This window comes from Micromys minutus (genome assembly GCF_963924665.1).
Source record: "Micromys minutus genome assembly, chromosome: 10".
NCBI lineage: Eukaryota > Metazoa > Chordata > Mammalia > Rodentia > Muridae > Micromys > Micromys minutus.
The window spans coordinates 46,186,465-46,330,643 of NC_137979.1; the positions used below are offsets into that span (position 1 = coordinate 46,186,465).

Here is a 144,179-nt window from a genome sequence, read left to right on the forward strand (position 1 = left end):
ATTCCCGTCACTCAGTGACCATGTGGCCATGGTGATGTCCTATGAAGTATGTGAGCTGATGCTAGTGCAAACCCACAGTGCTATGAGCTACAGTTATGTTATGTTATGGTAGCACGCTCAGTTATGTTAGACATGGTAATAAACTATCCACTGGTTCAGGGATTTACTATGCTGTACCTTTAACAACCATCTCAGAGTACATTCTTTCTATTTATAATAAGGCATTATGCTCACAAGGAATGATGGTGCATGTTTGTAATCCCATCGCTTGGGAGGCTAAGGTAGGAGCATTCTGAGTTCTAGGCTCCATAGCTATAACCTGTCTCAAAGATGACACAAATGAAAAACCCCAGTAAAGCAGTGTGCTGTGTTCCACCACAGCAGCCTCATCTACCTTATGTTTTTCGTGTTTTTTAATTGCATCAAGAGGTCGGACTAGCCACCATGCTGTTTCATAACTACACCCTGATGTTCACAAAATGGAAAATATGGCCTAGTGACATATTATTCAAACATAGTCCTGTTGTGAAGAAAGCCCTGACTGTCCTAAATACATACCGTGAGGAGTGGGAGCCCCGCAAGTCATGAATACTTCTTGCAGATGATATTCAGAGCCACTGTTTCTCCTTAGAGTCCTGGAATGCTGTCTACAGAATTCCAGACTTAGAATGCAAGTCTTCCCCCCCCCCCCCCCGTTTATAGATGAGAGGTCACCATAATTTTAAGGTAACACTAAGTGTTAAAATAATAGGCATCCTGTTAAATTACTAATGCTATGAAAACATCGTATTTCTAACCAAAAATTAGGAGCCGTCTACCTTTTACTGGGTGTGTTTCTATTATTCAGTTCAGAAGCAAATTGCTATTTAAATGCTTGGTAAGCCAGAAGAATACCCACTGTGTGTGTGTAGTGTGTGTGTGTGTGCATGTGGCCAGTGCTGCAATGAACGCAGGGAAAGGCCTGTCAGCACTATTTTGAGATGTCAAGCTTCCCGTGACTGACATCGCTGCCCTTTGTCTATAATTTGCTCTTGGTTTATCATCATCATTATCACCGTCATCAGCATCAGCATCGTCATGAACATCAGCATCATTGGCATCAATTAATTTGTTGTAGGGTGTTGGGTGAACTGAAGAGTACATAGTGATCTAGATTCATATCAGTCATAATATTGACTTTTAATTTTCCAGCCTTAAAAAAACATATGTGAGTGGCTGTGCAAATGTACTATACCTCTGAAGTAAGGGGAAAAAAAAAGCCGTATAATGGCCTTGCAGTTTTAGAAGTTTTAAACCATTGTTGGAAGATACAAAGGAATGGCCACTGGCCTATGCGAGTAAACTATAGTCAAATTCTTGTTTTTCCAACAACCCCAATGCCACTGGGAGCAGGATGGGTAATTGAAGAGCAGGTTAGATTTGGGATGAATGTATACCATTAGAGTAATGTCAGTTAAATACTATGCAAAGGACTGTGAAGAGTTAAAGGTAGCTGGGGGTCCCCCAAGTGGTCACCAATGATAAAGATTTTCTTTATTGACTCTCCTTTGCTTTGCAGGAGCACAGGTTATACACAGCCCCTATTTTTCCAAAGACAAATAGATTTTCTGACCATACAAATTGTTCGGCTTCGTGGAAGGTAGCTACAACTGTCTTTTCTGATAGGAAACGTGGATACAGTTCACTGAGAAGTGTTTACAGGTGCTGAGAAAATTGTTGAGCAACAATAGATGCATATCTATATTTATTAATATATAATATATAAATAAAATTATATATAAATACAATACATTGTAAATTATATATAAATGATATAATAATATATTATAATCTTTTTTATCTTTCATTTGCTTTATTAAGATCAAACCTGAGACACAGAGACAGGCAATATGTTCTAGAGATAGAAATATTCATTTACAAGAATAGGGCTAGTTAGACAGTACACACTTCCTGACTTTCTGGTGATAAGAAATTTCCACTTGAAAGGTTTGTGTCAAAACCAGAGGCTACAATACAGTGTGATACATGAAAAAGTGTGCACCTGAATGCACACAATTCTCAGGTTTTGAGTAAGATCAATACTATGCTTTTGGAGTTGGAAATGGGACTTTACAGCCTGGTTAAATCCCCCCTCCCTTCTCTCCTCCCAGTCAAACCCTTACACTCCTCCCCCATTCTGTCCTTCCCTTTCCTGAGGAGAAGGGGAGCCCCCCACCCCCATGGTTATCCACTCACCCTGGTACATCATGTCACAGCAGGACTAAGTGCATCCTCTCCTACTGAGGCCAGACAAGGCAGCCCAGCTTTGGAACAGGGATCAAAAGCTCTCAACAGAGTCAGAGACAGCCTCCACTCCATAGTTAGAGGACTGCACGTCTGCTACACGTGTAAAAGCCTACATCCAACCATGTGTGTGCTTTGGTTGGTTGTTCAGTCTCCACGAGCCCCCATGGGCCCAGGTTAGTTTACTCTGAAGGTCTTCTTGTTGGTGTCCTTGATCCACTCTGGCTCCCCCATTCCTTCCCCCTACTCTTCCACAAGACTCCTCACGCTCCACCTTTTGTTTGGCTGTAGGTCTTTACATCCGTTTCTATTAGTTGCTGGATGAAACTTCTCAGAAGATAGATATGCTAGGCTCCTGTCTGCAAGCATAGCGGAGTATCATTAATAATCTCAGGGGTTGGTCATCTCCCATGGTATGGGTCTCACTTTGGAAATCAACCTGGTAGTTTCTCCGAAAATTGGAAATAAGTTTTACCTCAAGACCCAGCTACGGCACTCCTTGGTATATACCCAAAAGATGCCGCACCACATCCCAAGGATACCGCTCCCACTACATCCATAGCAGCATTATTCATAAGAGCCAGAAACTGGAAACCACCTAGATGTCCTCCAACCCAAGAATGAACAAAAACGTGCTACATTTACACAATGGAAGCATATGTTAATCTTACAGCTGAAGTAAAACTATGGCGAAGACAGAGAACAGTTGGGTGACAGCCAGGCAGCCCTCGAGGAGCTTTACCTCATGGAACATTCCATTCCAAGTGGTTTGAACTTGCAATTTTCTTGCACAGCATTCTGTGTTTCTTGAAGTTTTAGCACCAGAGAAATACCAGAGCTGGGATCATATCCCGTGTGTTAGTTTATCTGGAAGACGTTTTCCTTTAAGTATTTTCAAAACCTTTTTTATTGTTAGAAGAAGAACCGTGTTGTGTATACACATTTGGGATAAAGTTTTAGGTCTGAAATTTGATTTATCTTTAAACCGGCATGAACTACTATTAGCAAAATTTTTCTGAGCTTTCAAAGGAGAAATAGAAAAAAAATGGGGAACTGTCCTCTATTTTTTCTGTTGCGTTTCTCTAAAAGCTTTAGATTTTGAGATGATTACACCTGCACAGGAAGATATAAGAGTACCAGGGACCTGATGGTCCTGCTTCCCCTTGGTACTTACACCTGATTTAATTAGACTACGGATGCAGAACCCGGAAATTAACATCCAAACATTGGGTAATTTTGGCTCTCTGTGATCTTTTAAATGTTGTCATTTGCAGGAAACTGGTGGAGTTAGAGATCATCATGTGAAGCAAAATAAACCAGGCTCAGGTGTATGTGTAGGGATGGGGGGTGGGGTGGGGTGGGAAGGGGGCGGGGTCTCATGCTTTTCTAGTACGTAGATGAAACCTAGAAGTAAGTATACGTGAAATAAAAGGAGAGCTGTCAGGGAAGAGGAGAGGGATCTGGGAGGAGGAGCATAAGGGTGAGTAAAGGTGTGGAATATGATCAAAGCACATTATATGTATGTGTGAAATGTCCCAATGAGATCCACTAATTGTACACTTAAAGTAAATTAACAAAATCGGGTGATTTTTTTTTGTTGTTGTTTTGAGACAGGAGGGGCTATATCGCAGGCTGACCTCATTCTTGCTACAGAGTTATGGTTGATGTGAGCTCCTGATCCTACTTTTGTCCACCTCCAGAGTGCCAGGATTATAGGCTTGCATAGCCACGCCCAGCGCTGGTATCAAATCCAGAGCTTTCAGCAGGCAAGGCAACGCTCTGTCAACTGTGCTGCCTGTGCAGTCTCCAAAGCGCTCATCTTGGGAGTGGATAAGAAGCACATAAACGTAAAAAATGCATATGTGTCAGCCCTTTAGCATTTTAAAGTTGCCACTTCCTGTTGGTCTTCATGGTTGTAGTGGTTTGGATATGCAGTGTCCCCAAGTTGATCTTGCTGGGATGTTGAAGACTTGGCCCCTAGCGGTCTTAAGATTTTGAGAAGTGGGCCAAGTTTGAAGAGGCAGATAAGGTTTGGTTACAGGAAGTACCTGGTGGGGCTGTACCTTGTCCTTGGCATCTTCCTGTTTGTCTCTCCACTTCCTGGTCACTGTTAGTTGAGCAGCCTCTGCTGTATATGCATTTCCCCACGGATTCCTGCTTTTCTGGCCCAAAGCACCGGGCTCAGCTAACCATGGCCTGAAAGCTCTGAAACCGGAACCAGAAATTAATCTTTCCTACTTTAATGTGTACCTCCCAGGTATTTGTCTCCATGACAAAACCACAGGAGTTTATGGTGTCAGACCTGTTGTTGTTTATTGTTGTTAAAACAGTTTTTCTTCAATAGGTTAAAGTTTCAATCTCTCTAGATTTTCTAATTTTAATGTTTACTCTTTGGTTTTCAGAGGTCTCTTATCTGTCTGTCTGTCTGTCTATCTATCTATCTGTCTATCTATCTATCAATCTTTCTATCTATCTGTATACACACATATCCTCTGTGGATTCTGATTTCTAAATTTGTCCTTTTGGATGTTGGCTTGTGTTCTTGAATCAATCTATCAGTTTGATCTTTGTAAGTTGTGGAAAATTTTAACTTTTATTTCTTTAAATACACTTGGCCAAGCACTTTCCATTCCCTCCACGGTATGAAGCTTAGATCTTCTGATATGGTCCCTGTTAGCATTTCTAGGCTCCGTCCCACAGTTACCTGGCAACAGCCAGGTATGTCTAACTCACCATGAAAGGGGTTGCTTGCCCCCTCCACACTCTCTTGCTCTCTTACCCTCTTCCCTTTCTGTCTTTTCTCTCCCCACTCCCCCCTCCCTCTCTCTATGTGATCATGGCTGGCCTCCTATTCCTCTTCTCTACTCTCCCTCCCTCCCTCCCTCCCCTCTTCTCTCTCTGTCTTTCTCTGTCTTTATTACCTGCCCCCCCATTCCCTTCCCCATACCCTAAATAAACTCTATTCAATACTATAGTTCTCTCCTCTCCTGTGGCTTATACTTTGGGGGGAAGGGATGCTTCAGCATGGGCCCACAGAGGCACCCCTTCCCCTCCAGCAAACATATCCCTGACTTCTTTATTGTTTTTATAAATCACAACAGTCCCAAAGTTTCCCAGAATTCTCCAGGGCTTCTGGATTATTTTCCATTTGTTGTTCAGTCTGGGTGACATTTTTTTTTTTCTTCCCTGTGATCATGTTTACTGATCTGTCTCTCTTCAGCATGACAAGGTCTGTGACTGAGTCTATCCAATGAGATTCGCATTTTGTGTTTGTGGTATTTTTTAAAGTTCTGAAAATTTCCCTTGGCTCTTCTCACCCCCCACCCCCTGAGTGCTCCCTGTTTTCCTCATTTGTTGAAGGAGCTCATCAGATCACAGTCAGGTAGCTTTTCTATAGCAACTTGTTTTGAATCCCTCCCCAGGTTACTGTAGTGCCCCCATGGGTGTCTTGGAATCTGTTGTTTGCACATTTTCATTTGACTTGATACTTTTCTGGCTTCTGAAAGGACATATGAATTCTGACAGACACCAGAACATTGGGATATTATATTCTGAGACTCTGGCTGTCATTTCAATCTGGTTCAAAGAGGTTTCTCTGACATTCTTTGAGAAGGGAGATGCTACCTCATTTTGCCAAGGAGGAGTGAAAGACCCAGGTTCTCCACTTTCACACCTGAAAGGAGATCTCTTCCTAAGTGTCAGAAGGCTGAGATTTGACCCCTTCCCTGGGTACTACTTGGCTAGGTGGGTAGTGTCTTGTTAATACTGCTTCTTGTGTGCTTTTGTTATCATTTATCTCTAGGCTTCCTTAGATACCAGCTAGAATTAGGTATTAAGTCCAAACTCACTCCACAGTCTTCCCTGCATTATGAAAGTCTCGGGTCTCCCTCCTCAGCCTTCTCTGACTTGACCCCAGTGGGTAGTTGGGTGGCCTTTATGGCCTGAAGAGATGGGAAGGCCTGTTCTGGTAGGCATGGTGACAGACACAATGATCTTTTATCCCTATGGCATTTGTTTGGGTTGAGTGGGTAGTGTCTAAATGTTTTCTGTCTTTCTAGGTGGTCTTTTCTCTGGTTCTTTATCTAGAGAGATCTAGTTTTCCCTGAGACATCTTTTTCTAGTTTGTGCTTGTTGATCTTACAGGGGTATTGGTCTCTTCAGCTCCTGCTTTGGGTTATAAGAGGAGAAAAGGAAATCCAAGGGTCCTACCACAATGTCATTCACTGAGACTCTAATCTCCAGCTGGCCTGGACTTCCTTCACCTTTCAGTGTATTACATCTGTTTTGTGCCATCTCTCAGGATTTCCCTAGAGCTTGATGGTAAGATTCTATTGCCAAGCTGGGGAAATGGCTCAGAACTTAAGAGCTCTGGCTGTTTTTCTAGAGGTCCTGAGTTCAATTCTCAGCACCCACATGGTGACTCACAACCATCTGTAATGAGATCTGATGTTCTCTTCTGGGATGCAGGCATACAGACAGAGCACTCACACATTAAAAAATATACATAAATAAATACAATTTAAAAAAGATCTATTGCCAAAGATACTAGACACTGCTCTGAGGTCATAGTACCTCATTTTGGTACTGACCAGAAGCTCCACCCTTGCTGGTTAGTTTGAATAGCTACTACTGTCATTTTGCCAAATCGCTATAGTATTAAGTCACCCTCTTGATTAATATTTTATTATCCATTGATAACTGCTGCTATCAGACCTCATCAGAGAAGTTTCTTTGTGTAGTGTATGTAGAGGTTAACTCAGAAATGCTTACCTTGTCAAAGTGCAGAGGATATGTCTTAGAGGGATGTTCAGCCACGAATGAGATGCCTACAATATGCATTCACCCCCAAGCTCAGAGACTGTTGTGAAAGAGGGGGCAGATAAGAACCAGAGGTCCTGGATCAGACAGTGCTTTCTGAACACAAAAGAACTGCTGTACCCGTGAACTGGAATTAGCTGAAGATGCCGCACAAGATCACAGTAGCCAACATTTCATCGTGGAGTGAGAAAGGATTCACAGGCCACCACCCACAGCTGAGGAGCTATGGACAGTTAATGGCTTATTCAGGAGGGAGAGTCAGTTTCCTCTAAGGGTGTGGTGCTTGGTAAGTAGACTATGCTCCAGTAGATGGCCCCATGCTCTAGAATATGTGGACAATGCAAATTGGATTAAGTGGGTTAAAGAAAATATAGAACATCAAGGTGGGAAGGGTCTGTGTGGAGTTAGGGGGACATATATCAAAACACATGTATGAAATTCTCAAAAATTAATATATTAATTATATTAAAAGAATTAACATATCAATGTATTAATTAAGTTGATATATTGAAAGAATTATGGGGGGTTACTTTTAGGAAATGTACATGTATTTAATCTTTTTATAACTTCCCTTCTTTTCCTCCCTCTCTTTATTAGACCACAGTTTAACCTTGAAGCCCACTGTGGACACGTTGCTGTAGAGCCTGGAAGCCCACTGCGGACACCAGAGTCAGGTTCTTACAATGCAAACCTGGCCTTGAACTTGAACAATTCTTGCTGTTTTTTTTCCTCTTTGTGTTAAAATTATACCTGTGAATGATGGCATCTGTATGAGAATAATTATTTTTATAATCTAGGTGTGCCATATGATATATTAAATAGCCCAACCACCAAGGTGATAAACACAGGAAATGTTCTCTTTTAAGTTGGGATTAAAGTACTTAGGTTACATAAGTGAAAAAATGCAGCTGTATAAATTGTTAAATATAATTATCTTTCAGTAGAAAACCAATTATAAGAATAAAAACTAGGGGCTTGAGAGATGGCTCAGTGGTTAAGAGCACTGACTGCTCTTTTAGAGGTCTTGAGTTCAATTCTCAGCAACCACATGGTGGCTCATAACTATCTTTAATGGGATCTGATGCCCTCTTCAGGTGTGTCTGAAGACAGCTACAGTGTAGTCATACAACAACAACAACAACAACAACAACAACAACAAATCTTAAAAAAACAAGAATGAAAACTAGAAGTCACTCCTAAGTATTGGCCATTTGTGAGTTGCAACTGTATGTTCTTCTTTAATATGCAAAAGTTAAAATAGGAGAACCTTGTTCATTTAGAATTAAAAATAAAATACATGCTATTTTATTTCTGAGAAAGATACATACATCCATCTTTTTAAAGATACGTAACATTTCTCGTAGATTATTTAATCTGAGGAGTAAAGATAGTTTCAGACTGGGTTAAGAAAATTCAAACTGCAGTCATGGGTGTAGACAATTTCTCTTCTGTTAAATGGCTCTTATAGCCAAGGCAATTGGCCACTAAAGTGTGTTTACTACCCTAAAGAAGTGAAACAAGTTTTATTTGGAGATTAGCAAGAAGGCTTTATGGGCTTCCAGAATACCAAAAGCAAGCTTAAGGCAAAAGCCAAGATCAGCAGACCCAGGATGCTTAGTGCAGATTTTCAGGATCTGAAATCCCAGTAGATCCCTGTTTCTGCATTGGGTGGAGCCAGGTTGAGGTCCCGACTCGGACAGATCCGTGTTTCCAGATTGGGTGTTCCCCGGGTCAGGTCTTAACTTCTTTCTTGAGCAGTTTTGCTTTCCACTCACTGTGCTGGAGATTTACTTGTCATGTACAGCAGTTTTCAACTGTGCAAATCACATAGGCCGAGCACGGCTCACACGTGCTGTTTGACATGGGTCCTGTGGAACCTGGATTGCAGGGGAGTCTGGGGGAAACCAAACTAAGTTGAGTAAGAGAATGCTGGCGGCATGTCACCACAGAAACATTAGAAACTGCCTTCCAAATTGTCCTCAGTAGGGGCTTTGCATTTGACTCTATCCCCATTATCATAGACTTAGCCTCAGCTATTCAGTTAAAATGTTTCTTTTTACACTCCGTGTGTGTGTGTGTGTGTGTGTGTGTGTGTGTGTACCCATTGTGTGGCACTTTGAATGAGAAATGTTGCCCCATAGGTTCAGGTGTTTGAACATTTTGGTTGGTAGAACTGTCTGGGGCTGTGGTGCTGCCTTGTGGAGGAAGTGTATCACAGGGGGCGGGCTCTCAGGTCACTCTTCCTGCTCCGTGTTGCAGTCGGAGATGTGATCTCTAAACTTCCTGTTGTCTCTAAGCTTCCTGCTGCCAGGCTTGCTGCCTGCTGCCATGCTGCTTAGCTATGCCATACTCTTCCCCAACTTCAACTGTAAGCCGAAATAAACTCTCTCTTCCTCAAGTTGTCTCTGGTCATGCTCGCAGAAACAAGGACGTAACTAAAACACCCATGAAGCCACCTAGCTATGCCTTCCCTTCGCTGTTTAAAAAGGCAGACCCCCTAAACATATTATGGAATTGGTCTTGGGCAGGCCTTGAGAAAACAGGATTCTCCATGGGGACTCTGGGGATGGTGTCACTTGCCTGCTGTCCTCGCTCTCCAGCAGGCCTCTGTATGTGCTGATCTCACACTCCAGCCGGGCCTTGGTGTCCAGCAGCACCTGGTACTCCTGGTTCTGTCGCTCCAGGTCACAGCGGATCTCAGCCAGCTGGTGCTCCACGCTGTCTATTAGACACTGCATTTGGGCCAGTTGAGTGCTGTACTGGGCTTCGGTTTCTGCCACAGTACACTCCAGAGACTCTGTCTGCAAGAGGAAGACCTTCTCAGCAGGACCCTATGACAGACCCTTGATGTGCCCCCTTTCCAGCTCTGAGACCTCAGGGTGAGCTAATTAGCTTCTCCGAGAGTGTTTTATTCTATAGGCAATGAAGACTGCAAAGTACCTATGCCATGCGGAGGCTGAGAAGGTGAGAAGAGCTGACCTAGGGGGAGCATTTGGAACAGTGCTTAGAAGCAACTCAAGGCCTTTTTAAAAAAATGCGTTACCTTTATTAGAATATTTGTCACTCGGGACTTTTTTGGGTAGCCCAAGGAGGGTTGTCATTATTTGGAAAGAAACTCTTGTGTCTGAGCATCTGCGCAGTGTCAGTAAAACTAAATAAGATCAGGGTTCAGCCACCAAGAGGACTCAGTTTCTACTGAGAACAGCAGAACTTTCTAGCGCTTCCTTCCTTTGACCCTAGCCTTTCCTCACCTGATCAACCAGGCTAGTGAAGGTGTCTACCATAGCTTACACCATGCTTCTCCTAGATGAATGTTCAAGGTGAGGGGTCATCTAGGTATACTTCTTGGATGCAGCCCAACACGCACTGCGGTGTCTGATGAGACCTGGTAGATGTGACTTCCACTGCATGGTGTTCTTGTCGCGTGGGTGGGGAGGATATGGTGATGTGCAGATCTTAGCTGTAGTATGAGCACTTGAAACCTGATGTGTTTTTTGTCGGTTTTAGACACTACGGTGAAACTGGAAAAGTGTTCATCGATAAAAAAGGAAATGAAAATCTGTTCTTACGCTTAAGGGCCTTTAGTCCAGCTCTTCCTGTCCCCCTGTGTTCTGAGACCTTTCTTGTCTCTAGCGGATGGTATTTGGGGACCTGCTCAAGCTTAGGAGGACCAGGGGGCACGCCTGTGAGACCACACAGGCTGCTGAACTGTGTCACTCTGCTTCCAATGTGGGCAAGTCATGCATGTGAAGAAAGGAAGGAAAGCCAGCTAGGCTAACTCGGCGCCTAGACATGCTGCTGAACTCTGAGCGTCTGCCCGGACTTCTATCAAAGAGCATAGCATCTCTTGGATGCTTCTGACAAAGGCTGGCTCTGTTCATCCCACACACCAGAGTTTGCTGTGCCTGGAGCTCAATTTCCAGAGTGTTGGCCGTGCGCTTCAACTCCAGCATCTCAGCCTGGCAGCCCTGCAGCTGCTCTGCACTGGACATCTGCTGCTGGTTCAGCTCCTCTGTCTGAAACAAAGGCCTCGTTAGAGAGCTCAGGCAAGGTGCCCTGTCCAAAGCCCACCCTCTCCGGAGGGCACTGACCTGAGCAGCGAACCACTCCTCCGCATCCCTGCGGTTGTTGGCCAGCACCCTCTCATACTGACATCGCATCTCGTCCAGGACCTTGTTGAGGTCCACAGTGGGGGCAGTGTCCAGCTCTATGCTGAGCCGATCTCCAAGCTGCTCACGAAGCAAGTTGACCTCCTGAGAGTGGAGATGGAGTAAAGAAGTAAAGAATGTCAGAGTGGGGTTTACTTCTGTTTAAGAAAGATTTTTGAAATTTACATATATGTGGGTCCCTATGCCCCATGGAGCTGGAGTTAGGGGCAGCTGTGAGCTCCCTGAAATGGGTACAGAAAACTGAACTTGGATCCTCTGGATGAGCAATCAGCATTCTTAATTGCTGAGTCATTTTTTTTCCATACCCTCTTTCTATTCGGTCCAAATGTCTCAGCTTCCGCATCTGCAAAATGGGTGTAATATTGTACCCTTTCCCAGAGGGCTATGGTTAGGCAGGGAAGAGTTACTACACACACAAAAATCTATGCAGTTGATGACACATGCTAAGGTCTCCGCAATTGCCAGCTATTGTTACCATCAAAATATTCAAAGAGTAAATTTTGTTTTAGTTTGTTATATCTCTCTGTTTTTCTTTCTTAATAGTTTATGATAGAAACAAGTTTATCAGTGCCTAATACCTAAAAACATGATTCCAAAGACTGCATGATTATTTATCCCCCCCCCCTTTTGGGAAGGGGAATACAGAGCCTATTCAATCAGCTCAATATTCTCGTACAAATAGAGCTATGGAGAAAACCATGAGTCAAGTTATTTCTCCACCCAAGCAATGGCAGGAGAAAGAGTGGCCTTACCTCCTTGACACTGCTGAGGGTTATGTTACATAACGATGCATGCCATACATCACATCTACCTTGAGAGACCCTGAGGCAATCATGCTATACAGCACACAGTGAGCATGTCTCTCATTTTGCTTTAGTTTAGGCAGTGTGTGTCCCTGTTCTGTTTATACACATGATCTCTCAGCAGACCTCTTCCTGTAGTCTTTGGCCCAGTGACCATTCCACTCACCTCTTCATGGCCTTTCTTAAGGCAAAGTAGATCATCTTTCAGAGACTCCACATGGGCCTCCAGATCTGACTTGCACAGGGTCAGTTCACCCAGGATCCCACGAAGACCACTGATGTCGTTCTCCACCAGCTGGCGCAGGGACAGCTCGCTCTCATACCTTTCAGAGCAGGAGAAAGGGAGGGGAATGGCTTAATTGGCTCCAAGTGCTAGGATGCAGGGGTGCATGACACGTGGCCTCCAGAGAGTCATGAACTTCAATTTTCCTTGCCTTCCAAATTAAGGTGAGTTCAAGGGTCAAACATCCTCAGTTAAAAAATATGTTATGCAGAGAATATTTTCTCTTTTACTGGACGCCATTATTATTATTATCATTTTCTAATTAAATGTAACATTAAACATGTAAATTAAACACAAAATATAGTGTAGCTTAAAAACATTAAACATAATTTGACTTACTTTGACCTAAAATCATCTGCAGCCAGTTTGCAGTTGTCCACCTGCACGGCAAGTCTAGAATTCTCTGCCTTTGTGCACAATATCTAAGAGGTAAATCATCATTTAGTGAACAGCTCTTTAGAAGAAACCCACATATGTATTTTAACAGCTATGCCATTCATTAATTTATGGAAGTATTTCCAAGTTAACATAACATCACTTTCAACCCATGATTTTTGTTAACTACACCCTTAATAGAATCAAAAACATTCAGTGCCAATTGAGAAACAAAATACAAAACAAAAGAGGTTGCCCTCCTAAAGTGAAAGATTTTGTCTTGTTTGTTTTTATTATGTGTAGATTGTGTGTGTGTGTGTTTGTGTATGAGTATGTAAGAGTGTATGTGTAAGTGCATGTGAGCATGTATATGTAAGAGTGTATGTGTATGCACATGTGAGTGTATACAGTGAGTGTGTGTGTATTTTGGTAAGAGTGTGGACTTGTGCAGTGAGAAGAGGGTGTGGGGTCCTCAGGAGATGAAGTTTTAGGTGGTTGTGAGCTACCATACATGGGTGTTAGGAACTGAACTCAGGTGCTCATGAGCAGTACAATGCGGAGCCATTTCTGTGGCTCAAGGTTTCCTTTGTAAGTGATGTAGGGCATTTTGTCATCATCACTGGCTGTTGAGCTTTATTAAAGTTTCCCACACTGCTAGTGTTAATTAGAATTGCATCTCTGTCTATGGTCATAGAAATTCATCAGTTAAAAAAAGAAGAAATGGCTTTGTTGGTCAAGGGTTCAAAATACTAGTAGGAAGACCTCGGTTCAATCTCAGAGCTCATGTCAAAAAGGTAAGTATGACAGTTAGTGCCTGTTATCCCCTGGTACTGAGGAGGTAGAAACAGTAAGATCCCTGGGGCTTTCTGGCCAGTCCTCAGGGACTTCAGCTAAATCAGTGAGCTACAGCTTCAAAGAGAGTCTCTGCCTCAAAAACAGGGCTAGGAATGCAAGACACTTGCCACTGACCCCAGGCATATGTCTCCTCCCCACATGATCATACGTCACATCACCCACCAACCCCACATGTGTGCACGCATACACACAAATAAAGAATGATTACCAGGTGAACTCAAACGAATGGAATTCAGTATCTGTGTGATAAAGAATATACATATGCAATGATACACATAGAACAGATTTTAGAAGATATAATTCAATTTCCCTCACACTGTAGACAAAGTCTACAGCAAGCTGGCATTTCTAGAGTCACCCAATAATTCTCTGAGAATGAGACTGATCATTTGACCTAGTTCTGGGAATCTCTCTTTCCTTTGTTTTACATCCACAAAACAACCTGCCCCAATATAGCTATGAAAGAAACCAGAACTGGGAAACAGAGAACATTAGGGCAGCGAGACATTGAAGAGACCCAACCTTTTGTTGGAGCTCTTCAATGGTGTCGAAGTACCGCTGATAATCGGGGCAGACCAGTGGGGCATTGGGCTCGCTTTGTTCTCGGATCCTGCATTCCAGCTCTGCGTTGTTCTCTTCCAGGCTTCTCACCCTCTCCAGGTAGCTGGCCAGTCTGTCGTTCAGGAACTGCATGGTCTCCTTCTCATTACTGTTGAATGCCCCTTCCTCACACCATGCACAGCTCCCCACCAGGCAAGGACTGTTACAACCACTAGCCAAGTAGCAAGGTGAGAGGCAACCGGCTGGGAGGTGAGCCCTGCAGAGGAAGCTCGGGGTTTGACATCTGGATGTGGCACAGGTGCTGGGGAGGCAAGTTGTATTGGTGGGGCAGAATGAGGCAGTTACATAGCCTGATGCCTCTGCACATTCAGAAGAGCAGCAGCCAGGGGAGCCATCTGAAGCCATCTTCTGAGAAGGAACGAACAGACTGGATGTTGTATTGCTTAGGTCTCGCTTAGTCTCCAAAGGTCTAGGACTTTTGGCCTCCTGAGACTTTTATATCTCCCTTTAAATGGATGTTTACATGATACACTGATGTTTTCTCTAGCATTGTAGATGCCAGTTTCCCTACAAACATCTCATTAGTGTTGATTATTTGTGGAGGAAGTTTTATGCCTTGTAAAAGGAGGATAACTTCAGGTTACTAAATCAGGAGTAACGCCATTTCCATATGCTGCTTGGATAAAAATTCTTATTTCAGCAAGTGGGCATTGGAAAGCATTATCTTTTTGAATGAATAAGGAACCAAAGGGAAAAATTGAGCCATCAGTAATTATAGGTAGAGCTCCTTGGAGATACAGAAAGTAATATTCCTACAGGGTTTGATTTTGAAAAGTGATTGCTCTTGGCTACTTTACAAATGAACACTACAGCTTATTAAATTGCATGTATCTGTGATACCAAATGCCTTGAAGTGCCTTTTGTTCTTGGTTTGTTCGAAGTGTGTGCTTACATGGTACAGGAAAAGGTCTATGCAGAGTTTAAAGTGTGTGCATTCATTTTATAGACTGATAAGAATAATTGAGACAAAATATGAATGGGTTATTAAGATTGGGATTGTGATCTTTGGTCATCTAGAATTTGTGGTCTCTAGCCAAGCACTAACCATCGCCTAACCCTGCTTAGTTGGTGAGATTGGATATATATGCTCTGAGTGAATAGTCAGACATGTAAGCTTTACTTTTTCATATTAACATTTTAGATTGCTATGCTATTTTAAAAAAGAAGTCTTTATTTTTTTTCTTCCTTCATGCCTTCCTTCCTTCAGAGTTGGAGATCAATCATAAGGTATTATTCATAGTACATAAATGATCTACTCCAACCTACAACCCCCAGTTCTTACCTGTATTAAGGAGAGCAGATATAGAAATTGCAATGAGGGTTTGGCTGTAATGTTTTAGTCCCTTAGGAAACCTCACCAATTATACTTGGGAGTAGAGTCAAGGAAGCCACAAAAACCTTACTTTCTGCAATATGGAGTTTGTCTCCTCTTGTTTATTTAGGAAAGTCTCAATTTCATGAAAAGTGTTGTGACTTAGGGAATATGATTCTGTGATGTCTGTTTCAGCCAACAGTTCCACTGAGTAAAAACCTCTGGCACAGAAACAGATGGATGAGCACTTGAGACAGAACTTCTTCCCATTGGTTCTAGGGATTTCATCAGTACTGTAAACTGGAATTTCATGTTATCCAACTTTAATTATGGTTTTTATTCTATTTTCAAAAATTACACATAAAAATTTGCTTTCAGCATCAATATGAGCCCACCTCCTGTGTGTGTGATTTTGTGCATGTGTGTTTTTGTGTGTGTGTGGATGCATACATACATGCATGTGCACATATGTGTGCATGTGGAAGCTAGACATTAATGTTGAGTGTCTTAAATTGCTCTTCTTCTTCTTCTTCTTCTTCTTCTTCTTCTTCTTCTTCTTCTTCTTCTTCTTCTTCTTCTTCTTCTTCTTCTTCTTCTCCTTCTCCTCCTCCTCCTCCTCCTCCTCCTCCTCCTCCTCCTCCTCCTCCTCCTCCTCCTCCTCTTCTTCTTCTTCTTCTTCTTCTTCTTCTTCTTCTTCTTCTTGAGATAGGGTTTCTCTGTGTAGCCCTGGCTAACCAGAAACTCACTATGTAGACCAGGCTGTCCACTGACTCTCACTGATAAACCTGGATCTGCCTCCTAAATGGCATTATAAAAGGTCTGTGCTATAAGGAGCCAACATAGGAGAAGCTGAAAACTAGCTGGTGATTTTATGGAGATGGATTCACCTTGGATTAAAATCTACAGTGGAGCTCCAATAGGCAAGGCCCAGGAGAAATTAATTTTAGGAAAGATTTCTGCTATCAATATGCTTTCCCTGTTATTATTAAATATATATAATAATCACTAGGTATTAGCCCACCCCGTTGAGAAGATCTCTGCAGAACTATGAAAATGTACTGTCTTGTAGTGATGCTATATAGACAAAAAGATGGCTTCTCAATTATTTATGATGATCCTATAAGAATTTCTAAAAATTATATCTGTATTTATTAAGCTCCTTTATAGTGGGAATGCTATTAAGTTTTCTCTGATAATCAAAACTGCAAGAAGAATTCTTCTGGTCTTTAGTGTCATGAGTTAATTGCTTTTGAGATACCAAGCAGACACCTCCTACTCAGAGCACATTCCAAAAGGTTGTAAAAACCTTAACTAAAGGTCATAAAAAGGTAACTAACAATTTATTATAGGTGCTAGAACATAATATGAAATGTTGACTGGGTTTATCTATACATGTCACTAATAACTTAGTTATGGCTTTTAAGTCTCCACGAACCTGTAGAGTTGTGATCGATGATGGATGTTTAGCCAGATAGTAACCCCTAATGGATACTCATGTAATCAGTCTCTGTTGTAAAATTCTTATTCAATTTATATGTAAACTGGTCATGAACTTTTTACCATGTGATCAGTATTCTGAAAGATGTATAAGTGATGAAGACAAAGAGAAGAGAACATTCTGCTTAGTCCCTTTTTCTTAGACTCCTTACCCCATTTTTTTACAAGGCTTTCCCCTCCATTTTCTTTGAGAGCTTTTATAGGACACGTTTTTACAACTTAGAAACAAATGCTAAAATCACCTTTCTGGGTCCCCCTTTCTTTCTGCAACTTCACCCTGGCAGGATGAAAGTTAGAGCTGCAAGTCCTGTGGATTTACAACAAAGGCTAGTTTATTTAACCCCTCACTCTTTTTTTTAAATTTTTTTATTCCATCACTACATTTCTTTTATTTTTTTCTATTTGCATACTTTGGATTGTACAATATGTATAATCATCACAAAAGCAGCAATCCTTTATAAAATGTAACAAGCACATGTGATTTCTCAATACAGTGATGTAGTTGTTTGGTTTGATATCAAACAGACTCCTAAAGTCACATCACAGATGCTAAAGTTATGATCAGAAAAAATATGCTATCAATTCTAAATGTCTTAACCCCTCCCTCTTAGGCTACAGATGTTAATCACTTAAACCAGTGGTTTTCAACCCTCAGGATTAGCAAGAAAGTGTTTAGGACTTTTTGAAGTTATCATCAGCATTCAGTATAATTAGAGAGCTGGGGCATCCAGAGAGACCATCAGTCTTTAAAAATACATTGGAATCCAGTTCTGTACCTAGTTTCAACCCACTCCAGACTGTGAGACTCTTGCCAATGTGCCACTTTTGAGACAAAGTCTTTTGGGGACTCAAATTCACCCACTCAGGTAAACTGGCTCTCCAGTGAGCTCTAGAGTACTCTTCTCTCTCCTTGTCCTCAATACTGGGATCACTGATGTACTGCCATGTCCAGCTTGATCTCAAAGCCTCATGCTTGTATAGCAGACTCTTTACTGATCCACCCATCTCTCCCCAGCTCCTTTAAGACTCTTTATAAAGGAAACAAAATCTATCATGATATGTAGCCCAGACCATCCTCAAGCGCCTGATCCTCCTGCTATGAGATTCCAGCTATGTGTCTCCAAAGCCTGCTGCATAGTATTACATTTCAATTACCTGGGCCCATGACAGCTCTCTAGTGAAGAAGAGCATGAGAAGTCAGGATGGCAAACATTGATGATATTCATTATGGCTTTGTGACATCCACTGACTCCTGCTGCCAGAACAGATTTTTAAAAATATGATTTTATTTATTTATTTATTATTCTTCACTGGTACAATTCAAACCATCTACCTTGCCAAACAGGACCATCCTTCCCAAGCTGACAATTACCTCGTGGCTTGATACTTGTTTCACAAACCCAAACTCCAGCCACTTTACCTGCTGCTCATTGATATAGTTTCTTCTTCCTTTCATGGCTCTACTTTCATGTTGAAACTCAGCAGAAATGCCATCCAGCGGCATTAGGTTGAGACATCTCTATCAGACTCCTCACATCAAGGCTCAGGGAGCATGTGGAAGAGAGGGGAGCAGAAAGATTGTAGGAGCCACAAGATGCAAATAGCAAGGAAACAGTATTTACAGGATAGAGTAGGGAAGCACCACAGAGGAACTCACAGAGACTGTGACAGCATGCTCGACTCATGCAAGCTCAAGGCAGATGGGATAGAGAAGTTAACACAAGGTCCTATCCATAGTTGAGGAGCGATTAGCAATGGTAGCTGCTGGGAGAGTGAGAGATGATTTTCCTTAAGGGTATCATCTGTGCTGGGTTGACTACATTCCAGTGGAAGGCCACATAAGCAAGAATATATGGGCCACACATCTGGACTTGGTTTAAAAAGCAAACAATCAAAAGAGAGGTCACAAAGTTGGGTGAGTTGGAAACTTGGGGTAGATATGGGTGGAATTTGGAAAGGGAGTGTGTGAATATGATTCAGAGATCTTGTGTGAAATTCATAAAGTCACAAACCACACACACAAGTTCATACATGATCTTTGTCTGTAGAGCTATTAGTTTCTTTTGGACAGAGTCTCTTAAGACATAGTATGTCATGGTCCTTAGAATATAGGAGATAATTAATACATGTTTGGTAAAGATAAGTCCACTTATCTTAATAGGCACTTCTGTTTTGATACACAATTATTTACAAAAATTAATGTTGAGGACATGGAAAACTGGCGGAGGATGAAAAAGCCTGGCCTGGTGGTCCCATTTTCATGTAATTAACTTAGATATACATTTGGGTGTAACATTCTTATTCATTAGCTGTATTTTCTTCTTCTAGAATGGAATCCCTTTGTGTCTTACTCGTCTTCATCATAAAATGAGAAAATAATACCTGTGTTTTCTACTGTGTGATTGATAAACAATGGACAACAAAATGTATCTTACTTATAAAAGTTAACACTGCTGAATGGTGCATCTTGGCCTCCAGTGACTGCCTGGTTATTAACATGTTCAACTTCTTTCTTCAAATTAATTTCTCAGGAAAATGTTATAAATGGCTAGGTACAGTTTTAACAAAACTATGTAGCCATCATGCTGATTAAGACATTCACATTTTTCATCACTGTAGGATGTTACTTTGTGTTCCTTTTCTCTTGTCTCCAAAGGTAGATATTATAGTGACTCCAGTGACCGTGAAATGTTGTTCTGTATTCTTACATTTTATGAATGGAGTCACATAGTGTGTATCAGTTTACATCTGACTTTCTCCAGTTATGATTATATCTTTTACATCTGGTGTTACATCAGTATTTCGCCATTCTGATGAATTTCTAAAAATCTCTTCTCTAGGTGAATGGTATAAATAAAACATTTATAACATTCATGTGCAAATGTTTTCATAGGTGTATTTTTTTCCTCCTTTCTTGGGTCAATATTAAGAGTAAAATCATTGAACTGTGAGTAAGTATGTATTTCTATATTTCTTTGTATAAGAAACTATCAGAAACTAGAGAGATAATCCAGTATTTCATGCCCTTAGCTCTTTTGCTATAATTATGGGAAACTAATATAACTCTTTTTTGGGGGGCAAAGTCCAGAAGTTTCCTTTTTTGATATTTCTTTTATTTATTTTTAATATATTTTAGTATAGTTATGTGTATGGTGTCTGTGTGTAGATTTGCATGCGTGAGTGTAGATGTCTGCAGATGCCAGTAGAGGGTGTCAGAGCCACTGAAACTAGAGTAAAGGGTGACTGGAAGCTGCCTAACATGAATGCTGGGAATCAAACCCAGGAGACAAAAGTAGATTAGAATAAAGGGATTATTTTTTAAGTTTTGAGCTAGTCAGAGAAGAGCCTAGCTATATGGATAAGGTATTTGTAGGTATATTTGAGTCTGAGTCTTTTTGTGAGAGCATGGGGCTGGCAGGAAGAGCCAGACGTAACTTCTATAAAGGACCCCAATTCTGTCGATTAGGCTGTTTTTCCTAAAGTTTCTACTGTCTTCCAGTGTTGCTGTCAACTGGGGACCAAACCTTCAACACATAAATTTGTGGGACACTTAATATTCAAACCATAATGTTATTTCATAACTCATATTGTCATCAATAATGGAGGAGCTGGCTGGTCAAGCCGAAGCTTCTTCAGCTGGTCCTGTCAGAAGTCACAGTTTAAGACAATTTGCCATTTATAAATGCTGACATTTGATTTACATCTCCCTAGTGATTAACTATATGGAACAGTTTTTCATGTATTTTTATACTGATAGTTATCTAGGAAGGTTCTATTTCTTGGGTATGATGTCTAGTTCAGCAGTAAACAGGGGCTTGAGCAGACAATTCAGGGATGTCTAGCTTCATATACACCTATGAATTGTACTCTTCATCCTGAGTGTCTTTTCTCTGGTGTGGTGATGGATTATACTGACAAAAATCAAACTTGTAAATAAAGGGTTTTTTATTTTTCTTTGGCTCACAGTTCCAGAAAGATATAATCCATAATGGGGAATACATGGCAGCCAGGGTACGAACCCAGTCTGGCAGTCAGGAAGCAGAGTGAGTGAGAGAGAGAGAGAGAGAGAGAGAGAGAGAGAGAGAGAGAGAGAGAGAGAGAGAGAGAGCAGAGTGAGAGAGAGAGCAGAGTGAGAGAGAGAGACAGAGAGACAGAGAGACAGAGACAGAGAGACAGAGAGACATAGAGAAAAACAAAGGCAGAGAGATAGATAGAGACAGAGAGACAGAGAGAGACACACAGAGGAAAACAGAAAAAGACAGAGAGATAGAGAGACAGAGAGACAGGGACAGAGGGACACAGAAAGATAGGGTAGATAGGGACAGAGAGAGACAGAGAGAGACATGCAGAGAAACAGAAAGAAATAGAGACAAAGATAGACACACACACACACACACACACACACACACACACACAGAGAGAGAGAGAGAGAGAGAGAGAGAGAGAGAGAGAGAGAGAGAGAGAGACAGAGAGAGATCAGAAGTGGAGCAAGGCTATAAAACCTCAAAGGCAGCCCACAGTGATGTACTTTCTCTACCTCTTAAAGGTTCTATAGTTTTCTCATTTAGTGCCACCAAGTGGGGGGCATTGTTCATACATCTATGGATAGCATTTCTCATTCAAATCAGCATACCAGGTATTCTGGTTCGTGTTTTTAAAAAAATAATTTGATACAAGCTAGAGGCATCTAAGATGAAGGGACCTTAATTGAGAAGATGCGTCCATAAGTCTGGCCCATAGACAAATCTGTAAGGTACTGTTCTGAATAATGATTGACGTGGGAGAGACCAGCCATGGCAGGTGGGGCCACTCCTGGGAGGTTGGTCCTGGATTGTATAAGAAAACAGGCTGAGCAAGCTATGAGGAACAAGCCAATAAACTGCCTACTTCCATGGCTTCTGCTTCAGTTTCTGCCTCCAGGTTCCTACCCAGATCTCTTTGATCACGGACTACGATATGAAAGTGGAAGCCAAATAAGCCCCTTTCCCCCCAAGTTGCTATTGGCCATGCTGTTTTATCATAGCAATAGAAACCCCAACTATGACACCGGTTGATGTAGTTTCCCTAGACTAGCAAGAGCAACAAAACCAGTAAGTCTTGTTTTACCGCCACTGTTTTCATGGCTCTCAGTTTTTCTTAAAACAACACCAGGAGTTAAGAAACACATTTAAGGAAGTCATAGAAATTAACAAAAATTATAGACATTTCCTCTATGCCATAGACACAAAATTTATTAGGAAGATGATGAAGAAATTCCTTGATTTGAAAGACTGAAAACGGAAGCCCCAAACACCCAAAGAAAAGCACACATTAACATGATGGAGTCAACATCTTCAGACATCTTGAAACACCAACAGTCCAAGCTGCACATGATAAATGTCCCGTTACCAAAGACTCTGGTTTCTTTTTTGTTGAGGCAGGAGAGGATGCTGTCATGACAATGTCACTCAACTACTACTTCTAAATCAGAATAAAGTAATTGCAGGTTCTGCCGGGTAAGCATAGAGCTCCTGGGTTGACTCTTTCAAAGACTGGTACCCAGCAAGGAAGCCACAGGTCAGCAGCACCTTGGGGTGCAGGGATCCTCACAGCCTGGCTGCACATAGGTGGTGAGGTTGACAGTCAGCAGGTCTGGGGTTGGGTGGCAGGAGTTGAGCAGGAAGCAGGTGGGCACACAGGGCTGAGGGATGTGACAGGGTGGGGGACAGTTGTCACAGCAGGTGGGCTCCAGTTGCCAAATGGTGTGTGGGCAGGTGCTGGGCAGGCATACTCCACAGCGACAGGACTTGTCAGAGGAACAGATGGTGGTGGCAGGGCCTGTGGGGACACTGCAGCAGCAGGCGACACAGCAAGCCATGGTGCTGGAGTCTGGTTGGCTTTGGTTCCTTGCAAAGATGAAGTTTCTGAGGTTCAAATGTCTCCTCTTGCTCTGGGGTTCTTATATATCCTCCCCAGTGGGCGTTGACTCTACCAATGGGCTTCTTTCCTGGTTCTAGTTTATGTTCATGTTCCCATTATCCTTTAATTGGCCCGCCATTTAGATGCCTGTAACGAGTCCCTATTCTGTTAATTACCTTTTATTTGAATTCATTGCCAAATCTTAACTGATTACACTTGTTTGTCACTAGGACACAAGCTTTATGATGTACCACAAAAGGCTTCTTCAATTACAGTGTCATCACCAGGCTATAGGGGACAACAGCAGGCATGACAGTCATCCTCAGAATGCTGCTCTCCCTGCTGTTGTTAACAACCCTCTAGTCTCTTTGCCCCTTTCTCTATCAGCTTGATGGACTGTTTATGGTTTGAAGAGATGATCTGTATTTTGTCTACTGTCCATGAGCATTGAGGTGCTTGAAGCTCAACACTGCACCAAGTGGTTCGGTGAGAAATACAGAAAACTTCACAAATAGTTATTATTTTTATATAAAACATTACATGTTCATTAAAAATTAAAAAGTATAAAACATCATCTGGAACATCTATTGATATTACACAGCACATATATAAATGTGATAGAATTATTTTGACTATATTCAACCATCCATTTTTACATTTCCGGAATCATTTCATGTAGATTCTATAACGTACCTTATTGTATAAGCTCATACATTTCATTATCTTGAATTCCTAAGCATATTTAATGATATTATTCTTAATGTTTCCTAGTATGTATTAGTAATTAAACTTAGGTTACTTTAAAATTTTATTTTATTGATCATTTGCTTTTCATTAATCTCAACTGTTTTTTTTTTTTTTTTTTTTTTTTTTGATAACTATGACAATGGAGATTCTCTACATGAATCTTTGTGTGCTTCTTTCTGATTATTCTGAAGTAGAAATATTTACCAGACAGAGTTATAGGGACAAAATGTCTAGTAATTGTAAAGCCTTTACTATTCATTGCACTACGGCTCTCCAGTACTTTTCTGGTTGTGTCTGGTTGATTTTCATAGTCTTTTCCAGTTTGCAAGATGAAAGATGACCTTTCATTTTTTGCATTTCTCCCATAACAAGTTAGGCTAACACATGCCCCCATTGTGTACATCCTGGGCATTTGCCTCCTATCATTCTAGCCCTGATTCTGTTACTGTTGTTTTGCTTCCTTGGCTGTTCAATGGGGAACAGGACAGTTGACTCCTTAATTTTTATGTAGAATAAAAATGAGAGTTCTTAATCCTTATGTAGAATATACAAGAAACACTAAATGAAAGAATTAATTAAGACTACAAGTGAAGAGGATCCCAATAGAAAGCAAATTTATGGACCTGAACCAGATGGATTTTAATTTCTTGTCCCGTTTGCTCAAAGACCCAATTCTCCTTCCAGAGTGCCATTTAAACTTCAGATCCACTTCAGTGCTTAAGAGCAAGTACTGGGTGTGTTCCTGGGCAGCATCGTGCTTGTAGCTGAGAGCATTTCTGCCCAGCTTAGAGTCATGCAGCCCCTAAGCCATGACTCTCATACTCTTTTCTCCTCCCACTCTAAGGGTACCTGGCCATCAGTCTGCGATGATAGGTGTGTTTGTATACTTGGGAAACAGGCGTGCAGAACCAAGAGCACCATGTTTGGGGCCAGAGGAACTCTGTTTTGGGTAGCGGAGGAGTACTGGTTACCACCTTGCTCCCTTGTTACTGTAGGCCCTTCACTCTTGGGAGTCTTGCCATTCTTCTTTGTAAAGTGAGGGCAGTGCCATGTATATTCTCTTTCCTAAATGACCACTGTGAGCCTCATGTGAGAGGAAAAGAGTTTAGAGTCCATGGTGTGCACAGGTGAGTATCATGATTATTGAAATAAGGTGCAGACCACACAAGGCAAAGTGAAGGTAAAAGAGTCACGGAAGGAAGAAGAGAAGAGGAACACAGCTAACGGAGACACCCCAGACTAGGTCTCAGTGGTCAGGCTAGTTAAGTAAGTAAGCAAAACAAGTAAGTGTTAACATTCGAGTGCAGAGAATGATTGGCACATACACTAAGTTAAAAAACAAACACAAAAAATATTCCCATGGCTTTCTCTGAAAGGGAGAATTTGACAGTCTGTAATACTCTAGAACTTTTGGAGATTTATTACTGAATGAATAGTTGCTAAATTGCACACCGGATTGCTTAGAGATTGCTTAGGGAAAAATGAATATTTCGTGTGTGTGTGTGTGTGTGTGTGTGTGTGTGTGTGTGTGTGTGTCTGTATTTGGGTTTATGTGTGCATATGCATGTGGAGGCCAGGGGACAAATTTCACTGTTTTTCCTTACATTTACCTTTCTTTTCTTTTTTCATTTTTTTTCTTCCTCTTTCTCTCCCTCCCTCCCTCCTTCTTTCCTTTCTTTTTTCCTTCCTTCTTTCCTTCCTTTCTTTCAAAGATTTATCATTTTAATTTTTTGTGTGCATGAGTGATTTGCCCATACTACCATGTGTGTGTCTGGTGCTCACAGAGTCTAGAGGAGGGCATCAGACATTTGGAACTTGAAGTACAGCTGGTTATGTGATTGTTATGTGGGTACTGGGAACTGAACCCAGATCCTCTGCAAGAACAGCAGGTTCCCTTAACTTCTGAGCCATTTCTCCAAGCTTCTACCTTTTTGTTTTGGGACAGAGTCTCTCACTGCTATGGAACTGCTCAAGGAGGACACTGAGCTATTAGTGAGCGTCAAGGATCCCAGTCTCTGCCTCTTCAGCACTGTGATGGCAAGCGTGTGCTGCAACACCCAGTTAAGTTCTAGCAATCAGACTCAAGTCCTTGCATTTGCAAGGCAAATACTTTACCAAATAAACCATCTCTTCAGCTCTATCTCATTCAATAAAAAAATTAATGACATAGTTAGTCATTTATTGAAGAGTAATGCCAGTCTCAGTGAGCAAAATAAATATCTCTGTCCTTGTAGAATTTACAGTCTGTTGGAGAGGCTTATGACACATATATTATAAATTGCTGATATTATAAATCATAATGGAGAAGGAAAGATTACATTCTTACAGCAAATAAAAAAGGGCAGAATGTTACTCTGACATCTTCCGGAGACAGAAAAAAAAAGTGTGCAGGTCATCAGATTTTCATGGCTGAAAGACACCAGTCTCTTACTCAGAATGTGGTGTCACTTTGTATCTACAATAAAAGACTTAGTATTGTGCATGTAGACTTCATGATTCTCTAGTCGCAAATGAGTTTTAAAGGCATATTAATAGACCAAAACAGTTATTAAATAACAAATATATGATGATCATCATTCTTTTTGAGGAGAGATGCAGTACTTTATGAATATATTTTCTCTTTAGTAGCCCAAGAGACATGGAAACTACTACACTTATCAGTGAAGCCAGTGAGACCTAGAAAGGTGACATAATCCTTAAATCATCTGCTGACTCACTCGATAAAGACTAAATATAGGATCCAGTGGTAACAAGCTATCCTTTCTGTAATATTTTATTTATAAAAATAAAGGATATTTTTTTCTCATGCAGACATTCTTTTGGTTTTGTCTCAGGGCTTTTTCAGATTTGACTTTTGTCTTTCTATATGCATTATGTGGCATAAGTTTACATATCCAACACATGTGTAATATACATGCACATATTTTTTGTAGCCCCAGAAAAGAGTTTTCTCTATCATATAAATTTATGCATGTTCATAAAATCAACTAATGGGTTTAACTAGCCAGCATTCATTCACTCATTCATTCATTCATTTTTTCCCTTCCTTTATTTATTTTTCAGATAACTCTCCCTGTATTGCCAAGCCTGGCCTTGATCTCTCTATTCTCCTGCCTCAGCCTCCCAATCTTTGGAGTTACAGGCACATCGTGCCCAGCTTTGATGAAAGTTTTACCTCTAGCTTTCAATCTGTTATCCCCAAACAGCTGGGACCACCGCCTATGTGATAACAGGTGGGAAACAAACCGTGTGTTAGTGTCCTGGTGCTAGAGTTGGGTACTCTGAGTTCTGTAAGCAAAATAAGATCGAAGCAACCAAGCTTTAACAGCTGAATGTTTGTTTATTTTGATTACAACCCATTTTTCCCCTTCCAGTCAAAATTTGATGTCTTGATTTTGTTGATGAATCTTACAGATTTTTTCATTTTTTTACTTTTTTTTTCAGGCATGTTTTGAATCTGTATTAAATCTGCTGAAGATGAAGATAAAGTTTCTTCATCTCTTTGTTTTTAAGGCTTTATGTGGGAAAGAGTTGGCTTTTTGAATTTAGACATTCCAGGGGTTAAATTCTGCTTGCCTTAGTAACTAACTGTATAACTTTAAGAAAATTTAATAAGCTAACAATTATTCCCATACCATTACATAGTGTTGTTTTGAGAATTTGATGAGTTTGAAGGAAAGGAGAAAAGATGGACAGCAATGAAAGATAACAAGTTAGGAAGATCTGCCAGCAAGCTAGCTCTGGTGTGTCTTCATTTGGATCCTTCAATAACGATGATGATAATGATCATCATCATCATCATAATGAATCATCTATTAAACACACGAAATGTATCCCAAACACTAACATAAATAAAGAACACTTATGGCCAGGGAAATACAATTTATTAAAAAAAACCTATCAGGAGATTATTTTGCCTCTGAAAATACTCAATACAGAAAATAAGATTCCAGAAGCAATGTGACCCCCAAAACCCATAGCCTGAAATCTTTAAGATTTCGGTAACATTTTCATAATAGCAGACATTCACCTGGTGAAATCAATCAAATGACTATTCATTCGGATTTCCCTTAAAAATTTCCATAGCTTAGGTCATCTGCCTACTTTAACACTGTGACAACTACTGAGACAAGGTGACAATGGTTGGGCAGCTCCTGGGGTTTTCATTATGAGACTCTGTGCAAGGAAGCCACAGGTCAGCAGCAACTTGGGGTGCAGGGATCCTCACAGCCTGGCTGCACATAGGTGGTGAGATTGACAGTCAGCAGGTCTGGGGTTGGGTGGCAGGAGTTGAGTAGGAAGCAGGTGGGCACACAGGGCTGAGGGATGTGACAGGGTGGGGGACAGTTGTCACAGCAGGTGGGCTCCAGTTGCCAAATGGTGTGTGGGCAGGTGCTGGGCAGGCAGACTCCACAGCGACAGGACTTGTCAGAGGAACAGATGGTGGTGGCAGGGCCTGTGGGGACACTGCAGCAGCGGGCGACACAGCAAGCCATGTGGTGCTGGAGTCTGGTTGGCTTTGGTTCCTTGCAAAGATGAAGTTTCTGAAGTTCAAATGTCTTCTTTCAGGCTGGACTGTTTTATACCTTTCCCAGTGTGTGTGAGACCAATCAGAAAGCTTCCTTCCTGTCCTGTTGTTGTTTGTGGCACCATTTCCCATAAAGGTTATCTAATAACCTTGGCATTTTCTTGTCTATTAAAAGTTCCTGTTCTTATTAATTCAATTAGAGTTTTGACTCATGGACCTACCATTTTGTCATAAGACCATCATAGTTTACCTGTATTGGATTCTAGACATGCCTAAGCTGGTAATGAGTTACATGTAATTTGTCCAAGTGACAACTCATGAAATCTTTTAGGGTTTAAAATTTCTTAGCACTTCTTAGTTTTCTATATGCATTATATGATGTTATATGTGTTGAAAGGTTTTAGAGAAATTAGCTCAAATGATTAATTGGATACTTTCCCACTCAATGAAACCATCAAGAATATGGTCAGTTATCTATAAATATTTTATCTGGCCATGTACACTTCAAATATTTTCTTTATTTATTGATAATGGAATTCAGGCTTTCCTAAGCAAGAAGTGGTGTAGAACGTTAGTTTTATTATTGTTTAAAATAAATCTATAGCATGCATTTTGTTTTGCTTTGTTATTTGTCTAAATATCTTTCAAAGGTGGTGTTACATTTTATTTTTCCACAGCTTCTCTCTTCTCTATTCTTTTTTTGTGGGTGCAGTGGAACTTTATTGATGGTATTCAAGAGAGTAGGGAGGGCTCCGTAGGCCCCTATTATTATGGGGGTCTGGGATGGAAATTGTGAGGGAGCTGCTCAGTGAGCTTCTCTATTCTTAAAGATGAGTCACAGTATGAAACTCATTAGAAAGAGAAAAAAAAATCAGTGTCTCTCCTTTATCAGATGTTATGAAAAGAAAACTAATTTGGTCATTATTCACTTTCATGTGAGCGACACATGCACATTAAAACGGGGCAGAATGGGCTCCCATCACAGAAACCATGTGATCCACAGTTAACCACAGATTTCAGATGGTAATGCATGGTAGAATGAAGGACTTAATTAAAAATCATGTAGGGGTTTTCATCTGCATATGCGTTTTTTTTCCCTTTGAAGCTTTGACCGAATAGTACCTTCTTTTGGGAGGCCTTCCACAACATCGGCCACCTCAGCTGGCCTTGATTTGTCCTCCTGTAGGCTGAAGGTGAGACACAAACAATGCCTAATGTACAGTTTCCTGACATCTTCAAATATCTCTTCAGCACAATCCCCTCAGCTGGTGGAGTTGAAAGCACAGATTTTTTTTTTTTTTGTTGTTGTTGTTTTAATTTGGATGGCAGAGCATTTTGATTAAGCACAGATTTCTTGGCGAGGTGATGTTTCACCCATCATGTCATATCTAAAGAAGAAGGATAACTGAGAAAGCATTAGAATGCAGTGCCACTGTGAAGTGCCATGATTGACCTGTAGGAAGGGCAGGTTTCTAGCCTAATGTTTGGACACCATGCTTCTTAAGTGAAGACAGAGGTACCATCTGTCATCCCACTCAGATTCCTGCTTTAACTGCAAATGTCCTTTCTTCATTCTCTGCTTTTCAAATCTACTCATTTTCCAGGCTCTGGCTCACAGACCTCCTTTATAAATCAATTCTTCTAGATGTTTCCATAGTTTTCCAAGCTGTCCGTCAAGTTGACCTGCCTCATTCTTCCTTGTATTACAGCTTCCCTTATATCTCTTTCTCATGCCTGCACAAGGCCCTTCCAAGTTGGGAAATGTGTCCTTAGTCTTGCTTATCTCCTCCAAGCACTTGAAAAGATACACGGGCATCAGACGTATCTGAGATATGCTTGGAATGTGAGTGTGTGCATGTCTAATGACCAGCTTGGCTGTGCCTTCAAGGACACGTTGAGTTTGTTTAAATATCCAGGGAAACCAAAAGTTAAAGGTAGGTGCTGGTCTTGGAATTTAAAAACAATTCCAAGCTTAGCATGAATGTGTTTTTGTTAGTCAGTCAGTCTTCTACAAGTATTTGCGCATCCTGGTGTGACTTCCTTTCAGCTATTGAGATTTATGTTGGTGTCATCAGAAAGTATAATTCTGCTGTACACATTTACAGCTTCATGATGCATGTGTCAAGAGTCCTGTGTAATTATAGCATTAGACACCGAGACAACACAAGATTTGGGGAGTAGTTTATTTACTTTTAAAATATGGAGCTCTAGGAGAACAATTTTATTTATTTATCTGAAATCATTGTTTGAAACACAGAAGGAATACTTCTGTAAAAATGAAGTCTCAGGGTCAAAGCATATTCCAAAGTACCTCGTTAAAGCCTTTAGTGGCAACCTTTGCGGATCCTTAGGGCAAGGTAGAGCAGCTATTTACAGGATTTTCTTTAGCAGCAAGAGGGATCACACTCATACGGTTCAACACAGGTGGAAGCAGAGATCCCTTTTAGGTTTGGAGCAGAGTAGCCCTTGTTGAGTAGCCAACATGATGACACATAGGAGTCAGGCACACAGCAAGGTGGGGGGCAAGTGTCACAGCAGCTGGGCTGCAGGAGGCTGATCGTGTGTGGACAGGTGCTAGGCAGGCAGACTCCACATGGACAGTATATGTCAGAAGAGCAGAGGGTGGTGGCCGGGCCAATGGGGACACTACAGCATCCTTGCAGATAGGAATTACAGCCAGTCATGGTGACAGTGAACCAGGTTTTGTTGCTGAGGAAGGTGTTCTTTCACAACGTTGCCTTTGGAGAGCCTTTTATACCCACCTATTTCAGGGAACATGGCCTCAGCCTTCCGAATGCTTCCTTGTTGATATTTGCACAACTCCACACAAACAATGCAGTGCCTTCTTTATCAGCCACGGTACAAGCACTCTTGAAGTTTTATTCGGCTGTGTTGCTTCATTCAAACTTACTTCCTGCTGCATATTTTTCTTCTTTCTTCTCTTTTCCTTTCTAATATACACATGGTAGTGTGTTTGCCTGGATCAGAGGGAATACATGAGTATTGAAGACACACAACATGATTATGTTTGGAGACAGCAAGATTGTTAGATAATTTCCTATATGTTATCATATATATTATCTAGACATGCAGGAAAATATGAACATGAATAAACCTTCAGTTTTACAAGGTACTGGTTATTTTAACTACAAATTGAAATGGATTAAAATACAGGTTTTAGGGATGATATGTGGTCTGAAAAATGTGCACTTGCTTTTCTTTGCAAACCGGCACGGAAAGGTTTTTGCTGTCCCCCAAAGAGAACTTACTAACCTATCACTTCCATGGTTAAAAGCCATATTTAGTTCTGCCAATGATCAGACAGTCAGATCTACACCTTTTCCAAGTTTCTTCAACTGTGATTCTGCTAGAGTGCTAATACTTCATGGTTTAAGTTAGTTTGTTACCACAGTAATGGTCATTGGTTAGCAAATCAATTTACTGAAAATTATGGGCTCACTGAATCTCTAGTATGTCCTGCAAAAGCATTTTTAAAAACAACAAGCTTTTCTCTATTCTGGCTAATAGAGAACAAATGAGACAGAGATGATAAGATTTATTTGATAAGCTTTATATCACAGTAGCTGAGCAGCCATTAATCTATTCTATTCCTTTAAGCCAATCTGTCTACCTCCAGGCCAAAATCCCAGAGATACTTCCATTTTGATATTGGTCTGGCTCTCTTTGCCCCAAGTGTATTCTCATGGCGTCTCTCTGACACCCCCCCCCCAACTTGTGGCAAATTCTCTTTCTCTTTTCTCCTTCCCTGTCTGGGATTAGATGTCCAGCCCTATTCTCTCTTCTGCTCAGCCATTGGCTGGTCAGCTTTTATCTACAAGTCAGAGAATAAATTCGGAGCAATATTTACACAACATTCAGGCAGAAGATCCTTAGGGTAAGCATTACAATTCCATGTCTGGACTGAAACTGGATATGGGAGCAGAGAAGTCAGCATTTGAGTAATACAAGGATAATTGTTACACGATGCATGATAACATTACGACTTTAATATCCTAAAGGGTGAGGAGGAGGCAGGAAACTAAAAGATACAGATGGCTCTGTACTTCTAAGGAACATGATCTGATAGAAGCCACTAAGTAATTTTAGCTTATGAACCTAAAGACACTTAATCAAGAACTCAGTAAAGCTATGGAGTTTCAGAGCAAGCAATGAGGACATTTTAGAGCTCATTGCATTATAACTTATTCTATTATCAACAACACACAATTACTTAATTTAAGGGCAGTTTGTTTTGCCTTGATATGGGTCCTTGAAACTTGCTATCACATTTGCCAAACAGTCTGCATTTTAACTCAAGCTGAATGACTTAGACAGCAAAAACCAGTACTGATAATACCAATCAGTCCTTAAGTTGGGCTAAAAAAAAAAAAAAATACGAATTGTTCTTACTTTGGAAACATTTTTCCTTATATTTTCTACATACTCTTGTTTTGTCTTACCCTATGCTCACCCATGAAGAAAGCTGATATTATATAGCCAAGCCTGTAATTTCAAGGGTTGTAGAGGTGTGTATCAAGTTGTATATGTGTTCTGCTGAATAAGGAGCTATCTACAAGAACATTTTGTTCTTATCTGGGAAGGAGGTGGGTGGATTTAGTGTAGTAGAACTAGAAGGAATTTAAGGTGCTGGTAGTTTTTGGATTTAAGTACATCTTTGCCACTAGTGGGTTTTGCAGCCTTTGGAAGTTGCGTAGTCTTTCTCAGCTTCTATTTCTTCCACCTATAAACTGGAGGAAAGAAAGGACTGTCATCCTTTAGAGACTTTTTTTTTAAAAGACAAATGAGACCTGGCATGGGTGATCCCTGCCTGCTAGGGTATTAGAGACAAGCACCGAACCTTAGTTACTGAAGTTGAAAACAGTAAAGGCAGCTAGGCAGAGAAGGGATGGCAAGGGGTATAGATAATGCTTTTCACCTTGTTGGGATCAAAACTCAACAAAAACAATTTAAGGAAGGGAAGATTTACTTTGGGCCACAGTTTTGAGAATACTGTCCATTATGTTCATTAGGGTGGTAAGAATATTGTATTAGAAATGTGGGGTAACTGTCAGAAATTACAGGGGGTGGGGGGAGGGTGGAGAGGGAGGGGGGTTCCATAGATAAATATTTAAGTATGCAACTAGATTGTAACAGTCTTGGTATTGTTTTTGAAAGACCATACTACATGTAGGTTTTCCCATCAAACTAAGAAAAAACAAGTGATCAACACAGATTTCTTTTCCCCCAATAGAATTGTCTGTGCTGTCAGAAGGTCATGGATATTTCTGTTGTATAAACAATGTTTCATTTTGGTCTAATGCACTAAGGATATTTTGGTGACACGATAGTACGCACAAGCCTCTTGAACCAGTCAGTTTCTAATAATAGCTGGGAGCTCTTCTGTAAACTCTCAGAGCCCTCGCTGGAGGGGGCGAGAGACGATAAGTGCTGAGATTTACATAAAACCTATTATTCAGCAAGACTGCATCTTCGCTAGGACCCTTCAAGGGTGGGAATTCTTGCTTGTCTCTTTTTGCAACAAATACTATGAGTGTTTGGCTGATGTAAATTATAGCCTAGGGAGCTAGAATCATAAGACATTATGGTAAACAAACAAACAAACAAAAAAGCTAAAACCCAAAACCTAAAAATAAAAGCAGTTTTATGGCAGGTGTCTTGGTCTCTAGTATTATGAACTTATATGTCTTTGGTCTCTAATTTCTCTATGTTTCATGGTATGTAATTTCTACTTACTTACACCTTAAAGCTTTTCCAGCCAAGCTATTTCTAAATGCTAAGGCTTTTACACAGTTAGTACTCCCCCACTCCAAAGGGGGAAATTTTTCACACATAAGACTTCTCACCACACTGGGACGGGTAGTGGGTTGTGTAAGAACCTGATGTCAACCAGGGATAGGCATTCCACTTTCCCTAAGAGGAAACCCAGACATAAACAACTACGAGGCCATGGATGCTAAGTCAGAATGAAGTTTATTGATGAATAGTCCAAATGCTTATCTCTCAAAAAGACAGGGATAGAGATTAAAAGAGAGAAGGCATCCATCTGTTCCCAAAGGAGCAAAGCATTAAGAACTGCCCACTGACCCTGGTTCCTGGGCCTTAGGGTTGATTAAGCTTTCATGCAAGTAGAAGCTATTGCTGAAGGGCAGGTGATGGGGAGGATGCTGAGCAATCAGGCCACCAAACCCGGGAAGAAGACTTGACTGCTTAACAGCAGGGCTCACAGGGACTCTCACAGCCAGGCTGCACGTAGGTGGTCAGGTTGATGCCACTCAGGCCGGGTGTTGGGTGGCAAGAGTTGAGCAGCCAGCAGGTTGGAGCGTACACTTCGGGTTGGCAGCAGGGTGGGGGGCAGGGGTCGCAACAAGTGGGCTGCAGGAGGCTGATCTCATGTGGGCAGGTGCTGGGCAGGCAGACTCCACAGCGGCAGGACTTGTCAGAGGAACAGATGGTGGTGGCAGGGCCTGTGGGGACACTGCAGCAGCGGGCGACACAGCAAGCCATGGCTTTGGGAGTTGGGTTGTGGTAGAGTTGAGAGGAGAAGTCAGTTGATGTCTGAATGCTGTGTCGTCTGTTCTGGCTCTTATATACCCGCCTCCCTGGGCGTCAACCTATGGCCAAGATATTTTCCCCATGTTTCAGTTTATGGCTGCTTCCATAAAATCCAGCTAATTACTTAAATGTTTATTACCTAAGACACATTCCTTACCTCATAAAAGGGATTCAGGTTGTTTTGTTGTCAAATAGGGACTCTTCACATTGGCCAGTTGTCATTGCGCAGAGAGCTTCATCATTTTGGTCTTCAAAGGCTCTGAGCCATTATCTTCTAATCATTATACATCACTAATAGTGGCTTGGAATGGCGGGTATCCGCAGCTCTTCCCTCTGCTCCGTGTCTACTTTTCTCCATAGGCATTTTGGATTTCTCTCTTTTAGCAACCATGGTTTTCCATGAGATAGCTTAGACTCCCTGACTGCAAGAGTGAGAACAAATTACATTTATGTCTGGTGGTGCCAAGGCTTTGACTTGGAAAGGAGTAGATAGTCTATAAAGAGCAGGTTGGGCAATGGGTGAATAAGTACTTTACTATAGAATTCTAGAAAAATCTCTTGTTTTCTGTCCCCTTGGATATGTTTTGAATGATGAATCTGGAGGGACATGTGAATGACATCAAGAATGTTCTGGATGATAAGGACCAGTGCCCTTATAACCTCGTCTGACTGCATTGTGCACTTAGATTATTTATCAGTCAAAGATGAGTTGAGTTGGTTTCAACCTCATCCTGGGGTTGAGGATGAAAAGGTACAATGTTCCTAGACTGCAGTTCTTGAACCGCTGCTCCAGGGGACGCATAAGGTGACTCTTGAGGAAATGTGAGGAATACTGATTTCCCCACTGGAGGGTTTCTCAGAGCCTCCAATGTGCTAAGAGGTTCTGGATGTTTTCAGTGAGGCGATTGATGTGTATCTCCCTCAAACCTCCTTGATTATACGACTAATTTGTTAATTTTCATAGATTAGCTTTATAGGTCAGTATTCTCTAGAGCATGCTGGCATTTGAACTAAATGGTGTATCTCCACATTCCATGTTCTTTACTACCTCATATGCCCTCCTGCTGGGGGATATTGTTTCTGCCAGAAGGAAGAAGGCTTTCACTATGCAAAGGTAGATAGAAAATGTGAGTCCAGGTTGTCAAAAGTCCTGGGGCCGCAAGAGAAGGTTGGCTTTACAGACTAGTTTCATAATCAAAATACTATGCTTTACAAACAAGATGATTTGAAAGTAGGGGGGAGTGACTGTGTTGATATTTGTGTAATGGAGGGGTGTGAGCAGGGAGGTATGGTAAAGTTGGACGGGTGTCTTCGTTAGCTTTCTAGTGCTGCTATGAAGACCACGACCAAGGACAACTTGGGGAGGTAAGAGTTTCCTGGGCTTACATAGCTTGTGACACTGTCTACTGAGGAAAGTCAAGGAAAGAACTCAAGGCAGGGTACTAGAGGCAGTAAATGAAGCCGAGGCCATGGAGGAATGCTGTTTACTGGCTTGCTCCCCATCGCTTGTTGAGATTGTTTTCTTGTTGAGGTCCTTTCTTAACTGAGGACCACCTGCCCAGGGGTGATACCACTCAGTGATCTGGGCCCTTCCACACCAATCATTAATCAAGTAAATGACTCACAGACTTGCCTGTGGGACAGTACAGTGGAGGCATTTTCTCGGTTTAAGCTCCCTGTTCCCAGATGAGCCCAGCTTGTGTCAAGTTGACAGACAGTCAAACACTAACCTGGACAATGGGGATGGATAGGAAGACATAACCTGGAATTTCTCATCACATTATTTAGTTTGAGGGAACCACTTTCTAGGTGGTGATCAGTTCTTATGATCTATACTCACATGTTTAAGATAACTGCAACACCAATCCTCTGCTAAAACCTAGCACTTATGTATGCAGTGTCTCAGGCATAATACTAAGTATTTAACATGTATTTTCTGTCTCTATTTTTAAGACCAAACTATGTCCATTTTCTTGGTGATAAAAAGAGCAAAGATTTTATATTATTGAGTATGGAGTTACATAGCTTATGAAGAACGACTTCTCTGACACCATAACTCACGGAAATGTATATACACATATGTGTGTATACACACACACACTAATGGAAATGTATACACACATAAGTGAATACACACACTAATGCAAATGTATACACACATATGTGCATACACACACACTGATGGAAATGTATACACACATATGTGTACACACACACACACACACTAATGGAACTGTATACACACATAGGTGTATACACACACACTAATGGAAATGTATACACACATGTCTGTACACACACACACACACACACTAATGAAAATGTATATACACAGATACTCTATTGACCATAGAGTCTTGCAAGTGCTCTATGCTTGAGCTATATCTTCAATACTAAAGTTTAAATAATTATAGGTTATATGTTTTTTTCATTTACTAACTTATTAAAAATAACCTATGGTGTGTTTGGTAGTAAGAGAATATCAATAAACATTCAGATCAGTCCTGGCTACTGTGCCTATCGTCATAACGTCAAACTGACAGTCACGAAATCAACCACTGAACACAACATAAGAACTTTAGACAGTGACAGGTGCTAGAAGGAACAAAAATACATTGACACGTGGACTGACAGGGAGATTAGTGAAGCCAGACACCTTCTCTGCCAGGGTGGCTGAAGAACTGTGAGAGGAGGCTGTGTCGAAGAAGGGTTTTCAAGGATAGCCTACACATTTTATTCTAAGGACATTGAAAATTTCACTGGGTGATTTACATGATTTGAGTTTACTTTTAATTGGCTTGTACCAATTGTGTGTATGTTTATGGGTTGCATGTATCATTTTAATACATGCATTCAGAGTATAATAGTCTGATCAGGGTAATTGGCATATCTACTATCTCAGACATGATACTGCTTTGTGTCTGAAACATTCAAAACTCACTTCTGATAGCTATTGTGACATGTTCAATTAGTTGGCAATGACCATTAGCCTACGGGGCCATAAAAATTCAGAAGATAATTTATTCTACTTGGTTGATTTAGAGCAGAGAGCGATAGGTTTCATGTTCGAAGGAAATGATCTGCCCAGGGCTGGCATGGAAGCAGGCTGAATTACAGAGACCAGGAGAGAGGGTGGACACCGAGCGACGGATATGAGACAGTAGAGTTTGGGTGACATTAGAAAGGAGGCTGTGTGCAGAGAGAGGACAGGGATCTTATCCACTCAGGTCTCAGAGCTACTCAAGGGAAGGGACCCTGAGCAGAAACTGCATGGGTAGTAGGGAAAACGATTAATGTTGTCTTCGGTTTAAGGCTGGTGGGGCCAAGCCCATGAGGCTAAGCAGGGCTAGAGTGAAGCACTGGAGGGTCCAGGGCACAGCTGAAAATTTTGCTTACTACCTTCCAAAAGGAGGCTCGTGATGCTTTTTATATGCATTAGTCACACTTGGTTGTGAGCCTCCCCGTGCCTAACCAACAACACCATGGATTTCCGGGTTGATCTTGGGTGAACCCTCCTACTCCGACATCTCCTGAAGAAGCTGCTGTGCTAGCAGCTTCCCACTCATCGGTCACTTAGTACTTCCCAAACTGGAGGAGGAGTTTAGTCTCTTCACAACAGTAGAAAGCTTTGTGGTTTCTCACTCTAATAAAAGTGGTTGTGAGCAAGAATATCTAGGTAGGTCTGTCTTGCCTGAATTACATGATCTTCCAGGTCTCTGATATTTTACTTCTTTATATATATAAAAAAAAAAGGTGAAAGGGAAACGTGGTTGTAGTTGCGGCTCTTCACACTGCAGAATGCCCACTTTATGAAGCATAAATGCAAAGAATTTTGAGCCTGGGTTAAGTGGTGCCCACCCCTGACATCCCCGTATAATGGTGTTTTTCTCTAGTTTGAAGTTAAAGTCAAGTGTGACATAACTTTCTCTGTGTATACTTTTAGATTTATTCATTTTATGTGTATGAGAGTTCTGCCCACATGTATGTGTGGGCATCTGCATGCCTCGTGCCATGCCTGGTGCCTATGGAAGAGGACATTGGATCTGGAAACTGGAGTTATAGACAGTTGGGAGGCAGCATGTGGGTGCTGGGAACTGAACCCGGGTCTTTTACAAGAGAGACAAGTGCTCTTAACTGGAGACAGTCATCTTTCTAGACAGAAATTGACATAACCCTTGCCACTCTATTATCTTGAACTGAAAATCGCTTTCAAGTTGTATCATTTTTTAGGATGGCCTTAGTGCTATTTTCTGAGCTCAGCTGTTTTATAGAGGCAACCCTCTCACTATTTCCTGTGGACTTACATTAACTCATTGAATATGCCAGAAGATCTCTGGAGCTGTTTGGTCACATGGTACAAGTAATAGTCTTCCAACTTCTTGTTTAACTGGCTTCCTCTGGCTGGAATTCTGAACACTGTTGGGGGAACTGTAGGTTCACTTTAGTCTCGTGTTTTATTGTAAGCTACAGAGGATGCAGAGAGAAATAGACCAACATGCAGTGAAACTGCAGAAGTACATACTTTACCAAAGTCAGCGTGGCTAAGAAAAGGGGCACTGAGTAACAGTTATTTTTAAAGGTATTTTATTTTACATGTACGTTCTGCATGTGTGTATATCTGTATGTTCTGCATGCGTGTATATCTGTGCATCACATCCATGAATGGTGCCTGTAGAAGCCAGAAGAGGACATCAGATCTTCTGGAAAGGGAATTACAGGCCATTGTGAGCCACCGTGTGGGTGCTTGGAATTGGACCCTGGTCCTCTGGAAGAACAGCCAGGGCTCTTTGGTTGTTGTTATTTGTTTGTTTGAGTGTTTGCTTCGAGAAAGGTCTCTCTACATAGTGCTGGATGTCTTGGAGTTTGAATGTAGAGCAGGCTGGTCTCACAGAGATTCTCCTGCATTTACTTTTCAATAGATGGATTGGAAGGTGTGTGCCATCATGCATGACCAGCAAGTGCCCTTAGCTACTGAGACAACAATTTAAAAATACAACATTTAAGGGGCTGGAGAGACAGTTTAGCAGTTAAGAGCATGCACCGCTCTTTCAGAGGACCTGAGTTCAGATCTCAATACCCAAAACCTGTAACTCCAGCTCCAGAGACTCTGTCACCCTTTTCTCACATCCACAGGCATTCACAGTGACAGGTACACACACACACACACACACACACACACACACACACACACACTCATACATATACAAATAGTATATGTGTGTGTGTGCATGTGGTTTTTAAGGTTACTATAGACTAATTCTAAATTTAAATATCTCAATAATAGATTTCACTTTGGTAACTAGATAACATTTTCCCTCACTGTCAGGCCTGTATTAAGAATGTTGTTGAGAAAGAGGGTGGGAGTTGGGGCTCTTATATTATTCTTTCTGTCCCCTGTGGCTGGCCCGAGGTGAAGTTGAGGTTTTAGCTTCCTGGTGTCTCATGTCTTCATCAAAACCTTCTAAATCAGTGCAGTCCCTGCCTTCTCCAGAAGGGCTGATGTCTCTTTGCCTGCTGAAGTCTTGTGATGTTGCCTAGGTGTGGACAGGTTAATCAGAAAGAAGCAGCCGGGCTCCATATTCCCTGTGAGCTCGATTACTACGTCTTCTCTGTGCTTTAGTTGTCATAACCCTGGCAATTTATACAGAAAGGATGCCATTTAAATACACTTAGACAATGTAGTTGGGGTATGGGATAGAAGGGAACTGTTCATATTCTAGTTGGTCAATGAGAGGGAATTTGGTTTCTTGGTCCAGTGTGAAGAAGAGAGTGGGTGGGAAGGAATATCACACGAGGAGAACATTCTGGAGAACATTCCAACAAGTACTAGGAGTGGCGTGATTTGGAGATAAGGATTCACTGTAAATCCCGGGCTGGCCTCAGACTGGCGAGGCTCATCCTTCAGCCTCTTGAGTCTTGAGTGTTGGGATTATAGGTTTGTGCTATTGTGCCCGGAACGTGTTTGGTTTTTAGAGTAGATTCATTGGATAAAGGGCCAATCACTCCGTGAGAAACTGCTTGGGTTAATCTCCTTTCTAGTGGGCGCAGGCCTTCTCACCCACACCTGAGTGCCTGGCAACTTTTGGCCTCACAGTATTCTAAAGGTTTCTTTTCTTCCCCCCAAAGACATAGGTTTGAATGAAGGGAAGCAGAGATAATAATCTGTTAAGCACTTTAGTGGTATTTACGGCAGTTCTCGAGCCATTGAACCCTTGCTAAACAATGAAAGATGGCTTCAGAGAATCTCCGAGACCCATCTACAGCTGCCAGCCAGCCAGTAGATTCGAGGTTTGAACTTGTGATTTCTGACTCCTTCATCGTCCTTTTCTTGTTTCCTGTCTACAGTGGAAACACCACTCACGTATTACTTAGCGCACACTCACACATAGAACAAGACATCGGCATCCTCTGAACCCAGCTTTACTTCCTCCCTGGACTTTCTGCAGCTTTTCTTTCTTTCTTTCTTTCTTTCTTTCTTTCTTTCTTTCTTTCTTTCTTTCTTTCTTCCTTTCTTTCTTTAATTCAGATCCTTTCTGCTCACTAAACAGTAAGTGTTGGAATAAGGTTTGAAAACACGAATCTTGTTATTTTTCTGAGTACTAGGTCAAAGCTCTATTATTTTTTCTTCTTTGCTACCTTACTTCTTTCGTGTGAAGAACCTCGTACCCGTCTGCTTTGTGCTCTTCGAGACTGTCCCTCCCACACGCTGTGACTTCTAATTCTCCTCAAACTCCCTCATCGTTCCTGATGCCAGCTTCTCTGGAGATCCGAAGTCACTTCTTCATCCCACAGTATTGTTAACACACAATGGAGACTGTGCTCAGAAACCAACAGGCTCTGTGTGAAGTCACACTTATTGCTGTGGATTAGCATTTGTCACGCTTACACAAACGACTCTGCTTAACCCTCAAATCCTTAGCTTCACCCAAAGCTTCCATGCTCCAGTGATGTGGTGAGTCACAGTCTCTCCCTTCAGAATTTCCCCAAATTGCTCTATGTCCTTTGACTTGTAAAAATAGTTTTTGCCTATTGGCATTTAAAGAGAAGAGTGGGTTCAGGCTTCTTCCATTAGAGTTGTGGTTTGGGGGTATCTCAGGAGTCAGCAGAGGGTCTTCCTGGGCATTTTTCTCTCCCTGTAAGACAATTTCTACAGAAACGGGGAGGTTTCTTAGTTAACGAGTTCAGTGGTGTTGGGCGATCTTTCTAGTGTAATATGTTCCATGTTCTACACAAACAGTTCTGACAAGTAACCAAAACGAGTGAGCAAAAGTCTGAGCAAATAGCTCACTAAATAATTTAAACATTTGAAGGAGGCAAATATAAGAGGGGTTAGTCAGGAAACACAAACTGCACACACTGTTTGCATTGAATTAATTTAGAACAATTTTTAACCAAGTCGCTGGCAGGTGATTAAAAGGGTTTAAAGAAACTTCGATGACATCATAAATTTAGTAAATGCAGAACACGCGCATTTTAAAGAAAATAAAGGGGGGGGGGGAAGGAAAGAAAAAGAAAGCTTACAAAGTTAGAAAGAGTGTTACCCCGAAGAGTGAAACCCAGTTTTTTGATAGGTGTGGCTGGCTAGCTCCTGTGATGGGCTGAGAAAAGCAATGGGGTGGGTTCTATAAGAATGGAAAGAACTACAAACGGAACCCAGAACCACCAGGGCAAGGATGCGTGCCTGCAGCGATCCTTAGGTGATAATGCTGGCGAGCACAAAACAGTAAAGAGGGACTAGACTCTACTATGCAGATGGTGCAGTTTTCCTCTCTTGCCCCCTAGTGGTCAAGTCTAGCAGAGCCACTGGCAGAGCAACAAAGGGGTTTGTTTTGCTGGGCACCACCACAGAGATCTCAGAGATTGTTACAGAGGTCAGGGGGAGGATGGAAAAGCTTAAAAATGTAATTTAACAACAGGCACACGGATCAATTTACTTTGAAATCTACACATTTCAAGACAGTCATCCTCAAGGTGTCCTGAATCTCCACACAACATCATTTACTTCTATTTCTCTCTCTAAATTACATCTATCTTCTGTCTGCCTTTCTGCACTGCCTGTATGTATGTCTGTCTGTATATATACTATCCTGTTTGTGTGTGTGTATGCACTTGTGGAGGTCAGAAGACAACCTTCAGGAATAGATGCTCTCCTTCCACTGTGTGGCTTCTGGAGATCAAGCACAGGTCATCAAGCCTGGGTGTCAGGCTCCGTCATCTGCCGAGCTATCTCGATGGCCCTCTCTCTGGCTTTCTTTTTGAGAGAGGGTTTCACACTGTAGACCAGGCTGTCCTGAAACTCAAAGCAGTTTTTCTGACTGAGCTTTTGGAAGGCTGAGATGACAGACACCACTCTGTTCCTTACGTCATTGCTTCTTCCTGAAGTGGTACTCATGGCTGTTTATATTGTATTGCATTTTTTTCCACACATGCCTGTCTTGTTCACATGCACATATGTGGAAATGCATGTGGAGACCAAAGGCCTCCAAAATGTCTGCCTTCATCTTATTGTTTGAGACAAAGTCTCTCACGGAGCTTAAAAAGACTGGTTGACCAGTAAGCCTGAGAGACCTTCCTATGTCAGTTTCCTTATAATATATAAGTAATATATTATATAATATATGTAAAATATATAACATACCTGATATAATATTTACATATTATATGATATATTGTAATATAATTATATAATAACATATTATATATATATATATATACATATTAAAACTGAGGGTTCCAGAAACCATGGTTTGTTGAAGATTGCTATGCTTAGCTTTTTTGGGGGCTGCAGTGGAACTTATTGATGGTATTCAAGAGAATAGGGAGGGCTCCCTAGGCCCCTCCTATTATTATGGGGGTATAGGATAGAAATTGTGAGGGAGATGCTCAGTGTTGGGATGAGATTGCTCAGCAACTGAGGGCCTCTCCCTTGCTCTCAGTGTTCTTGCTGAGGAGTGGGTGGTCCAGGGGGAGATGCTCAGTGTTGGGATGAGATTGCTCAGCAACTGAGGGCCTCTCCCTTGCTCTCAGTGTTCTTGCTGAGGAGTGGGTGGTCCAGGGTTTCTTACTCTTGGAGGCTATGTAGGCCATGAGGTCCACCACCCTGTTGCTGTAGCTGTATTCATTGTCATACCAGAAATGAGCTTCACAAAGTTTTCATTGGGCACAATGCCAGCTCTGGAACCAAAGGTAAAAGAGTGGGAGTTGCTGATGAAGTCACAGGAGACAACCTGGTCCTCAGTTTAGGCCAGGATGCCCTTTAGTGGGCCCTTGGCTGTCTGCTTCACCACCTTCTTGATGTCATCATACTTGGCAGGCTTCTTCAGGTGGCATGTCAGATCCACAACAAATACATTGGGGGTAAGAACATAGAAAGCCATTCCAGTGAGCTTCCTATTCAGCTCTGGGATGACCTTGGCCACAGCCTTGGCAGCACCAGTGGATGAAGGGATGATGTTCTGAGCTGCCCCATGGCCATCATGCCACAGCTTTCCAGAGGGGCCATTCACAGTCTTCTGAGTGGCAGTGATGGCATGGACTGTGGCCATGAGCCCTTCCATGATGCCAAAGGTGTCATGGATGACCTTAGCCAGGGGAGCTAAGCAGTTGATGCATTACTGACAATCTTGAGTGAGTTGTCATATTTCTCATGGTTCACACCCATCACAAAATGGGGGCATCAGCCAAATGGGTGGAGATGATAACTCTTTTGGCCCCATCCTTCAAGTGGGCCTCAGCCTTCTTCATGGTGGTGAAGACACCAGTAGAATCCACGGCATACTCAGCACTATCATCACCCCATTTGATGTTAGTGGGATCATGCTCCTGAATGATGGCGATAGGCTTCCCATTGATGACAAGCTTCCCATTCTCAGTCTTGACTGTGCCATTGGATTTGCCATGGGTAGAATCATACTGGAACATGCAGACCATGTAGTTGAGGTCAATGAGGGGGTCATTGATGGCAACAATATCCACTTTGACAGGTCCAGAGCAGAAGGCAGCTCTGGTAACCAGGCACCCAATATGACCAAATCCATTCACACTGACCTTCACCATCTTGTCTAAGGGACGAGGCTGGCACTGCACGAGAAGATGCAGTTGTCTCTGGAACAGGAAGGAGCAGAGAGCACCTATGCTCAGCTTTTTATGCTGATGCTGAGTACCAAGCCCAGGAAGGACCTCATGTTTGTGCTGCAAGGATTTTTACCAAGGGAACCATGTTCTCAAGGCTCTTCTTGAGAGTCAAGGTTGGAGTTAGGTGTGTATTTTTTATAAACATGTGAGGGAAAGCAAAAATACTTACTTGTCTGAAAAACCATGATAACAGAATGTTTCCTAAGACTGATCAATTGTCTGTAGTACCACGAAAGGCAGGGCAGAGAGGAGAAAAACATGCAAGGAGGGCAGTAGGCGAAGTGCAGTCTAGACTTTCCAAACAGTGATTCCTTCAGTGTGGCCAATCCCCAGTGGTGCAGCGGCCATCTTCAACAAGCCATGGTTTCTGGAACCCTTGGTTCTGACTGGTGATGAGTGATGAGGACACAGGTGACATTTGTGATCCCTTCTTCCAGCACTTAACTTCTTTATCTGACTCTCAGATAAAGCTCGGAGTTCTTAATCTGGGGGGTGGGGCTGATTTCAACCTTCGTTCCTAAAGAGTCTGGATCCACAGTGGACCCATATCTTTCCTTTTAATTTTTCATCATTTTTTTTTAAATACAAAGTTTCAGTTTAATAACCTGGCTCGCCCATTGGGCCCTTTGTCGCCACAGATGGGTGACAGTAACTCAAAGTTCATTTTGTGATTTAGGATCAAGGATAAAAGCCAGCAGAGTGATCCACTTCTTATCCTTGAGAGTTCAGTGACAGGAAGAGACCAAAATATCGAGATGGCAGGATCAGTTCCTAAACCATTGTTCTGCCTCCCGGAGCAAGTGGTTTGTTTGTTCGTTTCCCTTAAGAACCAAGACTCCTAAACCATCAGAGCTCACAGTTGTGGGACAAGAAACAAGAAAGAGTCTGTATTTAAAAGCTGTGGAGTTACTATATTGCTCTTACTGTTTCAGAAAGCATCGCAGCTGACACAGGTCACAGGTTCAAAGCATGTTCTAGACCCCGTAAAGAATTATTCTCCAGTGGATCACTAAATGATCAGCGTTCAGGAGGCCATTGGTCTTATCTGTTAGGCTAATCAGTTTGGGTAAGGATTTATGGGTGGAGACTAATTAGATCCACAGGCATGGACTTATTTTAAACTGTATTTGCTTTGCTTTGAGATAAATTTTATGGTCAGAATCAAGTTTGTGTGGGATAATACCACAGAAGAGGAAAATCTTTTATAAGCATAGGCGTGGTGGGGTAGGCTACACATGCCTAGATTACAATCCCTTTTCCAGGTAAGTCGGAGCTCTGATCCTACAATGGAAGGGATTGGATGCAGTAACTTTGCCATGAGTTGTGTAGTTACTCTGCCCAGAGGTTGGCGATAGAACTGGAGCTCATTGTTAAAAGTGTTTTTTTGACTCGTTAGGTATTCCCTAGTAGGAAGACCTAGTTTAATATTGTACTGGGTAGTCCACTACCTGTGTTGTGGAGTCCAATATTTCTGCACTGTCAACAACAGGTTCCATTGTACGTGGTGCATCAAGCAAACACTGATACTGCTGAAGGAAAGAGTGGAATACACAAGAGAACATCCACCGTGCCCACCTGATTCTTGATAGGCTTCTCTGCTATGGTTGTAAACACTTACTCTGGAGCTGGGCCTCGTGGTGCAGGTTCATAATGCAGTAAATGAAGGAATATTAGTCTTTGACTGACACACAGGGGTCTACGAATTATCTCTTCAGTTTGTGGATGTTTAGTTAAAATAGTCATGTTTGACAACTATGACATTTCTCACCTCTGTGCACAGACCTGAAGAATAAATTTCAGCTCAAATGACAAGAAGTTGAAGGCCTAAGTAGGAGCTGCTAGGTGTTCCTTCAGGTATTAGGATAATTAATCCAAAATTTTGCTAGTTCTCTGGGGACTTCTTGAAGATGGATATCATTACCAAGGACTTGAAACTAGCCAGGATCCTGGTATTTTACCCATTTAGCTCCTCCTTTTCCTTATGAGAAAGCAGACCAATTTTGGAGAATAATAAAATAATCATATACTACTATCTTAAAGTCATTCAGCTAGGGATGCCAATTGGCTCTGATATCCAAGATATAGCATCTCTAATGGGGTAAATTAACCCAGAGTGCAACTAAAAGTATTGTTTAGAAACATCCACCCTTGCATCATGGTGTAGTTTGTTTTGACCTAGTTGATTAGCAGTAACTTTCCTGTTCTTGCCTCAGGACTATGCCAGCTCTCCTGCTCTTTCACAATGTCCACTGGAGAGAACTTAGTCATTGTGACCTTTCACACACCATCAGTCTGTTAGCCGTATGACATCATGTCAGCTACTTCTGATGAGCAGGAACTAGTAAGCATTGGATGTCTTAGCAAAGAGGCAAATCTTACAAATAACCAAGAAAACCATTACTCCTGTGGTGTTTCTTAGAGTCCAGTTGTACAAAACACCCTGAGATCTCTTCTCTAACAAGGGAGAAAAATTGCTTTGCTCAGAACTAACTTTAACTGAAAAAATACACAACTCTTTATGGGATTTATGAAGTCAGTGTCTACTGTGTTTGACTGTGATAGTCTTAGCTGTTTAATAAAAACTCAAACTGCTATTGGAGCCTAGGAGATCAAGAACAACAGGAGGCATTATGGTAGACTTCCATTTGCAACACAGGTTGTTACTTCGTTTAAACCTCACAAAACAGCTGATCCAGTGGTGTTGGGGATGCACTGAAGAACGTGACCACTGTGTGGAGCCTCTGATGCAGAGGCAGGAGGATTGAAAGCGGGCCTGTGGGGCTCAGTGAAAATGCATGCCTTCCTCAGAAACTACCCATCTGCTGATAAACGTTTGGTATGCTTGTGAGCAAAGCCTCCTTGAAGGCAAGGAATAGCTGCACTTGTAATGAAATCAGTGCTATCTGATCGCTAAGCTGTAAGGTCAGGTACACACAAGGGGTGATGTGCTAAAATGGAAAGTAGACATGAGACTGTCCAAATGGCACAAGTAATTTAAGTGAGCCATGGCTTGGACTTTTGATACATCACTGTGCCCTCTCCTTCAGTCCAGGTTCGACCACACAGATATTCCTCATGAGCAATCTGGTGAGAGGGACTCATGGGTTAAAGATAGTCCCAGATAACATACTGATGGAGCTGAGCATAGATCCCACCAACATACCTGAATGGATAAGCTATTTTTTCAGGAAGAACAGCTCATCAGATGCACACTTCAAAGATAGAACATCTTCTCCAGCCAAGAGCAGAGAGCAAGCTAGAGAGATGCTACCAAGCAACTAGAGACATTCAAAGTATAAAGAGGAAATTGCTGGCCATTTTTGGTTGGGCAGTGGGGGACCTTTGCAAAAACATGAAATGGAAATGAATCTAAACAACAGTAAGTTCTGGAAGAAGACCCAGGCTCTAGATGAGACTCATCTGACTGACTTCAGTTATACCACCCAATAAACTTCAGTTTTCAGTTTTGGACAGTGTCAGCTCTATGGCTGCAGGGAAGAAAAGGCCTTTGAGAGCTTCTGTTTTACATCTTTTATGTGTCTCTGATAATGGCTTGGCTTGGGTGTTGTGATCTCAAGTTAGTCACTTTCCTTCTGAGAGCAGTGCTAGAGGACATCCTCTTCCTCATCTTTCATAGTCATCACTGTTGTCAGAGTCAAGAACAGCAGTCAGATAGGCCCTCAAGCCAATAGACTGAAGTAATAGTTGTGGTATAAATTCTATTTCATTTCCTGTTGGCAAAAACTTTAACACCAAAGTTTACAGGCTCTATTAAAGTAGCCACAAAATCTGATTGTTATCTTTTTTTTCTGGAATCCCCTTTTATATCAACTTCTGTGTTAGCAATTTCTAACAAGCAGGGAAAGAGGTCCCAGTTTACCCTTGACCTCAATAATTTAATATAAGTCATTATTAGCTAGCTATAGGAGGTATTAGCTTCGTCGTTAAAAAAGTCAGAATAGTTAATCATAGAAGTAGCAGGTAGAGTAATGAAATATACAAATTAAGAGGAAGTGTCCTGAGGGAAGCTGACTTATTGTGCTTCTTGATGTTTTCTGATGCCCTGAACTTGAAGGGTGGCTCCAGGGAATGAGAACTCCGAGGATGGGTGCTGGATAGCTTGAACAAGGTCTGTTATGGAAGCAGTGATGTGGTTTGCATAGTACCACCAGCATCCTCCCCAGACAGAGCGTTGAAGGGAGGGGGAAGAGCTATAAGATTAGAGTCTATGTACCAGCATCTAGGAGCTTCTACCCAAGCTCATGATTCCTAAAGTAACTTTTGTTTGATCTTAGGATTTTTATTCAATTTACTATTTGCATTGTTATTAGTGTGTGTGTGGTGTTGGGGTACACATGCTATGATGCACATGTACACGTCAGAGGGTGTGGAGGGTGCTCTATGTTTACCTTTTCATTGATTCCAGAGATTGAGCCCAAGTTAGTGGGCAGCAAGCTCCTTCACCAGCTGAGCCATCTTGCTGGCCCAGGCTTGTGAACTTTGACATACTTTCCAACTAACTCTTTAGCTTTCTCTTTCTGGAGTTTGGAGTCAGCTAGAGGTGGATTCAGAATTCAGCTTCTTTCTTATGAGCTGTGTATCAGAAAGCAAGACATTTCACTTCTTTTAGACCCACTTACTCACATGTGAGCCAGGGCACACATATCTATGTTGTGGGATTGATACAAGGGTTACACAAAATAAGCTTAGCATGAAGTATCAATGCTAAGTAACTGCATGTAGGACAGTACATGGTAATAAACAAAGTCAGGTTGTTTTCATCTCTCCCTTTCCTGTGTATCTTTCTGAGGACTCTTTATTGACTCTGTCTTGTCCCCTATTCCTTCCCACCATGTCTTCTCTCAGACAAACTATTTTGGTCTTTTTTTTATCTCATAATTCTCTCCCCATCCTTCAAAACCTTTTTCCCATTCCCTTAGTTGGGATGAGAAACATCAACTCTCCCATGGCAATATCCCTCCTTTAAAGGAACATCCTCACTTCTACTTTGGAATTTTAAATGTGTATTTTTTTGCCGTTACGTGACTGTTTATGACCAGTAGATATTGTATGTAGCAAACTGCCATTTTTGAGAGTTGATTACACCCTCCTGCACTATATAACAGGGATAGTCCAGTCTTTTTGTCTGGAAATCCAACAAACATTAGGTGGATAGAGGCATATTCTTTCTCCCCATGGTAGGGTAGCTTCTGGCATTGGTACAGACTCAACTAAGTAAGGACCAGGGTTTTGACATTTCATGAGACTTTGTTCCAAGCATCAGGCACATGTTTCAAATAAGAAGAATTGTCTGGGGCGATAGGGAACACCTCAGGCGCAGAACCATGTATGCTTCATTTATCTGAGAAGAAACACTGTCTCAGATACATAACCTACCGCTTTGTAGGTTTCATTAGACAGACTGTTTTCGTAACTTATTTTCTTTAGTCTTCCAGTGTTGGACCACAGATGACACCACAGCACAGTATGTAGGACACTCTACTATTAATTGCTTCTGTGTTTTTGGAAGAATGATGTATAGTTGAACTATTTAGCAGATAATGTTTCTAGACTGGCTTATTTCATTTACTTTATAAGAAGCCAGGTAGTATTTCATTGCATAGATGTCTCAGAGTTTGTCTGTCCTGTTTACCTATGGAGTCAACATCAATGCAGGTCTTCAGAGTAGATAATAAGGATTTGTCTCATTAGGGTATATATACAGGAGCACAATTTATAGATTCATTGGTAACAACGTGTTGAGTTTTGTAATAAGGTACCAGACTACCAAGGGGCTGTGGCAATCTGCATCTCTATCAGCAACACTGAGATTTTCTGTCACTCTACATCTTCATCAGCATTTAGTTGCTTTGCTGCTTTGGGTTTAGTTACTCTAATGGGTGTGTAAGATCTTTATCATCTTTTTCTTTCCACTGGGAAGGCCTCTCAGAGCTCTCTGTATGGATTCTCCTCTTTGCGAAGCTTCTCTTGCTCATGCTACCTCCATCCAGACGGCACTAGTCCCATGGTGAAGCAGTTTCTTACATTTTCTTGTTCCGTTGCTCATTCTCTGTCTTCTTTTTGGTCAACAAACCCAAGATATTATTTCCAATGAGGAGATCATCCAAATCTAAATCATTTCTGGGAGCTCTTGAGGCCTTATTTTCTTGTGGTCCCTTTGTTCTGTCCGCTCCTGGGTGACTTTTGTCTTTTTCTAAATTGACATGCAGAGGAAACCCGGCCACTTTAATGTTTTTTGCAGAAAGTCTCAAAGATTATCCGAATTTGTTGGCTTCATGGGGGAAAAGATCAGAAAACAAGATCCATAATCTTCCAGTGACATAACACTCTCTCTGTTTCTCTACTCTAGATAAAAATTTCCCTCCAGTCTTGTTATTTTACATCATTCTGGTAGGATGTTGGTGCTTCATGGCTTCTAGGGAAACCTTACTGTTGATACCTTATTGTAAATGGCCATGCCTAGACATATTGGCTACAAACATGCCTGCCCACTAAGGTTACTGTGAGCTGGGAAGAGATTACAATATCTTGCATTCCATAGTAGCTACTTGAGCATAGGAGTTTTCTTTCCGAGTAGCCACATTGTCACAGGTAAGTACTGACTCTTCATCATTGCCTAATCTCCATCATCTCTTCCAAATTCTTGCCTGAAAGTGGTAATTAATACATTTTAATGGAATGAATAAATGAAGCACGAATGACTTCAGCCTCTCAGAAGAAACAAACGAATTCATTGAAGTACATTTCCCAACATTATAAGCAGGTGAAAAACAAATAGAAACAAACCATGGCTTCTTTGCCCAGGATATAAGCTTTATTAAGAAACATCACAGGACACAAGACCACAGATAAAATGGGGACACCCAACAGGCAAGCTAATTACGATTAAAAAAGTAAGGAAGGGATCCAGTGGAAAAGTGTAGAATGGTCTGACTTATTTTTAGAGGCTGGAAGTTGGGTAAAGAATTTCCATTTTCTCTGATGACACCTGAAGAATGTCTCTCAGCTGTAGTCTGGTGTCTTTGATGTTAGACAAGCTTTAAGTAAAGAGAAGATAAAAGTTGGCCACCAAGCAGGATGAGTAGAGTTTTAGATTGTTCTTAAGAAACTATTTCCCAAGATTTTGACAATTTTTAGTCGTGGAAAAGTTTCAGGTGCAGTATATCCAGAACAATTTGGTGGTGAGTCTGTGGAGTCTCAGCATTTCTGGATCCACTGTAGAGGGTCGAGGTACTGACTCTAGAACAGACTCCAACAGTGCTGTGATGTGCCTGTATTCTGAGACTGCATAAAAGACAATGAAGTAGAGTTTGAAGAACTTGTTACTGGTCCAGGGGTGGTTAAGGAGATGTACAATTCAAGAATACCATGATCTGGGCAATTGAAAATCTGGCTGTTAATAGATGGATTAGCAGCAGTAGCAACAGCAGGCTGGGCGGCAGCAGGACTGTCCACAGTAAGATGGGCGGCAGCAGGAGGCCTGGGCATGGTGAAGCTGGCAGCAGGTTGGGGGTACACAGCTCACCACACAGCAGGGGGGCAGGCAGGTGCCCTCCACACGGCAGTCAGGGCGGCACCATCTAACACGGCAACTCACAGCTCCACAGCCACCTGCCTGGCCATAGCCAAAGCCACCTCCGATGCCATAGCCTGTCTCACAGCAGCTGGGCTGGAAGCAGCTGGTCTCACAACAGCTGGGCTGGCAACAGCTGGAGCCACAGATGCCACCAGTGGAGCAAGTGGGAAAGCCACAGAATCCAGTAGCACAACAGGCCATGGTGTCAGGAGTTGGTTGGATGTTGAGTAGGTTGGGTGAGTTTCTGAGTTTGGGAGCAAACCTGAGCATGGGCCCTTTATATAGTCAAGGGAGTTGCTGTTTATAAAATTCTTAACATATTTTTCTTGTTTTTGTTTAAATTTGTTCTTCAGTGGTCCTCTGATTGGCTTCCATTGAGATACTTGTGACATATTATGGGGATGGTTTTGTTTTATAAGGTCGCTGTGACTCGTTCCATTGGCCGCATACTCTTCAGAGTAGTGTTTGTGGTTTCCATGTTCAAAGAGTCTTCTCACCGTAGGCTAAGGCAACACCCTTGTTCTAAATACTTGTCATTCCACTTTAAACCTCTAAAGCAGAAGGCAATTTGATCTTTCAAGCATGATTTTTCTCTCCGGCATATAGAGACTAAATTCTATGGAATTGAAAGCACTGGCATATTTGCCACATTGAGCACACCTTTGGTCACAGGTAATAGAAACATCCCCCTCCTTCACTCCAGCACCAAAGTCAAATGGCCTCTAGGGCTCTTTACATTTCAATGGATCAGAAACATTTGTATTTCAGGCCAGAGAGAGTTCTTTCACTGGGAACCAAACAATTTCTTTCTTTCTTTCTTTCTTTTTTTCCAGAAAGTATCCAGCCTGATTTTCATATATTCTTATTAAATGTTTATTGAATCTGATTCAGTGGTGATTAGCTGAGGGGGTGGAGTATAACGTATGATTCACAAACGCCAGAGCCACTCAAGGATGAGTAAGCGCACTTTCAAGTTGTAGCCCCGCCCACAGAGACTTAATGCCGAGAAGATACTAGGGAATGTTGAGCTATTTTTGTCTGAATTTAGTGGTTGGAAAAAAGCTTGGGGAAAATATCTAGGAATTATGACACCTCGAACAAATACAGTCATCCAATTCTCTCTTTTCTGGAATGTACCATTGTGTTTGTAATCCATCATTGCTGCCAATTTAATAAGACAGGTAAGTGCTGGGTTCTTGTAAGTAACCCGAAGACATCTTCTTAGGTCTTTATGTATTCTGTGTATCGCAGTCAACTGTTTACATCAGAATTAAAATTACATAACAGAGTCTACCTCCTTTTGTTCTAGGTTTGCATAAGCTTTTTTTAAGAAAGGCATTTTTCAGTTGGCGTGTTAGTTATAAATTGTGATGTTGCTGTTTGAGATTTCTAATGCGTCTGTCTGTGGGATGTGATGGTGGAACTCAGCAGCCATACCTCAAAGCTGCTTGCTTGACTCTTCTCTGGTACAGAATTATCCCTCACACACCCAGAAAGTGCAGGGGAATCTTGAGAGTTGAAGCTTACACAGGTGGAGATTAGTGGAATGGAGTTAGGCCACGTGGTAGGAATTAAACCCAAGTTGTATTGGAAATATTACTGGCAGATATTTTCCAATCTAGTTAGTAGATAAGCCAGTTTCTTTATGTTGTGCATGGACAAAGAAAAACCATCTACTGTAGTAAATGAGACAAGGTTAGAGTTGGTATAAAAAGTCCACGCAGGGGACTCTATTGGTCTGGGTCTATTTTAATAAAACAGTCACACATTTAAATAACCAGGAAGATTATTTAATGCACAGAACACTTTTATTAGCAGACAATTTAAGCATAAGTTAATTTTCATCAAATCATTTTGCCTTAGATTATGTGTCTATACCCGAAGGTTACGATCATCTATACACACACAGCTTAAAATTAGAAGATGAACAGAAACCTATTCACTTGTGCATAAAACGCTTTATTTGAGAGCACTGGGCGTCTCTTCAAGTAGGAAGCATGGCTGAAGAACCATGACCTAGGGAAAAAAGTCCACATGTCACTGGAACGATATATTGCTGCATCCTGTGCATCACTTAAGTAATGAAGCGTCTCAGGAACATTCTGATTGAGACGTGTGTTCAGTGCACCAATTTCAGCACATCTGTGGAGATCCTGATGAAGACTTCCACTACAACTAACAGATTAGCAACATGAAGATACTTAGCATCCATCACACAGAAAAAGTCCTTAGCAGTCCACACAGTTCTTCAGTGCTTTTCATTTTATTTTTAACTACTAAGGAATGTGGCTCCTAGCAGCTGGGCTCAGAGCAGCTGGGCTTAGAGCAGCTGGGCTCGCAACAGTGGCAGCAGCAGGCTGGGCGGCAGCAGGACTGTCCACAGTAGGATGGGCGGCAGCAGGAGGCCTGGGCATGGTGAAGCTGGCAGCAGGTTGGGGGTGTGCAGCTCACCACACAGCAGGGGGGCAGGCAGGTGCCCTCCACACGGCAGTCTGGGCGGCACCATCTAACACGGCAGCTTAGGGATCCACTGCCACCCTCTTGGCCACTGCCAGTTCCACAGCAGCTGGGCTGACAGCTGCTGGTCTGACAGCAGGTAGGCTGGCAGCAGCTGGTCTGAGAGCAGCTGGGCTGACAACAGCTGGACTGGGTGCAGCTGGGCTGACAGCAGCTAGACTGGGAGCAGCTGGGCTGACAACAGCTGGACTGGGAGCAGGTGGGCTGGCAACAGCTGGCTTGGGAGCAGCTGGGCTGGCAGCAGCTGGAGCCACAGGTGCCACCAGTGGAACAAGTGGGAAAGCCACAGAAGCTAGTAGCGCAGCAGGCCATGTTGGGTCAGGAGTCAAGTTGGTTGGTCTATGAGGAGAAGTTTCTGCGTTTGAGTTGTGTCTTCCTCACCTGGCCTTTTATATATTCCCTATAGCTGCGTATTCATCTAACATTTAGCATCTTCCTTTGACGCAAGCTGCAATGTCAGTCTATGATTGGTCAGTACCTGAGTAATCAAGAAAATTATAAACAGTGCTTCCATCATCTGCTATAGTCAGTGATCAATTAAATGGAACTGTGCTTCCTCTTTTCTCTCTAGTCTAAGAGAAGGTGTATCACCAAACAGCACCCCTCAAGAAAAGTCACATGACAAATACTACCCTGGCTTGCTTTGTCTCAGCTGACCTTTGATAACCTTAGAGACAGTTTATCCAAACTGAAAATTTATTTCCTAAGCAGCCACTCAGTGACAAACATGATTTCATAAACAGTTTACTCAGACTCAGTAAGACTAATATTGGTGTCATCAAAACATGAGCTATTGAACTGATTAGCATCCAAACAAAGTCTGCCTTTCCAGGATCAGACTGTGCAGGTTAGAAGAAGCTAAGGCTCTCTGATACTTCCTTTTGGTCATCAACGCACGCATCGAAACCAAAAGCCTTTAACGACTTTGCCTTTTACTTCATTTTCTGTCTTTGTGAGTGTGTGTGTATGTATATATATATAAACACACAGAAAACTAGTATACCCATATATGTATATATATGCAAAACACATGTATATATATGTATATATAGTATGTATATAAACAAATATATCAAATATATAATGATATAATATATATTGCATGCTATCAATGGATACCATTTAACAAGGCAATTGCCAATACATGCATTAAAAACCTGAAGCTTTTAATAACTTTGCCTTTATATAATTTTATGTCATTGTCTTTATATATATATGTATATATAATGACATATATATATCAATTAATATCATTTAAATAATGGAGTCATATAAATAAAAACAGGTATCCCCTTTTCCTAGTGTGCACAGATGTACACACACACACATATATAAATATTTTTTCAAAACTAGTATACCAGAGATAATCAACATCAGCAGTTGGTATTTATTCTTAATTTATTCCTGCTTCTTGAAGTAATAATGTGTGTGTGTGTGTGTGTGTGTGTGTGTGTGTGTGCATACACGAGTGTGTCTCTTTAGTTTCAACAAAGTTCGGGGTTATGCATGCATAAATTAAAAATTCAATTGTAGCAAATACCCACTGCATGAGTATTAAAATTCATGTTAATATTTTAATATTATGTCAATCATGTTAACCTTCCGGTCTTATTCCCCCTATTGTACCCCAGTCTTTGTGTTAATACCACACTGTTTTGATTACTTTAGTTTTTAAATAAGCCTTAAAATCAGGAAGTTTACAAAACCAATTTTGTTCTTTAAAAACGATTACTCCTATTTTTCAATTAAGTGTCTGCGTGTGGGTGTGTACATGGGGTGCAAGCGTCCGAGGAGGCTAGAGGAGATGGAACCCTAGGAGCTGGAGGTCAGGCAGCTGTAGCCACTCAGTGTGGGTGCCTGGAAACAGGACAGAAGCACCATGGAGATTTCAAGATTAGCTTACATCTGTAGATCTGTTGTTAGCATTTTTATTTGAACAGTGCAAGTTTCCTAGGGACTAAAACACCAACCAACGAGTTTGCATGGAGAGACCCATGGCCCCAGATGCATATGCAGCAGAAAATAAAATTCTCTGGAACCAAGGGGAGGAGAGGCCTATAGTCCAGTGAAGGCTCATTTTCCCAGTGTAGGGGACGCCAGTGTGCTGAGGTGGGAGTGAGTGGTTGGGAGAGGGAGCACCTTCATGGAGGCAATGGGGGGGATGGGATTGAAAGAGAGGGATAACATCTGAAATGTAAAGGCAGAGAAGAGGCAATAAAAATACAAGACAAAAAACCCTGCAAGTTTTACAGTCTGTGGTCATTGGATATCTTTCCACTTATTTGTATCTTTTAAAATTTGTCTTTTGTTATTTTGGTGTCCAAATATTTTTCTCAGTCAAATTGATCCCTTCATGGTTTATTCTTTTGGAGGCCATTGTAAATGTAAGTGTTCATGTAGCTTTCCTTTTTGTATTGCTTACTGTTAGTGTATTCAAGTGTGTGTGTGTGTGTGTGTGTGTGTGTGTTCATGTGTGTGTGAACATGTGTGTGTGAGCATACATGTGCTAGTGTATGTGTGTGTGAGAGATTGTGTGTATGAGCATGTGTGTGTGTTAGCATGTGTGTGTGTTAGCATGTGTGTGAGCATGTGTGTGGTTGTGTATGTGTGATAGAATGCATGTGTGTTAGCATGTGTGTGAGCATTTTGTGCTTGTGTATGTGTGTGAGAGAGTTCATGTGTGTGAGTATGTGTGTGTGTATGTGTGTGAGCATATGTGTGCCTGTGTATATGTTAAGTTTGCATTGATATTTTTTCTATGTCCACTGATTACTTTTAATACTTCTTTTAATTTGTATTTTTATTTACATTTTATATTTTTGTACATAGTGTTAGGGATCAGCCATTTTTAGTGATAACAGGAGTCTGATCCAGCCTTCAGAGCATTCTCTGTCCTACTTCAGACTTTACCTGTGGTGTGACCATGTTCATTATAATTTCAAAGGAGAAAAAAAAAACTTGTTAAGAAACAACAACAACAGCAGCAAGAACAATCTTATCCCGAGCATTCCAGTAAGCTTTTTTGTTTATGTACCTAGCTGAAGTTGGGTTGTATGAGATGGTAAAAATAAATAAATAAATAAAAGAAAAGAAAAAAATGGAAAATAAAATCCTTTTTATTTTTAGCACTTTTATGTGTGAATCTTTAGGTGTGTGTGTGTGTGTGTGTGTGTGTGTGTGTGTACAATATCCTCTTATCTGTAACTGAAGTTAGTTTTACTCTTTTCTTTTTCAATTTGGTGACATTTGTTTCTTTTCTTTGTTCAGTTTCTCTAGCTCGCACTTCTAGTGCACAGCCAAGTTGGCGTTCTTGTCTCATTCCCAAGCTAAGGGAAAACACTATCTGTTTTCTGCTGCTGAGATTGAGGTGAATTGTATTCTTTTAATTGAGGGCTTTTATTATACTGAGGTAGTTTAAATTCTTGAGTGTGTTTTAAAGCAAAAAATCTTATGTATTTATTTAATTATCTATTCGTTTATTTGTGCATGCACAGGAGTGTGTGCCCTAGTGCACGTGTGGAGGTTCAAGGAAGACTAGCAGGAGTCTGCTCTTGTCTTCTGCCATTGAGTCCAGGAATTGAGCTCAGGTTGTCCGGGTTGGGAGCGGGAGCTTTTGCCTACTGAGCCGTGTCTTAGGTCCTACTGAGTGTTTTTAAAATGATGAGTTTTAAAACTTGTGAATTATGTTTTTGCAACAGTTGAGATAACCATGTGTCTCCCCCTTTATGTGCTAAAGAAAGATTACAGTGATTTTTTTATATGCTGGACAATCCCTGCATTGTAAGGCAAATTCTCATTTAATAATGCTTTTTGATCTTTTTATTGTTCAGTCGATGGATGACCGTTGTACTGTTGTATGAATATTGGTCAGGAATATTATTCTGTGATTTTCCTGTCTTTTCGATCAGACTGATGCTAGTTTTATAGGTGAGGCTTGAAATTATTTTTTTCTTTTTCTATTTTTCCCCATGATTGGTAGAACAATGAATGTGTTTTGAGATATTTCTTGGAAATTGTTGTTAATTTTTTAATGTACGTTTGATAGAATTAACGTGTGAACATGTCTGGTCCCTGGACTTTCCTCCATGGAGATTTTCGGATTACTGATTCAGTGTCCTTTGTAGTTAGAGCCATCCTCAGATTTTCACATTTTTTACCACTATTGATAGGTTTTATGCTTGTAGGAATTTCTCCACAGATGTGTTTATATCTGCACATTATGTATCTATGTTATTCAATTTATTTGCGTGTGTGGAGGCCAGAAGTTGACACTAGGTGACACCACAACTGTTCTCTCTTTTATCCTTTGAGACAGGGTGACTAACCCTGGAGCTTGCTGCTGTGTGTGACCACACTCACCTCTTCTCCTTACGTGGCTGCTGGGAATCAGAGTTAGGTTCCTGTGTGTGAGTGCAAGCATTTACCAGCTGATTGCAGATTCTTGTAGATCTGATAATGTCAAACTCACTTTGAAAGCTGTATCCTATTCCAGAGTCTGACTGTAGCAGGGTTTATTTAATTATTTTATGAACTTTTCTTTAATTTGTATTTTTAAAACTTAAATGTAATTGCACAATGTTCCCTTTCCTTTCCTACTCCCCAGATTTTCCTGGGCCACACATCACTCCTTATTCCCTCTCTAATTAGTGTCTTCTTATTTACTTATTATTGTTATTATACACATATATGTATATACACACATAAACATATACATAGATATGGACATAAATTTATAGATACAATCTGCTAAGTCTGATTAGAGTTGCTTGTATGTATATGATTTCAGAGTTGACCATTTGGCATTGGATAACGAATTAAGACGCTCATCCTTGAGGAAGACTAATTTTTCTTCTCTTAGCATTCCCTAGTTAGCTGTAGTTCTTTGTCTAGGGTAGGAGCTATACGAATTTCCCCTTGTGTCTATTAGTCCATCCTTGTTCAGGTCATATTGTGGTCAATATTCCCTGTTATTTCTAGGTGACAACCTTACAGCAGATTTCCTGGTCCTCTGGCCCTCACTGTCTTTCCACACACATCGTCTTCCACAACATTCCTGAGACTTAGATGCAGGACTTGTGTTGTAAATGTATCTCTTGGGACTGGGGCATAAGATCACTTGTTCTCCGCATTTTGACTATAGTTTTCTGTAATAATCTTCATCTGTTGTAAAGGGAAGTTTCCTTGATGTGGGATGAGAGCTATACTTATCTGTAGGTATAAGGCCAAATATTTGAAATGCAATTAAAAATTATTCTTGTTTAGTCAACTGTCAGTAGTAGTTTCTCCTCTAAGATTTATAACCTCCATAGGGATAAAAACAAAACAAAATAATTGAAGAATGACTAACAGTCTTTGTATGGCTGTGGCCATAGCTTATCTGAGGGAGCGCTTGCCTAGCATAGATGAAGTCCTGGGTCCAATTCCCAGAGCAATAATGAACCAGTTGTAGTATCACATATATACCTTTAATAGCACTCGAGAGTGGAGGTAGGAAAAGCAGATATTCAAGGCTACATATTTTTCTTGGCTATGTAGTAAATTTGAGGCTATCCAGGGATATGTGGGAATCTGTTTTTAAACAAACAGGACCCCAAGCACTAAATGGTATGTAGTAATGATGAAAGATTAAATTTACACTGTACCTTAACCTTGTGTGATTGTGTTTTATTTTCTTCTATAAGCATGAGCTGCTTAAGTGGCGAACATGATTTCACTTAGATTTAAAGGGCAGAAGGAGGGACTGTGCCTTCATTTCTGTCCTGTCCTTATAAGGTACCTCAGGATTGGAGCAGGTGTATAGACAGTCCATCAGGAAGTGAGCTGTTTGCTTATGGGCTTTCTCCTTTATTTACATCTTCTAAGCTTCTGGATTTTGTTTGTCTTTGAATGTATAAGTTATAATCTAACCTGAAACAATCCTCATCTAATAATTCACACTAATCTTGTGTGTGTGTGTGTGTGTGTGTGTGTGTGTGTTGGTCTGTGTGTCACAGGGCTCACGTGGTAGTAAGAAGACAACTTGAGGGAAGGAGTTCTTTTCCTTCCATTAGTGTAGGAATCAAGAATAAAATTCAAGTTTTCATCTTGGTCACAGCACTTTCACCCACTGAGCCATACTGATGACTTGGTGATATTATTTCTATCTATCTATGTATATGTTTATGTATATATGTATCTATCTGTCTATTTATCATCTTCTACACCATCCAGTTCCATGTCTAAGTTTATATTAGTCTGAAGAGCTGTCTAGATTTATGAAGCATTTCCTGATACTTATGCTTAACTATATAAAATGTATTTATATGAATATTACATAAAACACATTTGTATATAACAAATATGTGTTTTTCTATTAAGCAAGCATCGAAAACTAAAGAATATGTCTTAATTTTAAACATGGAGCAAAAACGTGGTAATTATTACTTTCTGTTTGGCAACTGGAAAAAAGAGTTTTAAAATCTCCACCTGCTTGTGAGTTTGTTCTTGGGAGAGGATGGACTTCCTGATGCCCATCTTGTTCAGTCCGTCAAGACTTTAAGTAAATGGAAATGAGCTGTTTATTAGCGACCACTGTTTTAGATCACTTGACATAACATCTTTATCTAGTGGATATAAAGAAAGCCACATTTATGTTCTTTACTCAGCAATTCTGGCTTCTGTGCACCTAGATATAAAAGCATTTGGTGATGAAGAATGTTCTGGTGTTCTAGTTAGTGATAGCTGTCAACAGGATCCAGCCTACGATAGCATGAAAGGGTATCTCTATCACTTTAGCCTACAAGGGACTGTGCTGATTATTAATTGATTGAGGGGGCTAAGCCCACTGTGGGCAGCACCATTCCTATACAGTGGTCCTGGTTTTATAAGGCAGCTAGCTAAAAATGATCCTGCAAATGAGCTAGAGAAAAAGGCACTAAGTTCCTGACTCTGGAATTTCTGCCTTGACTTTCTTCAGTGGTGAACTGTGTTCTGGAAGTATAAGCCAAACAACCTCTTTGCTCCCTGTGTTTTCAGACACAGTGGTTCACAACAGCAACAAAATAAAACAAGACCATGACAATGCTTTAGCTTTTTATGTGGTCTAACTACTTTTTGAACACATTCTATTTCCTAACAAGGTATATATGAGAAGAAGTGCATAAAAAGCAGGGCTGATGAGGTAGCTCAGTGGGTAAAGGCACTTGAGTCTAAACCTGATAAGCCGAGTTCAATCCTCAGAACCATAAGGTGAAAGGAGAGACTGCATCCGAGCTCTACTTACATGACCCATTAGCCATACAAAATAGGTAAATGTATAGACTCAAACGCAGAAATCTTTTTTATGGATGCCCATGAAGTATCTATTATTTACACAGTAAATAAGAAGAAACAAGTTTTGATATGACAAAAGATAAAATTTATTATTTTGATGCATTAGCCTTATTTTATGAGTAATTTACAGAACAGTGGAAGAAGAATGAAAAATAACTTAGCATTTTGACAGCACCTTGACAGCACCAAGCCTTGGAAAATAGGAACAATCCCAAAGTAAATGGATTTTCTCATTTGGGGATCAACTTTATATTTTCTTATGTTCATAAAGGATATCAAAACCTTCCCTCTATTAGATGAACAAAATGTTTTGTGAAGCCAAGTATTTGTGCCCCCAAAACACAAGCCATATCAAAGATCAAGAACCTGGTAAAGACCCAGGAGTTGAAAGCTGATCTTTTAGGGATCAGCAACCTGGGTCTTAACAGGTAGGCTCACAGCAGTTGGACTCAGAGCAGCTGGGTGGGCAGCAGTAGCAACAGCAGGCTGGGCGGCAGCAGGACTGTCCACAGTAGGATGGGCGGCAGCAGGAGGCCTGGGCATGGTGCAGCTGGCAGCAGGTTGGGGGTGTGCAGCTCACCACACAGCAGGGGGGCAGGCAGGTGCCCTCCACTCGGCAGTCAGGGCGGCACCATCTAACACGGCAGCTCACAGCTCCACTGCCACCCTCCTGGCCACTGCCAGTTCCACAGCAGCTGGGTTGGCAGCAGCTGGGCTGGCAACAGCTGGGCTGGCAGCAGCTGGGCTGGCAACAGCTGGGCTGGCAGCAGCTGGGCTGGAAACAGCTGGGCTGACAGCAGCTGGGTTGACAGCAGCTGGACTGACAGCAGCTGGGCTGGCAGCAACTGGATTGGCAGCAGCTGGGCTGGCCACAGCTGGAGCCACAGGTGCCACCAGTGGAGCAAGTGGGAAATCCACAGAAGCTAGTAGCACAACAGGCCATGGTGTCAGAAGTTGCTCTGTGCTGAAGGTTCGTTTGCTTAGAGAAGGTTTTTGAATTTGGGTGGTGACTGCCACTTCAGTCTTTTTATAATCCTTGGCTGGCTGCTGTTTCCCTAATTTCCAAAGTGTCTTCCTTGTTTATGTTTATGTAATTTTCCTCTCAATGGTAATTGTTTGTTCCTGAGTTACTTGTTCAGACTTAAGCCTGTAAAAAGTTGATTTCATTTGGTTTTCAATTAGGCTTCTTGACTATGGTGAAGTAGTCATTAGCGTTCATTGGAAACATGAGCCTGGATCACCCACAGTCGCTATAATTTTCCTACTGCTAACGACTAATTGACAAATGCTGCTCCCATTTAAGGAGAGTCAAAAAAATTACTCAGTGTTGACCCTTGTAATTGCGTCTTGGATCTCACATGGGAGTTTAGTAACTTTACCTGTTTCTTTTGACCGGGAAGCAAAGGTGGGTTCACTTGGACAGGAAAGATGCACCCGGGAAACGTGAATGGTTTGTTATCACCAGTGATTGTTGAGCACTTATTATGTACCTAGACAACTGTCTGTATCTTGTATCAACCCACTTCATTTTCCACAGCAATCCTAAGGGTGGCTCTATTGTTGCTGTCATAATACAGGGAAAGAAACTGGGCCACTAACCAATGAGCTTGGTGTTTTTGTGGGACTTTTAACAGTGGGAGTTGGGGGGTGTCTCTGACTCTTTTGGTTGCCCTTGGGACTCGTTTCCTGCTGTTGGGTTGCCTTGCCCAGCCCTGATATGAAGCTTTGTGCCTAGTCTGATTGTAACTTGTTATATCATCTTTGGTTGATATTCCTGGGAGGCCCACTATTCCTGAAGGGAAATGAGGAAAGTCTGGATCTAGGGAGAGGGAAGATGGGGAGGGGGCATTGGAAGGAGTGGAGGAAGGGGACACTGTAGGCAGGATGTATTGTATTAGAGAAGAAAGAAAGAAACAAAGGTAAAAGTTTCTCAAAGCCATAAAAAAAACCAAGTAGGAAATCTGAAGTCTGAGTGTCTACCATCCAATTACAGATAAAACTCAGCTTTCTTTTTCCATTTGTGTGTGTGTGTGTGTGTGTGTGTGTGTGTGTGTGTGTGTGTGTGTATGCATGTGTGTGTCTGCATTTATGTACATGAGTGAGTGTATGAATGTGCTGCGGTGCCCTGTGGAGGTCAGAAGACAACTCCATGTGTGGGTCCTCACTTTCTTCCTTGTTTGAAACAAGGTTTCTTGTTCTGCACTGCCTGGGCCAACCTAGGTGGCCTGCAGGTTTCTGGGGGTTTTCTTGTTCCTATCTCTCTGTAGAAGTTTTGAGATTACAGATACACTGGGCTTTCGTGTGTATTCTGCACAATCAAACCTGTGTGTTGAGCCCTCTACACACAAACTATCCCCTCAGCTTTTTTTTTTTTTTTTTTTTTTTTTTTTTTTTTTTTTTGTACCTTTTCACTCTAGGTAGAAATGCACAGGTGTCTGATAACAATCTCAGGGACTATTTAATTCATACTGAAATTCAAATTCAGCAGGATACTTGGTACTAAAGATACTGATCTCAGGTATTTAAGATCTCACTCGGCATTGTTGATAAAAGCCCCAGAGATAATGGCATTGTGCCTGGCCATCATTGTTTCTGGACTTTTCTACTTGGCACCATTTTTAACAGTACAAGGCTTAACTCAACTTTCATGATTATGGACTCAGGTAATTACTAACAACAAAACACAATGCTCAAGGTGAGCTGGCTCAGCAGATAAAAGAGCATGCTACCAAGCCTGATGACCTGAGTTTTTTCCCTGGTACCCATGTGGTGGGAGGAGGAACCAACTCCTACCGGATCTCTGCACCTGTGGATACACCCACAATTAATATAGTAAAAAGGTTGAAAATCTGTCAAATTTTGAGAGCTCTCCTCTGTCACAAGGTGAAACTGAGTCCAAGCATTTCCTTACTAGCCTTAAATAAAATCAAGAACATGGGATGTAACTAGACTTCTTTGTTTTTTTTTTTTTTTTTTTTTTTTTTAACCACTAGAGTCTGTTTCTTCTGATTTGATTTCCAAGGAAATCAAAGGATTAAAAATATTCACAATGTTTCTCTTTGTAGATTTTCTATTCTTTTTGGATACCAGGAACTTGTGTCTATGGTCTAAAGGGAAACGCAGGTGTCTGGACTATGATGTCATAAACATTATTCTTATTCTCTTCAGTTTCCACTACATCATCTTGGACGGCGCAGACGACATCATTACAAGAACAAGGGAATTTTCCCTAGGCAAGAAAGTTGTGCTCATGTGGCTGATGCATCAATCACCACACTTCATCCTTCAGAAATCTAAAACAGTATTAGATCAGATTGGCTCAGAGTACTGTTGAAATGAACATGAACAAAGCCAGAGAAACCCCCAGAACCAGGACTATGCTATCTTAAACAGAAAGCACTCAAAACATCCTTGGCTAGGGCATCTATGCTTCTGTGCTTTGTAATCCAGCCCAGTGACCTCAACTGGGCAACAAATAAGCCTCAAGGACTCCCTCTCACCCCAATTCTCCAGCCTTAATCAAGTAATAATGCCTTCATTGAGTTTTCCAAATACCAATCTATATCCTTTTGATGCCTCTGAGTTGAAGTTCTTCTACGTGAAAGATAACTCAACCCTTGACCTTTTAGTCCAGTTGGGAGTCAAGAGACCTGTATGTTAGGATCTGGGATGTTGACCATGCTGTTAAGCTCATTGAGCACAGATGTCCAGGTTGTTTCTGGGTGTGGGGCTGTGTTCACACAGAAGGAACATTTCATTCTTCATGCCAATGTACTGTCGGTCCAATAAGCTGTGCTCTTTGAGTGTGCTGATGTCAAGGTGGTGTTTTCCTGGTTGTTATAAAGTTGTGCTAGGGAGGCCTCACCTCTTTTTAGTAGATTGAGGGAAAATTCATATAATAGGAAAGAGCCATTTAAATGTGTACAACAAAGTGACACTAAGTGCGTTTTTGTACATGTGAGTGTTGTGTGGTACACATGAGCCCTAGGGTGCACACACCTAGGCATGTGTCTATGGGGAAGGCCAGATGGTGATATGAGGACTCTTCATTTATTCTGTATTTAGCTCCTTCTATCTTTCTCCTTCTCATCTTCCTTTCCTCCTTCTCCTTCGTTTCTTCTCCTACATGTTATTTATTATTATTAGTGTGTGTGTGCGGAGCTGTGCACATGGCATGAGGTGCAAGTAGTGGTAAGAGAACAATGTCGTAGAGTCTGTTCTTTCCTTCTGTCTTTACATGGGTTCTGAGATGTCACTCAGGTGGCCAGATTTTCATGACACTGAACCATCTTGATGGCTCCCCCATCTTTATTGCCTGAGACAAAATCTCTCAGTGAATCCGAAGCTCTCCCATGTTGACTAAGACGGATGGCTAGAATGCTCCTGGGATCCTCCTGTCTCAACTCCCTCAGTGCTGGGCTTACCGCAGGCACAGCTTTGCCTGGTTTTTCATGTGGGTGCTGGGAAATTGAACTCAGGTTTTCTTCCTCCTACAGCGAACACTCTCACCTGCTATGCTATCTTCTCAGCCTCATGGTGCAGTTAGTGTCTGATGTCAAAAGTGTTTTCTACCACCTCGGAAGAATACCCTACAACCTTTAAGCAATCACTTGCTGTACCCTGCTAATCTTGACTTGTAGTTCATCTTGTTGACTTTTATGACTAAAGATTTTTATCCCGTGGAATGGAAACTCCATTATGTATCTTCTGTTTCATGCTTGTGTTGCTCTAGAAGATGATTTAAAGATTAGGGACAGAATGGTGACAGGAAGTCACCAAGACTGTGTTCTGTATTCTGCCCCACTGAACTTGAGAGGATTGTATAGGTACAAAATTACAGATTGGTAGACTGATACTTTCTTTCATCATTTTCCAAAGTACATATCTAGGAACACTAGTTACAAGATGTTACCAAGTAAGATAAGAACAGCAAACATCCTGCTTACTCAGTTTTGGCACAACGGCTAGGTAGAGTGGTCTTCTTGCAGGACAGCATGACCTTGTTAAAGTTCTAAAGCAACTTCTTATAAAGTCTTCAAGATGGCAACTGTCCTGATTTGATTTGTTGTTACTACTAGAAAACATTCTGACCAAGAACAATGTATGGAAGCAAAGGGTTTTATTTCAGTTTCTACTGCTAAGTCACTGTTTTGCACCAAGGGAAGTCAGGGCAGGAACTGAAGCAGAATCATGGAGGAACAAAGCCAGTTTGCTTATGGCTAGCTCCTTGGCTTATGCTTAGCTAGCTTTATTTATTTATTTGGTCCTTGGCTGTACTTTTTATTTAAGTGTATTTTTTAGGTTTTGAAAATTTTTATATATGAGCATTGTAGTATTATACTAATATCATTTCCACTCCTTGTCCCCTCCAACTCCTCTCATGCCAGACTCCCTCTCAAAAACATAATTATAAAAATATTAAAAATAATATATCTTCTACTAATTTAAGTCTCTTTAGTGTTGCTGGTATGCACACGTGTACATGCTGACCACTTGGGATCGGGTGACAGCTGTCCCCGAGAAAACTGTTTCTGTCTCTGTCAGGAGCTATTGAATGCCTATTATAGCTCCTCACCTAGGGGTGAGAGCTTGAGAGCTTGTACCTATCTAGGACTAACACCCACAATATACAAAGAACCCAAAAGACAAAGAACCAAGGAATCACAGGATGCAGTTAAAAATGGACTACAGATCTGATGGGGGGGGGGGTTCTCGAAAATAGAATTTAAGTTGGCTAAGAAATAACTATGAAAGTACACAGCATCAGTAGAAATTAGGGAAATGCAAATGAAAACTACTTGGGTCCTTCATCTCTCCCCACTCAGAATGCCTAAGATCAAGAAAATAACTGACAAGTGCTGGTGAGGAAGAAGGAAAAAGGGATTCTTCATACACTTTTGGTGGGATCTCCACCTCGTTCAGCTTGCATTTTTACACAGCTGTCTAGGTATGGTAGTGCCCACAGTGGGCTGAATCCTCTTACGTCAATCAAAAATCAAGGGGATTCTTTGTACGCGCATCCATAGGCCAATCTGAGCAAGACATTTCTTCAGTTGAGGCTCTCTCTTCCCAGGTGACTCTAGATTGCATGAAACTGACAATACAAGCTAACCAGGACAGCGATAAAGCTCGTAAAATTATTGGATCACCGAGTGCTTTTTCTCTGTGGATGGCTGAGAATAATGGCAGCGTGATACTGTTTATTAGATGATCTACATATCTCTCCATGAAAGGGAGATGAGAAATAGCTGCTCAGGCAAGTGCAGTGACTTACTCAAGGGGTCATGGATCATTGTAGCCACGGCTAGAAACATCTTACGCTATTATTTTGCCAGCCAGGTTTTATGGTCTTTCATTCTGCATTACACCTTAGTATCCCTTTGATGCTTGAGATAATCATCCGTACACTCACATTTGAGTGACTAGAGAGGTTTGACAATGCCTCAGACACCAAAATGACACAAACTTCCTCTTTGTAAAACCGACTTTGGAACACACAGGGGCCACTTGGTTCAGGTGAGTGTCTTAATTATTGCTGTGTTTTCTGGTGATATATTTCAGTTGCAGAAATAATGGTACATTTAGGGGGAATCAAAGAAAGAGAATTATTAAAAGAACAACCATAGTTAAAGGGTAAAAACCTATAGTGGCTTATTGAGACTTTGAAAAAAATTCCAAATTATTAAAATATTCCAAAGAAATGAAAGCATTGACAGTGAGTTTTTACCATTGAAGAGAGAAAATACATTTTATTAAATACAAATCCCAATTGACTATTAAAGTAGTTCTGATAACATTTATTATGGTAATGTATTGTAGACCCCTCTTCACAGTATGGGCCTTTTGTCTGTGTTCAAGTCAACAAACCCATTGGTTCTTCTACCCCAAGTGAATTTACCTCCTGGGAAATTATGTAGCCATGACAACAGCTGAGTTACCAATACTGAAATGTAGAAGAATTATTTTTAGGGTTCAAGATGGTTTGTTTTGAAGTGCTGTCTTCCTAAGAAGACTCTCATCAGAAGGTTTTCAACAGCTGGGCTCAGAGCAGCTGGGTGGGCAGCAGTAGCAACAGCAGGCTGGGCGGCAGCAGGACTGTCCACAGTAGGATGGGCGGCAGCAGGAGGCCTGGGCATGGTGAAGCTGGCAGCAGGTTGGGGGTGTGCAGCTCACCACACAGCAGGGGGGCAGGCAGGTGCCCTCCACTCGGCAGTCAGGGCGGCACCATCTAACACGGCAGCTCACGGCTCCACTGCCACCCTCCTGGCCACTGCCAGTTCCACAGCAGCTGGACTGGCAGCAGCTGGGCTGACAGCAGCTGGGTTGACAGCAGCTGGGCTGACAGCAGCTGGACTGGGAGCAGCTGGGCTGGCAGCAGCTAGGCTGGCAGCAGCTGGGCTGGCAGCAGCTGGAGCCACAGGTGCCACCAGTGGAGCAAGTGGGAAATCCACAGAAGCTAGTAGCACAGCAGGCCATGGTGTCAGGTGTCGGGTTGAGAGTTGTGTATGTGAGAGGAGTTTCTGAATTCTGGCTGCCTATCCCACCTAGAGAGCCTTTTATAAGCCTTGGCCAGTCCCTCTGTGACAGGTAACATTTTTATCTTGTTACTCTTAAAACCAGACTTTCTGGGCCTCTGAGTTACTTTAAACATATGTGTAAGTGGGTGGGTCTTTGTTGCTCAGCTAATGGTCATCATATATGTTCATTTGAGGTAGACATGTTAAATGCTTAAGTCCAAACAGAGTCGTGATTTCCACTTGAGTCTTAGACTCAGTTTTGTGTTTGTGGTCACAACACCTGACAAGGTGACTCTCATGGTAATTATAATTATGGAGATATACTCACCAAATCTTAAGTATGCAGGAAAGAGTTGTTGACCTTGAGTTGTCCTTCAAGAAGACTGTCTTTATGCTTCTAGTTTTATTTCATCAGTACAATCACAGTTTCTACATGGTTGCACAGAAAGTGATACATTAGCAGGTATTTGGCAGATCCCTCCATATATATATATATGTATATATATATATATATATATATATATATATATATATATATATATACACACACACACACACATATATATGTATATATGTATATACACACACATATATGTATATATGTATATACACACATATATATACACATATATACATATATATGTGTGTGTATGTATATGTATGTATGTATATATAATATTTTTTATTTATTCTTCTATACTCAAGTCTTTAATATTTGAGAAAACATTTTCACTCAGGAGAGTATGTGGAACAAACTCTATTACGTGTCAATTCAATTTAAAGAAGAGGCTAAAATTTCTAATTAGTAAGTGGGATAAACACCCACAAAACCTTCAAGTGAAACATATATATCTTTATAAGAGTTAAAAATTGATGCTATGTGAATCATCTGGACAGCATCTCCCAAAGTCAGGGTTTGATTTTTTATTTGTGTCATTTTATGTTATTGCACCATGTGTCCTGGCAGAGAGGGTACTGAATCAAAGATGACATGTCAATTTATAAAGAGGAGCCAAGGAGACAAAAGGAGTAACAAAAAATACTATTGTTTTCCACTTCAAAATGTCTGTAAGGGAGATTGAAAGTGGTTCACCAATATGTGGTAGTAGTTACAAATGCAAATCTTAAGTTTAATCCTAGAGAACAAAAGGTTAACCAACTCCTGGTAGCCAACAGAAGGCAATGTGATATTTACTTCCGCTATGTGTTTAGGGTGAGGTGAGGGTCAGGGAACACATGTAGGGATCAGACTTCGGTTTTGCTGCCTGTGGTGAGGTTTCTGACCCCGTGCATGTGGATAGAAATACAAAGTTGGCTTTTAACAGATAGGAATTCTGTCCAAACAGCGCTCAGATTACACTGGAATAGCATGTATGCCAGTTTCAGTAAAACGAATGCTGTCTGGTAACCATGGCTATAGGCGTGAAGTTGAAAATGGTTACATGTAACCATTGAGTAATGCGAAGAAAAACTAATAAGTCATCTTTCTGACCACTTCAGGTTTAGGTGCAGAAACCAATATGTTTTCATTAGAAGTATCAAAAGCTTGTTTTGATTTCCTATGCACAGCACACTAAAGGGTTATGAAAAAGAGTAGAAATATCCCTCTCATTTTGCTTGGGTGCAGAAAGCAGTTAGGTATCAATGGTGTTAATTCGTTAAAGAAATGAATTAAACACGAAACCATTCATTCTCAAAAATTCTAGACCGGAACATCGGTGTGCTGGTAGGAGTGACTTCTCATTTTCCCTCAGCATCAGTTGTTTGGAGAACACTGTTATCTGAAATCAGATAGATTCACAGAAGTTAAATGAGCGCCTATACTCACACAGAAAAGAGCTGGCTTTGAAAGGCCGTCTTCTGTCCCTTACCAGTTCTTTCTATTTTCTAGTCTGCTGATTTCCAGGCTTGCCAAATATCAGAAAAACTCTTCTATGTATTGCTTTTATTTTAAATAGATTTTAGTTCACAAATATAAATGTGAGGTGTTGGGTAGGATAATCTATGGAGTAAAAATGTGAAATACACAGCAAGGATGTATAACTATGTTATAAACCCCTTTGAGCATTTTTAGCCCAGAATTGAAATTAGTCACATTTACTTTCTAGTTATTTCTTATTTCTCACTTTGAACTTAATGGACCTTCTGGTTATCTGTGTCATCTTCATTGTGAATTCCTCTGTGTGTGTGTCTGTGTGCTTGTGTGGGGGTGTACAAATGTGTTCAGGGTTTTGTGTATATGCGTGCATATGGAACCCAAAACTCAACCTTGCGTGTCATCCTCAGGAACTGCCTATTTTTATTTAATTTTTATTCATATTTTTGATATAGAGTCCTTCTTGGGAACCTGGGGCTTCATGATTAAGCCAAGTCTACCCTCCATACTGGGGAATTACAAACCTGTGCTGCCATGTCCGACTTCTTCCATAGGCCCTGGGGGTTGAACTTCTCTCTTTATTCTTGCATGGCAAGCGCTTTGCTGACTGAGACATCTCCCTTGTCTTTATAAGAAACATCATAGACTATCCCAGCCCCGACCTATCATGCCATGTATGGACCCAAGACTTTAAAAAGCTCCTTAGAGCTTACTTATAGACTTGGTTGGCTGATAGGCAAAGCACTTGAATTCTCTAATTAGTCCTTCCTCTGTTGCTCTTCATGTATGCAGCACTCTAGCCAAGATGTATAAATAATTCTTGAGGTACTCCCCCCCCCCAATTCCTCTCCTCATACTGTTTCCATGGATGAGAACATCACTTTCCTTCTAGTCTGGGCAACAAGATATTAACTCGTAAGATACTAATATTCTCAAACTTCCTTATTTTTTTTCTAAACAATACTAATGTCTTCGCAGATTCTATACAATATGTATTCTTCTATTTCTCATATTTGCCTATGTGATTGTGTCAAGGTAGATATGACTCATTATGCATGTATAGACACGTCTAAATACACAAATGCAGCTTAATGTTTTTCTTGTATATAAATCTTAGAGCTGACCACTTGGTACTGGATAACCAATTAGAGGGCTTATCAATGGGGAAGATTCATTTCTCCCTCTCTCCATAGTCATTGATTTCATACAGCCTTTCATTTGGGGGTGGGGCCTTGAGTGATTTTTGAGGGAAAATTTTAAAACCTCAAGTGAATGTTTCTCATAGTCTGTGCAGTCTGTGACTTGCAGGTGGTAAAGAATTAACATCTTTTGAGACCTAACTAAGGGAAGAGCATGGATAAACAGACTCCTTTCTTCTGGTAGGTTGTCCATGTTCCAGTGGATGGCTCTATACCATGAATTTGACTCGGAGGGCTAACAAAAAAGGGGTATGAAGCTGTGAGAGCGCCGTGATTGGTAGGGAGGGGAGAAAGATCTGGAAGGAGTTGAAGAGTTGAGTGTGCAAGACAGATGTGATTAACGTAAGTTGTGCAAGTGTAGCCAGTGCTCAAAGAATAAATTAAAGATATTTTAAAAGTTACAAATAAGAACAATCAAAGCAATGCTTTGTGAGGCCCAAGAAGAGAAATTTATTTAGAAATAAGCATGTTTCAAGACTTTAGACCCAAGATAGAAAGAAGGACACTGACAGCTATGAAGATATAAAGACTTGCACACGTTTTCCGGGCCTCCATTCACAAGCTGGTTGGTTTAGGGTATCAATGGCTCAGGGGAGGCGTTTACACAGAGAAACTGGAGCATGGCTGTTTCTGAAGAATGGCTCTTGCCCCAGGTGCTTGCCCCAGGTGCTCAGCTCACTGTTTAGCAGCAGGAATTGCAGGGGGAGGTCCTGCAGGTCATGCGACAGGGAGCAGGCTGGCAGCAGGGAGGCCTGCAGCAGGGAGCCTGCACTGAGATGGGCTGGCAGCAGGTGGAGGCCCAGCAGCAGGGCCTGCAGACCACAGCTGTGCAAGAGGTGGGGCAGCAGGTGATGGGGCGACAGCAGCCCTGCTGCAGGCTGCAGGGGTCACAGCAGATGGGGCGGCGGCAGGGCTCACAGATGGGCCTGGTGCAGTGGGGCACACAGGTCACAGGGCGACACACTGTGGTCTGGCAGGACACTGGGCGGCAGCAGCAGGGGTCTCTGCAGCAGCAGGGCTGGCAGCAGCCTCCACAGCTCTGGGAGGAGAAGGATCCACAGCAGGAGCCGGTCATGGTGGTGTCTGTGCTGGAGTGGGGTTGAGAAGTGGAGAGTGGTAGGGAGTTCTTGGATGTGATGTCTCCTCTGGGTCGGGTCCCTTTATATACCTGCACAGGGCTGATGACCCCTCTTGTTTATCTCTCGACTAATTAACCCAATGTCTGTTTGAGTAATGGTTGAGTCATTGGTTGCCCTCATTGAATGATTCTCATTGCATGGCTAAATATGAACACCTTACACTCACTGTTCATTGTGAAAACTTGAAAATTACAGCCATGAGGAGACAGAGTGTTATTTGACAGAGAAGTTGAGGTTTTATGGAGTGGAATGTGATATTGTGGTATACTTATCAATCATGCATTGATCAGTTCTGGAGGCAGGTTACCATAATCTAAGACATTTATCACTCCGAAATGATGAAGACATTCCCTGTTCTGTCTCTTCATTTTCATTATGGGACAATGTTAGCTGAAGTCATCCTTTGTGTAATGGAACCCCAGGACTTTCTCTCTTATTTGACTGTGTCTTTTCCTGTTGACCATTCTCCCCCAGACCCTTCTACTATCTCTTGGACTCATTTCAACTATCAATATTAAAATAACCTGAATTAAATGGCCACAAAAGCACTTTGCTGTTAACATAATTATGTATAACAAAGAATGAGGTATATAGATTATTGACTGGATTCTTCTCCCTTAATGGCTACCCCGGAAGCATGTGTCTGTAAACCAAACAGGCATGAGGCACATTTTTAAATGGAATTGTTCGTAATACATTTGTTTACCATTTTGGGACAAGATAATACAGATTTCTTAGAGCAACAGCTTAAATACAGAAAATTTAAACGTATTTTAGATGTTTTTATTTTATTTTATATGCCTGGGTGTTTTGCCTATATGTATGTATGTGTATATATATATATATATATATATATATATATACACTATATATATGTATATATACTGTATGTATGTATATATACTATATATATGTCTCGTTCCCTAAGAGGTCAAAAGAGGGCATTGGATACTCTCAACCTGGAGTTACCAATAGCTGAGAATCACTAAATGGATGCTGGGAATTGAACCTCAGTCTTTTGTCAGTAGCAAGTACTCTTAGAAATATCCAGCGATCTCTCTTGTCCTCCCAAGTTTATTTTTATCAACCATGTGTGTACTGAATGAAATCATCTAAGGTCACTGAGCATCATTCTTCTCTCTAGTTCAGGGTGCACATATCGCTGATGCCTGTGGTCACAGGAGACTATATTTTATTTCTAAATCCTAATTTTTTTTGGTTGCTTGTTTGAGGCCGGGACTCACTGTGTATCCCAGGCTGGCCGTGAATTTATGATCCTCCCTCTCCAGCTGCCCAAAGGCTGGATTCCATATGTGTACTATCATGCCTAACTGGAAACATGGTTTTTCTGTGTATGTGTTGATATGTGCGTGTGAGTACATTGCACATGCGTGGATATGTGTGCATGTGCACTTGTGGAAGCCAGAGGTCCACGTCAGTGTTTTCTTCTTGTGCTTCATTTTACTCTTTTGAGACAGGGTCTCTTTCCTGAATTTGAATTTAGCTCATTAGTTTAGCCAAGTTTTCTGGCCAGTTAATTCCAGTGATCCACCGGTCTCCACTTCCCCTCACAGCTGGGGTTACAGATGCGCACTGGGCCCAGATTTTACATTGGGGCTAAAGGTCCAAACTCAGATAGGAATGCTTCTATGGCAAAAACTAACTTACTGGGCTAACTCGCCACATTATCTGTGCTGTGGGGAAATCTTCTCCACCATTCTTTGATATCCTATGACTATCATCAAGAAGAAATGATACAAGGTTTCTTACCCTAGATGTCCTGTGGCCTAGGTGTTATCCAATATGTCTTGCATGGAACATAGGCAGAAAGGCTGCCCCACAGTTTTGTGGCTCTGCTCAAAACACACTGGATATGCTGCTTCAGGATGGGTCTCTACTTTCCAGCTTTGCAAACCCTCCTTTAACTTCCCAGGTAGTAGCTAGATGATTTTATAATGACCCCTGCCACATGCACACACACACACACACACACACACACACACACACACACACACACACACACGAGCGCGCGCCAGGCTCCAGGCTCCGAAGTCACCTCAGTGGTAACTAAAACATAATTTTACTATTTTAAAAGAAACTGTAGTGCAGTTGGTAGCCTGCTTGCCTAACATTCACAAAGCCCTGGGTTTGATCTCATATACTGGGCATAGGTACACAGCCATAATCCCAGTACTTGGGAGGCAGAAACAAGAGGATTTGGAGTACAAGATAATCTTCTGCTACACAGCAAGTTCAAACTCAGCATGGCCTAAAGAATGTGAATTGGCTGAATATATTGTTAAACCAGAGAAATAGAGGAAGGAGAAATGTAAATATGTCTTATGGCTAATGTGCCTCATATGCTTTAAAACGTTTCCTTTGTTTGTATATATGATGTGGCTTCTCCTCCTCCTCCTTCTTTTCTCTCCTCCTTCTCTTCTTCTTCCCCCTTTTTTTCTCCTCCTTTCCCTTCCTCTCCTCTTCTCCTCCTCCTCTTCCTTTTCAAACAGCAACATAAATAAACAGTTGTATGTTTGGTGCACATTCATAATAAGATTTCAATTATTATTGAAATCTAAAGACACACAACAGCAACTTCATAATACAGATTTTTCTGTTACACATATTTCTCATCAGTCATCCCACAGGGATCTTTTCTCCTTCTTATATAGTGAGCTACAAGGAGAGAGTCTGAGGATGGCTCAGCCAACTCTTCAGACCTCTTTGTTACTGTAGCATACTTATCCTGGCTTCCTAGCCCATTCTCACTGGACCTATGGTTCATGTTCCCATTATCCGTGATGCAGGGCTTTGAGGACTCAAGTGCTTGCTCTGTCATTGGCAGCATGACAGATGCTGTGTTCTGAAACCACTTATACAATAACACTCAGTACTCACATGAAGCTGTGCCACTCACTGGCTTTGTGTCCTTAGGTCATATAATTGTGCATATCTGGTTTCCATGGGGATTAAATGAGCTAATACCAAAGACTAAGAATAGAGTCAGACATTTAGTGTCTCGTCTTTATTAGACAAATGGCTTTGTTGGTCTGTAGTCCCAGTATTCAGGATGGAGAAGCAGGAACATTTCTAGTTTGAGGAATGCCTGAACTGTATAGTGAGATGCTATCTAAAAATGTATTTAAAAGATTACATTATTGGAAAGGGAACTATCTCAGAGTAAAATGCTTTGCTTTTTAAGCATCGGGACCTCAACTAAACACCCAGAACCAATGTGTTTGCTTGTTTGTTTAAAGCAAGGTGTGGTAGCATATGATCATAATCCTGTACTGGGAGGAAGAGATAGGCAGATGCCCTGGGCTACCTGGACAGCTAGCCTACCTTAACCAGTGGTGATGGCACCTAAGAAGTAACACCCAAGGTTCATGCCCCAAATAAATATGCAGGTGAATACACACACACACACACACACACACACACACACACACACACACACAAACACACAGGTCACATTATTTTGGAGTAAATTTAAATTTAGAACAAAGTCAGCATGTTTCATGTGGGCCAGTGCAGCCACCACAGGATACCCATCAAATAAGATGAGTATTTAGTGGTGAGTTCTTAATATCATAAAGTGAAATGAGTGTACCTGGAAAGAACAAACCCTTTCTATGTGTTTATTCAGAAGAATCTAACTCCTGCAGAGTGTAGAGGACAAGTATGAATCAGAGCCATGGACCTGTACGTTACAGAAAACCCCATCACCCAGCAACATAATCTTTTTTTAAGGCTTATAAAGAATTTAGAAAGCTTCCTACCATGGTGGGCAATATATTTTGGTTATCAAATTATACTCCATTCTACAACATTGTTGTGAATATATTTTGTGTGAAAAAATATTTTTGTGATCTCAAACTCCTGATTGCTCAAACAGGTGGGAGAACAATTGTACATATAGGACATGAATAGTTTACAGATTAAAAAATTCTTAATTTGGAGCATACACATGCTGATTGTTTTGTACAGTTGGGCAACAACCTTGAAGTGTTAAAAGAAAAATTGAATGTTTTATAATTTGGTTATAAATTTTAAATGTCAGAGAATCTTACTGCATCTAGTGGTACACCTGCCTGCAAAAAGTTATGGATGGATGAATGGATGGATGGATGGATGGATAAATGGATAGATGGATGGATGGATAGAATTCTTTAACAGTATAAAACACTGCCGTAGGTTCAATGAGAGATTGATAAAAAGGTAAGGTTTTGTAATCGAAAGATAATTGGAAGTGATTAAGTGTTTCCACCAGCATGGTAACAGTTTCTTAAGACACTTGATTTTTCATTTTGATTTTTGATATACACACAATAAAATTGTCCTCACTGCGACACTTTCATTTATATCCTATACTTTTAATATTAATGATATTATCATGTACTTATTTGCTTTAATTACTATCTTCCTGGATCTCCTCTCCCCCATTTAAATAATTCCCTCTCTTACTTTCATAATATATAAATTCTATTACCCTCTCCTTTCCCTCAATAATAGTTTTTAGATACTGGATTAATTCATTGTAAAAGCATGTGCTTACCTAAAAATTATATAGTTATAAAATCTAAAGAAGTAATTGAACATTATCAACTATGACTGGATTTTGTATAGTATTATAATTTAGGCATAAACAAATATAGCTTACTTAAGAAAAAATCTTACAAAATGGCTTCATAAATTACATTTTACTTTTTATAATGTGACTATATTACAGACAGTTGTGTGGTATTTATCATCTTCATCCATTTAAGTCTTCTCTCTCTCTCTCTCTCTCTCTCTCTCTCTCTCTCTCTCTCTCTCTGTCTCTCTCTCTCTCTCCCTCTCTCTGTCTCTCTCTCCCCCTCTCTCTGTCTCTGTCTCTCTCCCTCTCTCTTCTTTTTGAGCAGAAATGGAAGGATGACAGCCTCTCTCTCATATATCCAGGCAGACCTCAAACCATGTAGCTATCATTGGCTTCAAACTCCTGATCCTCCCACTTCCATTTTCATGGTGTTGGGATTAGAGGTGTGTGCCGCCATGCCTGGCTTCTCTTTATCTTTCTCTCCTTTCCTCCATCCCTCTCTCTTACAGGACCTTGCTAGCTAGCCTCGGCTAATCTCAAAGTTTTGGTGATTCTCCTGCTTCAACCTCCCAAGTTCTGGGATTATAAGCAGACCACCTTGCTTAGCTGATTTTTAAAAAGTTCTTTATATTTATGTTGCTTATGGTATGTAGCTTGTTTAGTTTTCATACATGTCTCCCTACATACAGTATATCCTCTTTCAAGCAGGGTCTCTCGGTATATTCAGTGTGGTGAGCTCAGTGCCTCATTTGTAGAAATCATACAATAAAAGCATACCAATGAACAGGGATGGATTTACTTGAAAAATGTCATTATCATGTAATTTCTGAGTCCAAAGGTAAGCAGTCTCTGAAGGCCACTGAAGGCTTAATATCCCAAAGAGATGACACTGTCAGTAACATTCTAAATGTCTCCTCTGAAGCACATAGAAGCACAGCAGTCACATGGGCATCAAGCACAGGAGACATAAGGTCTTGAACAGGATGAATAAGCTTCTTCCATTTTTTTTCACCACACTGAGCACAAGTGTTGACTTCAAGTTTGAATTTTTGGAATTGGCCTCTGGGGGCAGGGGTTAATTTATTGACAGCTGTAATTATAATTACATTTGACCTCCATTAACAATCAATGTATTTTTCACCTACTAGCCATTTCTCTTCTTCAAAGGCAGAGATGATTTGGCAGATGTAGCTTGGGGCTTCCCCCATTTCAGCTTTGCAGATTTCCATGATGTACCAACAGGTGTCTACTCAAGTGACAAGTCACCAGACTGGGCATAAAGATGTCACCTGGACACAGTATCTTAACAAGCTGGTCACTTCAGGCAGGTTCTCGGTCAGCTGGAGAGGGTGGAATTTGGATTAGATAATGAACAGATGGTGACTGACTGTCACCAATCTTGTCGTATGCCATTTGCAGTGAGCCCAAGAGAACAACTTAGGCTTAAGTTGTTTTTCAGAACAATTTAAGGTTTTTCTGAATTTTGTCTTGAAAAAGAACCTCTCTGGTGATTGAGACCAATGGAAAATATCACAACACTCACGATTTCTATGCTGGGAATGTTGAGTTTATTAGAAAACAGGCAATATCACAGAAGAGTTAGACAGATCACAGTTCAAAGAGGGTGCACTGTTCTCTATAGTAAGAGGCCCTAAAAGGTGTCTTGTATGTATAGGTTGAAATACTTTGAAGATTAGAGTTCTCAAGAAAAAAAGTATGTGCACACTAAGGCAAGATCTATCTATCTATCAATGTATATTTAAATCATGTCCTGACCAGGACAGTCCTTAATGGTAAGGTTGGTTGGCTCAGCAGCAGGAATTGCAGGGGGAGGTCCTGCAGGTCATGCGACAGGGAGCAGGCTGGCAGCAGGGAGGCCTGCAGCAGGGAGCCTGCACTGAGATGGGCTGGCAGCAGGTGGAGGCCCAGCAGCAGGGCCTGCAGACCACAGCTGTGCAAGAGGTGGGGCAGCAGGTGATGGGGCGACAGCAGCCCTGCTGCAGGCTGCAGGGGTCACAGCAGATGGGGCGACGGCAGGGCTCACAGATGGGCCTGGTGTAGTGGGGCACACAGGTCACAGGGCGACACACTGTGGTCTGGCAGGACACTGGGCGGCAGCAGCAGGGGTCCCTGCAGCAGCAGGGCTGGCAGCAGCCTCCACAGCTCTGGGAGGAGAAGGATCCACAGCAGGAGCCGGTCATGGTGGTGTCTGTGCTGGAGTGGGGTTGAGAAGTGGAGAGTGGTAGGGAGTTCTTGGATGTGATGTCTCCTCTGGGTCGGGTCCCTTTATATACCTGCACAGGGCTGATGACCCCTAAGACAGAGGACTATTTCCTTGTTTTGGGTTTGTTTCTTCTGGAAGGGATTAGTAAGTTCTCTGGGCCTCGTAAAAGACTATTTATGTCCCTTATTTAATGGCTGCTCATTATATTTTGCTATTTATGGTTCAAATATGAACTTAATGGCTCTAACTTCAAAGTCGCCAATTACCTTCATAGTTTTGCCAGGTGGCATTTTGATGTCACAGAAGAGCTCCCATGCCGTTGGCATTGCTGAGTCACACTGGAAGTGAATTCAACACATCATAGTGTTCCTGCTCCATTGCTCAGCCTTACAGACAAAGCAAAGCAAGAATGCCGTAAGCATCTGTCGAAATAGCTTAATAAGAAACTTCTTTCTCCCTTGGGAGCTCCAGGAACACATCCCAGTAGGCTTGTAACTTCAGTAGCCTTGGATACACAGTCACTGATTTTCAGGTTCTTACTTTTGTAAGCCGAAGGGAATTCCATTGTTTACTACCCTTACTTAGTGTTGCCGAATGCTATCTGTGTCAAACCTCATGCTTAGCTAAATGATTGTATTGATTCATTCTTCATACTCAGCTCCCAGTTATGTGCCACGATATTGTTCATATGTCCAATGAGCTGCAGAATTTATGATGAGGGCCACATGACCAGGTCTCATGGAGCATCTGCTTTAGGAATTTTAATGGCGTATTTACTTTGACAATTGTTACTTGTGACACTTTCAGAGTCTTCTGTGAATATTCCTTCTTACCAAACAGCCCCAGGAACTAGAAGAATTGAGTCCCACATAATTTAGGAATTCTAAAAATTCTAAAATATGCCTTCAAACTGAGTGCCACAACTGGGCATAGTTAGTGACGGGACACTTTGAACAAAGCCACCAAACGGGTGAGGAAGTCAAAGACCCTGAACCCAACCAGGGAGGCTTCCATCCCCCAGTAGGAGAGTCCTAGCTAGTTCCAGTGCAAAGCAGCCATATCTCATCTATTTCTAGTATCTCCAGTGCCTCATGAAATTCACCTTCCTCCCACAGAATGAACTATGATGTTAAATTGCATCAAACTCTCAGGCCTTCTACAAAACTTACGTCATTGTTTTACAGCTCTTGAGTCTGTCCTTCCTCTGCAATGATTTCTGCTTTAGATCTGTATCTGAACGGCTCTGGTTCACTCCTTTCCATCTGTCCTACCACTTGCACGGCGGCTTACAGGGTTACCCAGCACGATAGCAGCCAGCCTAGCTGTCACAGGTGCAGGGTTACCGCAGAAACAAACGAGTGAGGGTGATAATAACGTGGAAGAAAACACAATGTCATCTGTCTGAGAAAGCACAGTAAGGTAAAAAGAAAGTGTCTCTAAGTCTAAAAAGAAGAGTACCGAGGGGCATGAGGCAGAGGTGTTTAGAGATTATTTTTAGTGGTGAACAAAGATATATAGAAAGGGACTTGCCTTCTAGAGGAAGGGGACATAGCTCAGTGACAGAGCTCTTGCTTAGTGCTTGTAAGGCTCTATGTCCAAGCACTGCATGAACAAAATCTAAAGAAATAGGATTTGTAAACCAATGGTCTGCTGGGAAAGAATTGCCTTCAATGATAATAATAATAGTAATAATAATAATAGTAATAATGATAATAATAATTATAATAATGATAAATAACAAGACCCTATTGTGCAAATACTAAAATTGTATTTCTATCAATGGTTCCTAGGAGTTCCTAGCCACAGACCACCCTGCACATTCTATGTCTTGTTGCAACACTTTCTAGGATGAGCCAGCTTAGTGGAACAAGGATACATGTAACCTGAGTAAGAATACATCTATCAGAAAGAAGGAGAACGGGGCTAGAAAGGTGTCTTCCTCCCCTATCACCTGCTTGATGCTTATTTATTTTCAATAGAATTTATTATATGTGTCATATATTTTGCAGGTGAATCAAAATCCAGTCTTGCCTGAAATCAGTTCAGACTCTCTCCTCACAAAGCTTCCGAATCTGACTTGGCTCATTAACTATACTCATGGCTGAGATTACAAGCTGCACCTTTCAAAAGATGCTCTTACATTGGGTCCCAAAGACTCAAAAATTTATATCACTTTTCTTAAAGTCCTTGGTTTTTAATTTGTGTCTTTTCTTTCTCTATAAGGTGGTAGATACCTGTTTTAAAATTTTAAGACATGATTTCCCTTTGTAACAGCCCTGGCTGTCCTGGAAATCACTTTGGAGACCAGGCTGGGCTTGAACTTACAGATATCCACCTGCCTCTGTTTTCCAAATGCTGGGGATAAAGATGTGTGCCACCATGTTTGCTTGGTATATGGCACTTTTGGGGGGGGAGCAAAATTAAATAAATAAATGAATAAATGAAAGAGAGATAGAAATGAAGAAAAAATAAACTGAAACCAGTGGTTAGCCTTCTGACTGGTTTTTATCTGACATCAGTGAGACCGGCCCACAAAGGGTTAACGTAATCACATTATTGGATTATTAGTAATTAATATCTCCCATCTGCACACAGGTCGACACTGGCACTGTTTCAGTGACCTGGCATGCGGTTCTCGCAAAGGCTGCATGATTCCCTTCATCTCATCAGCAGCCACATTGGAAACCTAACTGCTGTGTTTGTGCTGGCTGGGGGAGGTAGGAGACTGACCCAGTGAATAAAAAGGAACTCAGTACTGAGGGGTTCCTGGGTGCTAGGTGGTATGGTCATGGCATAGTTTTCTATGCTGGAAAGTGAGCAGGGCTGCAATATGGGTGTGTCTCCTGTTCTCCTGTGTAGGGACCACTCCCAAATCAGATCCAAGATCTGCCTCACTATTTTTATACCATTACCACCAAAGTCTGTGTTTTGAAAGATGAAAGCCCATTGGCACGAGGATCGGAAATGTTTGAATTCTTTCCACCATTATGGGCCACTCATCTCAAATGCTCTTGGAGGCTGGGGGAAGGGCCAAAATAAAGCTGTAAGAAACATTTTCCTTCTGCTCTTCTTGTTCTGAACAATGTAATTTATATGCAAACAAGGTTTTGAATATCAACAAAGAATACAAGAAGGATGGGTTTGCTTCACCAGAAGTTGAATTTTATTTTTTTAATCATGCAAAAACACAGCATAAAAATACCATGTTAAAAATATATGATGTCTGAACCTTGAAATAAAAAATTTTACAGTGACTCAATGGGATTTATCTTCAATAAGGAACTTGATTTTTGATTCCATGTGCTTTGGAAGCCAAGGATTCTGGTAAAGGGAGCTAGAATATGTCTAGAGCTATGCAGATGACCAGCTGCACATAAATGTGGGAAATTTGACAGGTCTTTATGGTTGTGTGAAATTTTGAAGAACAGATGGGTTGCAAAGGCGGTGTCTCTCTTCTGCTCTATCAGGAGTAGGAAGAGTTCTGTTCACCGGTCAAAGTTGCCTATTAGATGGCTCAGCAGCAGGAATTGCAGGGGGAGGTCCTGCAGGTCATGCGACAGGGAGCAGGCTGGCAGCAGGGAGGCCTGCAGCAGGGAGCCTGCACTGAGATGGGCTGGCAGCAGGTGGAGGCCCAGCAGCAGGGCCTGCAGACCACAGCTGTGCAAGAGGTGGGGCAGCAGGTGATGGGGCGACAGCAGCCCTGCTGCAGGCTGCAGGGGTCACAGCAGATGGGGCGACGGCAGGGCTCACAGATGGGCCTGGTGTAGTGGGGCACACAGGTCACAGGGCGACACACTGTGGTCTGGCAGGACACTGGGCGGCAGCAGCAGGGGTCCCTGCAGCAGCAGGGCTGGCAGCAGCCTCCACAGCTCTGGGAGGAGAAGGATCCACAGCAGGAGCCGGTCATGGTGGTGTCTGTGCTGGAGTGGGGTTGAGAAGTGGAGAGTGGTAGGGAGTTCTTGGATGTGATGTCTCCTCTGGGTCGGGTCCCTTTTTATACCTGCACAGGGCTGACCATAGGCCATTTCCTGGACATGTGGTACCCAATGAACAGAGAGCCCTGGATTCAGTTGCCAGGCAACAGTACCAGTGTCTGCAAGGATGCATTTCTTTCTAGCCTTCTACTATTTCTCTTGGAATGAATACCTGATAGTTTTTTTATTGCTCACTTGCCAGTAAATCCTCCATGGCTACGCCATATGACTGATTGAAAGTCCAGAGGACACACTGGTGATGTCACTTTCCCCTTGTTCACAGTCTCTGAGGAGGTATGACCCTATAATGCACCTGAGTCACCAGCCAGACTTCAGATAGACATCCAGACATAGTAACAATTCCCGAAAAACCAAGATGGCTCATAAAAGTAGGTGTGTGTCTATTGTGTTATGGAAAATATGGCCCAGGGCTTCTGGAAAATAAATTATTACCTTGTTGAAGGAAGCATAATCACCAAAGCATTACAGTGGCATTTTAGAAAGCACTGGAGTTGTCCTGTAACTGGAAACCCCTCATGTGGCACTTTGTGAACAGGGCAATTAGAACTAGGGAGAAGAAAAACTAAGCCCTGAAGTTTCTTCTCATGGAGAAGTGACAATTTGTAGGGAGACAATTTAAAACTAAAAGCCATCAAAGTGAATAGCTTTTCAAAGTCAATATGATGGAACAGTGTAACAGAGACACACTCAGAAAGACTCTACTGTGGGGCTGGTGAAATGGCTCCTGCCACCAAGCCTGACAACCTGAGTTTAACCACTAGGAGTCACATGGTGGAAAGAGAAAATAGACTCCTCAAGTTGTCCTCTGGCCTCTGCACATACACCCTTACCACACAACTGCACCCACAGACATGCGTGTGTACCCATACACAAAATAAAAACATTATTGAAAATATTTTAGAAAAAAATCAATTTTCTTTCTGTAGTCAATACTGTGGACTGTTGGCTGAAAATTGTGACTGCTCATAAAATGTGAGATAAGATTATTAAAAGGAGGAGAGTCAGTGAGGTAGTAACTGAATAAAGGACTTTGTGCATCATCAGTATGACAAGGGGATATAGGAGGTAAGTCAAGGTTTGCGAGGCTACTGTAGGCATTGAGCAAGGATTGCTGACAACTTTGGGATCAAGTTTGCCTCTGAGTGAGTGTGATGGCTAGTTTTGATTGTCAACTAGTCACGATGGAGAATCAACTTGAAAACGAGTCATAATGAGGAATAGTCTAGATTCGGCCAGCCTGTGTTGTTTCCTTAACTGAGTTAACTAAGGTGGGAAGCCTGCCCCAACTGTGGGTAGACTGACCCTGTGTGTGCGTAGCAACGTTTTGTGGCCTGGGCTCTGGAGTAAATGAAAATGAGTATGAGCTGAGCATCACAGTGCATGCACCAACTCAGTACTCTCTGCTTTTGACTACAGATGTGCCACCCGGATTTCCCCACAATGATGCTTCCTAACATGGGATAAGTAAATAAATAAATAATAAAAATAAAGTGGGCTTCAAACTAAAGCCTTACTTTCTCAAGTTGCCACATCAGGAATATTGTCACAACAAGGAGTAACTAATACAAGACCCCAAATTTCAGGTAGGAATTGTGAAGTTGTAACCCTGGCCATTCTGTTCACATCATTTCCTGTGGAAGATGGGTCCAGTGTCTGTTCCACAGCCCACGCTGATGTTGGATCTTGTGTGAACAGTAATGTTCAGCTTATTCAGACATAATTCCCTGCAAGGTTACCAGAATGCTGCGACCCTCAGATCCCATGACAATTCTTGCTCTTCTGATGCACTTGTGCTCTTGCTGACACACATTCATGGATGGACTTGTTGCAAAAGAAGTATCCCTGAGCTTTATGAGATGATCTTTTAATGTCACATTATTCCAGTTCCAAGCATTCTGCAAGAGAGTTATCACCAGTGGGAACATGTATATTTTCAGGATAATGATTATTAATTGTGAGACTTCTGTGGCTTGATTGGAAAAGAACGTCATGATGATTACTGTTGGTAGGCCGTGTCCTCATCTTGATAGTTTAATGATTGTGTTATCTCAGGAACTAGTTTGGAATGTCTAGATGTCTAAAAGTCTGAAAACAGACTCGGTCTTTCACAGGAAATCTATTCTTGGTAGCAATCTTTAAAATATTCTCTGTTCATAGGAGCCAGAAATGAGGATGGGGAAGGTTGAAAGGAGAGGGAACTGTGTATCTCAGGCAAATGACATCCTCCCAGCCATGGTGTCTTCATCTGTAATATGAAGTCATCACTGTCTGGAGTTCTTCATGGGCTGCTTTATCCACACAAACAGATGAATATGATTAACCCAACATGCATATAATTAACCAAAAAGAGGAAATATTCAAGCTACAAAATACAGAAAAATGATGATCATGGAACATTGTGAATTTGTTTCTCTAGCATGTATATATAAATATGTTTGTGTGTATGCATGTATAATGTACATGTATATATATATCACAGATTATTAAATTATATATAAACAATCTATCAAGCATATATCTAACTAATCTTTCTTAAGTTTAATATTCAACTGCCTAAAGTCAGGAAAATTAAACCAATCTTTTGGAATCTCTTAATGCTTTTAGGTTTTGAATTCCCTTGAATGAGATACACATAGTACATATTGCTGTTTGTTCTGGTTATTAAACCCTCCTTGGAAATCCTACAGTATATGTTCCTAGTGATTTTAAAATGATAGCAGGTTTTATAGATTCCCTTAATTCTGAGACCATATTAATCTGATACTAAGGTATATTGGCATTAATTAGAAAATGTGTTTCTGCTGGGCAGGTGAAGGATCTCAGCAAAAAAATATTGAAATGTGTGAATACAATTTCTCCTGAATTCTCTCTGATTCTCAGTGACTTGATTTGAACTGGAGAGCGCTTTGTTTTTAAGTTTATTTGGCAAAGAGATGCTCTGACACAGAACAATGGCACAACGGATTACGCTGAACACTTAGTGTATGACCAGTAGAAGTCGCTCAACTCTCCTGGAGATCAGTGTTGAGAATTTACAGTGCCATCCCTATGTAGGTGGGCCTGGACTACACAAGAAAGCTAGCTGCTGCTGATGCCAGAGGGAACCCACAGTAAGCAGCATTCCTACATGCTTTAGATCTTTCCTGGAGCATCTGCCCTTGGCTCCTCTTGATGATGACTAACCTGTGCAATAGGTAATCTCAGTGTATGCTATATGGGGGAGTAGGATAGCTCAGAATGCTACAAGAACACACAGGGTCACCTAATGTCAACTAATTTTATGCAAGTAGATGTGCACATGCGCATATGTGGTATGAGGTTTAGGACACATCTTCTGGAGAGATTAAGATGACTCTTAGAAATGAATCAGAGCTAAAAATGAAAAGATGAACGAATATTTGAGACAATGAACTTGATTTCCTTAAACAGAGTCTAGGCTCCTGTTCATCTGTACCCACTAATAACACATACTAATAAATGAAGCAGGAGCGTGGCATTTGCTATGCCAGGAAAATCATTTTATTGAGACAGCAAGTAACACATGGTAGAGATATTTGGTGAGGATTTGATCTGCCTGGATCACAAGGGCTCAAAATGGACATGTCCAGTCCTCTCTGGGGACTTCTGACAGTGATTTACCATCCACAAATACTGACATCTGCTGATACACATGTCTGGGAATTTGGAATAAGGCTGGGATGCCATTTCCTTGTTTCACATGGTATTCAGGCTGTAGGATGTTAAGTTGTTGTCACCTTCTGGTACATATTATTTTTTTTTTTTGCAATTCGATTAAAAGCCCAAGTGAACAGATGTGTAGGGAAAGGCATGTCCTTGGTGGGGATGCCAGGAGCTCAGCAGCAGGAGTTGCAGGGGGAGGTCCTGCAGGTCATGCGACAGGGAGCAGGCTGGCAGCAGGGAGGCCTGCAGCAGGGAGCCTGCACTGAGATGGGCTGGCAGCAGGTGGAGGCCCAGCAGCAGGGCCTGCAGACCACAGCTGTGCAAGAGGTGGGGCAGCAGGTGATGGGGCGACAGCAGCCCTGCTGCAGGCTGCAGGGGTCACAGCAGATGGGGCGGCGGCAGGGCTCACAGATGGGCCTGGTGCAGTGGGGCACACAGGTCACAGGGCGACACACTGTGGTCTGGCAGGACACTGGGCGGCAGCAGCAGGGGTCCCTGCAGCAGCAGGGCTGGCAGCAGCCTCCACAGCTCTGGGAGGAGAAGGATCCACAGCAGGAGCCGGTCATGGTGGTGTCTGTGCTGGAGTGGGGTTGAGAAGTGGAGAGTGGTAGGGAGTTCTTGGATGTGATGTCTCCTCTGGGTCGGGTCCCTTTATATACCTGCACAGGGCTGATGACCCTCCAGGCACATGATCATTCTTGTAAATCCTCTGGCTAATTAAGAGAAGAGTTTGCATTGACTAATGGTATTTTTGTCTCCACCCCCTACATATCATGTATAGACATCACAAATATCTTTTTATGTTTTTTTGTGGTTTATTCTTACTGAATCTAAACACTGTATTCAATTATGATGAGTTTGAAATATTTGTAAGTCATCAAAGAGGAATGAATTTGTTTTCTAAAGCAGATATGATCTAAGCACTCTCTCTCCTTGACTCTGATGTCATTGTTTTGCCTTCAAAGACTCCCTGGGTTACCACCCAAGCAGTGACTTACCTCATTAGGACATGGACATGCCAGCAGCCGATTAATGCCGCCACTATAAGCCATAGGATTCTCATCTGCTTCCTGGAGAACTCCCAGGATGCTTCTCTGGCAGGTGTGTGGTCTGACATGTGACAAAGGACCATATGGGCATTTGTACGCTGTCACACTGGCTTGATCACTCTCCCTTGCTGAGGATCAGGGCTCTCCAGTCCTGTCTGTTGTTTTTTAATTGACCTGGAATGCCCTTCTTGTCCTCAGAACCTGAACTCAACTTCCATCTTGATCGTAAAACCTGCTTCAGGGATTCTTGGAGATTTTTATCTTTGAGATTTATTTTGGATTAGTCACTGCATCTGCAGACTCTGGAAAAGGATTGTGGAGAGTCTACGGGCCCATTCCATTCCCTCTTCTGGATGCAGTATGAGGGTATACTGAGGTCGCACAGCAGTGTCGCAGTGTGAGGTCTGAAGTTCTAAGTCCCCTTACTTATCAGTATCTTCCCTAATGTCTATCCTTTGTAAACCATGATTCTATCAAAGTGAGTAGGAAGTTTCCTTTTATGTCCATGTAGGATTGTTATCTGATACCATCAGTGGAATAGGGAAACTTTTGATCACAGAAACAGGTAACTTGTGGTTGAGGACCAAGCCCTGAAGATTCTCTCGAAGGTCATCAAAGGACAACATATTGTTGGCACCCTTGTCTGTCTCCCTGAATGTAAGCTCACTAACCCCACACACATGCACACAAACACATGATAAATGTTAAAAATAAAAACAACCTGACTCCAATGCTCTTTAGATGTAATTTATCCTGAAATGACACCTCACCAGTTTTAATGGTGAGGAATTTTGTTGACATCATGAGGACATTAGCTCCATTGTATGTGAATAATAGCATGGAGACACAGCTGTGAGTTTTATCAAATTTATTACACTTCCAGGGATTTTCCCCTTGCCTATTTTGTACTACTTTATGATCTGTAAGAAGGAAAATAGTTCCCAGTTTGTTCACTAATTACCTTTTTGCTTACGACCAGTCTCGATGGACATTTTGTTGGTTTTAGTCATTTGAACGGGTGATTGACATCATAGTATTATAGGAAATCCCAGTTTCTTCGATAACATGTTTTTATTAAAAGCTTATATTCTAAGAGCAGCTTACCATGGTCACCCTCTAGAACAGACTCTATTCACAGGTGTTAGATTTCACTTTTCCTGCCTACCACATGAGGACTTAATGCATACAACATCTGTTCCATGGACTAGTAGCTATTTCAATAACTGATTAACTACCATAATAATCAATGGAGGTGGCTACTATTACCTCCACCCTAAGGAGGAGTAACCTGAAGCTTACCCAGAGTAACCAATTTTCCCAAGATCACATAGCTGTTTACTAATAGAGTCTGGATACAAAGTCAGCTGCGTATCACTGGTAGGTTTGTGTTTAAACAGAGATGTTTACAAACAATGGAATCATCCTACCAATTAGTGCTAATAAGTTGACTTTACACTGTCCATATACGCTAAGTTTATTTATTTATTTATTTATTTAGCCTCAAAAATTATTAATTTATGGTTTCAAAACTTATTAGAAATCAAAATATAATCTGGCCCATATTCTTGGACATTCCTTACTTTTTATTGTCTTTGTGGAAAACCACTTTCCTGTTTTTGCACACTTACTGGCATACTGAGTTAGGTTATTACAACCATGACTGTGTTAGCTGCACACAAATGTGGTCTATAACAAGTATCTGAAAACTCTTATCAAGTACAATACTAAGTGTTTATTTCCTGGTTACCTGTCTGCAGGTCAGTGTGGCTGATTGAAAACTGGTTATGGTTTCTGGTCACAGGCTAGTGTGGGACTTCTTTAGGAATTGAGGGAGTCATATTTGGGAAATGATTTGTTTTCTAGAAACCTGCAAATATACGATAAACAATGAATAATTGCATAATAATTGTATACAAGTGTAGATGAACCATATTTACATCTTAAAAGTATGTTTTTTTTTAAAGTTAAAACTCTAATGGGTTGTCCTGTGTTTTAGGTTCCAACCCTACTTCTGCTAGCAGAGAGGAGCCCACAAACACATATTAGGTCTTTGTTTGGATGGGAAAAGAGAGTAGAGATGACAAAGGATAAACTAGTGAAGTTAAGAGTCAACTATTTTAGTAGTCTCTGTTGGGATGCTTACATACTGCCTTTTAGAGAGTGAGATTATAGCTTGTGTTTGTATAAATAACTTATATTCCCCTTTCTTCCTCCTCTTCCATCAGTTATCAAACAGCCTAATGTAGAAGCTCACGTTTTCTAGCCCCTGTTAGTTTATTTGTGGTCCAAAAGAAAGAACAAAGTATAAGATATTGGGAAGAACCCTGTTTCATAAAGGTACATATTTTTCTGAGTGTATGTGTGTGTGCACATGCTTGTGCTCACACCTATGTTGTGCCCATGCGTTGAAGCAGGAGGACAACCTTGAATGATGTTCCTCAAGTGCCACCTGCCTTTTTCTCACTTGAGGTTCTCTCACTAGCCCAGAACTTATCAAGCTGGGTAGGCCGACTGGGCGGTGTGTATCAGGGATCCTCCCTTTTCTCCCTGGTCCTGCGGTTACAAGTGAGTAACCCCACTTTGCTGAGATTTTTCTCCATGGGTTCTGGAGAGTGAACTCAGGACCTTGTGTTTCAAGCACTTTCCTGACTGAGCTTTCTCCTTGATGCCAGAAGTAGATTTTTTTTTAAAATTAAACATTTCCTTTGAAATTCTATTTCACTCCTTAAATTAAATAAAAATAGTTCTAATGACCGACAGGTAGTGTTTTCTCCTGGGAAAAAAAGACCCATTGAGAAATGGGTTAATAAGCTCTGTTTGACAGCAGAATTAAAGAAATTCAATATATAACTTTTAAATTACTAAATTTCTGAACTGAAAGAGAAAAAAATCCAAATGTCAGAATAAAGAAGAAAATCAGCTGCTATTCCATGGGCTTTCTAAGCAACTGGAGATCAGGCTGGTGAGCCGGTGTGAGTTGGTATTGGCTGGTGTAAGTGTGAGTGGGTGTGAGTGGGTGTGAGTGGGTATGAGCTGGTGTGAACAAGGTGCTGCAACTTACAGGTGTGAGGCATCCTCTCAAAGCTGGGATCTTACCACCTTCTTACAGAAGCCATTTGATGTTACTTCAGGCCCATTAAAAGCTGAGACTTTGATGGGAATCCTCTGGTACAGACGGGAGAACTAGTAAAATTAAGTCCACTGATCAAGAGAAGTCCTATTCTTTGGAGAAAGTTAATGGGAGAAAAGTCAGCCCTGTTTTTACACTGAGATCTAAAAGCTAATGTGGGTTTCAAATCCAACTTCAGATGGTTGTAATGTCAGGATCCAAAGCTCAGTCACTGACTTGTCTCAGGTAAGAGAGCTTGTGGAAACTGGAAGTTACTGTAAGAAATACAATAGGTCATCCATTTCCCCACACAAGGCATCGTTATTTATCATGATTTAATAGTCTACAGGTTTTTTTTTTTTTTTTCACCTACAGAAAATTTCATGTTCTTTGGCTCTAGGAATGTCCTTAATTTTCTGATTTTTGAGTCAGGGTTTCTCTGTGTAGCTGCATCTGTCCTGGAGCTCACCTTATAGACTATGCTGGCCTCAAACTCAGAAAGATCCATCTGCCTCTTCCTCTGCCTCCCAAGTGCTGGTATTAAAGGCATGTGCCACCACCACCACTGCCACTCAGCTGATTGTTTTACCTTTTATCAATCAATGAACTGACGATCTCTATTATGTCTGAATTGTAGGGTGTCCCTCTATTTAGTGTTGGATGTTACAGAGAAGGATATGACCTGCATGACTTCTTCCTCAGAGTCATGCAGGTCATAGGTGGCAGTGAAAATAGTGGCATCCTATGCCATAGCCTGGCACTCCTTAGTGAAAGGACGTTTTTGAGAGCTAAGGGTCCTACTAACCCGAAGTAACCCTTGAGCTTTGGTGGGGGTCATTTGTACAGTTTCAGTATATCTCAGTTAAGTAGATACTCTTGCTGTGATCAAGGCAGCAGAGAAGACAGTGCAATCTTTGCTTACTCATGATTACTTTGCATCTTATCACATCCTCAGCGCATGGGGTGGTCCAGATTCTAACTATCAGGAAGTTTCCACCTCCTCCCGGAGCAGCTCTCTTCGTCCTCATTTCACTTGATAAATGTAAAAAAGCATTTGACACCTGTAATCTCCCCTTTATGGACAACCACGGCCACAATTTTCCAATCATAACTTATGTAAGCTAGGCTCCCACTCATCCAGATGAAGGGTTGCTATAAGCAAGAGAGCAAGGAAAGGACCAGAAAGGCTAGCATTAGTTTGTCACAGATTCTGTCTGCCTGCGTGCTAAGTGGCCAGGTGTCACATCTGCTGTGGTTTAACAGAACTTGGTGGAACCAATGCCATATAAGTTTTGGGACCTGAGCCTCAGATGTTGAAATTTGAATCTTCTCCCCAGAACAACCTCAGCAACCTACAAAGAAGCTCGGGAAAGCCCATGAGGAGACAAAAGACCAAGCATCCAGCTTACAAATGGTTTGGATGAGTGTCCCTCCAGGACCATGTGTGAAAGAATGCTACCTTTAAAAGGCTCCTCCCCCAGATGTGGTGCTAGTAAAGGATGCTACATGAGGATGCTACACTGCAGGACATCTTACTTAGGGATTTTATTGCTGTGAAGCGACACCATGACCACATTTAATTGGGATTGGCTTACAGCTCAGAGGTTTAGTCCATTATTGACATGGCTGGAAACATGGCCGCATGCAGGTAAATGTGGTTCTGGAGATAAAGCCAAGAGTTTTACTGCTGAATGGGCAGGAAGCAGAAGAAAGGAAGCCACTGGGTTTGGCTTGAGCTTCTGAAACCTCAAAGCCCACCCCTAGTGACACACTTCCCCCAATAAGTCCAAACCTCCTAATAGTACCACTCCTTATGAGCCTATGGGGTCCATTTTTAAACCACCACACAGGGCTAACTCACTGATGAGCTTTGTGTCTTAAAGAGCTATTAGGATAGGGTCTGGTTGAAATTGATGTGCCCGCCACACCTGGCGACAATGACCTAATTCTTAAACTCCTCAAAAAGAGAAAAGAAATTTAAGAATTCCAGTTCTGAAGGGTGTGTATCTGTTAAAATATGAAGAATGTAAATACTTGAGATACAGAGACCCTAAAAGACCACGTTCTGGAACATTCCACGCTATTCTGATGAGTCATGTGCACATGAAAACACAACAAAATGTGAATTTCTTCACAAGGCAATTCCACGAGCCATAAAACTCCCTTTGTGATTATTGATTCTGAAATGCTGCTTCATTAATTGAAATAAGTTGAGGACATTATTTTTATATTAATTAGCCGGTTAATTAATTAAGATATGGCCTTGCTGTCTAGCGTTGCCTGGTCTAATATTTATTATGAAGCTCAGTTGCCTTCAACTTGTGATTCTTCTGCCTCAGCTTTTCTGAATAATGAAATTAAAGGCCACCACAACTGGTTTGTTACATTTTTAAAAGAGGATTTTCTTGATTTCACTGGCATGTCGTTTTTTTTCCCCTCAGAAATTTGCTTTTACATTCTTCTACAAAACTGAGCTGATGGGATTAAAGGTATAATATGCTAAAGGCATAAGTATTTTAATTAAGAACAAAGATCTGAGTTAAGTTTTTCCTAAATTTGAATGTTAAGCCACACACATAGACACATGCATATGAATACACATTTTCATGTGTACGTCTCACGCAGCATTTATCTTTTAAAATGACTTAAATATAGCTCAATTTCTACTGCATTTATAAAAATGTAAATCATCAATTATTTTGTGAATATTTGTCTAAGTTTTAATTATATGTATCTGCAAGTGGGTCATGTGCATATAAGCGTTTACTGAAGACAGAGACAGCAGATCCTCTGGTGATAGAGTTACATGTAGCTGTGACTCATCCAATGTAGGTGCTGGGAACCAAACTCGGGTCCTCTGGAAGAGCAGTCTATGCTCTTAACCACTGAGATATTTCTCCAGTTCCCTCAAATATGATTTGAAGGTTAATTTTTATTTTAAGGTATATGTATGTGTGTATCTATGTGTATGCATGAAGGGGGTGTATGTGCACACGAATGCAGTTGCCTATGGAGGCCAAAGGAGGGCAGTCAGTCCCCTGTTCCAGTGAGTTTATATAACTTAACATTGGTGTTGGAAAACAACCCAAGTCCTTTGCAAGAGCAGTAACTGCTCTTAACCAGTCAGCCCCAAGTCCTCTGTTGTTGACTACAGTGGTTATGGAAGACACAGAGGACAGTACCAATGAATTCTTATATGTAAGAAAGTTTATTAGAAAGAATAGAAACAGAATATAAGAAATCCATTTTAGGAAAAAACACACAGAATATCCCCAAACCCTCAGGTCTGGGGCTGTAAAGTCAATGCTAAGACAAGGGCTGTAAAAAATGTCTAGTTGAAGGAAGAATAATTTGGAGCTACAAAGTCAATCAATTTAGAGATTTGGGATAAATTCTTGGGTCACAACTTAGAGATTAATTTCAGCACAGTACATATATTAGAAAGACATGTTAGCAAACGAGAGAATGTGAAGTGAGCCAGAGGATGTTGACTGATTTTGGGGAGACTGGTGGGTTCACTGGAATTGCGTGGTGCATCCTGCTAAAGGACATGGAACGGATTCTATGTGACCTATGGCTTCACAAGCGAGAATGGTACATATCTGTAAGAGGAGATGAAACTACAGCAGGGATCTCAGCAGCAGGGGGTGTCACAGCAGGGGATAGCACAGCACATGGGGCGGGGGCAAGTGGAGATGACACAGGTGGGGCGGTAGCAGGTGGTTTGGCAGCAGACCTGACCACAGACTGGTCTCAGACAGCAGCAAGGGCGGCAGCAAGGGCGGCAGCAGGGGCGGCAGCAGCTGGAGCCACAGCAACTAGAACTACCACAGGAGGGTTGACAGCAGCTGGAGATGCAGCAGCTGGGTCTGCAGCAGCTGGGGCGGCAGCAGGTGGGCTGGCAGCACACAGACTGACAGCAGCTAGGTCTGCAGCAGCTGGACACACAGCAGCTGGGCCTGCAGCAGCTGGGCCTGCAGCAGCTGGGGCGGCAGCAGCTGGGGCGGCAGCAGCTGGGGCGGCAGCAGGTGGGCTGGCAACACACAGACTGGCAGCAGCTGGGCCTGCAGCAGGTGGTCCTACAGCATGTAGTCTGACAGCAGCTGGGCTGGCAGCAGCCTTGGCTGCATCCCTCCTCAGAGCAGACAGAGCCGCAACAAGAGTTGACCATGGTGTCGAAGGTAGAAGTTTTGGATGAGTTTCTGAGAGAGTGAAGGTGTTGGGTTTGGAAGTCTTCTTGCCCTGCACCCCCTTTTATACCCTGCTGAACCCTTCATATGACTATGTCATTGTTTCCTTGTTAGTATTTACCTTCTTGGCAAACTTAATCACTTAATTACATAATTGCAATGTTTCTAGTTAAACACTTTGAAAGGAAAAAAAAAGGCATAGTCTTTTCCTGATGGCTCTTGTGTTTGCAACTAAAACAGTGCTCACAATTTTTTCCATAGTGGGTCACCTGTTGTTACGAGTAACTTGTCACATGACTCTCTGGCATGTTGTTTTCCCTGCCATCTGCAACACCATTTCTTGCAAATCATAGCAATGCTCTTCCACAATTTCCAGTATGCCTTTTGCTGTCTAGGAATGTTTATTCCAGGTGAGATTCAGGAAGGAGTTAACAGGAAAGGCTATTTAGAAGGAGGCTGTCCACCTCCTGAATAAATTTCATTCATCTTGTAATCATGAAGCTGCACAGCACAGTATACTTTTCACTCACCAAGATATATATATGTTTTAGACTCAGCAGGTAAAGGCATGTGTTGCCAAGCCTGATTACCTAAATTCTAACCCTGGGACCCACATGGTGTATGTTCCCACATGTGTACACATAATAAATAAACAAATAAATAAATAGGTAGGTAGGTAGCTAGATATGATAAAATGCTAATATGTTATAGTACCTACTCTATGTTTTTTGAATGCCTTGGTGAGCGAAAACTCTACTGTGCAGTTTTACAATTAAAAGATGGATAAAATTTTCCCACTCTTAATCGTTCTCCAGAAAGACATACAAACATATATAACATGTAATATGTAATATTAATTATAATACATTTTATACAATAAGGCTGTGATGCATATCAAAAAAAATCTTAAATGAGATAAGCAATGACTCATGAAGGGGAATTTATTTTTGGTCAGAGACTCTTGTAGTGAGTGAGTGAGTGTGTGTGTGTGTGTGTGTGTGTGTGTGTGTAAGAGAGAGAGATCTCCTAACTTTGGCAATATATATGCAAGAGTTTCTGATGGCTATTCTAGGCATAGGGCAGGTAGCCCTCATTTTTTCTGTGAGTATGTGAGTGGTAGGATAAGACACAGGTAGAGGGAACAATTTGGCACAAGATAAAGAATTCCAATGACTTTAACGAAACAATTGAAACAAAAATATGCATTATATGAATGTGTTCCATGTATCTTTGGTGGTGTGTAGGTTGTAAACTGTTGCGAACATGTTAGACACCATGTGGGTTGTGTGTAGGGGACATAGTTTGTAAGGTGTCACTTTGCATCATGCAGTGTGCGACTGTACTGTATTTCCTTTGTCATTAACACAGTTCTGGGAAGTGCTATTCATTCTTCTTTCCATAGAGGAGATTAAAGCAGCAAGAAGAGACTAAAACCGAAACATCTGCCCAAGAGGAAACACAATGTGAGCTGACCCTGTCTCTGAGTAGCAGAAGGAGTATGCAGAATTAAGTATCATCTTCTTGGAAGGCTGCTCGCCCACCAAGACTCAGCAGAGATGTTTCTTCCTGCACGGTGTCTGTCCTGTTAAATGTCCTTCGTAAGTCATGACCTCTGTGTCAAGCTTCTAACTCAGCACGTTCTACGTCACAGTAGTGGTTTGTGGAGAAGAGGGACGCCTCAGAGTGGGCCATTGTATAGACTGGAGAGGAGATGGGACATAGTTCAAAAGTGGCCATTTATTTATCGAATCCATTAGCCAAACATTTATAGTGGCGTTTATAGTGGCGTGTCACCAGATAAGGGCTATGTGTAGAAAGCTGCAGAAAACCTGATTGGCAGTAGAAGACTTGTTTGCAGATGTCCATCAGCATGGTGCTCAACTCACATGTCTATAGCCACCGGCGTGGGGGGAGGAAGGAAGGCACTTACCAAATCAAAACACCGAGTTTATTTATTTATTTATTTATTTATTTATTTATTTATTTATTTATTTTTGACATCCCACTTTCACTCTTACTGCTAGAAGAACTATCAACTAGCCAAAAATATTTCTGAACACCCCCTGACATTGCTTGAACTTTACACACTACGGGACCCTGGACAAAGAGTCCATCCTGGAAGGTCCAAGAATTGGGAAAAATGGTCCAAAGAGGCAGAAAAAAAAAAAAAAGAAAAAAAAAACCAAAGCATTTGTATCCATGATGAGATTATACTGTGGGCAACAGTTAGGTGTGTGAGCAAGTGATGTTTGCTCACTGTGTGTATGGGTGGGTTTAATAAGGCTGCAGTGCAGACCAATGGATCCTCAGTGAGATTAGCAATACTCACTGAGAGAAATTTACTTTTGGTCACAGACTTTTGTGTTGCTTTAAATTCTAAGGAGTGTGTGTGTGGGGGGGTTCCTGGAAAGGAATAAAAGTTATTTATATAAACTTTATAATTCTCTTTGTGGATCATGTGCAGCATATTTCTGTCATCATGACTGTATTCCTATTTCTACAAGGGACTGAGAGATTGAACATTCATTTTAATGAATAATTCCAGCTCTTAAATAATCAATCACAAAGAGGTTTTGGAACAGATGGAAATCTATAGAAAGCATGTGCTGAGACAGAGACCAGCTCTGGAGATCAACTCTCAGAGAAGGGAAGGGAGTGGGATTAGATACTGGGAGAAAACAAAACCAGAAAGGTACCTCTTGGGCAGGCTTAGGGAGGTCTGGAGCTTCTGGGGGAGTTAAGAACATGGAGTGACATGTTTGAAGCAAGTCTAAGTGGGGGAGGAAAATGTGGTTCTTTATCATGCCACCCGGGAAAAGGATAGCTCGGAGAAAATCACTACCTCTAGCAACTGCAGTGGGCTTTGCCCAGCTTTCATCCACATCACTTGTCTGCCTCAGAAATGGTCTTTGTATACAGGAGGATGACTGCCCCATTGATAGTCTACCCTCATGATGCATGCATGTGGACCAAGGTTCACCACACTTGACTCTGGAGTAGAACATAGAAAGATTTGCTAAGCTGCCCATTGGCTGTTTTTAATTCCCCCAGCAAGAATGGAAGGCCATACGGGCTGTGTTCAGTCTTCTCGGATAATTCCCCTGTTATGTACCCAGGGCTGCTCTGTTATTTTTAATCCCACTCTCCTAAAAACAATAACAACCTACAAAGTGATTAATTTACCCGAAACAATGAAGACTTTCTAAGAACAAGGCAGTGACCAATACCACTTCATTTCTATTGGAATTTTGACTCATGCGTGTTGTCTGCTTTCTTTCTTTCTTTCTTTCTTTCTTTCTTTCTTTCTTTCCTTCTTTCTTTCTTTCTTTCTTTCTTTCTTTCTTTCTTTCTTTCTTTCTTTCTTTCTTCCTTTCTTTCTTTCTTTCTTTCTTTCTTCACTTCACATCCTGCTCATTACCCTCTCCCAGTCCCCCCCTTCCCACAATTCTTCCCCATTTTCCCTCACCTTCTCCGCTGAGTGGGTTAGAGAAGACCCCTGGGTATCTCTCCCACCCTGCGCCCTGGCCCTTCAAGTGTCTGTGCGGCTAGGTGCTTCTTCTCCCACTGAGGCCAGACAAACAGCTCAGCTAGTTGAACATATCTCACGTATAGGCAAAAGCTTTTGGGACAGCCCCTGCTCCAGATGTTCTGGACCCACTGAAGGTCAAGCTTCATATCTGCTAGACAAGAATGGGGAGGCCTAGGTCCAGTCTGTGTTTGTTCTTTGGTGGGTGATTCAGACTCTGAGAGCAAGAAGGGTCCAGGTTAGTTGACACTGTAGTTGTTTCTGTGGAGTTCCTGTTCCCTTTGGGGCTCACAATCCTTCCTCCTATTCTTCCATAAGAGTTCCCAAGCTCCATCTACTGTTCAGTTGTGTATGTCTGCATCTGTCTGGGTAGAGCCTTTCAGAGGACAATATGCTCCTGTGTGTAAGCAAAACTACCATAAGACCCAGCTATACCACTCCTGGGCATATACCCAAAATATACTCCAACATCTCACAAAGACACTTGCTCAACTATGTTCAGAGCAGCTTTATTTGTTATTGCCAGAAACTGGAAACAACCTACATATCGATCCACTGAAGACTGGATAAAGAAAATTTGGTACAACTACACAATGGGATACTATTCAGCTAATAAAAATCAAGACATCATGAATTTTGCAGGCAAATTGATGAAACTTGAGACTATCCTGAGTGGAGTAACCCAGTCCCCAAAGGACATACGTGGCATGTGCTCACTAAGAAGTGGATATTAGCCATAAAAGGCAGGCACCATGTTATATTCCACAGACAGACACAACAAAGCTAAACAAGAAGGAAGTCCCAAGAGTGGAAACTGTAATCTCACTTAGGAGGGGGAATAAAATAGTCATAAGAGGCAAATGGAAGGAGGGAACTGGGAGAGGGATGGGGGAGATTCAGGATCAGGTAGGGGAGGACAGGAGAGATGGTGAGATGCCCATAAAGTGGATGAAAATCTGCAACTGATGGAGATATTGTCTGTTTTTTTAAGTGTACCAAAATACAATTCACATGTAAGCAGTCATGATTGTGAGACTTATGTGTAGTTTTTGATGTCATGAGGAGACACAATCTCACAGCAAATTCCCTGCTCCTCTTGTTTTTAAAATCTTTCCATCTTCGCTTTAACAATGTTCCCTGAGCCGTGGGTGAGGACTGGGCTCCAGAACTCTACCTAATGCTTGGTGGTGGTTTTCTGTAGTAGGCTGAACAGCCTGTATCTGGGAATATATGCTTATGGTAAGAACTGATGAAAAAAGACACAATAGAGCTGAAGGAGAGTAGGGTGGGGGATATGGGAGGATGTGGAAGGAGAAATGCCATAATCAAAACACGACCTCAAAAACTAACTAGGTAACTAACAGTAACTAAGATAAAAAAAATTACATTTACCCAGGGAACATATGCAAAGGTTTCAAGGTTTTTTTCTCTCTTTTTAAAAATTTTAATATCCTCTCTATCTTTTTCAGCATGTGTGTGTGTGTGTGTGTGTGTGTGTGTGTGTGTGTGTGTGTGTGTGTGTTGGAGGTTGACACAGCATATATGAAATCAGAGAACCACTCTTGGGAGTCAGTCTCCTCCCACCATGTGAATGTCAGGTTTGCAGCTCTGATCAACAGGTTTGTTAATTAACTGCCTTTATCTGATGAACCATTCACTCCCCCTCTTTTCATTTGCGTATTTACATATACGTATTTATAAAGAAAGAAGCAGTCACATTCAACTTTCATTATCCTTGTGTTGGGTGTTTATTTTTGTTGCACAGAAGTAGTGAAGAATGAAAAACGATCTTTGCAAAAGCTATAAAAGACAGTCAATGGATTTTAATGTCATGAGGATTAAAATGCATGCTTCTCCAAGTTCCAGAGATAATTTAAATTCCTCCAGCATGATGAATAGATAAAATTACAAGGTGAGACATGCTGGAGGGAAACTGTTAAGCTATTTGGAGATATTTGATAAAATCACTTTAAGAAAGAACTTTGGGCAGAAGTAAGAATGTACACACAGAACAGTTGCAAACAAGTCTGACTTCTGGGGCTCCAGAGAGCAAGTCCCTCAAGCACCATGCACTTTTTAGAAGGAAAGACTTCATCCCCAGAGACTGAGGAGATAAATGGCACATTCAAGGAGAAAACTTAGCAGCAGGGGGTGGCACAACAGGGGATGGCACAGCACATGGGGCGAGGGCAGGTGGAGATGACACAGGTGGGGCGGTAGCAAGTGGTTTGGCAGCAGACCTGACCACAGACTGGTCTCAGACAGCAGCAAGGGCGGCAGCAAGGGCGGCTGCAGGGGCGGCAGCAGCTGGAGCCACAGCAACTGGCACCACCACAGGAGGGTTGGCAGCAGCTGGAGATGCAGCAGCTGGGCCTGCAGCAGCTGGGGCGGCAGCAGGTGGGCTGGCAGCACACAGACTGGCAGCAGCTGGGCCTACAGCAGCTGGACACACAGCAGCTGGGCCTGCAGCAGGTGGTTCTACAGCAGGTAGTCTGACAGCAGGTGGGCTGGCAACAGCCTTGGCCGCATCCCTCCTCAGAGCAGACAGAGCCGCAACAAGAGTTGACCATGGTGTCAGAGGTGGAGGTTCTGGGTGGGTTTACAAGATTGGAGAGTTCTTATTCTGGTCTCTTCCCTTGCTGTCTCTTGCTTTTATACCCTGCTGAGGGCTACTAACCATGTGACTCTTGTTCATACTACAGAAGATCAGTTAGCTTGAGTTAATTAGCTGTGTTTACCTATATATAGAAAAGGCTGCTTCCTTTTCCTGCTATATTCCAGGCTATCCAATTTGGCAAAGCCCAAGAGAATCAGGTTTCCTTTTCTCTCTTTGATATTATATCCTCTAAAGTAGACACAGTCCATGACTTTGTCTCTCTGGATTGACAGTTAATCCTTCATTTCTGGACTTATCCTGGGGAAACATGTTCAGAATGGACTTTTTGGTGACAATATCTCTGGCAGCAACAGATTAGCATCAGGTCTCATGGGATACTAGTGGAAAAATGGGCTGAAATATTGGTAGTTTGGGAATGTAAAGTTGGTAGCTTGCAATCAACAAGAAGTACTGTATTTCTTCAATAGTCATTCTGGTGTGAGCAAGCTTAGGGAGGGTTGTAGCAGTCTTGACATATTTAATTTCTCAAAGGTAAAACAATTTTGCAGTGATTATTACTTTTGAATAGCAAAAGCATGTTGGCATAATGGGTCCTTAAAATCATTAAATTTTTAGTGCCATATTATTCAAGCTGTGTGAGTTAAAGGCATATTTTGATCAGCCTTTTGGTAAGTCCACAAACCAGGGAATACATGCAAGTAATGATCTTAATATATTGTCTACATGCATGAAATTCCCAAAGAATAAATAAAATAATTTAAAAAGCTATGCCTTTTCCATATTCTGAGTTATTTTTTTCTCAATAATGTATATTGGAGAAGCTTTTGCTGTAGATAAGATACAAATAAAGGCATACACTTTTATTTGCAGATGATTAAGGGGACATGATATATATATATATGTATATATATATATATATATATATATATACATACACACATACATACATATATAATGGTGCAGAGCTTATCAGGCTTTCAAAGGGTTGTTAGACTAGTCATGTGTTTAAGTCAGTGCATTCTTAATGGACAGTGAGATAACCCTGATAGATAAAATAGTTTGAGTACCTACTGCGTGTCATGAATTTTTGAAGTCCTCTGTAATTGTTATCCTATGTACATTTCTCAAGGGCTCTGTGGAGCGGGTGCAATTCCTGCTAATTCCTTACACTGAAGTTCCCAGTGGACTGAACGGTCAGAGCCAGTCCCTCATAGACTATGAAGAATCTGGTGTCATTTCTTACACCTAGCTCATTTTATTTTCTAGAAAGTTTTCTTCTTTGTCACATTAGCCAACTCACTCGTCCATCAGTGCCCAGCCCAGTTCGCTTTTGATCCATCTTTACATTTACTGCACGTGCCCCTCCTTTCCTCATTGCCTCTGTCCTAGAGTATTGCATGATATGGCAATTGTTTTGTCTTATCTCCCTCTCCAAGGTAAAGCCTAAAAGGTCTTAGTTTCAAAGAAATGTCTCCTTTGCATTCACTAGTGTAGAATGTAGAGAAAAGCAATACTCAGTGGATACGATGGAGAGAATTTGAGGTTTCTCTTGACTTCACCCTGAAGGCTGTGTCATTAAGTGGGAAGAAAAGTGTGAACAGCATCCAGGCCTTGTAAATATCTGGAGGTGTGAGAAGGACAGGAAGCAGGAAGAATACTGATGGTTATATTATAGGGGTGAATGCCTGCCTGTCTAGGGTTGTAAGGTTAATGCAGAAAGGAAAACCATTGCTGCAACGGACATTTCGATGAAGTTAGTTAGAGTTGGTTATAAAGCCATCAGACACAGATGGAGCCTCACCAGGCAAGAAGAGTCTCAGTTTAATATGATTCAGTCTCATGCATGTGAACATACACTCTGTTGCAGTCAAATCCTTCCCGATAGTTTTGGCATGAAAAATGAACACTTATGATGAGGACACATGCTATACACACATGGAACTGTCAAAGAATTAAGTCAATAAAAGTTTTTAAATACTAAATACTAAGCATGCCCCCCCACTAAGTACAATGTAAAGAGCTTCTAAAGTAAATTAGAAGGATAGTCACAGGCGAACACATGTGTCTAGGAAAGACATAAAAGAAACTTACTATTGTTGTTTAGCTAAATTGATAGAGAGGCAACCTGTTTTCTAGATGCGCATGTTTATGCCTGTAGACAAGTACTAGTCTCAGCTTCAAGCAGAGAAACTTCTATGTGCAGCCAGCAGCTATGAATGCAGATGTATACAGCTGTTCAAAATGCTGAGAGTAAGTGACAACTGAACGCTTGCTTGGCCCTAAGTAAGATTCTTACACCACATTATCTAAGGCTCAGGGAACATCGCCAAAGAGGGGACTAGAAGAATATAAGATGGGAAGATAGGGAGGAGGGCTTTTGACCACCATCCCCAAAACAAGGCACCGCTTCTCCCAGCACTGACTCAGAGCCACCTGCTCTGATACTGCACAAGACTGGCCCTGGCAGCAGTCAGTCATGGATTAGGGTGGGGATCTGATCAATTCTGCTCAACTATTGGCTACTGATAGATTTTAGGCGAGGTGGAGTTCTCGCCTTTATTTTTTATACTCATTTGGGGAGTGGACCAGGCACCAAATTTAGTATCACACACACGGGCCTGATTAAGGTCAAGTGTTCCACAAAACAGAACAAAAAGACGTAAATGAGGAAGCAGTATTTGTAGGGAGGAGGGGAACTGGTGGGGTGGGAGGGAGAAGAGGGAGGGTGGAGGTGAGAAAAATTTGAATATATTATATCCACCTATGAAATTTTTGAAGAAGAAATTTAATTAATAAAAAATGTAAGAAACATGAAATGACATAACTTTAGACTGCACATTAGTGAAGAGCAGAGTTTAACCATGCTCACCTCCCATTTTCCAGCACAACGTTGTCGTGAAACGGCACGGGACACTCGGACAGAGTTGACGCTTGAAAAAGGTAAGCCAGTGATTCACTGAGCAGTTGAAAGGCACACATTTATAATTATATCTTTGAAATTCTCAGAAAAGCACCCCTTTGTGGGCTTTTCTATTTTGCTTTGCAATTCTTGTCTTGTTTATTTTGACTTTCATTTTTGAGGATTTTTCTTTTCCTCTTTATTGAGTCTTTGTGACTTTCCCATCATGCACCTCAGTCTCGTTCATCTCCCCGTGCCCTTTTACCTGCCCTCCATTCTTACGACCTCCCCCATAAAAGAAATAAAAAACTTAATTGTGGAAGCTGTAGTGTGTCACAGTGTGTCCCACAGTCTATCTTTTAGTCCACACTTCCTTGCTTGCAAATGTTTATTGCAGTGAGTCATTGGTCTGATTTGAGACCTAAGTACTAAATCCTCACTGGGACTCCTCTCAGAGAGCCTGTCGTTGCCCTGTGTCATAGAGATCCCATAGCGTTGGATCTGCGGGATCCGCCTCATTTACATATTTCATAGATGGGGTGGATGTGAGGGCGGGCCAACTCAAAGGCCTGGGCTGTAACCGAGCTGGTCAGCGGGCCAGCACTCCCGTGTCCACTCCACCAGGGTGAGCTCTCTAGCCCTGCCTTGGTTAGCTCACCCAATGCCATAGCCAGCAAGGTGCACAGCCAGCTCTCCCAATCTCATGCCCTTGGGCCAGCTTTCCTGCATGCCACGGTGTGGGGAGAAGCGGGTGGAGGACATTACCATTCAGCAGGGAGATTTCAGCAGCAACTTGCCCATGCTCACGCCCTTGGGGGTGGCTCATGAGCCCCAACCACCAGGGTCAGCTCTACTGTGCTGCAAAAATGTAGAGGCTGCCTATTCTCCTGAGTGCTGCAGCTGCTGAGGGGCAAAGCCAGCAATCTCACAGCCCTGGTGAGGGATGGGGTCAGCTCCATACAGTTCTCAAATATTAACATGGCTCCCAGATGGCAGCCCAGACCAGGGACGTCTGTGTAGCCTTTGATGGTAACAGATCCCAGCTGCTGCAGGGCCACAGACTCTGGTATTGTTCTTGATTACAGGGGGACGGGACAGGCAGGACCTCACCCTGGCTGTATCCTTGGCTGCTCACAGCAGGCTGCCCCTCATTACCCTTGAGTCTCCGGTTCTGACACTCCTCATTGTACACACATCCTTCTGCTTCTCTTTCTCTGCCATCTTTCCACAACGTACTTGCTCATCCTAGTGACATCCTGGGCCCCAGATGTCTGGGTTTGTCTCAAGAGTACTATACTCTGTCTGGGTAGCACCAGGTAGGCATTGTCTCAGCTGTGGTCTGCCTGTCCTGACCACGTGAGCTTGTTTTTTTATTAATTATTTTTTATTTTGTTTAGAGAGTAAGAACACAAATTTTGATGGGAAGGGAATATCTGAGAGGAGCAAAAGGAAGGAAAATTATTCAATATGAAAACAATTCTAAATAAAAAGAGAAAAAAGATGAGTTGAATAATTAAAAAAAACCTTACTGATATTACCTCTAATGAAAAAGAATTGAGTTATTTAAACTCAGAAAGAGACTAGAAAAAGGCCAGTTGCTTAAGGGAAAATGATGTTTCCTGCAAAGATTCGCGAAAGTGGGAAGAAAAAAATGTAATGGACTTAAAGGCCTTGCAGATATTTGGAGGAGGGGCAATGACAGGAAGTGGAATAAGTCATAAATATTTCATGCATAATGAAAGAAGCAAAATACTAAGAGGTGCTACTCTTCATCTATTAGGTTGTCCAAGACTCCAAATTTGACAATATAGAAATAAGCACGTTTGTGATTTTCTTATGAAGATTGGCCAATAAATCGGCAGCATTATTCTTGGACATATCTATATGACAGTATTTTTTACAGGATTATTTATATTGGTTCTATTTGCAAAGGTAAATAAAGTAACAGAGCAGAGCTAGACACAGCCCAGGCACCCTTTAGTAGGATGCTGAGGAGTAAACGCTGGCACATTTCTAAAGTGCAGCCCGAGGCATCCCTAAAAGGGAACGGGGTGCCTCTCTGTGTGCTGTTAAGAGGTAGCTTATGATTAGGCAGGGGTAAAGCAAGTGGAGTAAATGTGCACCACATTCTATACATTCTATACATTCCAAACAGCCCAAGGTGCAAATATAAAAATACCTGTGGGCTAGAAAGATGGCTCAGAGGTTAAGAGCATCTGGTGTTCTTCCAGAGAACCTGGTTTTGTTCCCTAGCACCCAACACAATGGCTCAAAACCGGGGTAACTCCAGTTCCAGTGGATCTGGTTGTCTCCATAGGCACCGGGAACACATGTGGTGCACAGATATCCCTGCAGACAAAATGCTCACTAACATAAAATATATTTTAAAAAAAACTGTATGCACATATGCATTCACTTGAAATTTAAAATGAGAAAATAGAGAAAGTGAGGACATTGGAAAGAAGGAAGAAAAGAAGGAATAAGGGAAGGAAGGAAGGAAGAGAATCTCCATGCAAAGTAAAGATAGAGTAGCAGTAGCAGGGTGGGTTTACTTGCTTGTCTAAGACAACTGAAAAGCCAAACAGGACAGGGACATAGGTTTGTAGATTCTGGTTGTCAGGGAGGGCTGGAGTAAGCTTGCTGGCATGTGGCAGAGAGGAGAGGGAGAAGATCTGTGCTGTTTTTCAAGACTAGGGAATCTACATCATCTTTGAACAAAGAGATACCCCATCTTAGAAACAACGAAAAGGATCTTTTACTTATCTCTAGGGCTCAGGGACATAAGGTCTTATACCACCTCAATGCTACATTACATATCCCGGTGTCTTCTTTCCTAGTGAGGGAATCCATCTTGGGGTGGCAGAACTGTCTGGACTGGGAGAAGCATCCTGGAGCTTAGTTACTTCAAAGCAGAATCATCTTGTCTTAGTCAGGGTTCCTATTCCTGCACAAACATCACGACCAAGAAGCAAATTGGGGAATTAAGGGTTTATTCAGCTTACACTTCCACATTGCTGTTCATCACCAGAGAAAGTCAGGACTGGAACCCAAGCAGGTCAGGAAGCAGGAGCTGATGCAGAGGCCATAGAGGGATGTCACTTACTGGCTTGCTTCCCTTGGCTTGCTCAGTCTGCTTTCTTATAGAACCCAGGTCTACCAGCCCAGGGATGGCTCCACCCACAATGGACTGGGTCCTTCCCCCTTGATCACAAGTTGAGAAAATGCCTTACAGCTGGATCTCATGGAGGCATTTCCTCAGCTGAGGCTCCTTTCTCTGAGATAACTCCAGCTTGTGTCAAGTTGACACAAAACCAGCCAGTACACATCTTCAACTTAATCTTTCTTCTGTTTGCTAATGAGAGTTTACATACATATAAATGAGAGTTTACATACATGTTTAATATCAATCCCTCATCTCTCACATTCATCCTCTGTCTCTATATTTACCACTTTTACCACTAATTACATTAAAAAATCAGCTGCCACCCAACTCTATTATTCCTGTAGTAACTATGGGAAGTTTGCATATTCATAATATCAATGCATAGAGCATGATTTACAGTCTTTCTAAAATGAATTTTCTGATTTTTATCCATGAGTTTTTAAACATTGTCTAAAAACAAAGGAGATGGTTGATGAGAAAAGGTTGCGATCTCACAGTCAAAACTCTGACCCATCATTGTTTCTGTCTGAAAAAAAACTTCAGGGATGGAAATGGAGAAAAGGCTGAGGAAAAGAAGATCCAGGGACAGGCCCAAAAGGGGATCCGTCTCAAGGGGAGGTCCCAAGGCCTGACACCATTACTGAAGCTGTGGAACACTCACCAAAAGGGACCTGTCATGACTGTCCTCCGAAAAACCCAACAAGCAGCTGAAAGAGTCAGATGCAGATATTTACACCCAACCAATGGACAGAAGCTGCGGATCCCTGTGCTTGGATTATGATAAAGCTGGAGGAGGCTGAGGATGAGGACAACCCTGTAAGAGGACCAGCAGTCTCGATTAACCTGGACCCCTGAGATCACTCAGACACGATCACTAACCAGGCAGCATACACCAGCTGATATGCACCCCAACACAACAGCAGAGGAATCTCAGATCTGGGTTCAGTCAGAGAAGATGCACCTAACCTTTAAGAGACTGGGGCCCCCAGAGAATTTAGAGGTCTGGCAGAGTGCGTGGGGTAGGGACATCCTCATGGAGACAGGGAGGGCAGGGAGGAGGCATGGAATGGAACAGCCAGAGGGTGGACCAGGAGTGGAATAAAATCTTGAGTGTAAAAGTAAAATATAATATAATACAATAAAAAGGCAAATGTAGTTAATTTTTTTTCCCCAAAAAGCCTTGTCATCCATCTTACAGGTATGGGCAAAGCAGAAGGTCTTCAGGATGAAAGAGAATTATTAGAGACTGACACAATCACACTGTTTTTTTAAGTGGGAATGTGGTGGTTTATTTTGACACAGTGGTACACACAATACAGGATGCTTGGAGGAAAGAACAACCACAGAGCATCTTCAATGAACAGTTACATCAGGGACTATGAAGATCAGCAGCAGAGAATATAGAAGTTGACCTGTGGGCCCTGGTACAATAGAAGCAAATTCACACTTTGATGGGAAGGAAAGTTCTGCATGAGAGATTTGGATTAAAGCTAGAATAGCTGTTGTTGGATCCAATAAAATACAGAGATGTAATTCAGCAAAGCAACATCCACTGATACAACTCTGTATGCCCTGGTGGCCAACTATAAGGACAAAGGTGAAATAGAAGTTGGATCAAAGGATGGAGACTCAACAGCAGGGGGTGGTACAGCAGGGAATGGCACAGCACATGGGGCGGGGGCAAGTGGAGATGACACAGGTGGGGCGGTAGCAGGTGGTTTGGCAGCAGACCTGACCACAGACTGGTCTCAGACAGCAGCAAGGGCGGCAGCAAGGGCGGCAGCAGGGGCGGCAGCAACTGGAGCCACAGCAACTAGAACTACCACAGGAGGGTTGACAGCAGCTGGAGATGCAGCAGCTGGGCCTGCAGCAGCTGGGGCGGCAGCAGGTGGGCTGGCAGCACACAGACTGACAGCACTGGGGCCTGCAGCAGCTGGGCCTGCAGCAGCTGGGCCTGCAGCAGCTGGGCCTACAGCAGCTGGACACACAGCAGCTGGGGCGACAGCAGGTGGGCTGGCAACACACAGACTGGCAACACTGGGGCCTGCAGCAGCTGGACACACAGCAGCTGGGGCGACAGCAGGTGGGCCTACAGCAGCTTTGGCAACAGCCCTCCTCAGAGCAGACTGAGCCACAACAGGAGCTGACCATGGTTTCAGAGGTGGAGGTTCTGGGTCTGTTCTGAGAGAGTGTTCTGAGAATCTGAGGGTCTCCTGGCTGGTATTCCCTTTTATACTCTACTCAGCAAGTGGTTTCACCATGAGCAAAGCTCTTTTCCTCGTTTTTGTAACCAGGAAATTAATTAGTGTTATTAAGGCATAATCATGTTTGCAAGGTTAAATATTCCAGCATTTAGAAAGGGCATCATTTTCTTTTTCTGCATTGTTATGATTCATTGAATTAAAGTGTGTGAAATGACATTCATTCTATTTATGCCTGTGTACCTTCTAACCTGGGATTAACACATGATACACGTGTCACTTATGCTTAGCTGATATTTTGAGAATGGCTCACAGAATGTCTTCTTTTCTGCAGATCAGCATAAGCTATTGCCTGGTTAGAGCACTGGTAAAGAGACTGAATGAAAGATTGGTTGGTGCACTTGTTCATAGTTTGTAATGACTGTACCCAGATGGCTAGCATTTTATGAGCATTTTTCAATGCCAAAGATTCATTTAAGAAGTCAACTTATCCCTCTAGAGATCCTCTCTGTGTGTGGCATATGAAATATGAATGGGTTTGATCTCTCTTCTGCTCAGCCAGAATAGGCAATGGATTCGGCTTTCTATAAAGCCGTTCCACTCGAAGCATCCTACCCTGAGATACTCTCCCTGTATAATGAGCTTGTAGGAGACTTTGCTTGTTATCTATAAGCACTTAAAGTATGTTAAGTTACCAAGGGAATTCTGACACAAATGTAAAGTTCTTAAGACCAGGGTCCAGATTAAGAGTCACGTATTTTATTTCTCATCTACCTTTCAATGGAAAATGAGACCATCATTGCTAGCAAGCGTTGTTCATGCTCTAGATCATGTTGTCATGGTAATGAGGTGTGATGTTCCCAAGAGCCCACTCACTATAGCTCACACAGAAATCGGTTAAAGTTGTTATAGCCTTCATTGTCTACTGAGGAGAAATAGTGTTAACCTTGAATTATCCTGCTCCATCTCCTTAGAGTGGACCTTCTTCAACTTCTTTCCAGAAAGTTCTTTTTACTTCAGATCAGTCAGCAACACCCTCCCCATCCAGTGTTCTTTTTGAAATTATTGTATTCATTTATGGGAATATAAACCCCTCCTTTTGCTTATTTTACACTGGGAAGAGCCTGACTTGAGTCCATGTGGCTGTAATATGCCTGTGTTCAACTGTCTCATTCCAAATGGTAACTCTTGAATTGAGTGTTTATAAGCTATGTGTTACCACATCATCATGATGCTTGGTGTGATGCATAAACTTCATTGTCAACTTCAATGGGTTTTAGAATCTCCATGGAAACTCCCATCTGAGTGTATCAGGGAACTTGAATAAAGCAAGGAAGACTCATCCTGAATGCCGGTGATAGGTGGTGGCCCCGTGCAGAATAAAGGGAAAAAGGGCTCAGAGAAGCAATGTTCATCTCTCTGCACCTCCTGACTCCAGCCACAGTGTGACCAGCTACTTCACACCCTCAGTGCCTGTCTTTCCCATCACAAAGGGTAAAACTTCTCCCTTAACTTGCATTTGCCAGGTATGTGACCATGAATTGGCTACACACCTCGTGTTTGCTTCTTATATCCATTTAGGATGGATAGTCCTAAGGATACTCGGTTCAAGAGTTTACTTGGAATTGGCCACATAGCTCATGTTTGCTTCTCCTAGTCCTAAACATTACTTTAAAATGTAACTGTTTTATAACTATGTAATTATGTTTGGCTTTTTAAATATTTTTTTTTACAAAATGAGACATATCTGTTGTATGTAAACTTAGAGACACACTTTGCCAACTGCCAACAACTGCCCTTCCCGAAAACGCTGGGAGATACTGTTAATGTGCTACCAGCTAATCGCCTGGCCTGCCCTCTCTTCTTCTGCCCTCTTTAGCCTTGAGGAAGGAAAACACTAGAGACTCTTATTATTTTAAAACTGACCAGGTAACTCAATGGCCAGGTGGTGAATCTCCTCTCCCAGTCTTCACTGTAGCCTTTTCCATCCTCCTTGGCCTCTGCTGGTGGCAAAAGCAACGCACCATAGGTTCGCAGAGAGACCTACATGTCTGCCGCTTCCTATCCATTCCATAGCCTGGTTTAAATCCTCACCTTTTTGTGTCCCTTTCACTTCCTTCTGAGATCTGGAAACTTTGCCCCTGCCCAACAATTGGCTTCTACACTTTTTATTAACACAATCAAGAAACAATTAGGGAGCCAGATTTTAGCAGAAGCAAGGGACTCTTGCTTCTGTCTTCTTTCTCTGCATGCACATTCTCTCTTCCCTATGAATAGAACTTGCTTTTGATTGACAAGATGCTCTTTGTACATGTTTATAAGGTACAGTGCTCCTGTGCATATGAGGCAATGATTAATTCAGACTAATCAGCATCTCGACTGATTTAAAAGGTTTACTTTTTTAAAATTTAAAGTTGTCTTCACATTGTTGCCTTAATACAAGTTCATATTTTCTGTCACCACCAATAACTCTTCTTACACCATGCACTCCTGGTTACAGTTTGATTCGGTTCACCTACTGTGCCACAGCAACGGCACATTACTATCTATCCCACAGTAATGGCTTCTGATGTTTCTTGTTGCATTTCAGCTATGCAACACTCAATTTTGTGAACATAATAGAGTTTATTTGGCTAGTCTTTTACTGAGAAATATTTAGGTTATGCCAGGTTTTTGTTATAACAATGATACTTTGTATCTGAAAATAAGTTTTCATGGGGGGCATATTTTACATTGTTCTGGTTTGGAGATCACCAAGTATGAGCTCTGCCTTACAGATTATTTGATTATTTCGAATTCAACCAATTTTCCTGTGTGCTCTGTCTTTACTAATACAGTATATTGACTTTCGTTCTGATTCTTGCATCTCCTAGAGCAATGGTTCTCAGCCTTCCTGATGCTACCACCATTCTTTAATACAGTCCCTCATGGAAAGATATCATTGTCAAGATATCATTAGTAAAAAAAATATATCCCTTTGGGGGAATATTTCTCATTTTTTATCCAAAGTGGAACTCTAAAGTTAATTTCATTCCTCTGAATAAAATTACAAACAAAAATACTATGCACAAATGAACAGAAGAAAAGGTCTTATTTTTATTTTATTATTATTCATATATATGCATATATGTATATGTATGTATTTTGCCTGCTCTTATGTCTGTGAACCATGTATGTACCAAGTGCACACATAGGCCAGAAGAAGGTGCTGGATTCTTTGCAACTGGAATTATAATCAGTTGTGAGTCTCCATGTAGGTGCTGGGAAACCAAACCCAGGTCCTGTGGAAGAGAAGCCAATGCTCTTAACCACTGAGCCATCTCTCTAGCCCCTGGAAAACCGTTGTAAAGGAGGAGCACATCAGATATTTTATTGAGAAACTCCACAATGGTGTAGACTCAGGAGCAGAGTCTTGTGTGTATCGGCTCCTGCTCTCTGCCGCCTCCTTAATTCCAATGGGTTCTGTGTTTAAAGCATTTAATAAATGATCTTTGAATGAGTGTGTGAGGAGATTGGAATCAGAACAAATCAATGGCAACAGACTCAGCAGGTCCACATGTGGAAAGGACATGGGAACAGTCGCCACAAGCCCTATGGGACTTTATGATGCGGACATGCAACCTGCAGTTGGCCATGATTCACAATAGACCACATTCTGCTCATAAGATTTTCTCACAGGATCTGCTTCTTCCTTTGGATTTTGTTTTTGTCCTGTCAGTGTATCTGGATTTGGAAACTTTCTATCCAAAGACCAGGAGAGGTGAGTCATAGATGAAGTCCTACTTTATTTCAAGGGCATTTTAATCTGATATTGAAATATGCCTGCTGGATTATTTTTAAATCAGTATGTGAGGTTAGTGTACACACTACTGACTTCCATCTTGGCATTTTTATACACACGTGTCCACGTGCTTTGTTTGCATACTGAGGCCCTGCTCTAGATGGAAGCAGAAGTGATGCTCACAGGTAGACTGCCTATGAAACAACAAGACACTGAGGGAGAACCTGAAAAGTAAGAAAATGTCCTTGTGTGTTCTGTAGGTGAAATACACTTGCTGTGTGTGTATATGTGTGTGTGTTGTGTTCTTCTGATAACTGTCCACCTTTGTTTTTGAAACAGAGTCTCTCCTTGGGACCTGGGGTTCACCAGTTTACCCAACCTGGCTATCCCAAGGGACTCTCTTGCTCTGCCTCCCAAAACTTGATTTATGAGCATGTACCAACCCACCTGGTTTTTACATGGATTCTGATGATGGAGCTCACATTAGCATGCTTGTGCAGCAAGTGCTTTACTGACAGAACTATCTTATAAACCCCAAACACACTTGTTTTTAACACTAGTAGACACTATCTTAAAAGAGCAACAGTCACACTGAATTTTTATTGCAGAGAAATGTGAGGTTTCCTTTGGTACAGAAATAGATCACCGCAACTGCAAAGTCCTGTGGGTAGGGTATGAAGAGAACTATTTTTCCAGTTGTCTGCTGGCTGAGTAAAATCTGTCTTCAGGTAAAATCCAGGTTCCAGACACCATCCATGGTCTGGATCCTCATCATAAAGCTAAATTAGGCAGCATCAAAACACTTGTGTTTCAAGTTGAAACACATACTCAAAAGATCTGAATTGATAGAGAGAAAGGTAGATCCATGCAGGGATTTTAGCAGCAGGAAGTGGCACAGCAGGGGGTGGCACAACACATGGGGCGAGGGCAGGTGGAGATGACACAGGTGGGGTGGTAGCAGGTGGTTTGGCAGCAGACCTGACCACAGACTGGTCTCAGACAGCAGCAAGGGCGGCAGCAGGGGCGGCAGCAGCTGGAGCCACAGCAACTGGAACCACCACAGATTTGGCAGCAGTTGGAGATGCAGCAGCTGGGCCTGCAGCAGCTGGGGTGGCAGCAGGTGGGCTGGCAGCACAATGACTGGCAGCAACTGGGCCTGCAGCAGCTGGACACACAGCAGCTAGGACGATAGCAAATGGGCTGGCAGCATCCTTGCCCACAGCCCTCTTCAGAGCAGACAGAGCCACAACAGGAGCTGACCATGGTGTCAGAGGTGGAAGTTCTGTTAGTGCTGTAGTTGGAGTGAGTGTTGTGAATCTGAAAGTCCTAGTGCTGCATGTCCTCTTTTATATTCTGCTAAGGGTGCTGTGGCCCTAGCCCAGAGGATTTCCTAGTTGCTTTTCTTTTCCCTGAAGAACTTGTCATCATTAAGTCAGAGCATTGGTTTTTTTCTTAAGTACAAAGGAAGATAAAGAGAATAAGATTTCCTTTCCCGGGTGCATTGAGCACATTTAATGCACTAAGATTATTTTATCTGGTCTTTGTCACAGAATTGCCTGTCCTACTTCCTTATTTGTCCAGCCTATTTTTTGGGTGGGTTCATCACATGGACCGGGTCACTGGTGTATGCCTGTGCTTTGTGTGTCACTTATGATGCTATCTATTTAAGTCAATTTGTCTCAAGATGCTCACATCTCCTTTGATGTCCAAAGAGAAGCATAATTGTAGTTGGGAAATGGGGGGAGGGAGGAGCTTATCTTTGTGAGCTAGTTCCCTGTGGGCTATGAGGAAGTGAATCTTGTCTGTGAGTCATAGATACTCATTAGATGGTGGGCTGTCCAAAGTACTCTAAGGTATGCAGCAGAAACAATACTTTTTTTACTCTGTTTCAAATTGTCACTAATGACAGGATATTGTAAAGGTGAGTTTGGGCTACACAGCTTTGTCTCTTGGTGGATCACACGCACCTGCCTAGGAGCTATCTGGATTCAATAATGAAACACACACACACACACACACACACACACACACACACACACACACACACACACATATGTAAAATTTGTGGCCCCTTGGATGTGGTACAGAACATACTCAGACACTAAATTCTAATCACAAGCAATATTTAATAATCTGGAGGGGCATGAAGCAAACATGCTACTTCTGGATCAAACAGAGACAGAGAGCAAGCAAGAGCAGTTAACAAGTGTTTTTTGTTTTTTGTTTTTTTTTTTTTTTTTTTGCAGGAGTAAGTTTTTAGGGAGAAAAGTAGGAGTCTGTGCTAGCCTGTATTTGTTAATCCTGACTAAACATATTAGCCAGTATAACCAAATAATGAATTTTGATTGTCAGACCTTGGTGTTGAGTCTCAGGAATGAGTCAGTGACCAAATAAGGGAAAGAATAGTAGGATCTAGCTTAGGAATATAACAGTTTTTTGCAACAGAAAGAGATGGGCAAAGGACAAAACCTGTTGGTGCCATGTTTGCCAGGCTTTGGCCCATTAGAGAGCCTTTACTTCCTACTTTTTTGATTTATTATTGGGTCAGTAGGTGTTGGTTAATTGGGCATCATTCTCTCTGGCTGATATTGGGCATTGTTGTTAGGGACCTAAGGAAGCTGGAAGGTTGGTCAGCATCAGAAATTGCAGGCTGTGTTAGTTGATGTCCAGGTTCTGTGGGACCATCAGGGGCCAGGGAAGGGCTAGCAGCATTGGAGAAAGGATAGAAGGGATTTTGTATTGGAGTGAAAGACTTGATATAAGGAAGGAATGATGTCCTATGCTGAAAAGGGTTAGGTGTATTCTATCCGGGTTACATAGTAGAATAGCTAGAGGAATGTTGAATGATAAAAGGCTGTTATCTGGTGCCATTGTTGTCTTTACTGACGATGGAAGGGTCAGTCTACTTGAACCAAGCCAACATGAGAGGATGAATGAGAGGTCTTGAGGAGGTTATGGACATATAGAAAGTTAGTAATTGAGTTGTCTTTTGTATTTAAAAATCCTTACTCCTCCCATATGGCTGAGTGTGTTACCAAGATGTGGAAAGCATATTTGGAGTTTACATACACTGTTAATGATTTGGAACTGTAGTAAGGGCTATTAATTGTGTATGTTGATTAATAGCTTGTGGGGTTAAGGAGGTGAGATCTGGTAACCTTTGGAGCTGAGGAAAATGAGAAATGAGGCAGTGTTAGACTGGCTATCTGAGAGGGAAGGACTGCACAGGAGGAGGTCATCCACAGATGGGAAAAACAGGAAGTCAGGCCAGATCCATAGTGAGAGCCTGGCTGAATAGGTGGGGGTATCTTTGATTCCCTAAAGAAGAACAGTGCAGGTCAGTTGTTGGGATTGTTCAGTATTGAGGCTGTCTAGGTGAAGGCAAAAAGATGTCGAGAATGCATATCTAGGGAGAGTGAGATAAACGTATCTTTAATGTCTAGGATTAAAAAATGAGTAATGCTACTGGGGCTATCAGATAGGATGATGTGAGGGTTAGGGACCACAGGGTGGAGTGGGACAATGACATTGTTGGTGGAGTAAAGGTCTTTGACTAGGCAGAAGGTTTTATTAGGATTTTAATTTTGACGATCAATATGGGAGTATTGAAGGGTAAAGAGATGAGCTATAGAGAACACTTGGAGAAAAGGGACTGAATGATGGTTTGAGGGCTCTGAAGCTGGTCTCGGGTTGAGGGTATGGGCTGTGAAGATATAGTCAGAAGGGTCTTTGAGTGTGATAGACAGGGTTTTATGATGTTCAGAAAGGGAAAGAGGTGTTTTGGGGATTGTGGAGAGTCAGATGTACAAATGGGGGCCGAGAAAAGGAAAAGGAAGGATGTGGGGGTGTGTCTGGAGCTGTTGTTGAGGTAAAAGGCAAAATTAATGTTAATTATGGAAAGGATATTTTTTTTTAGTGAGAGACTGGGTCATGAGGAAAAAGGCATGGGAGAAGAAAACACCATTGAAGGAGCAAGTTAAGGGTGAAGTGTGGAGGGGCCTGAGGGACCCCTCTGTATTCAATGCATAAACGTTTTTCATTTTATGTTTCCTGGAAGCATTTCAGAATGATGATGAGTTTGTCCTCCAGAGAAAATAATTTTTTTATAAATGGATGGGAATGATATCCAGAAGCTGAATGGAAGTATGTGAGAAAGATATATGTGAGAAAGATATATGTTTAGGAAGCTTTGGTCTATAACTCTGCTTTTTCACACTTGAAAATCAATCTTCACATTTTTTCATGCTTATAGAAATATCCATACATAGGCATTTAACATGTGTTCCCTCCGTGTGTGTGTGTGTGTGTGTGTGTGTGTGTGTGTTTTGTGCTTCACTCATTTTGAAATTTATGCTGATATTTTTGATATTCAAAGTGGCATGAAAGTATTCTAGTGGACTATTCTGAAAAGCTGGTTGTTGGTTATTTTTAAATTATTAAGTTTTTTAAAACTTTACATCTTTATTTCAGTTTCCCTGACCTTCTCTCCTTCCAGTCCCTCAGTCCCTCATCTCCCCTGCCCCTTCACCTCCTCCTCAGAAAAAGGGATACCTCCCATGTTTATTAACCAGCTTTGGCATATCAAATTGCGGTACGACTTGGTGCATCTTGTATCTACTTTTATTGAAGCTAGACAAAGCAGTCCTGTTAGGGTGATGAGATACAAACACAGACAGTCCCTGCTCCCTCTTTAGGAGTACCACAAAAAGACTCAGATTGCATAACTGTTACATTTGTGCAGAGGGCCTACGTCTATCCCATGAATACTCTCTATTTGACAGTTTAGTGTCTATGAGCTCAGGTTAGTTAATTCTGTAGGTATTCTTGTGCTTTGATCCCTCTGGTGCATCAATCCATCCTCCTCCTCTTCCATAGGATTCCCCAAGCACCACTTAATATTTGGCTGTGGGTCTCCACATCAGTTTTCACCAGTTGCTAGGTGAAGCTTCTTTGATGACAGTTATGTGAGGCTCCTGTCTTCAAATATAGAAGAATATTACTAATAGTGTCAAGAGCAGGCTCCCTCTAATGGCATGGGTCTCAGGCTGGCCAGACATTGGATGGTCTTTCCCTTAAATTTTGCTCCATCTTTTACCCCTGTACATCTTGTAGGCAAGACAAATTGTGAATCTAAGGTTTCATGGCTGTGTTGAAGTCCTCCATTTGGAGTCTTTCTTGGTTATAGGAGATGGCCAGTTTAGGCTCCATACTCTATATTGTTAGGAGTTTTAGTCACCCTCATAAATTCAGAAATTAAAGAGATATCAGAACGCAGAGGATCTCTCATGCTCATGGATGAATAGGATAATAAAAATGGCTATCCTGCCCAAATCAATCTACAGATTCAACACAATTTCCATTAAAATTCTAACACAATTCTTCTAGACCTTGAAAGAAGAAAACTCAACTTTTATGGAAAAACAAAAATTCCAGAATAGCTAAAGCAATCTTGTATAATAAAAGAACTTCCTGAGGTATCACCCCTGACTTAAAGCTGTACTACAAAGCAATAATAATAAAAAGTGCATGATACTGGCATATAAACAGACAGGTTGATCAATAGAATTGAATCAATAACCAGAAGTAAATCCACACACCTATATATACTTGATTTTTGACAATGGCAAAACCATGCAATGGGTGGATGGTATAAAAAAGCATCTTCAACCAATTTTTCTAGTCTTACTGGATGTCTACATGTAGAAGAATGCAAATAGAAGCATTTCTATCACTTTGTACAAAACTCAAGTTCAAGTGGATCAAAGACTTTAACGTAAAACCAGATGCACTGAACCTGACAGGAGAATAAGTGAGGGACAGCCTTGAACACACTGGCAAGGAGACAACTCCCTGAACAGAACACCGACAGCTCGGGCACTGAGATCAACACACTGGCAAGGAGACAACTCCCTGAACAGAACACCGACAGCTCGGGCACTGAGATCAGCAGATAATAAATGGGTCCTTATAAAACTGAAAAGCTTCTGTAAGACAAAGGACACAACAACAGCTGACAGAACGGAGGATCACCAACTCCACATCTGACACAGAGCCCACATCCAAAGCATATAAAGAACTTAAGAAACTAAACATCAACAAACCAAATAATCCAAATAAGAAATGGAGCACAGTTCTGAAAAGAGAATTCTCAACAAAAGAATCTTTAATGTTTGAGAAACACTTAGAGAAATGTTCACCATCCTTAGTTATTGAGAAATGCAAATCAAAACAGCAGTGGTTGTAGTTTTATTAATAGGTACACATTTTCTTTGTTGGTTATTTTTGTTGATTTTTTTTTATTACTTGACAGTTTCATTTCTGTGTGGTTTAGTTTTGTTTATTCCCTGTCACCTAGTCTCAATCCCTTCCCAGACCCAGTTTCCTCCTGACCAGTCAGCTCCCTCCCCTTTTCATGACTTTGTCTGCTGCTGTGACACACAGATTGTAAGCAGGGCTGCCTGCATGAGTTGGCTCAGAGGTGACTTTTTGGAACGTGGCCAGTTTATCATTGCCTGTGCCTCTGAAGAAAGCAGTCATCTCAAAGGACTGTTCTGAAAAGCATCTTTTTGTCGCTGATGTGAGCACTTAGTACAGACTCAAAAAAATATCAAAGTGGAAGATATGAGGCCGCAGAACATTCAGGGCATTTTATCACACATGGATGTGTGGAGGCACACACACACACACACACACACACACACACACACACATACACACACGCACACACTGCTTAGGAAGCATCATGAAAAAGTGATTGGAAAGACTAAAGTCAGTGTTCTCTGAATATGACAGGTTGGTTTGCTCATGAAATCACCGTGACTAGTTACTTCTGTTTTGCAAATTATTAACCCACTGTACTGGCTATTTTCTGAAGTTGTGACAGCAGGATCAGGAAAGTTTGGTGTAGTTGTGCTTTTATCTAGTTTTCATTACTCAAAGACATAGTTATAAAGCAACAGACAACAAAATAGTATGTTTCTATTCCAATTAAATAAATTTTATTAGAAACAACAGCAGCAAGATAAAGAAATGTCACAATTAAAGGAAAATAAGACAGCACCATATGACTTTCAGCGCTAAAGGGTTGTCCTGGCTTTACGGTGTTGGATGTATTTCCACATTTGATCTGAGAAAACCTGCACTTTTAATTATTTTTAAAATGCAATATTTGTATTCATTATTTGAGAATTTTGTACTTGCATACAGTAAAATTTGATCACATTAACATTTTCACTCTTCCCTGTAGCCTTTTCAGGATCCACTCCTATCTCCCTTTATACTTTTCTTAACCTCTAATTCCATGCTTTAGGCTGAAATGACATAGAAGTCACCAGAGGCAGCTTTCTGGGGTTTGGATACACAATTGACAGGCAAGGGCTCTCTCAAGATGGTTATGAGGTACACAGGTCTATTTTCATAATATAGAAGACAGAAAGGAGTGGGTGTGTTCAAGAAAGTTCTCAGCAGCAGGGGGTGTCACAGCAGGGGATGGCACAGCACATGGGGCGGGGGCAGGTGGAGATGACACAGGTGGGGCGGTAGCAAGTGGTTTGGCAGCAGACCTGACCACAGACTGGTCTCAGACAGCAGCAAGGGCGGCAGCAGGGGCGGCAGCAGGGGCGGCAGCAACTGGAGCCACAGCAACTAGAACTACCACAGGAGGGTTGACAGCAGCTGGAGATGCAGCAGCTGGGCCTGCAGCAGCTGGACACACAGCAGCTGGGCCTGCAGCAGCTGGGGCGGCAACAGGTGGGCTGGCAGCACACAGACTGGCAGCAGCTAGGTCTGCAGCAGCTAGGTCTGCAGCAGCTGGACACACAGCAGCTGGGCTGGCAGCAGCTGGGCCTGCAGCAGCTGGACACACAGCAGCTTGGACGACAGCAGGTGGTTCTACAGCAGGTGGTCTGACAGCAGCTGGGCTGGCAGCAACTCTGGCCACAGCCCTCCTCAGAGCAGACAGAGCCACAACAGGAGCTGACCATGGTGTCAAAGATGAAGGTTCTAGGTGAGTTTACAAGTGAGTGAGTTTTATGTTTTGGAGTCTCCTTGCTGCAAGTCCCCTTTTATACCCAGCTAAGTTGTTTCTGCAATTATAAAAATACTATTATCTTGTTTTTGTTTATATGATAAAAACACAACTTAATAGTTTGTAGTTTTCTTGTAAAGACTACATATGTAGGAAATAATGACTTCACTTTTCTCATGTTTCCTGTTATTGCCTATGAGTCACCTCTTGCACTTTTCCCCACAATTACAGTATTCCATGACCCCAGTCTCTGATTATCATGTGACATGGGAGAGTCATTGTCTGTTCCTCAGTTCTCACCTGGACATGTATTCAGAGGAGCTTCTGATAGATATGTAATCTGCAGTGGATAAATGCTTGCTATAGTCAGGTGCACTGCTGGAATAAAACAGGAAGTGAACTTACCCTTTTTAAAGTGAGAATTTAGGATGCTTATGAACCATGCATGCATTGTAGGAGCACAGTGACCTCATGAAATTCCAAAGGCCTTCCAAGATGAGTCTGTCTCTGTATCCTGGTACACCAAGGCATGATTAACCATGACTCATGGATCAGTATTTTAATGTCCCACAGATCTCTGGGACTGAGACCTTGTTTTAGAGTTGCTTTCCAGGCTAAGCTAGAGTAATATACATAATAGCTTTAAATGCCTTCTTCTGGAACATTAAGACATCCCATTATCATGATATATTGACATTATACTGAAATAGTTGTATATGTTCTAGAAGATTTTGTAATCTGGTTTGTGTTTAATTTTTAGTGACATTAAGATAACTATAAGACCTATTTTCAGTTGTACATGTGCTTACACCGAAATTACATTCATAAAGTTTACATCAGGCACCAGGATTCTAATCCTTTCAACTGTGGTGTGGTGATTTGAATGGGAATGGCCTACATAGACTCATGTGTGTGAATGCTTAGTCCCATAGGGAGTGGCAATATTCGGAGGTGTGGCCTTGTTAGATGAAATATGCCATTGAGGTGGGCTTTGAGGTCTCCTATACCCAGTGTGGTGCACAGTCTCTTTCTGTTGCCTGTGGATCATGATGGAGAACTCTCAGCTCCTTCTCTAGCACCACATCTCTCTGCATGCTGCCATGCTTCCCACTGTGACAATAATAGACTGTTACTTCAAGCAATAAAACCCTAAGACACTTGGTAAGAGAAACTTTTCAATATGGGCAACAGTTAACCCAGGGTCTTATAGCCCCAAATAGGACATCTCTATATATCACATCGAAGACTCAAGGAACCTGGAAGAGAAGGTGGAGGAAACATAAGAGCTGGAAGCAGCACTACAAAGCACTGACTTCTGCCCATGGCATAGCCCTTGTGCTCATGAACTCACAGTGGCTGTGATTGCTATCACAAGATTCATATAATCCAGCATTAGAAGAGAGCTTCAAGAGACCTAAGCCCTCTCTATGACGCCATTAACAGCTGAAAGCTACTGGAGGAGGAGGCATCATTTCCCATTAGTGGCATAACCATTGATAACCTCCACACTCACGATGATGCAAACAATCCTAATAAAGCACAGTGGGTTAAAAAAAAAACACATAAGGAAATAGGAGAGGCCAAGGAAGAAAGAAGAAATAGGTCAGTGTATACCAAAATATATTATATGCATGTATGAAATAGCAGAAAATAAAAGATAATGGTTTATGGGTCTGACCTAAGTCTAACACAACATGCTATTGTTGTGTTGCTGAGTGTTCTTGTAGGACTCCCAACAGTGGGAATCGGGGTGTCTGTGACTCTTTTATCTGCTCCTGGGTCCCTTTTCCTACTGGATTGCCTTGTGCAGCCTTGACATGAGGGTTTCTACCTAGTCTTATTGTAACTTGTTATGTCAGGTTTGGTTACTGTCTCTGAGTGGCCTTCTCTTTTCTGAGGGGAAATGAAGGAGAGGATCTGAGGGAAGGAGAGGTAAAGATGATGATGGGGAACTGGGAGGAGAGGAGGAAGCAGAAACTGTGGTCTGGATGTAATATATGAGAGAAGAAGAAAAAACAAAATGTCTGGTGCTCAAAGCAAAACTTCACATAATGATGGGGTTTCTTTTAGTGCTATAAGAAATCATGTTTACACACTACTTAAGGGAGCCAATGGATTGAGCAATTGACTACAAAAGATGGCTTTTTTCCCACATCAATTAAAATAATCAAGAGAATCTTCATAGACAAGCCCAAAGGCTAACCTGATCCACGTGGTCCCTCATAGAGACTGCCTTCTGACATGATTCTAGATTGTATAAAGTTGACGATTTAAACCAATCATTACAGACACCATTAAAACATAGTAACTTCTTTTATGTAATCTGGTATATCTTCAGATTTGATTTTAAATTCACTAATGATTTTCTATGTACCAGTGCCACAGCAATTAATGTATGGAATTAATTTGCTTGTAATAGTTCCTATATTCAGTCTACCGTTATGGCAATATGCTAGTGAATATATGTATATATATGTATATATATATTTATGTGTGTGTATTCAATATATATAAATATATTATATAATTGTATATATGTATAATTCAATATATAAATATATATATTTAATGGGACAAAAATAAGGTCTTTACCCTGAGAATGTGACTGGCCCTTGGCCAGACTCTATTGGCATAGGCTTACAATTTCTTGTAAAGTATTATATATTTGTTCCAGTGAGGTAACTGTAGGAACCACCTTGTTTGCTCAGGGAGAATTGTCTGTTAATCTTTAGGAACCGTCTTCCTTAAATTCTGGCCACTTCAGTGGAAAAGGATTTGGGGAGGATTAAAAATTCCCTTTTATCAACTGATTAGAGCATCTTTTGTTGCTACCCTGTAGTTCTTTATAACTATTTATTATCTAGATGGACCTGAACAACCTTAGGTGCATATATCTAGAACTAGAAGTTAGACAAAATGAGATCCAGGAGCTAGTTAACATTTTATTAATTTATAAAACATAGCCACTATACTTTTAGGTAAAGCTGATGTGGCCAATAGCAACAATAAATGGATTCAGCAGGTGGTATTTATATAGTTAAACACTTATATACATGGTACAATAATAATCAAAGAAAAAGAGGCCATCAGTTTGAGAATGAGTGGAAGGGCAGGAAAGGGTTTAGAGGCAGTGATTGAAGGGGAGAAAGAAACGGGATGGGAAAACGATGCAATTACATTTTAACTAAAGGTTAAAAATTTTAAAATATAATAATATTGAAATAATATTGAAAAATAAAATTGTTTTCAAATATAGTATCATCATTTTTCCAAGCAAATACATGCTTAGGCCAATCACAGCAATACCACAGTTCCTGGTACCAACTTCTGTCTTAGGATTTCTATTGCTGTAAGGAGGCCTCATGACCTGGGAACTTTTATAAAGGACACCATTTAACTGGCTTACATGTTCAGAGGTTCAGTCCATTATCATCAAGGGGAGCATAGTAACTTCCAGACAGGAATGGCACAAGAGGAACTGATAATTCTGCACTGAGAAGGGCTTCAAAGCCCATTCCCACAATGACAAGCTTCTTCCAACAAGCCCATACCTGCTAAAAGTACCACTCCCAATGGGTCAAGTATATTCAGACCACCACAGTAGTATTTCAGTATAGGTTGATGTCAAGGCAATACATGATTGGACAGTAGTGAGTGGGCAGGAACAAAGTTTTGTAAAAGCAGAAGAGGAGGAGAAAGCGGGAGATTCACGATGGAGGTAGCAGAGGAGGATGGTTCAGATCACAGTGAATTAGATCAGTTTTATCTTATTTAGGTAGGCAGTTTATATCTTTATTGCTTAGATTTATTGTGGATTGAGAATTTAACATATAAATGTGTTTGATAAGTCATTGATTGTTGAGTCATAATTTTACCAGACTGTGGAGGACAGTATGTGAAAGCAATTGCAGATAGGCAGTTGGTTGCGCATGCATGGGGCTGAGGAATGAGATGTGTGGGTGCCAGTCTTGGTAACTAACTGATTAAGGGGTTGTGCTCGGCTCCACACTGGAGCGGCTCTGCACTAGAGCTGTTCCCATGGAGTGAGACTGTGGGGCCGATAACAACAGAAACTCTTTTTAATAATTGCAGCAACATTTCATGACAAAGCAAAACCAACCAAACAAAAAGCCAAACATACAGAGAGCCTATACACGCTAGCCCCTGTGATAAGCATAGTGCATGGATGAGATCTTTAAATCTTTGAATGGTATAGTGCCTCATCCGTATTTTATGGACAGTCTGAGACCTGAAGATATCAATAGCCTCCTCTACGGCAAATATCTTCGGCTGTCCTGGCTCCATTCCAGGTGAGAGGAACAAAGAACCCCAGCTCCTACAAAGGTTCTTCTATGTTGGTGGTGAGAAAAGTTGTCTAGGTATGAAGTGAAAAACAAATGAACACTTGTACACACCCAAACAATAAAGTACAAACACATCACAAGACTTTAGTAAGATGAGACATAGCTCTTAACTGAGACCTCATGGAAACAATGCTTTATGAAATCATCATAATTAGCTGGCACTCAGAATGCAGACATGACCTACCCAAAAATAGATATGCTCAACTTAAGATAAAGTATCTTAACATTCGTATTTACTCATAGGAACCAAATTCAGCTCTAAACATTTGCATCAAAGAGGACTTAGCACCTAAGAGTCCCATTTTTCCAGGCATTGGGTAGGTATAATGCATTTTATGTGACTAGTGGTAACATCCATGACGTGACAAGGACATTTCTTGGTAGGGGCAGATGGTGTAGGTTGGGGGGTGGTATAACAGAATGCTCAGCCACGTGCTGGGCATAGCAGCAGGGCAGCAGCAGCTGAGCTAGAGCACCTGGAACCACCACAGGTGGGCTGACAGCAGCTGGAGATGCAGTTCCTCTCCTGGCTGCAGCTTCTCTGCTGCAGCTCTGCACAGAGCAGACAGAGCCCCAGCAGTTGACCACCGTGTCAGAGGCTGGAACGTGGCAGGGTTTCCAAAAGAATGAGGTTCTGGGGTTTAGAAGTCTCCTGCAGCACAGGCAGCCTCTTACACACCGTGTGAATATGCTTTCCTTATTTTTATTTGCTGCTTAGATGAGTAATGACCAGTCTGAGTAATGCTGTTTTACCCTCTTAATGGCTTAATTTATTAGAGACAAAACTTTCTTCTCAAATTGCAATAAATTCAGTTGGTCTGGCCCCCTTCTGACTCACATTTGATTCTTATGTGATCTGTTTTCATCTCCCTCTCAGAGGGTTGTTATGTGAGTCTCTGTATTTGAGATTACAGCCCTTTTCTTTCTGTCTGCACCCTTTACCGTAATGATAGCTGTGCGGACATATTCCTTATTACAGAATTTTTTCACTAACCAATGGAAACGATGCTCATCGTTGTGGCATTTTTGTAGGGCAAGAGGAAAAGGTCTTTTCAGGTCACCTTTCTGGATAATCAGCATACAGGTATATGCCAATTAGTAATTACTATACTGATGTATGCATGTGCAATGTTAATGACACCTGTGACACTAAAATGGACTTTGCCAGATGTTGCCAATTTTGTATCACCTTAAACTCTGGTAAGCAATTTATCTGTATAGTGTTATGGAACTGTCCTATTGCTCTCTCAATCAAATATTGTTATTTGTTATTTGATGTTCTGTCTTCTATTTTTAAAAAAACATTTTTATGCAATATAATTTAAGCACATTTTCCTCCCGCCCCAAATCTTCCCTGATATTTCCCATCTCCCTAAACATCCGACTTCATTTTCTCTTTCTCTACCTCTGCTCTGACAAGTGCAAAGAACTTCAAAAAGATGCCTTGTCCACATGATGGAGGAAGGTCCAATGCAACCGGCTTTCTGTTCACTCAGTAATTGTCCTCAGTGGATGGAAATGCTGTCTGTAGGAGGTGTGTGCTATATACACACCTCTCCCCACACACTGTGGCGGCCTAAGGTGGTGACTCTGAGCAACAGAGCCAAAAAGTCCAGCTACCTCGTCTCTAGGAAAAGCAATCACACTCCAGTGCCTTCTGGAGATTGAAAAGGTGAGTTTTATTAAAGTGATTTGAGCCGAGCAGTTTCTGGGATTCTGTCTTGCTTCCATAACTCTTTTGCAGATTATGTTAGAGAGGATGTGCTTATTAGACTTTTCTTTTGGCAAAAATTCTGTGTCTGTTTGTGCTTTTAGCAAATCCCGCTTAACTAACATACCATAAGATGGCGCCCCTCTAAACCTCTTGAGAATCTTACTACCATGGGCATTGCTCTCTAGGGCTCAGGTCCAGTAAAGGGACAAAATGTACAACTGAATATTAGTAGATAAAGATGATGCTGCAAAACTTGAAAGAGGAAAGAGAAAAAAATGATAGGAGATTTACATTTAAGTGGGAAGCAATGCAAAGGCAACACCATTCAGGGTGACCAACCACATTGTGTGAAACATGTGTAGAAAGTAGAAACACTGAGACTAGGAAGAAGGGGCCTAGGAAGAGGCAGTTCACTGGAGAAATGGTCCAGGATGGGAAGAAAGCCAGTGTAGAGCTCATGAGACCAGGACACTCTGGCAGGGGCTGGCTTCCATTCCCACCCGAGAACAGGGGACTGAGACATGTTCAGTGGCTGGATGCAGACAGGAGCAAATACTCACTTCCTTCCTCTGCTCGCTCTGGGTCCCGGGCTTCACTCTCCTGCCCAGAGCTTCTTTCTCTGCCAGAGAAAGCCTCAATAGAGAGAACCCTGTGACTGCCAAGGAAACACCTTCCTGTATTACAGCAGGAACACAGAGGAAACAACACAGCTAAATTAATCTCTGAAATTTTCAGTATTTTGAGAGGAGCTAAAATTTTTGAGAGCTGAGTGCAACTAAAGAAGAAATAAGGAGATATGCTGCATTTACTTTCAGATGTTAAAACTCAGGTTTATTTGATATATAGAAATATTTATATAAATATGACATAAACATCAATGTGGGAGTAACATGATTGAAACGAAAACAAAAACCACCCACAGATTTGCTTTTATTTGAGAGAGGTACCTGGTTGGGGAAGAAACTGAATGCATTTGGAGGCCTAAATCAAGTTCAAACAGAGGCTTTGGTTGGCCTCTTGGGATTGGCTCATTCATGGTCTACATTAGAAAAGGTGGGGTGAAGAAGAGCAGGAGACTGGATGATGGTGCTCAGCAGCAAGAAACACTGGAGCATGCTGGGCGGCAGCAGGTGGTCCTGCAGCAGGTGGTCTGGCAACAGATTGGGCGGCAGCAGCTGGAGATGCAGCACTGGGGTCTGCAACAGCTGGACACACAACAGCTGGGGCGGCAGCAGCTGGAAATGCAACAGCTGGGGCGGCAGCAAGAAGGCCTGCAGCAGCTAGAAATGCAACAGCTGGGTCTACAGCAGGAAGGCCTGCAGCAGCTGGAAATGCAGCAGTTGGGTCTACAGCAGGGAGGCCTGCAGCAGCTGGAAATGCAGCAGCTGGGTCTACAGCAGGGAGGCCTGCAGCAGCTGGACACACAGCAGCTGGGGCGGCAGCAGCTGGAAATGCAACAGCTGGGGCGGCAGCAGCTGGGTCTACAGCAAGAAGGCCTGCAGCAGCTGGAAATGCAGCAGCTAGGACGGCAGCAGGTGGGCTGGCAGCACACAGACTGGCAGCAGCTAGGTCTGCAGCAGCTGGACACACAGCAGCTGGGACGACAGCAGGTGGTCCTACAGCAGGTGGTCTGGCAGCAGGTGGGCTGGCAGCAGCCTTGGCCACAGCCCTCCTCAGAGCAGACAGAGCCACAACAAGAGCTGACCATGGTGTCAGAGGTAGAGGTTCTGGATGGGTTTACAAGAAGGTGAGTTCAAAGATTTGAAAGTGGGAGTCTCATTGCTCACATCCCCTTTTATACCCTGCTGAGGGACTGCAGTCCTCACATGCAGCATTCTTTCTTTGTTATTGTTTATGTTAATTAATAGGTGATTTTCACATTAAGCAAGCTTCTTTTCCTGATTACACTTTCAGAGTGAATGGAAAATGTGATTTTTCTTGTGTGTTGGGGCTCATTGTCAATTCTTAATGACCCATCTCCTAAGTACCTTTTTTGTTTGTTTTAATTTCTTCCAAGAGACCTGTCACTTGACATTCTGTGCCCCAGTGCCACATGTCTCTGTGTCATTTTTGTGGCTCTTCTTCCCTTCCTAGTAAGTAGTCACATTCTTGTTTGCTTATGTAATTGCCTTTGGTGACCCTAGAAGACAGAGATGCTTTAAACTGATGGCTCATGCATAATAGGTCAGGTGAGCACCAACGTCCGATTGTGAAAGACTGGCTCAGGAACAGGAATGCATTAGGACAGGTCTTGTCCTTATTGGCTCTTGTTAGTGGGGATGTTGTTACAGGCCTTAGCTCTCTAGGGATGATAGCTGTGATAAGACTTCAGGGAATCAGAGTCCAGATGACACCATTTACCTGGAAGAATGGATGTGGGGATAATGACTTAGAAAGAACAAGTTAGGAATGGCAACTGAGATAGTGGAATCTAACTCAGAGGCACCCATGGGTATCAACTGAAACATTTTATGTTCCCCACAACAGAATGAAGATGGGCAAAACTGGTATGGCCAGGACTTCAGAATCCAGGTTTCTGTATCTATAGCAAGGTGTATATATGTACATAGGTATAGATAAATTATATTAATAGTATTAGGTAACCAATTAATGTTCTCTTCTCTGGGAAAGACCATTTCCATCACTCCAAGAGTTTCTTTGTTTCCTATAGCTCTTTGTATAAGTTTCAGGCCTCCCGGGTATTCCGTTATGTTCTCAAACATGTCTATTATTGTTGTCTTTGTTCAGCTCATGGTTAGGTAATTATGTTGATCTGAAAACATCCATACAAGTAACATTATACAGACTGAGAAGATATTAGCTATGCACATATGTATGTACATGTGTATTCATACACACATACAACATACATGTAACAACAATAATGAAAAAAAAAAGAGGCCATGAATTTGAAAAAGAGAGGGGGCTGGTTAGGGGAGGGTTGGAGGGAATAAAAAAGGAGGGTTATGTACTAACATTTATAATCTTAAAAAAAAGTAAAGGCAATAATGTAAAAATAGAAAACAGGATTGTAATAGTAAATGAAAGGGGATAGAATGAGTTATTGAAATAGAAAAGTGTTTCTTTTCTTCCTCCAGAATCCAGACCTGGTATAGTACCTATATCTGCAACACACCAACTATAAAATGGGCCAGTTCTCCAGATTATACAACAATAACTTTCTTTCTTCTTTACTATATACACCTCTGGGAAAATAATGCATGTGCATTTGGATTCTATTAAACAGTGGATTCGAGATGACACAGAAAAGTTTGTATGAGTATTCCAACATGGTTCCCATTAGAATCTGTCAGTGACAATCAGAAAACAAATGCGTCTTCCCAGGTCACTCTCATAGACTGCCCACCGTGTCAATAGCTGTTCCTGAAGGTTATTCATACAAAACATCCAGTTTGTACATATGAAATTAAGCAACTTTTTCCCCTTAAGCCATGGAGTGAAACCTATACAGTACAAAACTCACATGAAACACTTGCAGCCACCTGACCCCCATTATGATACTGTAGATCATGAAGGTAGAAAGTAAATAATCAGATACTAAAACTACTTTCAAAGATATGGAAATATAGGGTGTGTTAATTTGTCCTATATCTCTGTATGTTAGGACCCACGTAAGATGGCTGAAGACAGAGCATAGTGCATGACAACATGGCCTAGCAAGAGCAGTTGTTGGGATGCATGTGCAGCGTGGCTTAGAACAAATTCTCATCTAGACTGGGAAGTAAAAAGTGGCCTGGCAATTCAACTTCCTAAGATACCCAAGCAAGGAGAGGCAGCAGTGTATCCACTGCAGACACATAAACTTACTGACTTACCTCAGCGTTGTTGTATCTCTCTCCATCACAGCACATTTCAGCGAGATATGAACCTCTGGACACCTACAGAACTCAACATTGTCGCGTGATATTAATGACATCATTTGATTCATGTCTAATGAAGAAGCTGGGTATTCAAGACATCTCAGTAAGACACACATGCTGCAGGAGATGTAGGGAAATCTGACAAAGATTTGGGGGGAATTCTCTGTTAAATATATTCTATAGAAGCAGTAGGTAATGGGGAACCTCTAGACAAGTACAACCCCTTGAGAGTTTTAACAGACTGATAGTTTCTCAATGAGTTTATGTTCTGCCTGTGAAAGAGCCTGCCCCTCACACTTGCAATGTCTTAGTGTGCTTAGAACAAAGTCTTGGGACTGGCATATGAAAACCTAAATAACCTAAGACAGCAATGGCTCTGGAGCACTGAAAACATGGATACAGATACAGGGATCCACCGCTCTGTTGTCTTCCATATTGTATCATCAAGAAACAATTGAAAAATTAGCAGGATGCCACAACCACTTGAAGCCAGCTTAAAATTGACATCCTCCGAGGATGAAGCTCTGCTTTCAGTATATACACTTCAAAGCAATAAGCACCGCATGCAGCATCCTCTCCAATAAGAGAATATGCTAAACTAATGTACAGACTCTGAATACAGGAAATGAGGGCATCAAAGGATGAGGTGAATTACCTATTTACACTGCTTACACTCTCAGTGATCATTTAGGAAGATGTGCTTTTCTTGATGTAAATTTAGGCTCTTGCATATTGAAGTTGTTTTTTCCAGAGGTGAGAAGCCTCCAAGAGACATCTATGTTCCCTTGGATTGAAAGTTACCATTGCTACCATCCTTCTAGATTCAAATGTCAGTGGGCAATCATGGAAGTTGAGAGTTGGAACAGTACTGTGCAGTAGAGGTGGGAAGAACACATTAAGCATTAAATGACACATTGTGGCATTCTTGAAGTTCTTAGGTACAGATATGCTCACTGTATATGAATAATCCAGTAAGAACAGAGGAATCAAAACTTTGAAGGTTTCCAGATTTGAAGCTTCCCTTCCTGTAATAAAATAAAAAGAAAAAAAATTCTGACAGAAGAGAACATTTATTCTGAGACAGTCAATCATAGTGAAGCAAGTCAAGGCAGGAGAAGACTGAAGAAGCTGGTCAAGTCTGTAGTGTGAAAGATATCAATAAACACTAATGTCCAGCTTGCTTCCTACCACCCAGGATCCCATACGATCAATGGTCCTGATCAGAGGAAACATTGAATTTCCTCAAAATCTAAAATAAAACTATCAGATCTAGCTAAACTGCTTCAGATATTATGTCCAAGGGAATAATAAATAAAACACAAGAGGGACCCCTATATATCTATGTACTTTGTAGGAATGCAATAATGGAGACAGACTAAATGAACCCCATGTATGCAAGATATACATGTTGAAACCTATATACAGTGGAGAATTATTTACATGTTAAGAAAAAAGAAATACTTTTTACCATACTAGTTGTAAGAAGATGGATTGAGGTAGAAAGTTAAACAAAATCAACCAAAGTCAAAAATACAAATATCAAAGTATTATCAGATATGTGTCATATACACACATTCACACACACACACACACACACACACACACACACACACACATACACACACACTCACACACACACAATACAGAGGAAAAAAAGGAAAAATATAAAAAAGTAGAGAAGAGGAATTTATCAAGCAGAAGGGAGACAGATGTAGGTAATATGTGGTACAAATGCAAAATGTAATCTACACATGTATGTCTGTATGATCCATCACATATGGACATATTTACTGCAACCTTCAGTATCATGTCTACTCCTGTAGCCATACATTTCCCAGACACTCACGGCCTTAATCTTAATATTGCTGCCATTAAACACATTTTTTTTCCAGACAGTATAAGGACTGTCACATGATAGCTATTCTTGGAACTGGTGTCTCCTGAATGAAGAGTTTGTAGTATATGATTTTATATTTTCATTCCACATTCTGCAAAATTTAGATTATTTTTGTTATTTTGAGTAATCGAAGAACATTGTGAGGTTTGGAGAGTTATTAAGGTCAGGTAAGAAAGCCAGTAGAGAGTGCTACAGTGAGGCGAACTGCCCTGGAGGCATCAGGATTCCAAGCAACTCATGTCCTCTGGGACACTGGTGGGATACTTTTGTGTTCAAGGACAAAGGAGTAAGTACATGTATTCTACGACCCTCTCAGTGTGTGGCCACTCTGCCCTGAAGACTTCACCTCTTCTATCTAAGCTTCATCTTCAGTCAAAGAGAATCCCCAGAGAGTGAGTTTCATGCCTGTGGACCATGAAACCACCTTTTTGTATTAGGAGGATGATGCAGAAGACACAAGGGTGGTGTTTCAGAAGTCAATGGCCAGTGTCTGTTCATTGGGCAAGGAGGAAATAAAAACATCGAACAAGAATTTGAGCAGAAGACACGATGGCTTATTACTTATATACTTGAAAACTCAGATTTACTCGTGAATGGCAGATATTTAAGTTTTGGAACCATGACAAGGAGCAAATTGTTCCATGAGCATGAAGTGAGGTTGCAAAAGTTCCAGAGTTTAGTGTTAATGTACATTTTTGAGCTAGAAAGTAGGCAGAAGTGTAGGCAGCATAATTGATGTCCTAATTAATGCAGCCTCAAAAGATTGGCCTCACAGGTGGCTTATGTCAGGAATGTTGGTTGATGAAGATCAGAAGACCTTGAGTGAGATACCCAGCAGCAGAAACCACTAGAACTAGAGCATTCTGTGGGCAGCATGTGGTCCAACAGTAGTCATGGTCAAAGCATGAGTCTCTGAAGAAAGTGACCTTGGTTTTACAGGTTGGGGGTTCTTAATTGGCTTTGCAGAAGATGACTTGGAATGTTCGGAAATCTCCCTGACCATATCTTTTTTTATACCATGCTGAGGGGTTACTATCCTCACATACAGCATTCTTTTCTTGTTGTTGTGTGTGTTGACAAGTTGTAAAATTAAGCAATTTTCTTTTCCAGATTAAGTATTCTAGGTGGGTAGCAGAAAATGAACATCCCATTAAGACTCATAGTAAATGGTGGGAGAACAATGTCCCAAGTAGCTATCCTGTTTTAATTTCCTTCCAGAATGTTCATCAGGCATGCTGTATTATGTTACAAAAAAAAAAAAAAAAAAAAAAAAAAAAAAAAAAAAAAAAAACAGTGGTTTTTGTTTTGTGGCAGCTTTAACATACTTTTAGGTAATCATCAACTGATCTTACAGAGCACCCAATTCATGTCTGATTGGTTTTACTCCCTGTAATTCTAGATCCGGGGAATAGGGCATTCTGATGTGGACTCACAAGGGACCTGTACTCATATTTGCTTATATCTCAACATTGACATATACATAAATGAAAATTCCATGGGAAACTGAAACATCAAAACTTGCCCCAAATGACAGAACTCCATGAATAAGGACAAATAGCACATCAATCTTTTCCAAACGTTCAAATGTATTTAAAGAACCATAATGTATTTAATTTCCAAAGCATAGCAAGAAACACATTGTATCACAAGTATAATGGGAGAGTCCTCAAAGTACTGAGAAACATTCAGTGGGGTATACATTTCAGAGATGGGTAAGGAGGTGTGGGGCACCATACACATTGGACAAAACCAGTATCATTTAGAAGAGACCTATTGCAATGGCCTTTCAGGATATGGTAAGTGGTTAATCTATATTAGTAATATTTGTTATGCAAGGGGAGTGGGCAAGAATGTGTAAAATCATGAAGTACAAGGACATGTTTGCCAGGAACAGGTGGAAGGAAAGCAGCAAATTTTGAAGCTAGTCAGCATCACTAGAGAGTGTCTCTCCAGTATTAGATCACAATTTTGGAAAGACCTCAGGAGAGACTAGATGCAAGGCATGAAAAATTTGGACATGGATTTAATGAACCACCTCAAATCCTGCATGCAAATACAAACAATTTAAAAGAGTGTTGTCATTCAGTCTTGGTGCCTTTGGGGATTTAGGGCTTGAATAGCACATGCCTTGGCACTGGAGAGTGGGCTGTACCCATTCAAGTTTATCTTGGTCTCCATGATGACACAAGATATGCTCACAAAACCGGTGTCTTGTTCCCAAAAGTGCCTGTAACTCTTACTTAAGCACTTTAGTCCCTCACACCAGGAAACTACAGATGTCTGTATCAACTTTAGTACACACACACACACACACACACACACACACACACACACACACATTTTAAGAAGTGAGGTATGTCACCCTGTGTGGCACGATCAAGTTAAGAGATCAGCCTACTCTGATTTATCTCACTAAGCTTTGAGTTCACTTCCTCTCCCATCACTATAATATACCCAATATTGCAACTTAAGGTGTCCAAAGATGAGGAAAAATTCTGAACCACTGTTCCACTATTCTACCATGTAAATCAATTTTCTGTTGTCATGCCTGACAATGATTCTACCTGCAGAATTTCTGGTGGTATTCTTCATATGTACCCTGAGTAGATATTTTTCTCGGTATCCTTGTACCATGCATTGGATGGTCAAAGGGACAGCATTTAAAATATGTGGATGAATGACTAAAAATGAAACAAAACAAACAAACAAACAAAAAAAAAACAACCTTTCAATGTTGCCTGGTATACAGTGTTGGAATGGTTTATATTTTCATTCATATAATATTTCCGAAGCCAGTATTTGTAATTAAAGTTTGCAAGGTAGTTAATACAAGTTGCTGAAACAAGGTACTACATATATTTCAAGACAGATAGATGGCCGGTGATTTTTACACTGTAAGGGTTGGCAGAAGACTCAGAGGTGTCAACAAAATGTGGCATAACTTGCCTCTTTTCAGGACTGTCAGGTCTCATTAGTCTAATGGCTCACACAAAATGTGTCAAGTAGGGACAGAGAGTGTGAAAATGAAAGGCCATTGGTATGAGGACAAAGGTTTTATGAAACTTGCCTTGTCTTGGATGGCTGTGGGTAATGCCAATGCTGCTCTGTGTAGTTTTGCTGGAATGGTGGTTATGAGAAGAGTCTATTGAAACAGAATCCATGAGAGATTTGTTAGTTATAGGAACTCATCCCAGATGAAGCAAAAGGAACATGATGGCATGATGGGATAGACTGGTTGATTACAGACACTAATCATCACCTCTGTGAAGGACATGTTTCATAGGGATAGTAAACTTCAGTTATCTAAAGACTACATTATCAAATAATCATCCTGAATGTGGGTTTTTTTTCTTTTTCAGTTCTCTTGAGGAAGGTGCTTGAGAGGTGTCTCTGAGGTGCAGCTGCTGAGGAAGCAAGAGCAGGCAAATCTGTAAGACAATCTCAGGTCTACCCTAAATGTGTTACATTCTGGCTTAAGGAAACAAAGGCATTCTCTGTAGACTTCAGTATCTGCCATCAAGGAACAAACACTGGATCTCTGGAGATTTGTCTTTCCCAAGATCATTGACTAGATATCTCCTTTTCCACAACATGTCATGTTTCCGGATGTATCTGCTCAATTTGCTCTGCAGTGTGCTGGTTGGCAGTAGTGGACAGGCTCCCTACTGTATTACATTTCAGGTTTGGGAAGATCTCAGTACAGACAAGATGCAAGGATGCAAAATTTGGCCATAGAATGTGATAGACAGCTTCAAATTCTGCATTCCAAGCACAGGTGATTCAACAGTGTGCTGTAATCCAGTCTTTTGTTGATGGAAGGGTTCAACAGATTCTTTTAGTCTTTGAGGATGTGCTGAACCTGTTCCAATTCATGCTGGTCTCCCAAAGGCCCAAAGTCAAGTTCTTAGAACCCTTGGTTTGTTCTTGAAAGGGCCTCAAAATCTCACGCAATCACTTTCAAGCCTTACATCAGAAAACTATGTACATGTATATCAATTTGTGTACAGACACACTCATACACACAGAGTTTACATGTACACGCACACACATACACACACACCATAAGAAGTAATACATATATACATACACATATATATGTATGTATGTATAATTTTATTAACTCCTAACTAACTAAATACTTTTTAAGTTCCCTTTATTTCACCAGTTCAGTACAAGTTTCAAGCAGTAGTTCTACTTACCTATTAATCTAGAAGCTGCTCATAAGAGTAGAAAGCAATAATTTTATCTACCTTTTGTTCCTTCTATTAGGTAGAAGTGAAAGCAAAAAATACTATGTTGTAGGTTAATAAAGTTGTTATCAAGAAACAAGTTTCTCAAAGGAATGAAGAAGCATAAAGAGTATGAAATAGGCAATCCCAAACAAGAATCTTGGGGTTCTGCTAATGTCAGGCATGCCAATCACATTCATGCAAAATAGTGGGTTTGGCCAAGATTGTCACTGGTCTAGTGCAGCTCCTCCTGCATGGACTCTGACAATTAGGGTTGATATCAAATCTCCAGTGGTAGGAACAGAACTTGGAAAGTGTTGTGGAGGGGAAACTAAGGGCTTGAGAACAAGAAAGTTCTTCATAGGAAAATTGACAAAGAGGACATCATATCTAGTATTCACCAGTGTTCAAATCGATTCACAAGGATGAGGAATGGACATGAGAACAACACTAATTTCAAGTGGAGTGAAGAAGAGTGGTCCTAATTTCCTCCCATCTCAGCTTGAATTTTTCTTCAAAGAGTGTCTGACACTGCCCTGAAGTTTTTTGTTTTTGTTTTTGTTTTTTCTATGATCTAGGACTGGCAATGAGGAATGATTACGTTCCTGCTCTTGACATCTGCCAAAGTTTCAAGAAAAGCACAGGAGTAATATTTAGAAATCAAGCACTGTTGAGTTCCTGATTTGAGGTCACATAAAAAAAGATACTGCGGGTAGACTATATTTGATATCCTCTTTTTTGGGAAGGATTGGATGGATTGCACCTCAAGGCATTGGCAATGGATCCATCCAGCTGGCAGTATATTTGTGCTATTGTTGACTGAGGATAAGGAGCTAGAATAATGAGATTGGAAGCACAACTAGCAGGTCCAGAGCCTAGGGGTCACAAAAACTGTCCTCCTACATAGGTACCTCTCCAAAAATAATCTTATTTCAAATCCTACACAGATGCTTGACCAAAGAGAAATCAATTACACACACACACACACTCAAACACACACATTATCAAACACATGCACACACACACACACATATTTGTTTTTGAAATGTATTCGTCTCTTAAGCAAATAGAAGAAGCATTGTGATAACGGTGGTGCAGTTCCTTGTCTAGAGCACAGATAATGTAGCTGTTTCTCTAGTTTAGGAACAGGTATTGACATAAAAAAGAAAGGAAGATTCATGACACTTGTAGTTGGGTGTTAGTACCAAGGTCACATTTATTTAGATGAGGAGAAATCCACAGTTTTTAAATCCATGGTAAGAGTCCCAAAGGTTACGCTTTCCGTATGAGAGTTTCCCAAGTACATAGAAAGGATGGGGAATGTGTACACTTCAGATAAGGAAAGCAAGGTGTGAGGCAGCCTATTTTCTGAAACAATGCTGTATCCGTTGCATGCAGCAGAGTCTATGGATTGGCCTTTCTGGGTCTGGGATACAAGTGATCTCAATGGGGTCTATTTGATGATGTCTGGACATGAGTGTGTTAGCAATATCCAGTGCAAGCCCTACAGCAGCAGGTTGGGCATCAGCATCTGTTTCAATGGCATCTGTTGTTGCAGCAGATGGTCTAGCAGCAGCCAGACTGGCAGCAGTTGGACCCACAGCAGCAGGGCTGGCAGCAGCAGGGCCGACAGCAGGTGGTCCTGCAGCAGGTGGTCTGGCAGCAGCATGGCTGGCAGCAGCATGGCTGGCAGCAGCATGGGGCACAACAGCACTGCATGGTGTCAGAGGCTTGGGGATCTGTCTGGTTTGTACACAGGTGGCCTTGATGCTTTGGAAGCCTCTCTGCCCAGCTGTGCTTTTATACCCTGCTGAGGGTCTGCTGTCCTCACATGCAGCATTCCTTCTACCTGATGGATTGTGAGTAAACAAATTATCAAAAGAGGCCATATGCTCCTCCTGAATCAACATTCCTCGAGAACACAAATCAAGCGTTGTTACCTGTGTTGGGAGAGGAATCAACAGCTCTGCCAGCTGAAGCCGATTCCAAGTATTTTACCTGGGTTTGTATCTGATGGAAGAGACACCTGATGTTCTCACCATCACACCCAGTGTTCCCAATTTGGGTCATGGTTTACCTTGCAACGCTCAGGATGATCAGTCCTCATCAGTCTTCTAGCTCACACATAATGGCTTCTGTTTGCACAGAGAGTATGAGCATGAAAGACCATTGGCATGATGACACAGAGACCTTTAGAAACGTGCCCTGTCCTGGATGTTCATGGGTATTACCGATGCTCTCCTAGGTATTGTAGCAGAGATAGTAACTATGACAAAAGTGAGTTGAAGAGAATACATGTCACACCTGTTCATTACTGAAACATACCCAATCAATATCCAAGGAACATGATTACCTAGATTGAAACTATACACTGGTCAATTTCCTCACCTGTGTGAATGACATACTATCTGGTCTTAGACCCAATTATTAGTCTGTTGAGTGAAGTATGTTAAATGAAATCCCAAACTAACTCTTTATGTAGCCATTAACAGACTTTGAAAAACTCTACTGTTTGTGTCTAGAGGGTTTTCAACTTGACGAGTACCAAACAGATCTTTCTTCCTGGAGATGTGTCAGACAACTTCTAGTTTCTCTGGGTGACCTTCACTTCCCTGGGGACAGAAGCTCAGAGTACTAAGAAAAATTTTTCTGGTGCCAAATGACCCTGACCTCCTAATTGAATCAGTTTTCTTAGAGAAGATCTGGAGCATTTCTTGTTCCCAAGATGCAGTTACTGAGACACAGAAAAGGCAAATCTAGAAGAACATCTCAGAATTGCACTAAAGTGTTTTGTCAAATATACCAGCTTTTACAACCATGGGTCTTCTCTGTGGAGAGTAGGACCTGCCATCAGTGAACCAGCCCTGGATCTCCAAAGACTTTTCATTCCTCAGACATCTTCTTTCCCACCAGATATCATTATGTCTTTGGAAACATCTATGTCATTAGAGTTGAAGTTTCCTAGTAAGACTCAGGGAACAGGTTGTCTGGGGTATTAGATCTCAGTTCTAGAAAGACCTCAGTTTTGACTAATTTAAAGCATGAAAACTCTCCATTGTATGAGACAGAAAATGTCCAAATCTGCATTACAACCCATGCTGATTGAACATTATGTTCTCCTAGTCTTGAGCCTTTGTATAGGGGGTGATAAATAGAGTTTGGAATGGGTAATGGCAGGTGTATTAACCCATTAATCTTTGTGTTGTTTTCTCTAATTACCCAAAGCATGCTAACAGAAGCCCTTGCATGGCTCACAAAAGTGCCTTAAATCTGTGGAAATCAGTTATGTACAAATCTGAAGAAAAAAAAGATGACAAGTGATATTTCTCTACACGGATGATATGAAAATTCAGAGTTGTCACCATAACTGCACTCCTCTGAAGTTCACAAATCAAATTTGAATAGCAGCAGTCATGGAAGAGGTCCATTGCATCATGAAATTTGCTAAATTTGGAAGGACACAAAGATCAGAGTTCAGAAATGGTAGCTCAAACTACTTAGAACAAACTGAGGAGAAATTTGTTTGGAGTAAGGTTTTTTGGCCACTTGTGAGAGCAACTTATGTGTACACTAAGAATCCCACACACAAACACACATTACTAAATCAAGCAATGCACACCCTGAGAAGTAAGCTCCCATCAAAAAGCTACTACAACTTCATTTCCAAGCCTGAATACAAACACACATACATATATGCATACATACATAAATATATAGGTACACAGCAAATAAATAACTTCATATAAAAATAAAAAAATACATAGCAATAATTAGACAAACCAACAAAAAATCACAGACTGTGTCTTTAGACCAATTAATTACTGACCGAACACTAGCCATTTTATATCCATACATGTACATGCAATTGGTGGACAAAACAAAGCTGTAGTGGGCCTGCCCTCTGAACTACATCAGGTTATTTTTTCTTTCATAGCTCATTTATATGGAATTAGATAAATTTATCTCTACACAAGGAAACACTTCCTCATTGAGAAAAAATTACAAATTGTTAAACAAGAGTGAGCTTGGTCAAAATATTAGGATTTAAGATTTTTAAAGTAAATTTTTAACTCATACCTACTAAATACCTTTCACGTTTCCTTCTTTTAACAAGTTCAGTATAAGTTCAAAGCACTATTTCTAGTTACCTTTAAATATATGCTGCTTATTATGTGTAGAAAGTTGTAGGTTAACCAAACAATTATCAAGAAACAAGTCTGTCAGAGGACTGAGACACTGAAAGTGTATGCATAGGCAACAACAAAAAAGTTGAGGACTAAGCAATTAAAGGCAAACCAGTCACATTCATTGAAAATGGTGAGTATTGGCCAAGACATTAACTTGTCTGATGCAGCTCCTACTTCATGGACTCCGAATTTAGGGCTGATGTAAAAACTCCAGTGGCAGGAACAAAACTTGGAAAGTGTTGTGTAGGGAAAACTAAGGGCTTGAGAACAAGAAGGTTTTTCAAAAGAACACAAACTGACAGAGAAGACATCATGCCTAGGATTTACCAGTTTAAAATCTACTCACATTGATGAGGAATGGACATGAGAACACCAATACTTTCAAGGGAAATGTAGAAGAGTGGGTCCTTATTATCCTTATTATCTTTATTATCCTCCCAGAGTTTCCAACACTAGCCTGGAATTTTCCTCTAGATCTAAGATTTTCACTGAGAATTGATTAGGTTCATACTCATGATGTCTCCTAATATTTCAAGAATAGCACTGGAATAATTCTTGGGAATCAAGCACTGTAGAGTTTCTGATTTGAGGTCACATAGCAAAAGATAATGGAAGCAGAGTACATTTGACATGCCTTTTTTTTTTTAGAAGGATTAGATGGCTTCCATCCAAGGTATTGGCAATGGATCCATGCATCAGGGGGCGGGGGTAGATTTGTGCAATAGTTGACTAAGGATCTGCAGCTTCAATTATGAGATTGGAAGGTCAACTGAGCAGGTCCAGAATATTTAGGTCACAAAAATAACTCCTACATGGGT

At 41.5% G+C, this 144,179-nt stretch overlaps 12 protein-coding genes across 17 annotated transcripts in view; all 12 read right to left on the reverse strand.

The window, feature by feature from the left end:
- The window catches only part of KRT40 (keratin 40), a gene marked incomplete at both ends in the record, with an annotated part of 19,255 nt that extends 4,703 nt beyond the window's left edge, over positions 1–14,552 (reverse strand). Inside the window, 9 exons of the mRNA XM_080922437.1 lie at positions 1,056–1,130; positions 3,968–4,102; positions 8,904–8,995; positions 9,682–9,902; positions 10,992–11,117; positions 11,193–11,354; positions 12,240–12,396; positions 12,696–12,778; positions 14,109–14,552. Of these exons, the coding sequence (XP_080778563.1) occupies positions 1,056–1,130; positions 3,968–4,102; positions 8,904–8,995; positions 9,682–9,902; positions 10,992–11,117; positions 11,193–11,354; positions 12,240–12,396; positions 12,696–12,778; positions 14,109–14,552 (1,495 nt within the window). The remainder of the gene's footprint in view (positions 1–1,055; positions 1,131–3,967; positions 4,103–8,903; positions 8,996–9,681; positions 9,903–10,991; positions 11,118–11,192; positions 11,355–12,239; positions 12,397–12,695; positions 12,779–14,108) is intronic.
- An 8,021-nt stretch (positions 14,553–22,573) lies between these two features.
- On the reverse strand, positions 22,574–22,873 carry LOC308426039 (keratin-associated protein 3-3; the record flags this gene model as incomplete). Its single annotated transcript, XM_080923748.1, has 1 exon — positions 22,574–22,873. The coding sequence occupies one exon, from the start codon at positions 22,871–22,873 to the stop codon at positions 22,574–22,576; it is 300 nt and encodes a 99-aa protein (XP_080779874.1).
- A 4,984-nt stretch (positions 22,874–27,857) lies between these two features.
- Positions 27,858–28,157, reverse strand: LOC308426038 (keratin-associated protein 3-2; the record flags this gene model as incomplete). Its single annotated transcript, XM_080923747.1, has 1 exon — positions 27,858–28,157. The coding sequence occupies one exon, from the start codon at positions 28,155–28,157 to the stop codon at positions 27,858–27,860; it is 300 nt and encodes a 99-aa protein (XP_080779873.1).
- Positions 28,158–34,417: 6,260 nt separating this feature from the next.
- On the reverse strand, positions 34,418–34,714 carry LOC308426040 (keratin-associated protein 3-1; the record flags this gene model as incomplete). Its single annotated transcript, XM_080923749.1, has 1 exon — positions 34,418–34,714. The coding sequence occupies one exon, from the start codon at positions 34,712–34,714 to the stop codon at positions 34,418–34,420; it is 297 nt and encodes a 98-aa protein (XP_080779875.1).
- A 17,611-nt stretch (positions 34,715–52,325) lies between these two features.
- Positions 52,326–52,694, reverse strand: LOC308426036 (keratin, high-sulfur matrix protein, B2B-like; the record flags this gene model as incomplete). Its single annotated transcript, XM_080923745.1, has 1 exon — positions 52,326–52,694. One exon carries the CDS (start codon positions 52,692–52,694, stop codon positions 52,326–52,328), a length of 369 nt encoding a protein of 122 aa, XP_080779871.1.
- A 2,091-nt stretch (positions 52,695–54,785) lies between these two features.
- On the reverse strand, positions 54,786–55,322 carry LOC308426032 (uncharacterized protein; the record flags this gene model as incomplete). The annotated part of the gene is made up of 1 exon (XM_080923741.1): positions 54,786–55,322. The coding sequence occupies one exon, from the start codon at positions 55,320–55,322 to the stop codon at positions 54,786–54,788; it is 537 nt and encodes a 178-aa protein (XP_080779867.1).
- Positions 55,323–62,742: 7,420 nt separating this feature from the next.
- LOC308426023 (uncharacterized protein) lies at positions 62,743–96,857 on the reverse strand (the record flags this gene model as incomplete). 4 transcript variants are annotated; one of them, XM_080923733.1, is made up of 2 exons in its annotated part: positions 62,743–63,186; positions 96,480–96,857. In XM_080923733.1, 2 exons carry the CDS (start codon positions 96,855–96,857, stop codon positions 62,743–62,745), a joined length of 822 nt encoding a protein of 273 aa, XP_080779859.1. The 4 variants fall into 4 exon arrangements, with proteins under 4 accessions (XP_080779859.1, XP_080779858.1, XP_080779857.1 ...); XM_080923732.1 differs by having other exon boundaries at positions 96,468–96,857; XM_080923731.1 differs by having other exon boundaries at positions 96,456–96,857.
- LOC308426033 (keratin-associated protein 9-3-like) lies at positions 69,351–69,797 on the reverse strand (the record flags this gene model as incomplete). The annotated part of the gene is made up of 1 exon (XM_080923742.1): positions 69,351–69,797. One exon carries the CDS (start codon positions 69,795–69,797, stop codon positions 69,351–69,353), a length of 447 nt encoding a protein of 148 aa, XP_080779868.1.
- LOC308426247 (uncharacterized protein) lies at positions 73,596–80,829 on the reverse strand (the record flags this gene model as incomplete). Its single annotated transcript, XM_080924004.1, has 2 exons — positions 73,596–73,996; positions 80,454–80,829. 2 exons carry the CDS (start codon positions 80,827–80,829, stop codon positions 73,596–73,598), a joined length of 777 nt encoding a protein of 258 aa, XP_080780130.1.
- On the reverse strand, positions 84,367–84,759 carry LOC308426034 (keratin-associated protein 2-1-like; the record flags this gene model as incomplete). Its single annotated transcript, XM_080923743.1, has 1 exon — positions 84,367–84,759. The coding sequence occupies one exon, from the start codon at positions 84,757–84,759 to the stop codon at positions 84,367–84,369; it is 393 nt and encodes a 130-aa protein (XP_080779869.1).
- Positions 88,702–89,094, reverse strand: LOC308426035 (keratin-associated protein 2-1; the record flags this gene model as incomplete). Its single annotated transcript, XM_080923744.1, has 1 exon — positions 88,702–89,094. One exon carries the CDS (start codon positions 89,092–89,094, stop codon positions 88,702–88,704), a length of 393 nt encoding a protein of 130 aa, XP_080779870.1.
- A 5,683-nt stretch (positions 96,858–102,540) lies between the features above and the next one.
- LOC308425996 (uncharacterized protein) lies at positions 102,541–130,875 on the reverse strand (the record flags this gene model as incomplete). Of its 3 annotated transcripts, none has more annotated exons than XM_080923697.1 (2): positions 102,541–102,909; positions 110,960–111,232. In XM_080923697.1, 2 exons carry the CDS (start codon positions 111,230–111,232, stop codon positions 102,541–102,543), a joined length of 642 nt encoding a protein of 213 aa, XP_080779823.1. The 3 variants fall into 3 exon arrangements, with proteins under 3 accessions (XP_080779823.1, XP_080779824.1, XP_080779822.1); XM_080923696.1 differs by lacking the exons at positions 102,541–102,909; positions 110,960–111,232 and adding exons at positions 122,524–122,692; positions 130,358–130,875; XM_080923698.1 differs by lacking the exon at positions 110,960–111,232 and having other exon boundaries at positions 102,541–102,972.
- Positions 130,876–144,179: the final 13,304 nt, after the last annotated feature.